This window comes from Esox lucius, chromosome 3, assembly GCF_011004845.1.
Source record: "Esox lucius isolate fEsoLuc1 chromosome 3, fEsoLuc1.pri, whole genome shotgun sequence".
Taxonomy (NCBI): Eukaryota; Metazoa; Chordata; class Actinopteri; order Esociformes; family Esocidae; genus Esox; species Esox lucius.
The window spans coordinates 18548615-18692165 of record NC_047571.1 but is presented as its reverse complement, the minus strand read 5'-3'; the positions used below and the strand labels follow the sequence as shown (position 1 = coordinate 18692165).

At 42.8% G+C, this 143551-nt stretch overlaps 6 protein-coding genes and 1 long non-coding RNA gene across 13 annotated transcripts in view; 5 read left to right on the top strand and 2 right to left on the bottom strand.

Annotated features, from left to right (window-relative positions):
• The first annotated feature begins 39128 nt into the window (after positions 1-39128).
• c8b (complement component 8, beta polypeptide) lies at positions 39129-88507 on the top strand. The gene is made up of 24 exons (XM_010886899.3): positions 39129-39430; positions 53498-54082; positions 67045-67184; positions 68768-68866; positions 71534-71665; positions 71836-71955; positions 72589-72627; positions 73550-73615; positions 74577-74645; positions 77743-77790; positions 78077-78887; positions 79016-79143; positions 83448-83623; positions 84767-84923; positions 85183-85333; positions 85634-85775; positions 85899-86031; positions 86211-86408; positions 86620-86860; positions 87019-87147; positions 87324-87487; positions 87804-87957; positions 88112-88180; positions 88313-88507. Exons 2-24 carry the CDS (start codon positions 53992-53994, stop codon positions 88465-88467), a joined length of 3612 nt encoding a protein of 1203 aa, XP_010885201.2. The 5' UTR covers positions 39129-39430; positions 53498-53991; the 3' UTR covers positions 88468-88507.
• A 55-nt stretch (positions 88508-88562) lies between these two features.
• On the bottom strand, positions 88563-92265 carry c8a (complement component 8, alpha polypeptide). The gene is made up of 11 exons (XM_010886879.3): positions 92052-92265; positions 91860-91974; positions 91603-91750; positions 91327-91474; positions 90985-91174; positions 90701-90883; positions 90189-90432; positions 89861-89998; positions 89471-89628; positions 89075-89300; positions 88563-88886 (listed from the first exon to the last, which is right to left on the bottom strand). Exons 1-11 carry the CDS (start codon positions 92195-92197, stop codon positions 88738-88740), a joined length of 1845 nt encoding a protein of 614 aa, XP_010885181.1. The 5' UTR covers positions 92198-92265; the 3' UTR covers positions 88563-88737.
• Positions 92266-93357: 1092 nt separating this feature from the next.
• si:ch211-188c16.1 (uncharacterized protein LOC562677 homolog) lies at positions 93358-101856 on the top strand. Its single transcript, XM_020045564.2, has 19 exons — positions 93358-93565; positions 93862-94942; positions 95024-95194; positions 95935-96442; positions 96579-96694; positions 96858-96883; positions 96981-97021; positions 97728-97860; positions 98053-98212; positions 98395-98518; positions 98733-98767; positions 99262-99325; positions 99574-99608; positions 99746-99809; positions 99936-100022; positions 100148-100161; positions 100421-100454; positions 101075-101147; positions 101256-101856. The coding sequence occupies exons 1-18, from the start codon at positions 93557-93559 to the stop codon at positions 101142-101144; spliced, it is 2772 nt and encodes a 923-aa protein (XP_019901123.1). The 5' UTR covers positions 93358-93556; the 3' UTR covers positions 101145-101147; positions 101256-101856.
• An 86-nt stretch (positions 101857-101942) lies between these two features.
• LOC105020129 (phospholipid phosphatase 3) lies at positions 101943-115130 on the top strand. Its single transcript, XM_010886867.4, has 6 exons — positions 101943-102591; positions 108095-108252; positions 111273-111553; positions 113831-113888; positions 114018-114194; positions 114553-115130. Exons 1-6 carry the CDS (start codon positions 102450-102452, stop codon positions 114679-114681), a joined length of 945 nt encoding a protein of 314 aa, XP_010885169.1. The 5' UTR covers positions 101943-102449; the 3' UTR covers positions 114682-115130.
• Positions 115131-128943: 13813 nt separating this feature from the next.
• LOC109615144 lies at positions 128944-132833 on the bottom strand. The gene is made up of 4 exons (XR_002196129.2): positions 132755-132833; positions 132239-132347; positions 129276-129407; positions 128944-129120 (listed from the first exon to the last, which is right to left on the bottom strand). It is a non-coding gene; the product is annotated as an uncharacterized LOC109615144 (long non-coding RNA).
• Positions 132390-136357, top strand: LOC105020204 (leucine rich adaptor protein 1-like). Of its 4 annotated transcripts, none has more exons than XM_020043708.2 (3): positions 132390-132931; positions 133174-133313; positions 135161-136357. In XM_020043708.2, exons 1-3 carry the CDS (start codon positions 132724-132726, stop codon positions 135653-135655), a joined length of 843 nt encoding a protein of 280 aa, XP_019899267.1. In that variant the 5' UTR covers positions 132390-132723; the 3' UTR covers positions 135656-136357. The 4 variants fall into 4 exon arrangements, with proteins under 4 accessions (XP_019899267.1, XP_019899263.1, XP_019899276.1 ...); XM_020043704.2 differs by having other exon boundaries at positions 133147-133313; XM_020043717.2 differs by having other exon boundaries at positions 132881-132936.
• Positions 136358-136784: 427 nt separating this feature from the next.
• LOC105020109 (outer dense fiber protein 2) overlaps positions 136785-143551 on the top strand; it is a 6805-nt gene continuing 38 nt past the window's right edge. Inside the window, exons 1-17 of one of the 4 annotated variants that reach the window (XM_010886826.4) lie at positions 136785-136982; positions 137596-137731; positions 137927-138056; positions 138170-138301; positions 138541-138615; positions 138836-138907; positions 139039-139155; positions 139461-139646; positions 139825-139934; positions 140087-140222; positions 140379-140489; positions 140608-140712; positions 141579-141737; positions 142212-142312; positions 142585-142747; positions 142991-143116; positions 143256-143551. The exon at positions 143256-143551 is cut by the window's right edge and continues 38 nt beyond it. In XM_010886826.4, the coding sequence (XP_010885128.2) occupies positions 137598-137731; positions 137927-138056; positions 138170-138301; positions 138541-138615; positions 138836-138907; positions 139039-139155; positions 139461-139646; positions 139825-139934; positions 140087-140222; positions 140379-140489; positions 140608-140712; positions 141579-141737; positions 142212-142312; positions 142585-142747; positions 142991-143116; positions 143256-143435 (2037 nt within the window). In that variant the 5' untranslated portion in view covers positions 136785-136982; positions 137596-137597 and the 3' untranslated portion in view covers positions 143436-143551. Of the gene's footprint in view, positions 136983-137046; positions 137278-137575; positions 137732-137926; positions 138057-138169; positions 138302-138540; positions 138616-138835; positions 138908-139038; positions 139156-139460; positions 139647-139824; positions 139935-140086; positions 140223-140378; positions 140490-140607; positions 140713-141578; positions 141738-142211; positions 142313-142584; positions 142748-142990; positions 143117-143255 lie in introns of those variants that run through there. The other 3 variants (XM_010886817.4, XM_010886853.4, XM_013140350.3) reach the window with 3 other exon arrangements.

Below are 143551 nucleotides of genomic sequence, written 5' to 3'. Positions count from 1 at the left end.
TCTGATGTGTTTACTGCTGTGCTCACCAGAATGATGGAGACTTGAGAGTTGATGGTTGCGCACAAGTACATAGACAAACACACAAACGTGCACAAGCAAGCACTCACTTGAGTACGCACACTTATTTAAATGTTTGCTATCTTTGTTCAGACCCAAACAATTGTTCACACACAAACATTTTATTTTGTGTAACCCCTCAAACTATAAAAATGTTTCCAAAAAGGTGGGACGCTGGGCAAAAAGCAAATAAAAACAGAATGCATTGATGTGCAAATCATTGATCCCTATATTTACAGTGGGGAGAAAAAGTATTTGATACACTGCCAATTTTGCAGGTTTTCCCAATTACAAAGCATGTAGAAGTCTGTAATATTTATCATATGTACTCTTCAACTGTGAGTGATTGGAAAAATGCATTCCCTTTTTGAATTTGATGCCAGCAACACGTTTAAAAAAAGTTTGGACAGGGGCATGTTTACCACTGTGTTGCATCACCTATTATTTTAACAATACTCTGTAAGCATTTGGGACCAGTTGCTGTAGTTTTGAAAGGGAAATGTTTTCCCATTCTTGCTTGATATAGGATTTAATCTGCTCATTTTGTTTCATACTGTGCCAAATGTTTTCAGTGGGTGACAGGTCTGGACTGCAGGCAGGCCAGTTTAGCAACTGGACTCTTGTAATGCATGCAGAATGTGGATTGGCATTGTCTTTCTGAAATAAGCAATTCCCAGAAAAATATTTAATCACACCTAACCCAACAGCTTCAGATAACACACCTAAATTAACAACTTCAGATAACACCTAACCCAACAGCTTCAGAAATCCCACCTGACCCTACAGCTTCAGAAACTAGTCCTTGACCCCTTTGTGGCAAAAGCTACACAACCCATCCTAGGACATTAGGAGTCTTCTCCATAACACTAGAACCTACTGTCTTTGACCGTTAACTCTCTCAGAAGCATCCTGGAGCCTGCAGCAACCCCCAAGGCTCCAAGACCTGTCAGTGAGCTGAGGCTGTTCTCTGTCACAGAGGTTCTTCACACTGCCCGAGCTGACTCCTCTGTCCTCATCCTCCTAGATATGCCCACTGCCTTTCGACGCTGTGAACCTTCAGACCTTCCTCTCCACTCTCACAGGGCCGGTCGTCTCAGGCCCTGCACACTCTTTGAATCCTACTTGGTTCTCCCACTACCAGTGTTCCACAAGGCAACGGTTCTAAGACCTCTTCTGTCTAAACCCCAAGGAGCAAACAACAAAAGTGTTTTTCCTACTTCTATTCTTCTATACTGTCAACTGTATTTACAGTATTTACACTGCATGTCTCTCCCTTTCACAAACCCCAATGCTGCTAATACAGATTTTATGACCTGCCAACCTCCTCCCCATTGAGTCTCCAAGCTTCTTGCCCTATAGAGGGCCACACATGGAGGCAAGAGGGCTGTCAACCTCCACCACACCAACCTTATCTACCCCATAACCCTTCTGACATATTCGTTAGACAGCGGTGAAGAAAACCTGCTGAGGATTTCTGGTCTCCACACAAAGGCTAATGTAGACCCATCACAGAGTGTTGTTAGCAGTCTACATCCACACTCACATAATTACTCCCAAACAAAAGTTGCTTTTTCATAGACTTCATTCATTCTATTTCACATATCAAACAGGCTTCTCCAAAAAGATGTATACTATACTATGGTCCTGGTGGGGGGGGGGGCATTAACAGTAATATTGTGTTTTCGTATTCAGCAGAAAGCAACATCGTCAGTAGTTGGGTCATCTCATCTCTAAGCCTAATCCTACTTGCCTGGCCGTGCTGGAGAAGGCCACGCCACTAGCTGATAATGAATAGCCTCACCCAAGGGGGACAATTAGCTGCAGTAATGTGTCTGATCTGATGCGGGCTTTTTTCTCTGGCAAAAGACAGTTCTGAGCGAATGATTTTTGCCTCCGTTCTTAACGCACAGGCCTCACAGTGAGCCAAGGTGCCCAGACAGAGGTAGCTTTAGACCAAGCCGGATGTCTCTCGTAAGGCTTATGTTCCATGTTATATGATCTTGTAGTTATATCCCGTATGTTTTAAAGAGGGCATGGTGAGCACAGAGCTGAGTTTGAGTGTTTGGGGATTCCTGTCTGAAGGGTTTTCTCAGAACAGCACCACGGTCACCCATAGCTCTTAATGAAACAAAACTGGAAGATTGCCTCAAGGAGTTTAACGAATCAAATGCTGAGCAGAGCAATGCAGTGCCCCAGTCTTTGTCTGGGGCAAGGAGACCCCAGACATTTCCAATCAAAGGAGAAAATTGAATCTAGATGATTGGAAAATATGTCTTGTGTCTCTCCCCAAACGAAATGCTTGAAACACTCTTTGATATGGAAAACCATACAGTATACAGGACTACCTCCCCATACCCCCCCAATTGAAATCTTCTCTGTCTTTACTAGGTGGTTTAGAATTTGCCCTGGGGTCTATGGCCTAAATTACTTCCCTCTAGAATCCACATCCAGTGTATAAAGTCTGTTTTTACATTATTTTAATTGTCATAATATCTATGGAGCACTGTGATGGTGACAAAATGGTGCCACAGTAGCTATAGTATATTGAACTAAAGTGGCTTTAATGGCCCTCAAAAAAGTTCTAGTTACTGTACATAGAACCACAAAACACACTTATTTGACTTTCTCTTCTGGAACATACTGTAGAATGGTATGGCTGTGTATTAACTGGGCCAAAAGGTTATATAACAATGATTATGATGGACTGATCAACCATTTACAATGAAAACTTACTAGAGCCTACTAAATTATGCAAGGCCAACCTACATTAAACAGTGATGAATTATATATATCCATAATGAATTTTTCCTATACAATAAAGACATAAGAGTATTGTGCTTAAAAAAATATGTTACGGTAGTATTTTTACTGATATGAACAATAATGATAGCAGTGTTAGCCGTGGTAATATTACCATTACTTATATTTTTGACTGTTTACTGTAGCTATTACTATTACTATAACTGCTATTATTGACTACATAATGTAGATATTACTATTATTACCTCTATTACGGACTATGTATTGTAGTTATTACTGCTAATTATTACTATTTTTATGCTCTATCTACAGTAGCTATTATTATTCCATCAGATATCACATTAGTCCATCTGGGACTAATACGTAGGTTTGAATATGACAAGAAGACCATTGTTTTTTCTCTATTATTATTAGCGGTAGTGATAGTATAGTGATATTAGAGTATACGGGTTAGCCTGGTTTCTTCTACTCCTTCAGATACTGCAACTACTAATTAGATTCCTGATGTTAGTGCCTTCTGCAGGAGTCAGATGAGCTACACAGTTTACCAGATAGAACTGTTACAATAGATGAAAATGTCCTTCTAGTTTTGGCCCAGCAGCTAAATCTGACAGTTGATGTGCGTTCCTGTAGGGGGTAGAGATCATATGGCAGGTTAGAAGTCTAGTATACAGACTGAGTTCCTTCTTAGTTTAATTGCCCAAACGAGGTTACCCCAGTGAAGGAACCATAGGAGATGTGTGGGCCTCCTGGTGTGTGTGTGTGCCTCCTGGTGTGTGTGTGTGCGTGCCTCTGTAGTGCTTGTGTGTGTCAAGCATGCATGTGTGCATTGAGAGGGCTGCGTTAAACAGGCATAAAATGTTACGCAACGTTCTGCACCGCTCCATTATGTAAGGAAATCAATAGGCTACAGCTAGTGTGAGAGGCCCTTCAGTTCTCGGATCTGCTCTCATCTCCTTCAATCCTGTCTGCCGTAAACAGATGCTAATCAACAATTGTTCTCCTCTGAAGTTCCGCGGCTAATTGTTTCTCTTGAGGACCCGACCTATATATTTTCTGTACTGTGCAGCACAGAGTTGCTGTTGTGTTGACGTGCTTTCAGAGATGCAGCTCCAGAGAGGAGAGCGGAGCACTGGATTAGTAACACGTCGTTGTTGTGGTTCGTTGTTGTTGTGGTCTCAGTTCACCTGAGCCACTGCGGATGTCAGAGTGACTACATCAGACTCACACAAACATGACATGACACCTGTCCAGACTGGGAGATGACTGGATGACTGTTTCTGTCTCAACCTGCTCCCTGGTGCACCAGCTGGTGTGGCCTCATTCTTCACTCTAGAGGAAGAGCGAAAAAACGAAATATCAGAGACTCTCTCCCTTGCACACATTGTGTTTCTCTCTCTTTCACCCTCAGCTTCTTTCTTTTGCATCTTTCTCTTTGTCTCTCCCCCTGTTTCTTGTTGTGGTCTCTGTTGCCATGTGTTCCTCTCATCTTGACCATGTAATATTAAAGTCAGTGGGGAACCGGCTGCCGTTTCCAGTGTGGGGTTTCACTGAGGAAAGGGTCTGAGAGAGGGGACAAGAAGAGAAGGGACACAGTGAGCAAGGGAGGAGGAAAATGAAGACAGAGAGTGCAAAAGCAATGGAACACGCACGCACACACACACACACACACACACAACATTCATACCCACACACAAACACACACTCAAAACTAGACACACACATGAACACGTAAACACACAACATAGTCAGCCGAGCGACATGAATGTGGTTTGACTAAATCTCCCCTTAAGCCACTGATTATTATTCACAAACTCTCAAAACCCTCCACCATCGCTACATCCTCCTAGCTGAACCTTGTGAATAAAGATGTGGATTGGTCGTTTACAACACAGGCAGGAAATAAGGCACCTTCAGACAAAACAGAACAAGAAGCAAAGATCTCATGGTTAAACCATGTTATAAGTGCTAATCCTCATTATTAATCACAAGTAACCTTTTAAGTGATGTGTGTTGTATTTCTTTGGTATTCGATTAGCATGAAATTCAATTCATTAAGTTAGGATTCACTGCCCATCAACCATTTAAGTGGCTGAAAATGAAACCAACAGACATCCAACACAAGATCAAGAAGGCTAACAGATAAACGCAATTGTTTTTGTTGCTATTGCTCTTTTCCCCCTAATCTGTTATGTCCTCTCAGTTCTTACAGCCCAACTCAGCCATTTGGCCAGCAACATACTGTACAGCAATTAAGATCAAGCAGATGGTTCGAGTTCACATTCAATCAATGGCAGTGATGAAGTGATGGGGAGGGTAGCCGAGTTTCCCCCAGGACTCTGAGTCCAGCATGGCTTTCTGGTCACTGAGCCGTATCCACATCCAACATGTTTGATCAGGTGACTCTAAGGAGCAGGAAATGTATTCACTGTGAAATTTAAATGCATGCTGGACAGTGTAATTTTTGTGTAGCACCAATGGTGTTGGACATGGGGTGGTGACATGGGGTGGTGATTAATTATGGTGGTGGTAAATAATGGTGTATAATAGTGGTGGTTAATAATAGTGGTAGTAGGTGGTTGTTAATAACGATGATAGTAGTGGTTAATGGTGTATAATGGTGGTGGTTAATAATAGTGTTAGTAGTAGTTAATGATGTGTAATGATGGTGGTTAATAATGTTATTAGTAGTAGTTAATGATGTGTAATGGTGGTGGTTAATCATAGTGGTAGTAGTGGTTAATGGGGTATAATGATGTCGTTCAATGGTGGTGGTTAATAATGATGATATTAGTGGTTAATGGGTTATAATGGTGGTGGTTAATAACAGTGGTAGGAGTGGTTAATTGGGTATAATGATGTGGTGTTTAATAACAGTTGTAGGAGTGGTTAATGTTGTATAATAGTGGTGGTTAATAAAAGTGGTAGGAGTGGTCAATGGTGTATAATAGTGGTGGTTAATAACAGTGGTAGGAGTGGTTAATGGTGTACAATAGTGGTGATTAATAATAGTGGTAGGAGTGGTTAATGGTGTGTAATGGTGGTGGTTAATAATGGTGTTAGTAGTGGTTAATGGTGTATAATGGTGGTGGTTAATAATAGTGGTAGTAGTGGTTAATGGGTTATAATGGTGGTGGTTAATAATGATGATAGTAGTGGTTAATGGGGTATAATGTTGGTGGTGGTTAATAATAGTGGTAGGAGAAGTTAATGGTGTATAATGGTGGTGGTTAATAATAGTGGTAGTAGTGGTTAATGGGGTATAATGGTGGTGGTTAATAATTGTGGTAGTAGTGGTTAATAGGGTATAATTATGTGGTGGTTAATAATGGTGTTAGTAGTAGTTAATGATGTGTAATGGTGGTGGTTAATAATAGTGGTAGTAGTGGTTAATGGGTTATAATGGTGGTGGTTAATAATGATGATAGTAGTCGTTAATGGGGTATAATGGTGGTGGTTAATAATTGTGGTAGTAGTGGTTAATAGGGTATAATTATGTGGTGGTTAATAATGGTGTTAGTAATAGTTAATGATGTGTAATGGTGGTGGTTAATAATAGTGGTAGTAGTGGTTAATGGTGTATAATGGTGGTGGTTAATAATGGTGTTAGTAGTGGTTAATGGTGTATAATAGTGGTGGTTAATAATAGTGGTAGGAGTGGTTAATGGTGTATAATAGTGGTGGTTAATAATAGTGGTAGGAGTGGTTAATGTTGTACAATGATGGTGGTTAACAATAGTGGTAGTTGTGGTTAATGGTATATAATAGTGGTGGTTAATAATAGTGGTAGGAGTGGTTAATGTTGTATAATAGTGGTGGTTAATAATAGTGGTAGGAGTGGTTAATGGTGTACAATAGTGGTTGTTAATAATAGTGGTAGGTGTGGTTAATGGTGTATAATAGTGGTGGTTAATAATAGTGGTAGGAGTGGTTAATGTTGTACAATGATGGTGGTTAACAATAGTGGTAGTTGTGGTTAATGGTGTATAATAGTGGGAGTTAATAATTGTGTTTGTAGTGTTTAATGGTGTATAATGGTGTATAATGTTGGTGGTAGTGGTGGTGGTTAATGGTTGTTAATTGTAATGGTTAATGGTGTTTCATTCCAAACAAATCTTGCATGAGCCCAGGTGACCCAGGCTACAGTTCCCAGTGCTCAGTCTTATGGTGCAGCTACATGAGACCTCAGTTCAAACCCAGTCCATCATAATAAACATACAGCTTTCAAACTATGAAATGTCTTCCCAGCGTCCTTTTTAACACGCATGCAGCCACAGTCCTACAGTCATGATTTGAGTGGAAGGTTGTTAGGAAATGACAAAAGGCATGACCTTGCTCAGAGTGGAAGAGAGAAATTTAATTAGACATTTCCGAGCTTGAGTCAGGCACAACCTGTTACGCAACGCGGCAGGGAGTTGCTGAATGTGAATCTGTGAATGTGAATGTCTGGTTGTTTTCTCCATGTCTCTCATTCTCTCTGACCCCTCTGACTTTCTCTTTGACTCTCTCTGACTTTGTCTCTTGGAATCTCTTTTACTCAGTCTCAATCACTCTCTCCCCGACTCTCCCTGTCTACCAGCGTCTTTATCTCTCAGCCATGCAGTCCCCCCCCCCCCCCCCCCACGTAGCAGAACTAGAGAGCCAACGCCTATCACAGCATGTAGCAGTGCTCAGCTCAGGTTACGACTTTAATAGGATTACATTTATAATAACGTAAATGTGTTGAATATCAGGAAATGTATAATATTATAGCTCCTCAGAGGATGATTTTTCATAGGCCACACCCTTCTCCCTTCTGGTCTTTCCTAGCCACGCCTACAATCACATCCTGGTTTCAGTCAAATCTTCTCTGCAGGTTTCATCAGATGCCTCTGCCACTAGGAAAATGTCTAGACATTTTAAGAGCCTAGTGTCCAAATTATTCGGATTATATTTACATTTGCACTTATTTTGCGATCTGGTTGATTTTGGGGGTAAACACCAAGGCCACGTTGACTGTGTCATGTCAGTGTACCTCAGCAGTCAGGAAGAGGATGCTGAGAGGAGCAGTATTGTGAACCGTCATGATAATTAAGTATAAAGCTTTCACCTGTGGGGAACACCAGTAGCAGCAAGAGTAGCACTCTCATGCCGCTCCTGAATTAGCCAATGACTGAGTGTGTGTGTGGCACTGTGTGTGAGTGTGTTGCACTGTGTGTGTGTGTGTGTTAGGCAGTGTGCGTTAGCTGGCCTACTGATTGCTGGGCAGCAGAAGAGCCTGATCAGTATTCCAGTGGGCACCTATCCGCTCTGTGTGTGCAACACACACTCTCTTTACCTCTCTCTGTCTCTCTCTATCTTACTCTCCACCTCTCACCGCCCCCCCCTGCCCCCCCACCCAGCAGTCAGAGCAGCTGTCGATGGCCATGCTCAGATAATGATAGCCCTGATAATCAGACACTGAGCTCATGGAGTTAGAAATTCTCCCTACTGGCCCATTTTCATTATGATCTATTGCATCCACACAGGTTGGACCATAGGAATACTGTACCAAAGTTCCCTGCAAGGATGGTAAAACATGGAAAATTCAACCTTGTAGGTCCTGGGTTAGGATTACAGTGAAGGTTACAAACAGGGTAAAGGTTTAATGTTTAATGTGTTTGGGCTTAAGTTTAGGAGAGATTTTCTCTTACCAGATTTTTAATGGAGATTTTTTTTTTGTCCCCATAAAGGACAGTAAGGATGGTAAAAATGTGTGTGAGTGTGAGTGCGTGCGTGCACATGTATGTGTGTGCATGCACGTGTATGTGTGTGCATGCCCCTCCAGACAGTCTGCCTTCCCATATCCAGTCCAGTTAAACCCTTTAAACCTCTTCCTGGTACTGTGTTATCTTGTAGCTGTGTCAGTTTCACCACAGACAGAACACAACAGCAAAGGCAGGACCGATATTCTGCCACGGCAAAGTCCAACACATGATGACATGCAGGCTGCTGATCCTGGCATCCTGCATGATACCACTGTGATTATCTCCTGTAATCTTTAATAATGTCCCACAGAGCAAGACTCAATAAGCAATAAGCTGCTCCAGCTAGCTGGCTGTGAGAAATGGGTAGCGTGCATGTATGTGTGTGCTAGCGTGTGCGCGTGAATGTGGGCGCTTGCCAGTTAACGTGTTTCTTTGTGAGTGTGTAATGAGCACTGAGCAGTGAGCTGGCTCTGCTGGCCCTTATGTCCTGGGTTCTGGCCCGCTGTGGCTCTAAGGGACCAGGCCATGACCTCAGAGGTTTACCACTTCCTCCACTATAGGGACCAGGGAACTGGAACCTGCAGGGCTTCAGAAACAAAACGGGTTTGTGGGTTGTATGTTTGTCTGTGGATGTGGGAATGGAGGACTTATGTATATAACTATGCGCACGAAGGTCTATCCTGGCCTGTTTCAACAGCAATGTGGCTATAAATTTATGTGACACTCAGTGATGGATGAGGGATATCGTTGCAATTGTCGGTTATGTTTGTGTGTATGACTGATATATATATAAATATGAACTTGGTAATGACCAGATTGATTACCGCTGACAGAACAATGTCAGCTTGCAAGATTTCCAGGTGGTTGTACAAGGTTACGTAAACACGCGCAGCTTCATCCAAACCCGATAACTCATACTTGCTGAACATTCATTTAATGTGCGTGAGTTAGCGTGCTTGGGTGTCTCCGTGCGTGCGCGTGTCCATGAATGTGTGTGTCTGTGACTTTTTTGTCACATTAACTGTTTTGACAGTAGCTGCTGCTATAAGCCTAACTGATGGCTGCTATTGTAATGAAACTGGAACCAAGGTTTCCCCCATTCCATGTCCACTGTTGTTTCAGAGATGTTGATGTGACTCATTCATCTCTGCCTCTTTTAATCTCTCCATCTCATCCCTGTCTGTCTGTCTGTCTCTCTTTCTCAACTCCCTCTCACTCTCTCCCTCTCTCAACACCGCTCTCTCTTCCAACTTATATATCCAAGAAACAAGAGACCAATGAATTGGAACAAAGGAACAATAATGGCAACCTCGCTGTTTTTTTGTCTTTTCTATTTTTTTTTGGAGACAGTCCAATACGGTATTTTGATTATGATGCTGAACCATTTGTGTTCAAGAGAAGCCATTTTTGTACACCCAATTCCATTTCTTTCCTATTAGGGTAATTCCTATTATGCGGAAACATTTCTTTCCACAGGAAAATATACATTCTTATTTAGTGTAAAATAGATAAACTAAATTACAGGTGTTTTTAATTATGCAGTTGTCCTTAACCTTAAAAACATAAAGATATTAATGTCAATGTGAAAAGGGAACTATATGCATTTTGAACACTACTTTATGCATGTAGGTGACTGTGCCAAGTTCCAAAGCGTTCATCATCAACGTCTATGAGAAATGTAAGGCACAAAATAATGAAATATTAAGTCTCCCTTCACTATTTTGTAGTCCTAGTTAAAATGTCTCTAATCAAAAGCATTTTTCCCATGAATATTGTATTTAGTTCTATTATACTAGACACTTGATGTGTGTCCCTGATATCACTTTCCACCCTGTTGGTTTGTTGTTGTTCTCCTTTACTTTAAAAGGCCCTTGCCACTATGATATCTCCATGGAGAATACTCTTTTTTTGGCTGGGGTTTTCTTTTTTTATTGCTTCTTAATATTATGTTATTTCATACTATTCTGTTTCACTAACAAATATCCACCCTGTTAGGGTGGATATTTGTTATTATATTACAATGAAAAGGAAAAACATTTTGTAAGTTTGATAAAGAAGTTAACATCCTTATCAAGTGTTTCATTCTTACTCAAAATTGCTCCCTCACTAAAGTAACTCTCTTCAGTGTCCACCCAATCATGTTTCACCCTGTAAGGAATATCCGCTAATAAGGTGGAACATGTCCCTAGAAATCTTGTCAGTACATTTTGCTATTTAAATAGCATATTTATGTTTTATGTATGTTTAGACATATTTTATGTAAAAATACAATTCATGGTACTGCTTTTAAACCTGTTATGCATCATTCCACCCTGTTAGATTGATATATTCAAATCATTATTTAACAATGCCATCAAATGTTATGCATATCTTTGTGTTATCATGTACCGATTGAGTGGTAAACAAAAATAAATGTTGACTAAATTGTATTGTTATTCACCCTTATTAGGACATATAGTGTGTATAGTGGTGCTGCTGAAAATAACGCACATGTAACACAGTAATGATGCTTTGATATTTATATAACAAAAGGATGGGATAGAAAATGGGACATTTGATGTCTCTGAAAATGTAAATCAAGAAGAATACATAACAGTGAGGAAATATCGCATTGTGCATTGTGTGAACAATTCATTTACATTTGACTGAATTTAAGTGGCTGAATTTCAGAAAAAAAAAAACCACAAATAAAAAATAGGAAAAAATGCAAATGTTTGAGAAGTCCAAATGGCAAGGCATAGTAAGAATGACCCACTCATCTTCCAAACTGTTCCCTCTTTTCCCTTTTGATAATGTTTTCTTTAGGAATGCATGAACCCTGGGTGCCAGGTGGTTTTCCAGTGGACCTCCATAATATAAAACGTTTCACTTCATTTAACTTAGATTTAAGGAAATTGTCCTGTCTACTGAACAATCTGCCGGAACAGTCTGAAAGATTCCAAAGTGGTTAGTAAAAGCGGTCTCATCCTTCAGTTCATTGAGATCCATAATTTACTATCTTTATACAGATCAGACATGGCCAAAACTACTTTTAAACATAACTACCTAGCTCCACTGTCACAATAAATATATATTTATACACTGATGAGCCTAAATATTATGACCACCAGCCTAATATGCTGTTGGTCCTTCGCGTGCTGCCCAAACAGCACCGACCCGCTGAGGCATGGACTTTACAAGACCCCTGAGGTTGTCCTGTGGTATCTGGCACCAAGACAATAGCAGCAAGTCCTGTAAGTTGCGAGGTAGAGCCACCGTGGATCGGACTTGTTGGTCCAGCACATCCCACAGATGCTCAATCGGACTGAGATCCGGGGAATTTGGAGGCCAGGGCAACACCTTGAACTCTTCATCATGTTCCTCAAACCATTCCCTGAACAAAATGGGCAGTGTGGCACGACACATTGTCTTGCTTAAAGAGGTCACTGCCATCAGCGAATACCATTGCCATGAAAGGGTGTACAGGTCCGCAACGATGTTTAGGTAGGTGGTACATGCAAAATTGACATGACAGGGGTCATCATGGACACTGACCGGTCTGCGGCTACCCAGCACCATATGCAGCAGGGTGTGATACATTGTGTGTTGTGACACATTCCTCCCGTAACCATCATTAACGTTTTCTGTGACTTGTACCACAATAGATCGTCTCTCGGTTTGGGCCAGACGGGATAGCTTTCATTGCCCTCAATGATCACCCTGGTTTCTGGTTTGTCCCTCCTTGGACCACATCAGTACTGTAGGTACTCACCACTGCTGACCAGGAGCACCCCACAAACCTTGTTGTTTCAGAGATGATCTGACCCAGTCATCTGGCCGTAACAATTTGGTCCTTGTCAAAGTTGCTCAAGTCTTTACTCTTGTCATTTTCTCCTGCATCCAACAATTTGACTGTTGACTAAGAACTGATAGTTCGCCACCCAGACTAGGAGACAATCAACGTTATTGGCTTCATCTGTGAGTGGTCATAATGTTTTGGCTCATCAGGGTATATCCCCTGTATATATCTTTTTTAAATTTATCAGGTATCAATAAATCCGTTACCATTTAAGTGCTCTGGTATCCAAAGAGTTGATTTATGCAAAAACATTGTGCAACAGGCAAATCTTTTGAGGGTGAATTGGTCTACATAAGGATATAGAGAAACATGTAATCTAATTTCTACTTTCATTTTCTAGTTATTCTGTTGGAATGGAATCATAATTTTCCTCTATGGTCTGTAATAACTGCTATTCTGTCTTTACCTCTCTCTACCCATCTAGCTCTGATTTTCTCTTACACACTCCCCTTCTCTCTTGTTCTCCCCATTTCTCTTTCCATCACCCTTTCCCTCATTTCCCCTTTCTCGATTCCATCCTATTCCAATCTAAACTCTTCTAAGAATACATTTGAACAGATGCAAATGAGAACAAGTGAACAAATGAATGTTTAATCAATGCTTTTATGATGAAAAAATGCAAATGAGGATGAGTGAATGAATTAATGTTTAATGAAACGCTTGTTTAATGAAAAGGACTTATTTAATAGCCAGCGAGCTGACTTAGCAATGTGCCACAGACTGCCCCACCACGCATGAAAGGATCACCATTATATTTTGGCAAGGGGGTGATAAAATACATTCAGGAGAACAAATGCTACTAATCAGTTGGACATGATTGACAGAGTAGGAGTGTGCACGTGTGTGTGTGTGTGTGCAGTTTAAATTCCTCTTCTATAAGATATATAATATATATCATATATAGGATACTTTCACCTAAACAGAGAATTCAGTCCCACTTACCTGAGTTGGGCTGTTCTCAGTGGCCGAAGCAGAGCTTTTCTCTCTATGGGTTTGACATGGGGCCACACATAGAGGGAGACATTACAGCAGCGGGCTCATTAGCTGTTGTTGTCATATTCCCAGATCTCACAAGGCAGAAAGAGGCAGGAAGGCAGATAAAGGGAAGAAAGGATATCATGGATATTTAATCTAGGCCAATCATGTCCTCTGGATGGAAGTTGTGTGTGTGTGTGTGTGTGTGTGTGTGCATGTGTGCGCTTGTTTGTGTGCATGCATGTCTGGTGTGTGTGTGTTTGTGTAGGTTTAAGTTTGCTCCTCTGCCTGAGAGACATTTAATCTTAATTAAAATGAAGTCTGTTCGGACGATGTTCAATGCATAAGAAATCCTAACTAACACCATTCTCCTCTATTCCATTATCCTCCCAATCACCTGAGTAAATATACAAGTAATTGGTTAGTAAATGGGAAATGACCAAAGCCTATATAAGGCAAAGTTGTCTTAAACCACGTTGTCAGCATTGAAGTCAGGAAGGAAGTCAGGATGGAAGTCAGGAAGGAAGTCAGGATGGAAGTCAGGAAGGAAGTCAGGATGGAAGTCAGGTTGGAAGTCAGGCAGGAAGTCAGGATGGAAGTCAGGATGGAAGTCAGGCAGGAAGTCAGGATGGAAGTCAGGATGGAAGTCAGGATGGAAGTCAGGATGGAAGTCAGGCAGGAAGTCATTGCCAAGGTTACGGCGATGACAATAGGGCTCCGTTCAATCAAACCCGTATTGCGGTATTTACACAGAAGTTTGTAACATTTGTAACACTAGCCTTGGCTACTGTTACAAATGTACAACTACCACATGGATACATAAGTAGTTTCTTTCCTTTTGGAATAAAAAGACTGTAGGCACAAGATATGTTAAATGAAATAAAGACATTGCTATATCAGGTTTGAATAAATCCCCGCCGTAGTTCAAACTTAAATCCTACCTATCGTATCCACATAAGCTGTCTGGTACAATAGATTGGAGTTACAAGAAAGGCATCTGCAGAAGTGACATTTCTTTTTTTTTTAGCTATGGTGTAGTTACTCTATTTGTCTAAATTCTGTTTGTACAGTTTTTGCTACATTTCCATTAAATGCCTGTTGTAAAGCTAATTTCCCCTTGGGGATAGTAAAGATTGTCTACTCTCCTTGAAATAATCAGTGTTAACAGTATGATAGAGCTAACATCTCTTTTTTTCTCTCATGTTATTTATTATTATATGTTAAGATTTTTTGGTTCCCTGCTTGCCTCAGATCCTCAGTTATTCCAATAAGCTTCCTCCAATTATCAGCTAGCTGCTGAGAGGACGGCTTTTCAAATGGCTAGGGCCATTCTAACTGTCATTTGACCTTCCTACTGCCCCTCGCACACCACTGCACCCCCTTCCTCTCCTCCACCTCCCCTCTCCGTCTCCACCCCTTCTGTTCCAGTTGTGCAAGGGGGAAATGGGGCTTAACGAAAATATTGTCAAACTGCCTGGAAAGCAGAGGGGAGGAAGCCAGGCGAGCATATCCAAATAGCCTCCATTTAAATTGCTAATTTGAGCTCCAAAATAAAAAATGTGCCGATAGAGAGTCATAAGAAAGTGAGAAAGAGAGATAGAGAGAGTGAGAGAAAGTGAGACTGATAGTGAGAGAGAGAAATTGGGGGAGCTTGGCGTAAAGAGAAAGAGACATAGTGAGAAAGAGAGAAATAGAGAATGAGGGAAACTTAGGTGAAAGGGAGAGATAGCTTGGGGTAAAGAGAGAGTGAGAGCTTGGGGTAAAGAGAGAGTGAGAGCTTGGGGTAAAGAGAGATTGAGAGCTTGGGGTAAAGAGAGAGTGAGAGCTTGGGGTAAAGAGAGATTGAGAGCTTGGGGTAAAGAGAGAGTGAGAGCTTGGGGTAAAGAGAGAGTGAGAGCTTGGGGTAAATAGAGAGTGAGAGCTTGGGGTAAAGAGAGAGTGAGAGCTTTGGGTAAAGAGAGAGTGAGAGCTTGGGGAAAAGAGGGTGAGCGAGATTGTGAATGAGAGAGAGGTCCTTATTAATGCAGTAGAGGCTGTGTAGCAGTGTTAACCCGTGGGTGTTTGGCTGCAGAGTGGGATCAAACGTTTTAAAACAGAGCCGATTTAAGCTTCCAGGGGAGACCCCACCAACCAGTGAACCCCCCCACCACCACCCAAACCCCCTCTTCCCCATCACTCTGGTTCTGTTCTTCTGTCACCACCCTCTCAAATCCCCTTTTCTCCCAGCTCTGGTTTTGGAAGAGATCTCCCATAGCCTGAAAGAGGATGCAAATGTGTGAATGCATGTGTGACAGAGACCGACAGAGAGACATAAATAAAGACGGAGAGACAGAGAAGGAAAGAGACAGACAGTGAGAGAGACACTGAGAGAAAAAAAGAGAGAAGACAAGTGTACTGTAGGAGAAAAAAAGAGAGAGAAAACAGAGCACTGCTTTGTTTAAATGTTTAAATTGGACAGGATTTGCACAAATCCACAAATCTTTTTTAAATGAATAGGGAAACATGTGCTTTTGTCCCCACTAATAGGCTGTCCAGATAGCGTGAAAATGTCATTGTTATTGTGTGCCTGTTTGTGTGTCTCGGTGTGTCTTTTGGTGCATGCACGCATGTCTCTTCATGTGAGTATGTATTGTGTGTGTGTGTCTACATCTGTGCTGAGCGTCCAGGTCATCCTTCAGTCTCTCCGTGTAGGTAGATGTGAACAGCCACGCATCAGGACACAGGTTCACTGGGGCAGAAGCACTATCAGCAGTCATAGGGCAAACTGCACACCTTTCCAGGCGCGCCGGTCTAGAAGTGAACACAGGAGGCCCCAGCCTTACATGTGAGACTGTACATTGTGCGAAACGCATGGATGGACGACTTGTTCTTCTGCCTGCTTGTCTAAAATTTTCAAATGTCTGATCGACAAACAGTTCATCCACGGCTTTAAGTCCCACAGTGTTTTCTCCGCAGTGCGGTCAGGCTTCAGAGTTGGTCATTGAGGTAACCTATGAAAAAGTCTAAAAAAAACATGTGTGCACTCACTACTGTAAATCGATTTGGAATGAGATTGTCTGCTAAATTACTTAAAATGTCAGATCTACCTTTGCAGCACTGATGTTCCTGAATTGACATAATATCTCATTTACACAGAATACAGTCTTTTGAGGCAATCTATTGATTTGGCTAAAGCCTTTGACAACCATCTCATCCTAATTAATGGACTCCAGGGTTTAGGGTTTATAAATGACTGTCTGCCCTGGTTTAAAAAATATTTCTCTGACTATGTACTGTGTGTCAAATCTTTTTTTATGTGTTGTTAATTCAATTTGTTAGAAATTTACTTCAAACCTGGTGGTGGTGCAGTACACAAAATCAAACACAAAACCAAACACAAAATCAAACACCAAACCAAACACTAAACCAAACAGAAATGGCTGCTATCATCGGTGGGTTGATTCATCCCCACCCTAGTCGCCTGCCCCATGGGGTTCTCCAAGGACGGAAATACAAACTGTTGTCATTTTAGTTTATGCGTTTCATTCTGTTTTTCTCTTATGTGTTGTACTAATGTGGACTAATTTTGCATGAAAGCTATGTCAACTTTAAAAAAAAGATTTGAAAACCCTCTGAAAGACTAACTTTTTAGAGCGTATCTAAAATATCTCCACCGCCCACTTATCCCCCCACACTCGACTGAACTACAGTTCAGACAGAAAACGGCACGTTAAAGTTTCATTATTCATTAGGACATGACAACAATTCGTCTACATGTCTAACAATGTCAAGCATAAAATACCATTAATAGCAATCCCCACAGGCCATGAGCAAGGCAGTACCAATCCCCCCCATGAAAAAGAAACACAGTACCAAAGAGTTGGAGGCAGTGGTGATGGGTGGGTAACAGGTGGAGGCAGGGGTGGTGGGTGGGTAGCAGGTGGAGGCAGGTGTGATTGCTGTGTAACAGGTGGAGGCAGAGGTGATGGGTGGGTAACAGGTGGAGGCAGGGGTGATGGTTAGGTAACAGGTGGAGGCAGGGGTGATGGGTGGATAACAGGTGGAGGCAGGGGTGATGGGTGGGTAACAGGTGGAGGCAGGGGTGATGGGTGGGTAGCAGGTGGAGGCAGAGGTGATGGGTGGGTAACAGGTGGAGGCAGGGGTGATGGTTAGGTAACAGGTGGAGGCAGGGGTGATGGGTGGATAACAGGTGGAGGCAGGGGTGATGGGTGGGTAACAGGTGGAGGCAGGGGTGGTGGGTGGGTTTGCACCCGAATGCTAGTGAGACCAGCGCACATCGGATTGAGTGAGTAACCTGACAATTATGAAAGTCAGTATGCGGATCCCAGGCGTCAGCTGATATATCACCGACCAATGACCACTCGGGTTTCCTGTCTGAACTGGCTATGCTTATTTTACGTTTTCTAATGCCTGTAATTTGTAGATTTATATTTTCTCTTCCTATAGACTTTTGTTGATAGCTACTTCATGGAGCAAGGCGTACTTACTAATACTGGATGCTTCGGTTGTCCCACCCTAAGGATTACTTCTGGCCAAACAATAGTGCTCTGACCTAGACCACTTGGAAATTAGCTGCCATTTTGGTCAAAGCCTTACTGGCCATGACGTCACTCAGGGCCCACTGGATCACACACTTTGTTACCAGCCACAATGAATGTATTCAATGTAGGTCATTGGATGTGATGTGAGCAGGGGTTCCTAGCTTGGTCCCATTCTGTAGATGCTGCAGCCAGCCTTGTTTTCTATCATTCCTCGTGGCATGCATGTGTTTGGAAGAGCAATGCATATTGAGCATAGACAGAAAGAAAGAATGTGAGAGACAGAGACAGATAGAGAGAAGTTGGCTAAAGAACAAACAGACTGGTCCACTAGGCTATGAGAAACACTGCTGTGTGTCCCTGAGAGAGAGAGAGAGAGAGAGAGAGAGAAAGATGGGAGGATGAGAGAGGGAGATCGAGAGGGAGAGACAGAAAGAGGGAGAGGGAGGGAGATTGAAAGACGGACACAGAGACGGAGAAAGGAAGAGTAAGAGATGTAGTCCCACACTCCCCTCGGCTTGTGGGCCAACACAGGGTTAATCTCTTTGAAGGTTTTAGTGTTACTTCAACTTCTACCAATTAAAATTTTGCAGCAGCATGGTTCATTTTATAACCGCTTCAATAATAGCTGTTTTCCTATCTTCCCATGAAAAATGTCATTATGGGCTACAGTGAAATGCTCCATTTAACAGTGATTACGTGGTGGCTCCTCCATCATGTCTCCTGTATCTCTCCAGTCTCCTTGAACTGACAAATTGTCTAGTCTGAGCTTTGTGCTATTCCACCCTGCTCCAGTACCTGCTAAGATACCTGCCCCACCACAATCCACCCTGTCCGCCCGTCCACCCCCCCCCCCCCCCACCGACCCACCCCGCAGTGTTTGTCGACTTAACTCCCAGCAACACTCTCATCTGCCATTAAGACAGGGGGAAGAGAGGCTTAACAGTGTTCCTGTTACAAATCCACTCGCAGACGCCCCACAAGAACCTAGACTCCACTTCCCACAGGATTAGTGTGGTGGGGCTAGGCTGCCATCAGCATCACCGGCAACCACACCTGAAGGGAGGAGAGGGGAAGTAGCGATGCAGGACAGACAGACTGACTGACTGACGACACAAATACACTGTAAATCAAGAGAGATACAGAGCATTTGAAAGACAGGTGGAGAGAGGTGGGATGAAGGGGGGGCAAGAGAGAGAGAGAGAGAGAGAGAGGAAAATGAGCAAGTGGGCAAAAGCAGTAACATACATTCTGTGTGTTATTTCCAGAGGGCCTTCCTCTTTTTGCTCTGAGTAAATATCACTCACTGACTTTGTCACTTTGCCTCTTAACCCTTTAGACTTTTTTCCAAACAGAGCCTGTCAATCAAACAGGAGTGGACAGCCCTCTGTTTCCAGCAGCAGAATTAGCCAATAGGCTGTGAGACAGATACACTGATACACTGTACACCCTGGAGAGTACTGTATCACGGCAACAGAGACTCACAGTCTCACATTCCTATTTGACGTTTGTCTAGGGGAGATGAATTGACAGCTAACATTGCACACCAGAGCATGAATACCCAGAAACAAAATGTTGTATATGACCTTTTTCCTTCTTGTCCTTTACAAATTCAATAATAACATTTGCTGAATGTGAACTGCATTTTGTCAAAACTGAAAACACACTTCTTAAAACTCACACTACATTAAAAAAAACTACTTATCTTACAAAATATACATATACAGTGTATTTGTAAAGTATTCTTTTTTTCTTCTTTTTCTTTTTACAATTGTTAACCAGCGTTTACCTATACTTAAGATACTTATTCTAAAAACTTGACACAGTACATCACACAATTAGTACATTTTCTGCTCAAGACTGCATTTTGTTAATTATATACACTGTACCAACTTGACATTTCAAAATGAAAAAACATTCTCTACATACACTAATTCTATCAAAACATGGCAAACCCGACTCAATATCTAATCATTCTGTCAAAACACTGCATTTTTGGTAACCTGGTATCTAAAAGTGAATGAGTGATCTTTTCTTTAAAGAATGTTCAGTAGAAAACAATTGTAAGTACAGTGCACATTTTATTAGCAAAATGAAACTGCCAGTGACCAAGAAATAATTCAACATACATGGCCTTTGGTTCCAAATGTGTAAAAATAAACCCTAGCTGCTTTACAGTTTTTTCTGAATGCTTAAACACTAAAAGTGATTCTTGAAGCACAATCTCTGAAACAAATAAGCAGACAATGCATTTACCAAGTGTGCCAATCTAATTGCACATTCTCAGCTTTACACTCAGTTTGTAATGTAATTAACACACATCTAGCAAAACTGTACACATTGGTCTCCACATTGTTTCACTATTTCCACAGTGACACATGTGAAAAAACTTTTAGATAATGAGTTCATACACAAATCAGTGCTTGACCGCAATAAATAGGCCACGTACACATTATCCCATTTCTGGACACCCTCCGTAACAGACTAATCCCCAATGACCAGGGGCCAGAGCAGCCCAGGTACATTATCATCTGGGACGATATTAGTTTTCACCGGGCTGCTGTGGTCCGCAACTGGTTCACAGGTCACCCCCTTTTCATCACACGCAATTTCCTCCCTTACTCTCCATTTTTGAATCCTATTGAAGAATTCTTCTTAGCATTGGGTTGGAAGGTGTATGATCGCCAGCCCCACCAACACAGATTTTTGCAAGAATTGTTTGCTTTTATTTAGATGTTTTGCTGGTTTGGTGTAAGGTTTTGTGGTAAGTTTGTATAGTTCAGCAGAAACAGCCTATAGTTTCAAAGATAGTGCTTAAGCAAAAATATAACTATAATATTGATTTTGAGCTGCTGTTGTTTCTGAAATGTTGCTGAGACTTTTTACTGTATTAAATGTTTTGAACAATCGGTTTCATTCCTGGCGTTCAAAACCCTTTAATGATGAGTAATTTTTTGAGTACCGTGACGTTGCCCGATATGGCGCAGCCGGGGCCCCACCCTGGAGCCAAGCACGGAGTTGGGGCTCGTACGCGAGCGCCTGGTGGCAGGGCCTTTCCCCATGGGGCCCGGCCGGGCTCAGCCCGAAGGAGCGATGGGGGGCCGCCTTCCTGTGGAACCCACAGGAGGGACCATAAGGGGCCGGTGCGGAGAGGATCGGGCGGCAGTCGAAGGCAGGGGAAGGAGCCTGAGAGCCTGGAAGGAGCCTGAGATCGTGCGTGAGGTTGAAAGGTTCCGATTAGACGTAGTCGGGATCACCTCTACGCACGGCTTGGGCTCTGAAACCACACTCCTTGAGAGAGGATGGACTCTCCACCACTCTGGAGTTGCCCATGGTGAAAGGCAGCGGGCTGGTGTGGGTTTGCTTATAGCTCCCCAGCTCTGCCGCCATGTGTTGGAGTTTACCCCGGTGAACGAGAGGTTCATTTCCCTGCGTCTACAGGTCGGGGATAGGTCTCTCACTGTTGTTTGTGCCTACGGGCCGAACGGCAGTGCAGAGTACCTGACCTTCTTGGAGTCTCTGGGAGGGGTGCTGGAAAGTGCTCTGACTGGGGACTCCATCGTTCTACTGGGGGACTTCAACGCCCACGTGGGCAACGACAGTGACACCTGGAGGGGCGTGATTGGGAGGAACGGCCCCCCTGATCTGAACCCGAGTGGTGTTCAGTTATTGGACTTCTGTGCTAGTCATGGTTTGTCCATAACAAACACCATGTTCAAGCATAAGGGTGTCCATCAGTGCACGTGGCACCAGGACACCCTAGGCCGTAGTTCGATGATCGACTTTGTTGTCGTTTCATCTGACCTGTGGCCGTATGTCTTGGACACTCGGGTGAAGAGAGGGGTGGAGCTGTCAACTGATCACCACCTGGTCGAAGCGGCCGCTCGGAGCTGTGGCCGTGAGGTCTCCGGTGCCTGTCGAGACGGCAATCCCCGAACCCGGTGGTGGACACCGGAAGTAAGGGATGCCGTCAAGCTGAAGAAGGAGTCCTATCAAGCCTGGTTGGCTTGTGGGACTCCCGAGGCAGCTGACGGATACCGGCAGGCCAAGTGGATTGCAGCCCGGGTGGTTGTGGAGGCAAAAACTCGGGCCTGGGAGGAGTTCGGTGAGGCAATGGAGAAGGACTATCGGCTGGCCTCGAAGAGATTCTGGCAAACCGTCCGGCGCCTCAGGAGAGGAAAACAGTGCCCTACCAACGCTGTTTACAGTAGAGGTGGGCAGCTGTTGACCTCAACTGGGGATGTCGTCGGGCGGTGGAAGGAGTACTTCGAAGATCTCCTCAATCCTGCCATCACGTCTTCCACTGAGGAAGCAGAGGATGAGGGCTCAGAGGTGGACTCGTCCATCACCCAGGCTGAAGTAACTGAGGTGGTTCTGTTCGTAATTTTTATGGACAGAATTTCTAGGCGCAGCCAGGGGCCGGAGGGTGTCAGGTTTGGGGACCACACAATTTTGTCTCTGCTCTTTGCGGATTATGTTGTTGTGTTGGCCCCTTCAAACCAGGACCTTCAGCATGCACTGGGATGGTTTGCAGCCGAGTGTGAAGCGGTGGGGATGAGAATCAGTACCTCCAAATCCGAGGCCATGGTCCTCAGTCGGAAAAGGGTGGCTTGCCCACTTCAGGTTGCTGGAGAGTGCCTGCCTCAAGTGGAGGAGTTTAAGTATCTAGGGGTCTTGTTCACGAGTGAGGGAAGGATGGAACGGGAGATTGACAGACGGATCGGTGCAGCTTCTGCAGTAATGCGGTCGATGTATCGGTCTGTCGTGGTAAAGAAAGAGCTGATCCGTAAGGCGAAGCTCTCGATTTACCGGTCAATCTACGTTCCTACTCTCACCTATGGTCATGAGCTTTGGGTCATGACCGAAAGGACAAGATCCCGGATACAGGCGGCCGAAAAGAGCTTTCTCCGCAGGGCGGCTGGGCGATCCCTTAGAGATAGGGTGAGAAGCTCGGTAACCCGGGAGGAGCTCAGAGTAGAGCCGCTGCTCCTCCACATCGAGAGGGGTCAGCTGAGGTGGCTTGGGCATCTGTTTCGGATGCCTCCGGAGCGCCTTCCTGGGAAGGTGTTCCGGTCCCGTCCCACCGGGAGGAGACCCCGGGGAAGACCTAGGACACGCTGGAAGGACTCCCGGCTGGCCTGGGAACGCCTCGGTGTCCCCCCGGAAGAGCTGGAGGAAGTGTCTGGGGAGAGGGAAGTCTGGGCCTCTCTGCTTAGACTGCTGCCCCCGCGACCCGGCCCCGGATGAAGCAGATGAAGATGGTATGGTATGGTTTCATTCCTGGCATGCAGTGTGCAAGTATTTGTAAATAAGAGAAGTATGATTCATAATTTTGGTATTGGGTAAGTTTGTATGTAAAGAAATGTTAAGCTTTTTAGAAACCTGTTAATTGTGAAAACAACATGAATTGTGTTGATGTTATGATGCACAACAGACAGATGTTGTGCTAAATTTTTTGGGAGTTTTGAAAATGTGACTACAGATTGGACAAATGGATGCTTGTGTAACGTGGTGGCGGTAGTGGAGGAACCAGGAGCAGACGAATATAATCGATGTAGTTGGTTTTAATTTGAAAACAATCAGAGCACACAAAACAAACTTAAGGAAAACAAAGGAGCTGAATCTTTAAGCAGCAAAAGAAGCACTCACCAGTTACACGTAGCACACCGACAGCAACAACAATGATCGACCAATGTGGGGAGCAGAGGGGAAACATTTAAACACATACTAACGAGATGATTGGGACCTGGTGTGAATAGTTGAAGACATGTGACACGAAGACAAGTCCGGAATGTGTTTGTGGAGTGATGGGAACTGGAGGTGTACGGGACGGTGGCACTGATCCTCACCGCACCGTGACAGTTTGTAAAAAACGTTTTCCACATTTTGTTACATTACAGCCTTGTTCTAAAATTTATTACACTTTTTTCCTGATCAATCTCCACACAATACCCAAAAATGCCGAAGCCAAAACAGGTTTTTAGACTTTTTTTTTCAAAGATATTAAAATAATAATAATAAAAAATTAAACATTTACATAAGTATTGAGATGCTTTGCTATGACGTGAAATTGAGCTCAAGTGCATCCTGTTTCCATTGATAATTCTTGCTGTATTTACAACTTGATTGGATTTCACCTGTCTTAAATTCCGTTTTGAGCAGGCACACACCTGTCTATATGAAGTCCCATAATTGACAGTGCATGTCCTAGCAAAAACCAAGTCTTAAGGTCGAAGCTCAGAGAGAGGATTGTGTCTGGGGAAGGGTAACAAAAAATATCACGTCTCAGTAAAAGGCACAACAAATCACTCAGAGTCCTTGATGTGCCTTTTGGCAAATTACAAGAGGGCTGTCATGTGCCTTTTACTGAGGACTCAGTTGGCCTTGGATACAAGCGTTTTCCGAATGGAAGCCCTGCCTCAAATTCCAGCTTTGTTAAGCTCATGGTGTATGTTTTTTGTTAAGATTGGATCACAGAGGTGCTGATACAGTTCTGTGGTAATATATTAGTTCAAGGCTGTTTGGGGCATTGAGCCACTATACTGTTAAGTGTAAATTGTTCCGCTTCTACTAAATACCACTCTTCATCTCCCCTAGAGCAATTTGTACATGTCCAGCATATCCTGTCATGAATTCTGAGATTGTTTCCTTTGACACATTGAATAAGTATTTTTTGTGACCAGTGCACTTGTCATTTGTGACAGATTTCAGGAACCGGGTCCTATCGCAAAATGTGGCTTTGTATTGCATTTAATAAAGGTCCAGACTCAGAGCTTTGTAATGGTATATAATACACTACAGTTTGATCCACAGTTTGAAATTATGGGAAGATTTGCTGCTTTAAAGGTTGATAAACTGCTCTACCTAGTTCTGAGAAAAAAGGCTTAAAAGATTTTCACACTAGCCAGAGAGCACACTTGCCTTTGTTTACACCCATTTAGCATAGTTCACACCCTCTTAAGTCTTAACAAATAAATTAAATTAACAAATAAAGCCACCATACATGAAATGTTACAGTGTTATTAACTAATGGTATAGCTAATCTTCAGGTAAAGCCAGCATCTTAATGATCAAGCAAGAAACCAGGAAATGTTAGCTATTGTAGCTGGTTAGTTAACATTACCTGGCAAGCTAACGTTAACAGCAATGGCAGTAGCTATAGCTTGCTAACTAGCAATGCAAACAACTTCCTGACAAATGTTTGAAAAGAGATATAAGAATTATCTGTAGCTAGCTAGCAAACATTAGACTTACCCATATACATGTAGGAATGTTTCACGGGTGGAGAGTGCCTGCCTCAAGTGGAGGAGTATCTAGGGGTCTTGTTCACGAGTGAGGGAAGGATGGAACAGGAGATTGACAGACGGATCGGTGCAGCTTCTGCAGTAATGCAGTCAATGTATCGGTCTGTCGTGGTGAAGAAAGAGCTGAGCCGCAAAGCGAAGCTCTCGATTTACCAGTCAATCTACGTTCCTACTCTCACCTATGGTCATGAGCTTTGGGTCATGACCGAAAGGACAAGATCCCGGATACAGGCGGCCAAAATGAGCTTTCTCCGCAGGGTGGCCGGGCGATCCCTTAGAGATAGGGTGAGAAGCTCGGTCACCCGGGAGGAGCTCAGAGTAGAGCCGCTGCTCCTCCACATCGGGAGGGGTCAGCTGAGGTGGCTTGGGCATCTTTTTCGGATGCCTCCGGAACGCCTTCCTGGGAAGGTGTTCCGGTCCCATCCCACCGGGAGGAGACCCCGGGGAAGACCTAGGACACGCTGGAGGGACTATGTCTCCCGGCTGGCCTGGGAACGCCTCGGTGTCCCCCCGGAAGAGCTAGAGGAAGTGTCTGGGGAGAGGGAAGTCTGGGCATCCCTGCTTAGACTGCTGCCCCCGCGACCCGGCCCCAGATAAGCGGAAGAAGATGGATGGATGGAATGTTTCACGGCAGACTGAAATGATATCCTCTGATTACAAAGTCGTTTGTTGTTTGCGTTTAGTCTGATTACTTTGTTTACAACGCAGTGTCATTTCGCTTCTGTTCACACTCAAGGTGCTCAATACTACAATGTGCATCTTTTATTGTCTCTATCATAGATTGTCTTGTAAATGTAATCCATGGGCAGTTGTTTTATAGAAGATGAGCCCATGTTTTCTTTTCAACCAATGGCATTGCATTGAAATGCCTCAATTTTGCCGGAATGTTTCGAACAGTATCCAAATTTGGGATTTCCTCATGAATGTCCAATTCATCTTCTGAGTCATGGCATCATTATCCTCCAGAAAGTAGTATCTCACAACTTGTTCCCACTGAGATTTGTTGATAACGACTAGCTAAATTCAGGGCAGCGATGTGGTTCACAGCTGTTGCAAGGCAATCGCAGTTGTCCACTTTTGAATAACCCTGGGTTGCAATTCTACTGAACAGGTATGGGTGTTATGACAGAAACCAATGATTTGGTAGACCAATCAGAACTCAGTATGTCAGCATGTCCAGCCCCTTCATTATCTCAGCCAATCATGTGTAGCAGGAAAAGTCCTGTGTTTGAGTTAGATTTTTTTTTTCGTATTTGTACTTTGCATACTAGTTTGTTATTAAGTCACATTAAAGTTCACATCTTCAAGAAGACATTTCTGCAAAAAAGACTAAATGTCCCAGAACATGTTTTTCTTCTTACAAACGGGTCTCCTGAAAAGAAGTGACATGAGACATCAGCCCCCGCTCCTGAATTCTGTCACATTTGGGCAACAACTCTTTGGCCTCTCACCTGGACAAACGTCTGATGCAGAAGTCAATGTGCTGTGATTCCCCTGGTCATACTACTGTGTCAGTAGGATTCAGGCATGAGTGACTAACATGGATCTCTCTGATGGCTGTCACTGTCCATCTGTGATGAGGACATGGCACTGAGCCAGAGTGGGTGTGTAGGTGTGTGTGTATAGGTGTGTGTGTGTTTGTTAGGGGTGTGTAATGGAGCAGCCCTGACAGGCAGATGGCTGGCCTCAGTGTTCATTTCACCCCCCATCCCGGTCTGGTCTGTCCATGGACCGACCCGGAGGGCCATCCGACCCATCTGGACAGGGGCAGCTTCCTCCCGCACACACAGACACACACAGACACACACACACACCATGAATTGTGTGTTTGAATGATGAGTCAGAGCCCCTGGAACACTTAGCTGAGTAGGACATCAACCTCCTCCGCCCGCACAACCCTGGCTGGGCAGGAAGACAGGCAAGTACACTACTTAAGTGAAAGGACCTTTTCTTCTCCACACTGACTGCCGCTTCTCAACTCCTCCAATTTCCACAAGCAGTTGCCATGGTGATGGTAAGTAAAGCGACCACCTGTGGGTTTTGTGATGTTGTAAAGATTACAGAAAGAACCCACTACAGGAAAAACCCACTATAGGTGGAACCCACCACAGGAAGAACCCACTACAGGAAAAACCCACTATAGGTGGAACCCACTACAGGAAGAACCCACTCCCCACATTGTAGCACTGTGAATGAAAATATTTCAGAACAAAAACAGAGTAAGGTTCAGATCAGAATAAGGACTCTGTTAGACCAATCTTTTTAACAATACTGGACTGACCCAAATCCTACTGTCCACCACTCTGCACTGGGAAATATCAGAGCCAGCTGTGAGGAATTTACGACAGCAGATTAGTGTGAATCTGGCATTTTCATATCATTGCTATCATATCATCATATCTTTAGCTAGGTGGATGCTCTTATTAGATTTACTGTCTTCTAAGCAGTCACAGTATACATTAGTGACAGCCCAAGGAATGTCTGGCCAGTCCAGATAGGAGAGGCCATTTTCTCCCACTCAGATGTGCTGAAGCGGGATTCAGGTCTGGGTCAGAAGTGCCAAGACACCAAGACTCACTCAGTTTTATGGACTCTCCTTCTGGTCCTGCTTCTGCTTGGCAACAGTCTACAGAGATGCCATCTCAGCAAGGTGAGGAGAGGAGTGCGTGTGTGTGTGGCAAGGTGGGGATTTCATTTTCCACTGAAAAGTAGTCAACCCCTGACCTCCCCTCAACTCCAGAGTCACAGACAGTTGCTATGGTTACCAGCAGCACCACTGTTAAGGCAGTAGTAGTAGTAGTAGTTTAATCCTCCTGTGGTTGGTTTTGGTGCTGCTGTGTAGATTGTAGGGGTCGATAAAATCAAACCCCTTCCTAATGCCTAGTTGAAAGTACTAGATGGATTCGAGCTTCTGTCGCTTAGACTGTCGTGAACTTAAGTAGGTTATTATATGCTTATCTAAAAATAAAAACAATTAATGTGACTGGTGTTTACTATTTGTGTGTATGTAGTAGTAGTGACATTTTGTGTGGCGGTTGTGATACATTGTGTGAATTGAGTGTGAGTAGTTGTGATACAGTGTGTGGGTTGAGTGTGTAGTAGTTGTGATACAGTGTGTGGGTTGAGTGTGTAGGAGTTGTGATGCAGTGTGTGGGTTGAGTGTGTAGGAGTTGTGATACAGTGTGTGGGTTGAGTGTGTAGGAGTTGTGATGCAGTGTGTGGGTTGAGTGTGTAGGAGTTGTGATGCAGTGTGTGGGTTGAGTGTGTAGGAGTTGTGATGCAGTGTGTGTGTTGAGTGTGTAGGAGTTGTGATGCAGTGTGTGGGTTGAGTGTGTAGGAGTTGTGATACAGTGTGTGGGTTGTGTGTGTAGCAATTGTGATAGAGTGTGTGGGATGAGTGTGTAGCAGTGGTGATACAGTCTGTGGGTTGAGTGTGTAAGAGTTGTGATGCAGTGTGTGTGTTGAGTGTGTAGGAGTTGTGATGCAGTGTGTGTGTTTAGTGTGTAGGAGTTGTGATACAGTGTGTGTGTTGAGTGTGTAGGAGTTGTGATACAGTGTGTGTGTTGAGTGTGTAGCAGTTGTTATACAGTGTGTGGGTTGGGTGTGTAGCAGTTGTGATACAGTCTGTGGGTTGAGTGTGTAGGAGTTGTGATACAGTGTGTGGGTTGAGTGTTGACTTGCCGCCAGCCTGGTGAGGGAGAGCGTGAGCGGAGGAGCAGGCCTATCGGCTACCCAGCTGTGTATGCCCAGCTCCCATTGGTGGGGGTTAACGAGGTGGGGAGCACATCTGCATCAGTGAGGGCCACGGATGAGTGAAGACCCAGAGACTACCTTGAACTGTGGGGGGAGAGGGAGAGAAGTATGTGTGTGTTTATGTGTGTGGAAGGAATGAGGAGTGAAAATAATGTGTCTCTATATATAATGAATGGCAACCTCAGATCATGTAGTATTCATAAGCCCTGTAACTATGGCTGCACGGTAACTGTGCTGACATACAGTGGGTCCCTTCATGTGTGCAGATAGTTTAGATACTCCCTCAATACAACTTTATGTCACCTGGAATGCCCGAGCCCCCACACATCTATACAGTAGCACGTAGTCCCTGTTTCCAGGAGAAAGCCTGTGACATTGGACAGTGTTCTCAGGTAGATCCTCCAGCAGAGGAATTGACAGTTCAGGCCAACCGTTGTCTTTGTCTTACTTTTCCAGAGATCCTATAGAATTAACAGATTAGTCAACAGGGGGAAGAGCAGGAATGGGCCGGTTGATTTGGCAAAAGCAATACAGAGGGTGTCTGTTTGAGCGTGTGTGTGTGTGTGTGCGTGTGTGTGTGGGTGTGCATTTATATGTCTATGTTTGCACATGATGAGCACAAACCTGTACGGATGTGGACTTGATAAATGTATTAATGACTTGTGTGTGTGTTTGTGTGGGTGTGTGTGTTTATGTGTCCTTGTGCACCGATGTGTGTGTGTGTGTGTGTGTGTATATGTTTGGGAGACATTGAGAATGAGAGAAAGCGTGTGAGCAAGAACGAGAGTACAAGCAAGAAAAAGATAGAAAAGAGGAGGGAGATAGAGAGGGTGAATATTACCCTCTGTACCTTGGACTCTGGGGCTGAGTCACTGTTAATGGAGGGCATTTCTCATGCTGCATTGCTACACACTTGCTTTTACAGTGCTGTTTTGATGGCCCTCCTCCCTGAGGATGTGTAGGCCTTAAGGAGACTCTGTCCAGGGAACAGTAGCATAACAGGCTACCATTACCAAGTGACATTTCAGTTGTTCTCCCACATCATTATACATTTGGATCATCTTTCTCCTGTGGATTTTTCTGACAGACCTTATAGCTACATGGAAGTAGAGTATGTGAACAGAATACTCAAATAGAATGGAAATCTCGTTCTCTCTCTATCTCTTGTGTCATCCCTCTCATGAAATATATCTCCCTTCCCTCTTTCTCTGTCTCCTTCCATCTCTCCTTTTCACCACACTTTCTTTTCCTCTCCCTTTTTCTCTTCTTCACTCTCTCCATCTCGACTTGCGGTTTATTTCCTCTGCATTCAACGCCAGTCATCAATGTGGAGCTACTTTGTGTGCGCTTCACAGGGACTAACTGGTTTGAATCGTCCCCTGTGCTGTCTAGCTCATCATTAACACCATAGACAACTCCCTACACACCTACTACAAACAACAGCTTACAATTTGGAGGCTGTTCTCAGCAGGCTTACCAAAACAATGCTAATTAAAGGCTGAATATAGACTAGATATTATTGCACACAACAATATTGATTGGTGATTTGGATTTTAATACTAAATAAACCGAGCGTGATGTGAACTAGTATCCTGTTGGATCTAAGCTATGCCTCCTCTAATCTCTCTGGTATCCTGTTGGATCTAAGGTATGCCTCCTCTAATCTCTCTGGTATCCTGTTGGATCTAAGCTATGCCTCCTCTAATCTCTCTGGTATCCTGTTGGATCTAAGGTATGCCTCCTCTAATCTCTCTGGTATCCTGTTGGATCTAAGGTATGCCTCCTCTAATCTCTATGGGGTCCTGTTGGATCTAAGGTATGCCTCCTCTAATCTCTCTGGGGTCCTGTTGGATCTAAGGTATGCCTCCTCTAATCTCTCTGGGGTCCTGTTGGATCTAAAGTATGCCTTCTCTAATCACTCTGGGGTCCTGTTGGATCTAAGGTATGCCTCCTCTAATCTGTCTGGCGTCCTGTTGGATTTCAGGAGGACCTGAGCTTCAGAGGTCCAGAGCTTGAAAATCTACTATCTGTCATCAAAAAGCAGCTCTTGGTCCTCATTATGTTTGCATTGGAAAGGATACAAGTGTTAATGTGATTATGCAAACATATGAGTGTTAATGTGTTAATATGAACAGGTGATTGTTAATGTGATCATGCCAACAGGTGATTGTTAATGTGATCATGCCAACAGGTGACTGTTAAGGTGACCATGCCAAAAGGTGAGTGTTAATTAGGTCATGCCAGCATGTGAGTGTTAATGTGATTATGCCAACAGATGAGTGTTAATGTGATCATGCCAACACTTGAGTGTTATGTGATCATGCCAACATGTTCATATGGGGCTGTAAACCACTCAGTCTATCATAGAGGGAGGCCTTGTGAGGAGGCCTGGAGAAGCTGAATCCCCATGACACAGGACCATGTGTGTGGATACTCCTAACCCAGCTCCTCCTTCGTCATTTTAACCATTTCCATAAGCCCAGATCAGTCCTGACACACAATTCAAAGATGACCTCCATTTAGTTTGGAGCACTGACAGACATGACATTCAATATTGCAGTTTTATTTCCCACAGCAGAGAAGTGTTGAGGCATAGAATTGGTATGTTCTTCTCTCTGGGGCTTGCCTATCTTCCATTCGCTCTCTGCAGCCTCATTCTCAGAACTGTCACACAGACCAAGCCACTCTCTTCCCCTGACATTCTGAGGCTTGTTAAGGAGGGCTTGTCTTTCACTGTTGTGTGAATGACTGTTGGGATATGGCCGATTTATTCTGGTGTTATAAGGTGTACGTGCACATGCATAGACACCAACACACACACACCTCTCACTCACAAGTGCAATAGACACACAGGAAAGCACACACACTATTAGCAAACATTGCATTAAAACACTGCTTGAATTTTGTCTCCATATTTTCTGTAGTTGTTGTGAGAAATCTTTTAGCTTCACATGGTTGAAATGAAATAAGTATATACAACAAATGTAATAGCAGTGTATAATTTTATGTTAGACCATAAACATCACATTTGTGTAATACTTATCATATGAGTATGATATAACATTATATTATGATACCTAATGGGTTGTGGTCTAGAACTCAATTGCGGAGGACACTACGCTAAAAGATTTAAAGTGAAATAACTCTTTCTGCTTTTGGAGTTGATTCAACAGTAGTTAGGCTACTTAGATAAGTTTAAATCTATGAAAAAATCTATGGTGGATAATTAAATGGGGAACTGCAAATAGCTGATTGGCTGATGGAGGGACATGCCTTGCATCTGCTCCAAGCACTGCTCACATTGCCCTTTATTGGTCTTTTCTCTACTTCATGGTGCAGTGTCTTATCAAAAGCTAGAAAATGAATCACTTACCAAAAACAGCTGCACGTTCAAATAAAACTACTTCTGTTGAAGTTCACTGTGCTTGCTTTGTCTAAAGAGACTACCCTGAATATTGCGAATAAGCTTTTTCGGTCAGATCGCAGTATTTATTTTGTTTCTGGAACACGTTTGGTAGCACTTTTCCCTTTAACCGTGGAGGGGAGAAGGCCTTCACATGCGAGTGCAGGGGGGTTGCCTAGCAACACTTGCCCTAGAGGAAGACCACATTGGCAGTACAACACATTCCCTTTAGGTTAGGCCGGTAGTGACACAGCTAAAATACCTTTTCAGCTTATATGGAGATGTACCTAACAAAATAACTACATTATTGTATTGAATAATCATTGAACTATTCAGATATAATAAATGTGTTGGTACACATTTCTCCGGTGCAAGTACTGCTGCAGCGTGGGTTTTGAGTCTGATGTACTGTTCTCTCAGCAAAAACTCTATCTTTCACTAATATCCTGTCTCTGTCTGATAAAGCATAACATGCCTGAAATAAATTATATGTATGTGTGTAAGAAATCTTACCTACATCCCTTTTAAACATTTCATAAAAGTTTGGAGAATTTATCATTTCTGTGATTTGGTCTAAGTCACTGCCTCACTGTATAGCTGAGTGGTCCAGTGGTCTATGTCACTGCCTCACTGTACAGCAGAGTGGTCCAGTGGTCTAAGTCACTGCCTTGGACTACAGCTGAGTGGTCCAGTGGTCCAAGTCACTGCCTTGAAGTACAGCTGAGTGGTCCAGTGGTCTAAGTCACTGCCTTGGAATACAGCTGAGTGGTCCAGTGGTCTAAGTCACTGCCTTGGAGTACAGCTGAGTGGTCCAGTGGTCTATGTCACTGCCTCGTAGTACAGCTGAGTGGTCCAGTGGTCTAAGTCACTCCCTCGTAGTACAGCAGAGTGGTCCAGTGGTCTATGTCATTGCCTCGTAGTTCAGCTGAGTGGTCCAGTAGTCCAGTGATCTAAGTCACTGCCTTGTAGTACAGCTGAGTGGTTCAGTGGTCTAAGCCACTGCCTCATAGTACAGCTGATTGGTCCAGGGGTCTAAGTCACTGCCTCAGAGTACAGCTGAGTGGTCCAGTGGTGCAAGTCATTGCCTCACTGTATATATCTATGTCATTGTGTACAGGAAGCCAAATCCTGGTTGCAGTATACTGACAGTGTCTGGGGCCCCTGCAAAGGATGGCAAATTGGCTCAGTCCCTACTATGGGGGATGTGTGAATATTGAACAGGGTTGTCTGTCTTGTGCGCTCTGTAATCTTGCGGTAGGTCGGGAACCTACGAGCTTACTCATGGTTGTTGATCAGGGAATCAGCTGTCTTCCAGGGGGTACTGTTCTGCAAAAACATCCTGGTTCAGTGAGCAGTGTGATAAAAATCACAACGGTGAGAAGTGCTTGTCTTCATCTTCATCATTGCAAAGAGACAATGCCACAAAGCCAAGACTAATTATGACTTTGTTGTTGTTGCTCCATTCCTAGTAAACGCTGGACAGTGTTTAGCGTACCTGGAGTGTCTGGTACCTACAATCACACCACCTTCAATGTTCTTTAGGTCACTCATTTTGGTTATAGGGTCAATCGAACATTAAGGGAATGCCTCAGTGCCTGTCTTCCTGCTTTGCACAACACAGTTTCCAAAAAAGTTGTGACGCTGGGTAAAATTTAATTTGCTGCCAGCACGTTTAAAAAGGCTAGGAAAGGGGCAACAAAAAACTGGAAAAGTTGAGTAATGCTAAAAAAACCTGGTGGAACATTTCACAACTAATTAGGTTAATTGGCAACAGATCTGTAACATGGTTGGATATGAAAAGAGCATCCCAGAGAGGATGAGTATTTCAGAAGTAAAGATGGGGGCTTCACCACTCAGTGAAAGACTGCGCAGGCAAATAGTGCAACAATGCAACAATAACGTTTCTCAAAGAAAAACACAGAGTTTGGGGATCTCATCATCTACAGTACATTATATAATTAAAAGAATCAGAGAATCCAGAGACATTTTTGTACACAAGGGACAAGGCCAAAAACCAATATTGGATGGCCGTGGTTTTTGGACCCTCAAATGGCACTGCAGACACAATTCTCTAGTGGACCGCAAGGGCTCAGGAACACCACTGAAAGCCATTGTCTGTGAACACAGTACGTCGCTGCATTCATAAATGCAAATTAAAACTCTACAATGCAAAGAAGAAACCATATATACACAAGATCCGGAAATGCTGCAGCCTTCTCTGGGCCCAAGCTCATTTAAGATGGACTGAGGCGAAGTGCAAAACTGTCCTGTGGTCTGACAAATCAAAATTTGAAATGATTTTTTGGGAATCATAGACGGCCCGTCCTCCAGACTAAAGAAGAGAGGGACCATCCATCTTGTTATCAGCACACAGTTCAAAAGCCAGCATCTGTGATGGTATGGGGGTGCATTAGTGCACATGACATGGGTGACTTGCACATCTGTGAAGGCAGCATTAATGCTGAACAATATATACATATTTTGGAGCAACAAAGGCTGCCATCCAGACATCCAGATGTCTTTTCAGGGAAGGCCTTGCTTATTTCAGCAAGATGATGCCAAACCACATTCTACACGTATTACAACCTGTCAACCATTGAAAACATTTGGCACATTATGAAACAAAAATATGACAAAGGAGACCCCAAACTATTGAGCAGCTGCAATCTTATATCAAGCAAGAATGGGAATACATTTAACTTTCAAAACTACAGAAATTGGTCTCCTCAGTTCTCAAATGTTTACAGAGTGTTGTTAAAAGAAGTGATGCGACAAAGTGGTATACATGACCATCCCAACTATTTTTGTATTGCTGGCATCAAATTCAAAATGGACATGTATTTTCCTAAGAGCAATAAAATGTCTCAGTTTCAACATTTAATTATTTTCAAATCATTGCATTCTGTAATTTTTTTTGCCATTTTACACAGCTTCCCAGCTTTTTGGAAATGGGCTTCTTCATCTGGCCACATCCTTACATACATCAACAGATCAATTTTGATGGCCACTCAGTGTTAATACATACTAAACAACAAGTGTTGCGTTTTTCGGTGAGAAACTGCGTATTTATTTGTTAGTACCATGTCAAAAAGAAAGTTAAACACAATTATTCTAAACATCATTGTAATCATATTAAATGTTTTACTAAAATTTAATTTTGTATGATGAGGAGATTAAACCTACAGAAGGTGTATTACTATTTTTTAGGTTTAGTTTTAATAGAATACATAGTTGGAAAAGACAGTAACAGCCAATATAATTTTTTGGTTGCTTATAAAACTAGAATATAATTTGTATATTTATAAAGGTATTCTTAACAAACATATACATTTTTTAAATAAACCAATTGTAACCTTAGTTGCAAAATCAGCCTTAATGTGACAGGACATTCACCCAAATGCTACGCTCATTTCTGGCTCTCACTGTGTTTGGTCTTCTTTTAAAGCTCCACTGCGTAGATAGATTTTTTTCTGTAAAAAAAACTGTTACAGCATTAAGCAATTACTCACCGGTCAGAAAGCGGTTCCACGCCAATAACCGATAGAGAATGAAATCCTGAATAATAATTTGAAAAACAGAAATACTGGCTCCAAAAAAATAAGCGCTAACAGAAAGTTTGAAGATATTCTTAGCCTTGCAAACGTTAGCTTAGGGTTCCTGGTTGCTAGTTATAGAGACCTAGTCTAGGTCTTCTTTCGCTTCTTTGCAGTTGTCATAGTGTATGCTGTACTAGAAACGGGAGGAATTGGCAGTTTGTAATCCTGGTCTCTAGCTGTCATGATAGTTTCTTGCAGTAAGCAAACATCATTCCCTATGGCGTATTTATGCCATATACAGCTCTGGAAAAAATTAAGAGACCACTGCCCATTATTCTTTCCTTTCCAAAAAAGTTGAACAGGAAAGTTTTGAGTGAGAAACAGAAGCGTTCAATTTGCAGTTGTCTCTTAATTTTAACCCTTCTGCTAACTATTTTCTAACATCGACCTAGTGGTTACAGTGACATTATTTTTAGACTAGATTAAAGTAGTATATTATCATAGAGCTCGATGTGTACGTCTTTAAAAACACCCCCTAATCTTCTGTTCCAAAGGTAGCCAGGCTTACAGAGAGACTTAACTCCATCAATAACATTGAAGGTCTAATTTTCATGAGAAAATTATTTACTCAGGCAACCAACTGGTGCATATCTTTAAACAATATTGTTTTTAGGATTTGTGTAAAACAGCAAATCAGCAATGTCTATTAACAGGTCAGTGTGTGTTTCAGCATGTGTTGTTGAGCTATCCTAAAGATGCTGCTAACCATGTAATAGTGTAACCAGGAAAGATAAACTTGATCTATAGCCTGTTGGGGTTTCCTGGGGGTTTTGGGGGTCAACAGTAACAATATTCTAAGTAAAGAGATTACTAATCAGTGGCCACAGGCAATAGTATGACGGTGATGACAGGGATTTTGGTTCTCGCTAATCTTGGATTGTATGGAGATTAACAGCAGCTAGATGATGACTCTCTCTGTGTCTTTGTTCACATCTCCATCTGATCAGCAGGGCATTGCTATCGCATCGCCTGTTCTGCCTCGTCTCTCCAGGGTGTTTCCCCTCATATCAACTGAGTCCCATCTACATGGAAATCAAAGCCCATGGATGTGCAGATGTGGGAAGAAGATAAGAAGGAATAAAAATCTCTTAATCTTTCGTCTGTATGTTCGGCTCCTAATCAGGCCCAGGCAATACCTATTAGTGGGAAGCAACAGAGCACAGCCCCCTGTAAAGGTACTCCAGACACAGGATACATAGTGGTACGTTAGGGTGGAGCAATAACAATGTGGGCCCTACGTAAGTCATGTGGCCTCTAACCTTTCCAAACATTTGATTTGCCAGGCCGGGGTTGTCTGTCAGGATGATTTGGGGCCTCCCAGGAACCAACTGGTCTCAGATGACACTGACCTGTTTGTTATTAATGGCAGAACAGATCAGTAGCAGGGTACAGTAGAAGAGGGGGACAGTGATGGAGCTTATGGCCGAGTGAGGGGAGAGGGAGGTGGGGTTACAAGGGATTAGGAAAGCACACAGCAGCTTCTGACTGATAAACAAAGTGGACTGTGTGCAAAAGGGGGGTTGACTGTGTGTGTGTGAGGGTGTATGTGTGTGTCTGAGTGTGTGTGTGTGTGTGTTTAGTTCTCTTGATAAACAAAGTGCATGTGTGTGTGCAAAACATGGAGATGGCTGCTGGCAACACCAGACAAAAGGGGAAAGACAGAGTCCATCTGTGGAAAACACTGGGATTACTGAGTGGGTAAGCCAAGAGCAACATGTCTATCAAACAATGTGTGTGAATGTGTGTGTGTGTGTGTGAGAGAGAGAAACTGTGTGTGTGTGTGTGTGTGTGTGTGTGCGCAAGTGAGACAGAGTGCTTGTGTTTGTATATGCATTCTGTTTGTGTATCTCTCAGACAAAGACACACACAAGACACACACACACACAGACTTCCAAACACACACACACACACACAGTTGATATCTCAGAGAAGGGGGATGGGGACCCCACCACTGTTGTTGCCATCTGTAATGTGGTGGATGGAGTAAAGCCAGCAACACATCAATCCCACATACAGGCAAGAAGACAACTGTGGTACATTTGAAAAATAGAAACGCAACTGCCCTCCCTTACCAACTCATTTTCATAACAGTTTTTATTCATTCAATTTAGACATTAATTAGAAATTGATATTTGATGGCATGACCTAGAAGCTGGACGAACTAGGATGTAGCATGAAATGTCTATTGATGTTTTGTTTTCAGGCCGAAAGATCCCACCTGTTTTTGCTGTATTGTGCAGATTTTCCCTTTGATGATTAGTAGAGTGCCATGCTGCTCGCTAGTCCTCCTACCCCCTACCAGGACCTGCCAGTTCTTTGGGAATAGTGTTGCAGTGCCAGCATCCTCCATCTGAAACACACACACAAATGCAACCACACACACACACAGACCACCAACTGCTCATCTATAATGGAACAGGCCTGTTGCCCTGTGCTGCCCACCGGGCCCACCGAGTCTAACTCAGGTCAGGGGTGAGGGGGTAAGGTGTGTGTTTGTATGTTTGTATGTGTGTTTGTGTGTCTGTGTGTATCAGTGATAGAAGTGGGGGGTCATTTTGGCCCCAAGCACCGTGTAACTGTGATTGAAGCCGACTTGCTCCCCTACACCTTTCACCCCACTGCTGGAGTGGGAAATTGAAATCAATATGGCCTATGATGAGGAGACTCAATGGGGCTGGAGACGGGCGGGGGGAAGGGGGAGTGAGGGGCCAGCCGGACTGATCTTGATGGATGTCTGGTTACGGAGCCTGATCAATTACCCTGATGGATTGGTCTTTGGAATTTCTAGAAATGAGCCAGATCTTTGACTCTCAGAAGAGCTCTACCAAGCTAAGTGAGGTTGATATCTGCCCTGACTGATGGCAGTCAACATTACAACATCAGGCTGTAAGCATTTACTTTAGATCTGGGTGCTGGGAGCTCTGTTGAATAAGAACTTGAAGTCCATGGGCAACTGGTCTTCTGCCCCCCCCCCCCCCCCCCCCTTTTATTTTTGTGAAATGTTTAATCTTCTTCCCCTCCCCCCTCCTCCACCAATCCCCCTTTCTACATTATTCTCTGTGCATTTTAATTTTTTCAGTCACCGGGGGCCCACTTTCCCCGCCCACTCCCCTCGTTTTTGCTTGAAACTAGAATAGCGGAGCCAAGAAATAGTTAATCCGGGGCTGCTTCTATATGATTGGCCGCTGTACACAGCGCTTGAGCCACCTTGAATGGGAAACAGGGGTAACTAGGCAACTTCAACGGCGGTAAAAAAAAAATTCAAGAAAAGAAGACTAGGTCCATGAAGCGCAGAAATTGTAAAATTGTCGAAAAATTACAGGCGACCCAAAGTGATTTTATACCGTGCGTGGCTGGCAAATGGAATTACCAATGGATTGTTTTTTTCAGAGAGGAAAGCAGAGCGCGTAAATGAACGGCAACCTGATTTGGATTAAAACGGTTAAACGGGACATTTCAGAATTGCCGACATATGAAAGGGTAAGTGTCAGATCTGTAGTGAAGATGTTTTCTTTTGTATTTTACTAATAAGTTCGGGATAGGTTTTTTAATGAAAAAGAGCTTGCCAACACGTTTTCCCCCTTGATTTCTGATGATTGTTCTTACAAGTGAATATATAGGTAGGTTACGGAATGATCATGAATAATTTTTTTAATCAGTGTATTTTTGGAAATCTAATGTTTTATTACGGTAGCGTCGGCCTACATACCGGATTCTCTGTTAACGGGTGCTAGTCTTTAATAATATTGCACAGATCAACATTTTCGTAGTCTATATTCATTTTTGTTTGAAAGTTGTGTGACTCATATCCTTTTTTAGAACGACGGGATAATTTTAGGGTTAGGTTTATATTTGGGGGAACACACACACCATCCCGGTCCGGAACCCTGTCGGAATTAAAAGCACTCTTCAAATCATCAGGCTCTCTAAACGCCTCACGGAGAACGTTTCCCCGTTGATTTAATATGTGATTAGGCTATAGAAAATATAGCTGATATTTCACATATGGCTTGTGTTAAACTACGTAGGTTAACCTCGTTGCCGTTCAAGCTTTAGGTTTCGGACAAAATGCACACAACTCACTAGCCCAACGGTCTCGGAATGCATCCTTTCGAATTGGGATGCTGAGTGCGGTAGCCTACCTGTAGAGGGGCGCGAGGCGCTTCGTAGGCTTACGTGAGATCTCTAAATCTCTGCGGGAAATCAGAGTCTAAATGAGGTCTGCTAATCACGATTCAAGTTCATGGTTCATTGCGGTGAAAAGTATTGATGGCTGCAGGAGCTTTGATGCGCGTGGGGGTGTCTGCTGCGTCACCGCGTCAAATTGCACCTCCCAATTTATGGTCTAGCGCAGCTCGAGTCTTGTCCGGGGGGTGGAGTGGAGATGTTTAATTTAGATTTCGTTAAAATGAAATTAAACAGGATTCCATCATGCATTTAACCAGAACTTTTAATGATTGCCCTGCGGTAGTTATTAATGTTCCATTTATAGGCACATACATTGACAAGTGCGAAACTCAACCAGGCATTTTCTTCTGAAAAAATGAACCTATGCACCCACCCACCCATCTTTCTGTCTAGCACTTGAATCAGCAGTGACTTCAGCGTAATTGTTCGTTGGAGTATCTCTAACCATTTACTACATGGATCAGACTGCCATAGAAAGTTAACGAATCTGTACAGTATGGTGCTTTGTGATGTCAGCATGAACAGTCAGTGGAGTTACTTACTCAACCAACGGTTCAACCAACCAACAGTTCAACCATCCATAGGAATAGAGGATTGAGGTTGGCGGTTATCAGACTTTCTCCTGACTGTTGGTAGCAGTGGTACAGACTGAATCCAGATGATAAGGACAAACGTGAACAACAAGGTGATTTATTGGCTGTGAGGCCTGAGGCCCTGTTTACGGTATGGTTCCAGTGTTTATCCACAAATACCAGGGTCAGATTTGAAACCCTCTAGGCTAGGTCAGGTCAGGGTCCTTTCCTTTTTAATCTGCCAAACTAAGTAATCTCCTTAAAAAACGCTGAAGCAGTCTGAAGCTGAAGCAGTCTGAAGCAGTCTGAAGCAGTCTGGTCCCCCCCCCCCCAAACAAACATACACACACCCTTCTGGTCTCTTCTGTTGAATGCAGCAGTCCCATGACAGTTTCTACTGGTGGGTTGTGAGGCTTAGATGGTATGGCACAAAAACATTGAAGAGCATTAACTTCTGCAGCAGGCAGCTCTTTGTTGCTCTCCCAGTGGAATCTATACTCGTAATTCAACTCCTGACAGTTAGACAGTAGAACCAGGGAGGGAGAATTGGAACCATTTTAGCAGATTAAGACTATAAGGCCTTTTCCCTATTCTGCAACTACTGTAAAACGACTAAGACTGAAATAGGATGTTATCTTTTCAGATTTCATGAACAACATAGCTCTACTGCTGGTTGTTTCTCTAGGAGCTACTCTAAATACTTGCTTTTTATTACACCTCTGCTTTCCCCCAGTGAAGTGATTCTTCCTTTATCCTGCTGAAAGTGTTCTTAAATCTTGTTTTCTCTTCTGCATTGTTGTGGAAGCATTACCTCAAACTGAACTCCCACAGGACTCCATCAAGCCCCTGAGGTGCTGCATCTTTAAGTGCAGTGCAAACACAGACACCAAAATGCAGGCCTGTATGAAGAGTGTTGTCGCTGCTGCCACCTAAATACTTCAGCACAACTTTATTCAGTGAGCTAGCCCAATTAAGACTGAGACGTCGTGCTCGTGTCCTTCACCCTTCCTACCATCAAAGGAGATTGTTTAGGGGACAGGTGGAAGGTAGGGGTGAACTGGAGGCGGCCATCTTAGAGATAATACAGAGGAGGTGTATTGTTGGGCTTTCAGGCTGGTGTTTGCTGTACCGTCATCATAGCCATTGTTCACTAACTGTTTTGTGGGAACCGCTGGACAGAGAAAGTGCCCTCGTTTTAATTTGTATTAAAAAGTGTGGTCATTAACTTCTTAAGATTTTGTTTTTTAATTTATTCTCCAAATCTGAAATTATTATTAATAACAGGGTCAGCGTTTTTTTCCGACTTGTAGCAAATCACTGTGTTGGACTGAAATGGCGTGGAAACACCGCAGTCATCCACTCTTTAATTGAGTAGACCAAAGAATAGGCATCCTCTCGTGATCCTGGTGAGCGGTGACTGGCTTGACCTGAAACATCTGGTGATGAGGGAGGGAGAGGGGAGTTAGTTGGTGGGTGTGTGAACCGCAGAGTCAAACCAACGGCGTCTGGCCAGTGTGGTGAGCCAGAAAAGCCTTCTCAGCCGTCACTCTGACCCACTCCGCTTCCAAGGGACTGCATGGCATCTTCAATGCATCACTGACACACACCCTCACCAGGGAGATGCAGCATGCCAAACCAATGAATCATTAAGGCTCAATTGGCTAGGAGGTGTGGAGCAGCTTGCCATATGCCTCCAGGTTTCCACGCAATCTGTACCACAGTTTATACTGTATCGCTGTACATCTGTGCTTTAGCCTACTTGGTTATATGGACCGTGATCTACCTTGCGGAGGAGGTTTGCTGACTTCCAGTTCATTGTCTGTATGCGTAAATTAAAACAAGTCAATTGGATGGAATGAGCTAGCCGCCTAGTCTTTGTATTGATATGAGCCGCCCACCCAGTCTCTGTAGTGAAATGAGTCACTGTAACCTTCAGCTCAACTGATGTAGGGCCAGTTGGCACCATGTATAATAGTCTTCCATTTATTGAAGTTTGAGTCTGTGGAGCTGCAGATAAATCTGAAGAGGGGGAGGGAAGGAGGGAGTCAAATGGAAGAGAGAGGCCTCTCTTCTCTGTATCTGCAATAAAGACTTCACTCCTCACTGCCAAGCAGATGCAGCATGTGGCTGCAGAGAGCTATCCATCCTCAAATCTAGTTTGCCTTATCAGTGTCAAGGTAACAGACTGACTCACCAAGATAAATGGAAGAAGATAGAGGTAGAGAAAAGCCCTTGAAGCACAGAATCAATAGTGTGCTGTAAACGTCAAGCAAAAGCAATACAACGTAGCCTATTTGTTGCATTAGTGATATGCATGTCAATGTGTTATGTGTGTGGGGACTGAGGTGAAATCCATTTCTGCTGCGGGTAGGTTTAGGTGATGAGGGAAGCTCGTCGTCAGAGTGGTTCTGACCCAGTTTTTCTATTCCAACACGTGCCGTTCCAACTTCAACTCCTCAAGCGTTTTCACCGCATTACCCAGAAACCCCATGTTCGTGTGACCCAATTTATCAAACACTCCTCGGTGTTCATCTGCTCTCACAGACGCACCGGAGCTATAGAGCTAGAGGAGCCTCCGTCAGTAGCAGAGCATTCATCACCTTTGAGGACTAAGGACTGTACAGTTTCATCAATGTGGCCCTCCAGTCCCAAACCCCCTCAGGCTAAAGTAGTACTTGGTAAGTGGTTGAATCATGTGGCAGTGGTAGTAGTTAGATGAAGTGGCCTGTGTGTGTTTGTGTGTTCTGGTGTACTGGTACCAGGGCAAACAGGCTTAGAACCAATATTCTAAAGTAAAACCAATCAGTTTTAGCTATAGCTTAACTCATCGTATCCCAACTATCGTTCCCACATTGAAACATTTTATAATCCTTTGTTGTTGTTTTTTTACATTGGTCCACATGATGCGGAGTAGATTGGAAAAGGGTCTGAAAATGCCATATTGACTCAGTGCTGTTATAATTAAATGCCTGGTTTGAAATCTGTTTTCTGACTTCAGTTCTGGTGACCTCTCTGTAAGGTTTGAATGCTCTGTTACACACGTGTGTCCTCTGTAGCAGAGGTTTAACACTATGTCATGTGGCACATATTGGGGCCCTGGCCAGATATTATTGTCTGAAGAAGCACAACAGCACTGGAGCACTGGCAGTATAATTATGCCACAACATCATGTCAATGTCCTGCCCCACTTCATCTGATTCCAGCCCTTATAGATTCCTTCAACCCACCTCATCCCAAGCTATTGTCAAGATTTGGCTTTAGTTAATCGTTAAGCTATATCATATTTTCAAATAGTTGCTACTTGCCTGGCTGTGTGGACGTTTGTTCCAGCCCAGCACTAAGGCAATATTCTCCAGAGTTTGTGTTCATGAAGTGTCTCAGAGTGATCAGGTTCCTCTCGTCCATATAATCACACACGTTATGATCTAAAAGGCGTAACTAATCCAGACTGGAGATTCTTTTCTGAATTGACGACCAGACCTTGAGAGTTGGAGACCCTTGTTCTGAAGGCTTAACGTCTTTCACTGTACATTCTCTATGTGCCTGCCAGCTACTGTAACTAAATTACATGTTTCTAAAGGGGCTTGGCGGCTAGGAGATGTGTGAGTTTTTGACCTTGGCGGTGGCCATTGTAGCAACGGCAAGAATATTTCACTTATCATTAGCAGCATGATTAGCTGCCAATGGGCTGTAGTGTGGTTAAACCCTTAACTAATCTCCTGAGTGTGATAACATATGAGATTACAACAGTTTCACACCCAGTTTCACACCTCCCTGCCTGGCTCCATCCCTGCCTGGCTCCATACGTCTTGGTGCTCCGCAGCCTAATCACTCATGTGAGATTAATGAGCAACACTGAGGAGACGTTGAGGTGTGGTGGGAGCACAGCTAATTACTATAGCTAATATACATTTTTACATGTTAGCCGTTTAGCAGAAGCTCCTACCCGGACCATCCTACTGGAGCAATTAGGGTTAACTGTCTTGCTCAAGGACAGAATACTTTAAAAAAAAAAGTTTACTTTGACTTACATGCGTGTTTGTGTGCAGGAGGTCGTCCTCACCACATCAATACACAACTGAGATTGCTGAACGGTAAAGAGATATCAACCTACCCTCTAGGCAAATGATGCCAGCCAAACGTCCAACCTTGATTGATATTTGATTGTCTGTTATTGTGAATTCAATTTGAAGCCAGCCAAACCTTTAAACAGTTTTTGATTGAAAGCTGGTTTTGTTAAGGCAAGAAGCAATATGTTTCTTCACTTCATTATTGTCTATGTTTACTGGGGCTGCTTTCTTAGAAATGCAAAGACACAAATAGACAAGAAACAGACAAATGTCTATATTCATGGTTTTTCGCTGATTCAATTAAGAAGCCACATGATTACACTGATAAGGCAAAATGATCAGTCTTTTTCTGTGCCAATACTTTGTCGTACAGGATAGATCTCTTGGGGTGTTTGATTCTCCACAAATGAATTGTTTTGGTGTTGAAGTCTCTGAAAGCCACTATAAACAACACTGTGATGACATTGGTTAATTCTGGCCACAGTTGAGTTGAATCAGAGTTGGCTCGGATCACACATGTTTTATTGTATCCATGACCCTGTTGCAATTACAGGAATCACCTCTCAGCTATTTATTTAGTTCAGAGTGAAACACAGACAGAAAAAGAAGACTTAATGGTATCATTAATTACTAGCTGCATGAAATAATGACCGCGCTGAACTACTCCGGATTCTTTTGTAATGTTCAAAGGATTGTCTTCACAAAGAATCTCAACTCTTTTTCAAACCAAGGAAAAGAGGGGAGGCGGAAGGACAGAGAAGGACAGAGGTGGGAGAGAGAGATTTTAAGACAGAAAGAGGAGAGGGGGAGAGGAAGGATGGATTTAGATGGAGAGAGACTGGGACAAAGATACAGAGACAAAGAGACCAAGAAATACGGAGAAACAACGTGTGACAAAGAGGAAGAGGGAGATAGAGCAGAGGGAGAGAGGGACAGATAAAGGGGGGGGGCAGAGGGAGATTTGTTGTCTTGGCTTCATACGAGGTGGTTGAGTGTTCCTCCAGGCCTCCTCTTCTGGATCCGTCCCAGTTCTCTCCCACTGAATGTGCTAAATAGGCTGTTTGAACACACTGTTTAGACACTGAGACAGAGCACAACAACAGAGCAAATCAACAGTGAATTAAAGACTCCTCAGGGAAGCCATAGAGAGACATGGTAGTTGGAGCTTCCTATTGCCCAATTACTCATCACAGGCTTCTCTGGTCCAGCTTAACCTCACACAGACCAGCACAGCAGCTCACAGCTCAGCACATTGCCTGTATATGTAGACATTAGGAGACACGCCGGGAGTATTTGATTAAATACAATAAATATTTTCTTCAGACCTCTGTCATTTGCTTGGTTTATTACTGTCGCTAAGATGGTAGTTGATCAAAGTAATCATAAGAATATTTATGCAAGTGATGCTTTGCCATTGCAATACCAGTCACAGCCATACACAACTACTCTATATCGTTTTAATTTCAGATTCATGTCTTTGAATAGTGTGCCTGCTTTAAGTTTCTTATTTACATCACGTACCAGACTTGAAGTTCCCTCCTCTTCTCATCCATTAAATTGCCTCCTTTGTGCTCGAAGCTGGGCTGGTAAAAAGGCGGAGGGTTTTAGAGGGTAGACCCATTCTAACCCAGAGACCACCCATGCCTGGCCCTGTTGAAGTTGTGGCTAAGTGAGTGCACTGCTCCAAGGTTTATTTTGACATAAATCAGCGCAGCAAAGAAGCAACTGTGCCGCAAATACTAATTTAGTTTACCAGCTGTATCTAGTGAACCTAAAGCAATGGTGCCTCTAATTTCTATCAGAAGGCCAGTGAGTGTGCTGCCCCGTTCCAACACATGAACAGAACACAGCAGTATTATTGTGCACTTTCTCTCCGTCTCTCTTCTCCCTCACTTTGACCGTCGTGTCGTTTCGGTGGCCAGGCTCAGAGCTCTTCCGTCTTGTCAGGAATGAGGTTAACTAATGGGGCATGAAGGACCAGCCTGATATCAGAGGACAATTAGGCGATCAGTCCTCTCGGAGGCCAGACAGATGCTGATGTGGATCTCAGAGAACAGGAGGAGAAAATGTAAGCTTGTCTTCTTTTGGATTCCATCCAGCCGTGTAAATCTGTCTAATCGTTGGCACTGTTCAATCTGTCTGTTTTTACTTTCTTTAGCTTCGTCCAGAGCTATAAATATGGCTCTAAATATGGCTACATCTTATCAGTTTCACTTTAACACCTGGGTTAGGTTTGAGTAGATTGTTGGTAGAGTGGGTGCAGTGTACAATTCCATTGGTTTTATAAAGCCTGCTGAAGCATGTCGTTTTTGAGGGAAAACTAAAGTAACAAATGCATAGGCCCATAATGTTTTGATATTTACGTATCAACTGCTTTTGTATCTGAATGCACAAGGTTATATTAAAATTGTATTCAATAAAAATGTAATGTAGTCCTAATTAGCCTACCAGCAAAATACCAAATATATCCACCCAGATCTGACAATTTAAAACCTTGTTGTTATGGCACATAAAAGTGTAACCTCAAAGACCGCTGTGTGGCTCCTATAGAGCCGTTAACTAATTAGAAGTAGCTAATTAGCTATCCACCAGATGCAAATTATTTGTTATCTCATATTGGAGGCTATCAGACGCTTGTTAGGCCACCAGAGACTAGACTATCATTGATCAGGAGAGTGTGATAACGATTGATGAATCCATGGAGACTACTCTTGAAAATCTAGTAGATACTGGTTGAAGCCCAAAGATGAAACCCTAAAATATCACTGACACTTTAAAACATGTTATGGCCTTGATGTACTGCGAAGAGGTGTCTGATGGCTGGGACTGTCCTGGGTGACACAAGGAACCACAGCAGGATGAGTCCACCGGGCTGGCTCTAGCCCAGTCAGGTTGTGACAGTCCTGTCCCCATCCATAAGCCGGGGGGCGTTCTGTAACAAAGATGACCAGCGCTAGGTGCCAAAGCCAGTCTGTCGAACAAACGGCCCCTCCACCCCCAGGACATGGCAGCCGTGCCACTACAGCAACCAACACAGATAATCTGGGGACAGGCCTGGCCTGCTACACTGCACACATCAGCTACACATACAAACTAGCACAGGGTGGAGAGTGATGTCTGCTGTGGCTGGTATGAATAGAGGTCTAATAGGAAGTAGCTGCTGAGGAATCGTTTAGCCTTTGTTACCCATATGGAAGGTGGGTAGGGACTAATGTTATCATGCAAGCCTTTTGGTAGACTGAAGTTGGGCTTTAAAATGCTGCCACTATTAGAAAGTACAATCAGAGTGTGTCCAGGTTATATTTATGACCTGTGATGCTTGTTAAAATCTGCTACACATAAAGGACATTTTAATGTAATGATATATATTGAATTTAAAAGGATATTTAATAATAAATATCAACATATAATGTTATTTTCCGATGGTATTTGAAATTTACAATGCGTTATTTCAATCCCTCCATTGTGTTTGAAATGTTTCAGTATTAGGGGACAAGTATCATAATGTAAATATAAACATAACAATGTAAAAACCTAAAAACAAATCAACTTTCAATTACAATATGTTTGCAATTGTGTTTTCAATATGAATGGGACAATGCCCTAATATTGAAACACTGTATGTATGTGTCATACTGAATACCTTGAAAAAATAATAATTGTCCTCTCTGATAAAATGATTCTGAGCACATGACATTGTGTTCCATTTATGCAGCATAACAGGATATATGCCTGATACCCAAGAGTTCTGGCTTTGCCGTGATCTGACTCCCCCCACAAGAATCAATGGCTTACATAGTGATTGATGTTCTCAGTGTTACAGGGAGAGTTGTCATATTCCATCAGGCTTCCTTACTCATATGGCAAGTGGCTGTATTTGTTAGTTAATCCTGTTTTCATGGCAGTGGCAGAATCTTTGACAGGAGCAAACTATCCCCTGAGAATTATTTCATTTCTGCAGTGCCTCCTGAAAGTATTCAAACCCGTTCTCTTTCTCCACATTTTGTTGTGTTGTAGACTTAACTTTATAATTTATTAAAGAAATGTTTGGTAATCAATCTACACACAATACCCCATAATGACATAGCAAAAACACGATGATATAGCAAAAGAAAAAACTTAAATTTTGAATGTGAATAGTATTCAGACCATTTCTTCTGTACAAAGTGCCTTCGGCAGTGATTACAGCTTTTAGTCTCTACCAGTTTTGCACACCTGGGTTTGGGCTGTTTCTTCCATTCTTTTTTGTAGATCCGATTACGTTCGGACAGATTGGATGGGGAGTGTTGGTGAACTGCCATCTTCAGGTCTTACCACAAATGTTCAATGGGGTTCCGCCGAAGTCCAGGCGTTTGGCTGAACCACTCAAGGACCTTCACAGAAATGTGGTTGTCATGCTGAAAGTTGTCGCCCCAGTCTATGATCCTGTGCTTTCTGGGTCAGGTTTCCATAAAGGACCTCTCTGTACTTTGCTCCAATCATCCTGCCCTCAATCCTTCCCCCATATCATGATGCTCCTCCCATCATGCTTCACCATAGGGATGGTATTAGCCAGGTGATGAGCTGTGCCTTTTCTTTCCAGATGTTTTATTTGGCATTCAGACCTAATAATTTGATTTAGGCTTCATCTGAACAGAGAATATTTTTCCTTATGCTCTCAGTCCTTCAAAACGACATGTTGTGTGTCTTTTCTTCAGGAGTGACTTCTTTAAAGCCACACCAGAGAAAAGGCTTGATTCATGGAGTGCTGCATAGATGGTTGTCCTGGCAGGTTCTCCTGTCTCTGCAGAGAAACTCGGAAGCTCTGTTGGAGTGAACGTTGGGTTCTTGGTCACATAGTTTGGATGGATAGACAAACTAAGTGGATCGGTTACTTAGTTTGGCTGGATAGACAGCTTTAGGATGAGTCTTCATCTGAACAGTGATTGTGCCCATTGGTTTTCTGGGAACTTTCAATGCTTTGGCATTTTTTTTAATAACTTTCCTGAGATCTCAGAGGTCTAGGAAAAGTTCCTTGGACGTCATGGCTTTATTTTTGGCCAGACATGCACACTTTGAAGTGGGACCTTATGTAGACAGGTACATCTCTTTCTAAATCAACTGAATTTACCACAGGTGCACTCCAATCAAGTTGTAGAGACAATAATCAAGGATGATCAAGAGTTCAATCTGAATTGTAATGACAAAGGTCTGAATACCTACAGTGGATATAAAAATCTACACAACCCTGTGAAAATGCCAGGTTTTTGTGATGTAAAAGAATGAGACAAAGATAACCTTTTCCACTTTTAATGTAACCTATAATGTGAACAATTCAATTGAAAAACAAACTGAAATCTTTGAGAGGGAAAAATGAAAAATAAAAACCTTACAATAACCTGGTTGCATATGTGTGCACACCCTCTTATAACTGGGGATGTGGCTGTGTTCAGAATTAACCAATCACATTCAAACGCATATTAAATAGAAGTCATTACACACCTGCCATCATTTAAAGTGACTGATTCATCACAAATATCACAGCTGTTCTAGTAGGGTTTTCCTGACATGGCAAAAGCCATGGTCTGCAGAGAGCTTCCAAAGCATCAGAGGGATCTCATTGTTGAAAGATATCAGTCAGGATAAAGGTACCAAATAATTTCCAAAGCATTAGATATACCATGGAACACAGTGAAGACAGTCATCATCAAGGGGAGAAAATATGGCACAACAGAGACATTACCAAGAACTGGACGTCCCTCCAAAATTGATGAAAAGACGAGAAGAAAACTGGTCATAGAGGCTTCCAAGAGGCCTTCAGCAACATTAAAGGAACTGCAGGAATTTTTGGCAAGTACTGGCTGTGTGTTACATGTGACAACAATCGACCCGTAATCTTCATATGAATGGGCTATGGGGTAGGGTGGCAAGACAAAAGCCTTTTCTTACAAAGATAAACATTCAAGCCCGGCTGAAATTTGCAAAAACAAACATAAAGTCCCCCAAAAGCACAAAATAAGTTATGGTCTGATGAAACCAAGGTAGAACTTTTTGGCCGTAATTCCAAAAGTTATGTTTGGCGCAAAAACAACACTGCACATTACCCAAAGAACACCATACCCACAGTGAAGCATGGTGGTGGCAGCATCATCCTTTGGGGCTGTTTTTCTTCAGCTGGAACAGGAGCCTTAGGGTGGAGGGAATTATGAACAGTTCCAAACACCAGGCAATTTTGGCAACAAAACTTTCAGGAGTCCATTAGAAAGCTGAAGATGAAGAGGAAGTTCACCTTTCAGCACGACAACGACCCAAAGCACACATCCAAATCCACAAAACCATGGCTTCACCAGAAGAAGATTCAAGTTTTGGAATGGCCCTGCCAGAGCCCAGACCTGAATCCAATTGAACATCTGTGGGGTGATCTGAAGAGGGCTGTGCACAGGAGATGTCCTCGCATTCTGACAGATTTGGAGCGCTTTTGCAAAGACGAGTGGGCAAATATTGCCACGTCAAGATGTGCCATGCTAATAGACTCCTATCCAAAAAGACTGAGTGCTGTAATAAAATCAAAAGGTGCTTCAACAAAGTATTAGTTTAATGGTGTGCACACTTATGCAACCATGTTATTGTGAGTTTTTTATTTTCCCCCCTCAAAGATTTCAATTTTGTTTTTCAATTGAATTGTTCACGTTATAGGTCACATTAAAGGTGGAAAAAGTTATGACATGATTTATCTTTGTCTCATTCTTTACATCACAAGAACCTGGCATTTTAACAGGGGTGGGTAGACTTTTTATATCCACTGTATGTACATGTGATATTTCAATACATTTCTAAAATCTTGTTTTTGTTGTTATCGGGCATTTGGAATAGATTAATGTAATTTTTTAAATATATAAAATTATACTAAATTAAATGTTTAACACAACAAAATGAAGGGGTCTAAATACTTTCTGAAGGAACTGCATGTCTTACTCTCTGTCTTTCTCTCCAGCCTGTCTATCATTTATCTACACTGTATATCTATGTTACTTTCTCTCAGTTTTTCTCATCTCCTGAACTTGGTAAAGACCGGTGTATTGTAGACATGGAAATACATCTTTCAAATGAGAAACAAGAGAAATATATATGAGCCAAATGAATACATCAGGTAATTTCCTCTCCGGTCTTTGACAGCCTGACTCTTAACAGCTTACAGTGATGACACATACACACATACACGTATACACACACACAGATACACATTCATGATGCTCGTTAATTTTGACCCAAATCATAAGAGACACTGGAAGCTGTTAAAACTCAGTGCAGATTGTGTGTGTGTGTGTGAGGGAGAGGGCCTTTGTGTGTGCACATACTGTACATATGTGTTCCTTTTTTGCTTGTGTGTGTATGTGTGTGTGTGTGTGTGTGAGTGTGTGAGTGCGTGCTTTCATTTTCATGTGTATGTGTGACCTACATACCACGGGTTTAGAAAAGCAGTCATACATCACATAAAATTCCTCTTCTGTCGTCAAACTAATACAAAGGGGCATATCTCTCCCTCCTCCTCTAATGAAAATCATATTAAGATATGGTCCTTTGTGATGGGGAGGGAAAAAGCCTTCCCTTGTCTATTTTTTGACACTCTGAGGGTTTCATGTGAGAAGTACTTATGTAGATTGGCCTCCCGCTCGGACCAGGCGGTGTGACATTATCCGCCTCATAAGCGCACTTGAATGATTCCCCTGGTGAAATGCTTGCAGGGCGACAGTGAAATGCTCAGAGGCTGGGAGACACACCGGGCCAGACGTTTACACACTCACACGCAGAGGAACAGTAATGAGCAGGCTTGTTGCAGTAACCTGTTGTTCAAGGGGAAATGGAGTGGGATGTTTCTCTGGTGTGTGTCCTCACCTCCGAACAGTAGCAGGTCTGAGAACCTACCTGCAGCGTGAGAGGAGAGGAGAGGAGAGGAGAGAGGAGTGGAGGGGAGACACTTGCAATCATACAACTGTACAGTGTCATGGCAGACGCATATCCCCAATGCCATGTGAGATATTGAGAAGGACTGCTCTTTTTGAGGACAGACAGTGGAGGGAATGTCTATCTTTCCAACAATGAGCCATTACCATGCCAACCATATTGCCATTCTCTGTGCCAGCTTTGGCCTTGGCACCGCCCCCATGTTAGCAGTGGATGATTCAAGGGCATTAAGCAGGCTGGAGGTTCCAGTTCACACTGTGTGTGTGTGTGTGTGTGTTCCAATTCAATGCTGCCCATGCCAAGAGTCTCTCTCTCCACAGTTGTGCCATTCATCTGTTTTCTGCAGCTTCCTTTTCTGTCTACTTTGATAGAGAGCAAATGACAGGAAACACTGACCATACATGGTTGTATACGTTTGCAATCTGGGATTAGTATTGCGGGACAACAGCAGCCTGTGAAGGTATGAGACTGTAACTTTAAGAACAGTAGCAACCTTAGTGTTGTAGATGAAAACTACCATGTGATTGCAGACAAGATAATGACTACCTAGTTTAGTGATACATTTTCTGTCATTTTCGTGCTTTAATTATTGTCATATGGACTAATACTGGAATTGGTTTTTCATGTTGATTACTTGTGGCTAATTTCTTCCACGTGAATTAACAAACACACACACACGCATGCACATGAATTTCAGAGCAAGCACACATGTGCAAACACAGACACTGTCTTTAGCTAGTGCTAAATGTCTTTTCTGTCTTTTTAACTTCCAGTGCTAAATGAGGGAGAGAGCGATGGACAGGAGGACAGTCTGTGAAGTATCCTACCATGAAGGAGTAGCCATGCCATACCTGGACTAAAGAACAGTACGGGACAACAACCTGTGTTCCCTTTGAGGAACATTCACCAGTTACTAGTTGGATCTGCACTAACAAGCACCATGTCATTTTTGACATGGAACATGTAGCCACTATGTTAGAACTCATGTAAATCAGCTCTGTCAGAAGATATGATGGGCCTTCATTAAAAGAGATCAGAACTCATGTTGTGCTTTCTTCACTGAAGAGGAATACCACCAGGCTTCACCATGGACTTAGAGGAGAGCTCTGTCCTAGACCAGGAGAATAGGGCATTGTAGGCTCCGTCTCAGGCCTGGAGTAGGGGTAGTGGGTAGGGGACCAGTCCCTAGGAGGTTGCTAGCAGAGGAGTGATAACCCCATGGTGGATCTGCTGTGAGGAGGACTGAGGACAGGAAGGACCCGGGAGGATGTCATCAGCCGGAGGAGAGTCATCCAGCTCTGAGCTCCAAGCAGGGGTCAAAAGCAGCACACTGAGGAGGGAGTCCAGGAGGACCAAAGGTAAACATTCTGGATGCAAACACAGAAATGTCAATACAGTCCTACAGTACAATCATGTGGGCATACACCCACACCCACATATACAGTGGATATAAAAAGTCTACACACCCCTGTTAAAATGCCAGGTTCTTGTGATGTAAAAGAATGAGACAGAGATAAATCATGTCAAAACCTTTTCCACCTTTAATGTGACCTATAACGTGAACAGTTCAATTGAAAAACAAATTTAAGTCTTTGAGGGGGAAAAATAAAAAACAATAACCTGGTTTCAAGTGTGCACACCCTTAAACTAATACTTTGTTGAAGCACCTTTTGATTTTATTACAGCACTCAGTCTTTTTGGGTTGGAGTCTATTAGCATGGCACAACTTGATGTGGCAATATTTGCCCACTCGTCTTTGCAAAAGCGCTCCAAATCTGTCAGATTGCGAGGAAATCTCCTATGCACAGTCCTCTTCAGATCACCCCACCGATGTTCAACTGGATTCAGGTCTGGGCTCTGGCTGGGCCATTCCAAAACTTGAATCTTCTTCTGGTGAAGCCATGCTTTTGTGGATTTCGATATGTGCTTTGGGTCGTTGTAGTGCTGAAAGGTGAACTTCATCTTCATCTTGAGCTTTCTAATGGGCGCCTGAAGGTTTTGTGCCAAAATTGCCTGGTATTTGGAACTGTTCATAATTCCCTCCACCCTAAGGCTCTTGTTCCAGCTGAAGAAAAACAGCCCCAAAGGATGATGCTGCCACCACCATGCTTCACTGTGGGTATGGTGTTCTTTGGGTAATGTGCAGTGTTGTTTTTGCGCCAAACATACTTTTTGGAATTATGGCCAAAAGTATCAACCTTGGTTTCATCAGACCATAACACATTTTCCCACGTGATTTTGGGAGACTTGATGTTTGTTTTTGCAAACTTCAGCCGGGTTGGATGTTTTTCTTTGTAAGAAAAGTCTTCCGTCTTTCCACCCTACCCCATAGCCCATTCATATGAAGAATACGGCGATTGTTGTCACATGTAGCACTCAGTCAGTACTTGCCAGAAATCCCTGCAGTTCCTTTAATGTTGCTGTAGGCATCTTGGAAGCCTCCCTGACCAATTTTCTTCTCGTCTTTTCATCAATTTTGGAGGGATGTGCAGTTCTTGGTAATCTCTCTGTTGTGCCATATTTTCCCCACTTTATGATGACTGTCTTCACTGTGTTCCATGGTATGTCTAATGCTTTGATAATTATTTTGTACCCTTCTCCTGACTGATATCTTTCAACAATGAGATCCCTCTGATGCTTTGGGAGCTCTCTGCGGACCATGGCTTTTGTTCTGAGATGCAACTAAGAAAATGTCAGGTAAATCCTACAAGAACAGCTGAACTTTATTTGTGATTAATCAGAGTCACTTTAAATGATGGCAGGTGTGTCATGACTTCTATTTAACATGAGTTTGATTGTGATTGGTTAATTCTGAACACAGCCACATCCCAAGTTAAAAGAAGGTGTGCACACTTATGCAACCAGGTTATTGTAAGGTTTTTATTTTTCATTTTCCCCCCTCGAAGATTTCAGTTTGTTTTTCAATTGAATTGTTCACATTAGAGGTCACATTAAAAGTGGAAAAGGTTCTGACATGATTTATCTTTGTCTCATTCTTTTATATCACAACAACCTGGCATTTTAACAGGGGTGTGTAGACTTTTTATATCCACTGTATACACACACACATACATGCAAACACATACAGGTCTTTTTTTTATTGGAAGCACAGGGCTCCTTACAAAAAAGTGAGGAACACCACATTCAATTTCAGAAACACCAGAAATGTTTTTTTTTTATATTTTAAAATATAACCTGAATGAATCTTCCATAGAATATCTAATTTAACTTATTTTTTGTGTAATGGCAAATTTAGCATTTAATTTAAAACAGAAATGTATACCTTAATTGATTGCACAAAAACATTTGGCTGAACTGTTATAATGAAAGAAATTGAATGATTTTTGTAATTTTATGGTTCATGCACTTTTCTGGAACGATGTGTACTAGTTTCAAAAACATGTCAGAGCTTTAGCTAATTGACCATTATTTCATTATATATATATAAAAACCTTTTTTATTTTATTAATTAATTAATGAATGTAGTATTTTTATATTGTTTGAATAACAACAAATACAATGTAATGTTTTTGGCCTGGTTGTCCATGTTTGACATTAACCTCTTTAGTAATCTACCATGTTATACAAGCGATAGGGTTTCCTGTGCAGTTCCTAGCCTTCATTCTCAGGGAATCTCCCGTATAGGCAATATTGATGTTGTTATTATCACTACTGTATATTCAAATGAAAAGAAATTTGATTTGGAAGCGAATCAAATTGGGACCTTGTGAATCAAAATTCAATCGAATCAGGAGATCAGTGCTGATACCAGATTACATTTATATTGCTTTATATTTCCATTTAGTTATAGATATGCGATACCATCAATGAAAGCTGGTAAATGACTCCCAAATGAGAACATAGCAACCTTAGAAAGCATGCTAGATATCTTGCTAACTTTGACTGGGACATTTTTAGCTCTGTTTATACAATAATGTAATATTAGAAGTAGTTTCATTGAATGCAGTCATTTGGGTCGGGCCTAGTCAGTTAATTAAAACTGACAAATGAGAAATTCCACATAATCCCTGTCGATAGTTGGAATTAAGTGGGAATTATGTCGGAGTCCCCTGCGTCAATAGTGGCATAGTTGTTGTCATTAGACTGTCAAGAGATTCATTTTCTATCCCAGAAACTATATTTTTTGCTGTGCTGATTTATTTTATTTATTTTTCCCTGTCATTATTGTGTACCAGTATCTATTAAGCTCTCCAGTGTCCTTCTCCCCAGAGATCTACTAAGTGATATTTATCAAGCATGGGCTGGTTCACTTACCTGTGAGGTGACTGGTGCGTGATATGGTTTTTGACGATGTATCATATTGTTTCATTCATTGTTTTTGTGCTAGTTTGCTGTATCTACTCCCTCAAAAAGTCCTTTATAATTTTTTCTCCACAATTTCTACTTCAATTCTCCTAACTGATCAAAACCTTTGCAGTGGCTTTCTCTTGTCCGTCCTATATTTAGCATTAACATTTAAGTCAATTAGAAGATGCTCTTATCCAAAGAAACACCACTGACTTTGTATGAATACACCCACATGCACATGCATACACACCTACAAAGGCATTGAAGATAACTCAAATAAAGTCCTTGTGTTCCATTTCACCAACCCACCCACACATCTGACACACAGGGAGGTGATGGTGACACTCAGGGCTACATGCTGCAGTGGATATAAAAAGTCTACACACCCCTGTTAAAATGCCAGGTTCGTGATGTAAAAGAATGAGACAGACATAAATCATGTCAAAACCTTTTCCACCTTTAATGTGACCTATAACGTGAACAGTTCAATTGAAAAACAAATTGAAATCTTTGAGGGGGAAAAATAAAAAACAATAACCTGGTTTCATAAGTGTGCACACCCTTAAACTAATACTTTGTTGAAGCACTTTTTGATTTTATTACAGCACTCAGTCTTTTTGGGTTGGAGTCTATTAGCATGCCACATCTTGACGTGGCAATATTTTCCCACTCGTCTTTGCAAAAGCGCTCCAAATCTGTCAGATTGCGAGGAAATCTCCTGTGCACAGCCCTCTTCAGATCACCCCACAGACGTTCAATTGGATTCAGGTCTGGGCTCTGGCAGGGCCATTCCAAAACTTGAATCTTCTTCTGGTGAAGCCATGCTTTTGTGGATTTGGATGTGTGCTTTGGGTCGTTGTCGTGCTGAAAGGTGAACTTCATCTTCAGCTTTCTAACGGACGCCTGAAGGTTTTGTGGCAAAATTGCCTGGTATTTGGAACTGTTCATAATTCCCTCCACCCTGACTAAGGCTCTGGTTCCAGCTGAAGAAAAACAGCCCCAAAGAATGATGCTGCCACCACCATGCTTCACTGTGGGTGTGGTGTACCTTTTGAAATTATGGCCAAAAAGTTCTACCTTGGTTTCCTCAGACCATAACACATTTTCCCACGTGCTTTTGGGGGACTTGATGTTTGTTTTTGCAAACTTCAGCCGGGCTTGGATGTTTATCTTTGCAAGAAAACTCTTCTGTCTTGCCACCCTACCCCATAGCCCATTCATATGAAGAATACGGGAGATTGTTGTCACATGTAGCACACAGCCAGTTCTTGCCAGAAATTCCTGCAGTTCCTTTAATGTTGCTGTAGGCATCTTGGAAGCCTCCCTGACCAATTTTCTTCTCGTCTTTTCATCAATTTTGGAGGGGCGTCCAGTTCTTGGTAATGTCTCTGTTGTGCCATATTTTCTCCCCTTGATGATAACTGTCTTCATTGTGTTCCATGGTATATCTAATGCTTTGGTAATTATTTTGTACCCTTCTCCTGACTGATATCTTTCAACAATGAGATCCCTCTGATGCTTTGGAGGCTCTCTGCGAACCATGGGTTTTGCTCTGAGATGCAACTAAGAAAATGTCAGGTAAATCCTATTAGAACAGCTGAACTTTATTTGGGATGAATCAGTCACTTTAAATGATGGCAGGTGTGTTATGACTTCTATTTAACATGAGTTTGAATGTGATTGGTTAATTCTGAACACAGCCACATTTTCCCCCCTCAACGATTTCAGTTTGTTTTTCAATTGAATTGTTCACATTATAAGTCACATTAAAAGTAGAAAAAGTTCTGACATGATTTATCTTTGTCTCATTCTTTTACATCACAAAAACCTGGCATTTTAACTGGGGATTGTAGACTTTTTATATCCACTGTAGTTAGCCACCTACACAGAGTACATAGACAGCATGTATGCACAACACCCTGGGTACCCACACAACACATTTACAAGACAGACACTTGCATGTCTGCCAGTTAAGCGTGTCTGCATTAATAGTGAGTTACTGTAGATGTGGATACGTACCATTTTCCACTTCAGAGAAACCTTCTGTCTCAGAACGGATGAGAGACAGAGGAAGAGAGCAAGGTTAGAATGAAGAGAAAGAGAGAAAGAATTAGACAGAGACAGAATGAACGAGAAAGAGAAATAAAAACAAATATGCATTGAGTAGTAGACAGAGAGAGAGAGAGAGAGAGAACGACAGTCGACGAAAGAGAGAGAGACATGGAGAGTGCCTCCAGAGCTGTCTCTTTCCACAGGGATTCATCCAGATGCAGCAGCAGATCTAGAGCAGCTCTTGGCTGTACCCTGGAGGTTTGTAGTGTCAAGATTTAGGTGTCATGGACGGGGGAATTCACACCCTGTCGCTTTGATGAACAGCAAAAGTGATGTAATAGGGCGAGGCAGCCTCGGAACGATTGCACCAAGATTGAAATGGGATTGAATTGGCTGGGACAAAGAGGGAGAAAGAGAGTACGGGAGAGAGAAGGGAGAGAGGGAATGTTTCTTGCCTCCCTCCCTCTCCATCTGTGTACCCATGAATAAAGCCACTCTTGCAGTACGGTAAATCTGAATTCACCTCAAACAGAAGCGGCAGCAGGGTTCTGTGGACGTTTCACTAGGTCCGTCTGTCCATCCGTCACCGCCAGATGAATTGACGTTCTGTAGGAGAGCCCATTGATTTGAGTTAAGTGGAGGAAGGCAGGTATGAGGAATGTTACACGTGGCCTTGTGGCGCAACACGCTGGGAAGGACATCAATGCAACCTTTAGCATGTTAACCACATGTTCTGCTGCTGGAGGGCTGGTGTAGCTAACCCTGGAGATTCCATATAGGTTCATAGAAATGCAAAGGGTGTTAGCGTGGAGATGGAAGCACTCTTTCACACAGTGCTACACGTAGGCTCAGAGAGGTGAATTACAGAATCTGGGTAAAGGACTCTCACCAGGTACAACCCCATTTCCAAAAATGTTGGGACACTGGGTGTAATGTAAAGAAAAACTGAATGCAATCATCTGCAAATTATTTAAACCCTATATACAATAGAAAATAGTACAAACCGAGAATTTTTTTTGTTTCTTGAAAAATATATGCCCACTTTGAATTTGATGCCAGCAACACATTTCAAAAGAAGTTGAGACAGGGGCAACAAAAGACTGGACAAATTGTGTAATGCTAAAAAAAATCCTGTGGAACATCTCACAACTAATTGGATTAATTGGCAACAGGTCAGTTACATGCTTGGGTATAAAAAGAGTCCTTCAGAAATAAAGATGGGGAAGGATTCACCGCTCTGTGAAAGACTGCACAGGCAAATAGTGCAACAATTTATGAATAAAGTTTCTCAATGTAAAATTGCAAAGAGTTTGGGGATCTCATCATCTACGGTACATAATATAATTAAAAGATTCTGGGAATCCGGAGAAATCTCCATATGCAAGGGACAAGACCAAAAACTAATATTGGATGGCCGTGATCTTTGGGCCTTCAGGTGGCACTGCATTAAAAACAGACACGATTCTATAGTGAAAATCACTGCATGGGCTCAGGAACACATCCAAAAACCATTGTCTGTGAACACAGTATGTTGCTACATGCAAAGAAGAAACAATTTATAAACAAGATCCAGAACCACTGCCACCTTCTCTGGGCCAGAGCTCATTAAAGATGGACTGTGGCAAAGTGGAAAACTGTCCTGTGATCTGACAAATAAAAATTATTGAAATTATTTTTGTGAATCATGGACACCGCATCCTCTGGGCTAAAGAGGAGAGGGACCATCCAGCTTCTTTTCTGCCCACAGTTCAAAAGCCAGCATCCGTGATGGTATGGGGGTACAACAAAAAATACAACAAAGGAGACCCCGAACTGTTAAGCAGCTGAAACCCTATATCAAGCAAGAATGGGAACACATTTCACTTTCAAAACTACAGCAGTTGGTTTCCTCCGCTCCCAAACGCTTACAGAGTATTGTTAAAACAAGAGGCGATGTAACACAGTGGTTAACATGCCCCTGTCCCAACTTTTTTGAAACCTGTTTCTGGTATTTTTTCAAAAACATTCAACATTTGATATGTTGTCTTTGTACTATTTTCAATTATATATAGGGATAAATTATTCGCAGATTGTTGCATTCTGTTTGTATTTACATTTTACACAGTGTCCCAACTCTTTTGGGAACAGGGTTGTATGTTGGCAGAGCCTTTACAGAGCTTTAGACAAGGTCTGTGTGGTTGGGTGGATTGTAGAAAAGATTGATGTTAGTGTGTTTTGAGAGGCAATTTGTAGGTATAGAAAAATAGTAATATCCTTATAAATGGTCAGGGGTACGACACACTAACACCAGAAGAAAATCCTTTACTTCAAGATTTGTGCTTTTTTTTCTTAGAGGGATTTTGATCTATGGTGTTCTTTATTGTTAGACCAGACATTAGATAAAACCTGTGTGTGTGTGTGTGTGTATGTGTGTGTTTGTATTTGTGCAGTTGCCTATGATGAAAAAGGCAAACCCTCCCTCCTGCCCATCGACGGAATTGCTTCACATGCGTGACTTCACCCCATCTCCATAGCAACTGTTGCTCGCCAACTGTAATCTGTGCAAAAAATGATTCACTTAAAAAAAAGAAGGGAAAATAAAAGGAGCCATGGTCTCAATCTACAGTCAGCAACTCTCCCATGGGCATTGAGCTTGTTGAAAAAGGCCCTAATGGAATACCATGATGGCCCTTTACATGTCAACTCCACTGTCTGTTCTCTAATCACAGTTAGGTCATGGCAATACATCTGACTCCCTCTGGTTAACCAAGATATCAGGTCTGACCACTCCATCATTGGCAAGTCAAAGATGTCACGTACCGACCCGTTTTGGGTGAGCCACTGAAATTCTTTGTATTCGTATTCATTCCGTCTTAAGTATATCTCTTAAATTCTCCTGTTGCTATTCTGAGGAATGATCCATTTGGTTGACATGTGCCCTGGCAGTTTCAACAGGCATGCCTCCGATCACGTTGTAATCATGACAGTAATGATTCTGCCATTTACCCCCTGAGTCACCTAAATATCAGCACCCAGCCAGAGCACATCAATAGTTGTGTGTAACTGTAATGCGATCAATGTCTTATCCACTGCATTGACGTGTACAATACCCCTCGTTAACTCACTAATTGGCCTAACGATCCATTCTATGGGTGCCCCCTTGTGTGGTCGCTACTGACTTTTGCTGCTGCACACCGCAGACCTAGGTTACACCCTTTCCAGGACTGGCACAGCATAGGGTTGGTGTGAGCATCGGGCGGAGGGGCTTTCCATTGCCGTCGACCCAATGTAAGACAGTCTGCACGTGGACGATCTGGCCCTGATGTTGTCTCCTACATCCTAGTGTGTGCATGTGGTGCGGGAACGTGCGCTAATGTTTAGCAGAAGTGTGCGGATGTGATGTGTGTCTGCTGAGGCTTGTGAATGTTATTTCATCTACACATATGGGGGATGCAAGGCAGATGGTGCAGACAGCTTTGCTCTACTCTGCTCTAGTCAGGCCTTCACATTCTGTGCTGCATTTGAACCTCTGCAGAACATAAACAGACACAGGACAGGAGGACATCCTGTAAGACTGATTGTCTTAAACAGAGCTGTGATAGAACAGTCAGGCAGAGACAGATGGGTAGATGTGTGTATGGATGCATACATACATATTGTAACAGTACATGCATTCACTATGCACAGAACCAAATTGAAACATATGTGGTTATTTGATTTATTTTATTTTTAGATAATCACTGTAGATTCAGTTAACCACTGCATGTGCAGTGCATGAAAGAAAATACACTTGAGCTTCCTTTGGCCCAATTTTAAATTCTCAATATAATATGTGGGCGTTTGGAAACTATTTTGAAAATATTTATATACACATCCCTGATTGGCTGACCAAAGGTCAAGAGCCCACCCCCTTACTTAGATAAAGAGTAGGCCAAACATTCAACCCTAAATAAGCTGAAAAAGGGGTTTAACAGCAATTACAATAAGGGTGTTAGCATTTTTACAATGCTAGTGTTATTTTCATCTAATAATGTAAAAAATATAAAGAATATCAGTAAATCTTGTTTTTGACTGCACTAGGCAAGGTTACATGGTATGAATGCAGAATGATGTCAGCTCATTGAACTTGAGATTTCAAATGACGTTGGACGATTTATATGTGGTTGTAAAAGGAAAACATTGTTGTAGGTAATAGGAGGTGGTGTCAAGATGTTGAGGAGAAGGCTAGATTTTTGAATGGTGGGTTTGGGAAAGTTCATAGTGGTTTTGGATGGTTTGGGATGGTTCAGATTGGTGGAGCTGATAGGTTCACGAGGGTGGTTGCTTGGTAGTGGCAGGATTAGGAAGGAGAGATGAAGACTAAGTGTTGGAGTGGGAGTTCTGTTAGTCTCTACTTATTGGTGCTGTTAGAACAGGACAACCAGGACAAACAATAACAGGATTTATTGGCTGATTGTGTATTTACAGGATGTACTGTAGCGATGGGGGAAGCAAGAGGATAGAGTTGAATCGTTTCAGGTGTGGTCTTTCCTTTTAATTAAACATAACACTGTATCATATATATTGCACATTGTCGTGCGGAAGGTAAAGCAAGGACAGAGAGACAGGTTGAGAGAATGTAGTCCGTGGTGATTTATTACTAAACAAATGGAATGAGAAAAGAATGAGCAAACAAAATGTAGGCGGCTTCACACACAGGCTGGGTCTCACAGCCAGCATCTATCAGTCCTCATCAAATTCTGTGAGGGAACGTACATAGACAGGCAAAGACAGACCGTTAGTCCTCTCCGGAATGAGCTTTACCCCAGGGCGGCTCCCGTTCCCCTCTCCATGGCTGCCCTGATTGGCCTTCACCAGAGGCAGGTTTGGAGGTGTGGGGCTGACTCCCAGCTGCCTCCAGAATTGCCTTGCGCTCTCCTGGGGGGGTGCTCTCCCTGGTCCTCCGGAACTGCCTTGCGCTCTCCTGGGGAGGGGTGGGGGGGGGGGGGTGGGGGTGAACCTCTGTTGGCGGCGGGCTTTCATCCTCTGGGAGCGAGCCTCAACCTGTATACATTCATACTATAAATAGACACTGAAACATGGATTGATGTATAACATGGACTACAGAGTTCAAAGGTTGAGCCTCCTTGGATGCTGGGCTCCAGAACAAAAATTCTTGTTGCCAACTTCTCGTATCTGGAGGGCCACTTATGACTCTCCATCTGGTGCCATGAAGCCATCTGTCTTTTCCTTGTACCCTTTTAACTGAGGAGGGGTACCCTGCCACTATCTTCTCACAGCCAGCTAGTCCGCTGACTCCACTTTCAGTACAGAGCAAGGCTAGCTTGGCTACCATTGTTAGCAGTAATTGTCCTCTCAGTAGATCAATGCATTTTCTTCTCAGGCAGGTAAATGTTGCGAGTGAGTGAATTGATCCAGAAACGGGTTTGAACAGTTACACTCCTATACATGCTCTGTTACAAAGACTGGCTGTGGCCTCCTACTTTGATATAGCTAGCCTAGACTTGAAAAGCACTCCCTACATGGTTGTAGGGACTTGCTCAACCTTTTTGTAAACTCTTCCAGGGGCTGTGAGTGCCTTATCTCTTTTTTTTCCTCGAGCTGGAAAAATTATGGGTGATCCCGGTCCCCTACAGGGTTTGGTTCTCCAATCCAGTGTAATGTGCACCCACTCTGAGTTGATACGGGTAGCAGACTGGATGTGGAATACAACGCCTGCATTTCCTCTGGTCGCTGGGCTGTTTGAGGTTTTATGTTCCACAGTTGGCATACTGTCCAGTGTATGTAGAGCAGCAGCCTGCTGGGAACAGCCGGGGGAGGGAGCTGCAGCAGTGTGCTGTAAACCCTGGTGATAGATGGAATACTGTATGATGCATTACACTGCTCCATCTTGCTTGGATGGACTAGGTGTACATAAATGGTAGAGCTGACATGAAACAACAGAATTTAGAGGATAACCAGCAGCATCAGTTCTGGTGCTTTGTAAGCATCTTTCGACTTTCAAAGTGGACCGTGGACATTTGACTGTGACTTGCAAAGGGAGAGGAATGGAGCTTTTCACGTTCTGGGTCATGATCGCGTAGGCTTTATTTTTGGGTTAACCATGATGACATTAATATTTACAAATGAAATATTACATCCAGTAGGGGACTGGGGATTGATTTCCAATGGGGACGTACAGTAACAGAAACATTAGTAAGGAATGAAGACAGGGAAGGGAGCAGCTTTCAAATGAACAGCACAAAATGGATGTGTAATGCAGTTTCTCCCAAACAGTCACAAAACATGCATATCAGCTGATACGGGATGAGATTATGCTGTCCAAAACTCAGTGACTGTACTAGTCTCATTATTTCGGCATAACTTCTAGCAGAGAAAAAAAAGGGCAGGCAGTAGACCCCAGATATGACAAGCACCTATTTGGAAATTTGACTGACATCTTCAAGTCCTCCCCCACTTTTGTGAGCTCAGCCTTCATGAATTAGTGAGCAAGTAGGCATAGCCAAGCTGACGACAAGCTCTGTGTTTAATCTAAACCATCTTCATTCGCAGGGGCACTTAATTTGGTATTTTTTATCTTTCTATTTCGTTTTCCTGGGGAATCGAAAAACTGACAAGACATTTCACTGAAATATTCAGTAGCAGGAAAACTCAACTGACATTACTCTAAGATGTAGCATGTGGATCGCATATGTTTTCATATTCAGTGGAATAAGCTAATTTGGTGTAACTTCTTGGTTCTTGGTTTGTGGCATGGCAGTTTTCATTAGGGATATTAAAAGCTGTCCTGTTTCTCTTTTTCAGAGATTAGCCATTTGGCCTGTTTAAAATGCCCTGCTAACTGATGGGATGTACTCATACTCTCTCTCTCTTGGCCTAGTAGTAAGGCAGAGCTGGCCCTGAAATAGTCTTAGCTAAAGTCTCCAAGGTGCCGTTGACCTTAATTTGAAATACCACAATCCCTGTGTGTCAAGCAGCAGCAAACTTACGCTAAACCCTGACAAACCACCTACAGGTTATGTAGAGACAGGTTACTCCAACACAGAGTGTTGTGGAGGCTTTGGGAGGCTTTGGGCCAACATAGTCAAAACACAACGGACACGATGGAGCCAAAGACTAAATGAGAAAAATGTCAGTGTCAAGGCAATGGTGAGGTGTCTGAGGTATTGGGGGAGAACCATGACAGAGACACACACACCGGCTAGACGGGCCAGGCAGAGACCTCTCGTCCATCTCCCATACTTTTCTCCCACTCCCTCTCTCCATCTCTACCTCCCTCACCGCCACTCCGCTCCCTCTCTCCCTCTCTCCCTCCTCCTCATTTTCTCATCCATCCATCACCCATTGGGGGGGGGGGGGGGGGTGTGTGTTGTAGGATTGTGGGTGTTCGTTGGACCGAAATGATTCCTCTCAATAGCAGCCTTTCATACTGTTTGTCACCAGCCAACAGCGCCCATGGGAACAGGGGTGTGTGCAGTGAACCCCCTCTGCCCCCCCCACCCCACCCCTTCTCCACCCCCCGTCGCCTGTCAGCTCCCACCCTAATTTCAGGTCTAGCTCCTGGAAATTCCTGCAGGGTTAGCTTCTGCTGCGTGTTTTCTTGTCAACGTGATAGCTGATTTGGGATATATATGAGATCATGACAAATGTACTCCTTTTTTCATTTTGATTTCATTAAATTTTCAATGTTATAACAAGGCGGAGCACAAACAGAAAACACTCTTTGTGACATTAAAACACTTCAATTGCACTGCCATGTTTTTTACTATAATAGATTTGAATAAGACCCTGACACACCCACATACACTTTATAAATGTATACCCACCCTGTTTTTCTCTCTCTCTGTCAATCTCTCTGTTTTTCTCTCAATCTCTTTCTGTTCCTCGCTTCCTTTCTGTCTTTCTCTCCCTTTCTGTGTCTCTCCCTCTGAATACATCTTTCTTGCCTTCTCTCTCTCTCCTTCCGTCTCTCCCTCTGCAGGTCAGGACCGCAGTGAGGCGGGGCTGATTAAGCGTTTCCGTGGTGATGGCGTACGCTACAAGGCCAAGCTGATCGGGATTGATGAGGTGACAGCGGCACGCGGGGACAAGCTGTGCCAGGACTCCATGATGAAGCTCAAGGTGTGTGTGTGTGTGTGTATTGGTACGGTTAATGGTATTCTGCAGATGCTTTTGAAGAAGAGCGTGTTTTGAAAGACACATATTCAACCCTGTCTGGTTAACAATAGTATGAAATGACTCTTTGGTGTTATATTACTTCCCTGATAATTCTGGTCTGTATTTTTCTTGGAGCATATATTTAACCCATTCTGGTATAGGGAAGGAGTATTTAACACCTGATGGAGGACAGCGCTGCAAGCATCATTGCAGGATTAGTTACCGATTCATCTTTAGAAGACTGGTTTTGTTACGTCTCTCCCGGGCTTCTTAAACCATGCTTCTGGAGACAATAGCAGTACTCTACAGCCATCTGTCCGAAACATGTCCTGCTCTGATCATCTCATATCCGTGTCCTGCAGAACGACTCGCTCCACATGTCCAATAACAAAACAAGCAGAGGTTTTCTAGATTCACGCTGTGACATTTCAACAGTGACCTGCCTATGACTCTCATATCCAGCAGTCACCGCTAGTTACAGTCAGTGCTCTCCCATCAATACCGGCCTGCTGTTATCTGGACAGGCAGAAGAGGGGGTGGAAGGCTGCTGTACAGAAGGGAATGGGGTCTCTATCGAGCTGCCTGTCTAAGCTTCAGGACTTAATCCACCGAATGGAGAAGCCGATTGTGGATTGACAACAGCCTATGGAGTCCTCTCGTCTATTCAGCAGGCCGCTCTTTGTTTCCTCCTACTCAAGAGAATGAAGGGACGGAGGGATGGCGAGAGAGAGGTTCCAAAGTGTCTGTACTAATGATTGAGGCTCACATCTCGTGCTGAGGTTGGAAATAGGGGATGAAGTGTTGTGTTAGTGTGCTGTGTTGCTGGCTCAACGCTGTTTGTCGTGACTGGGTTTCCAGGTTGTCAGACATGACCTGCCTTTCACGATGAGGTCTTCTTCTCACGCCACTTTCTCAAATGAATGACATGTCAGAGGAGTGTTAGAGAGGGAGGGTAATGCCTCCATATGAGCCTGAGGAATGACCAGGATGTGAATTGTTTTAGTAAAGGCGGGAAATGCGCTAAGATCCATGGGAAAATTTACATTAAAGCCTCCTCTGTTGTTCAGTCAGCAAGACGGCGACGTGACGGAAGCGTCTGTGGTCGGGCCGGCAGATTACATCCAGTCAGATTACATCCAGTCAGATTACATCCAGTCAGGTTACATCCAGTCAGATTACATCCAGTCAGGTTACATCCAGTCAGATTACATCCAGTCAGATTACATCCAGTCAACCAAACCCGCTCCATTGTAGTTTAGCGGCTTGTGGCAAAGGTCCATACAGCAACAGCCTACTTAAAAAGCCAGCCTGTCAACGGCTCAACAATAAAAGAGAAACAGTTAAGTGTTGGGAGAATGAAGGTTTCACAAAGAGCAACATGAAAGAACATTCTGTCCTATTGCACCTTATGTAACAGCTGCCACCCCCACCGCTTCCTCCTGTCCTTCTCCAGTCTTAGATACCTGAGTTGGGAGTCGATGGCGCGATGCTGTCTTCATGCTGAGTGTATTTCCCTTCATCTCCCTATGTCTCTTCCTCTCCCACAGGGAATGGCTTCGTCGGCACGCTCCAAAGGAGAACACAAGCAGAGAGTCTTCCTCACCATCTCCTTTGGAGGGATCAAGATTTACGACGAGAGATCAGGGGTGAGTGAGTGATGAGGCCCCTTCGATGCAGCTGCACAGAGAGGCCTGCCCCACGGCGGAGCTGCAGAGCCATATCGGCCCCAGCTGTTGTGACGCTTATAGGACATCCAGAGGGCAGAGGCTCAAACAAGTTCAATTACAATCATGTAGAAGAAGGGGAGACACCCTGTGTGTCTACCTGCATAGGGTACAGCTCACATGCCGGGGAATATAACAAAGGCGTCTTAGCTATTGATAAACACAGGATGTGCATTATGCTAAAAGTTTCACTAAACCTTCCAACTGGTTAGGTGGAAATGGTGCAATATCGCTTCCCCCCTTGAAATCCTCAGATGTTTTCTCTTGTGTAGATATGGCAGTTAGTGTCTGGGATGTAAAGGGTAGGGGGGATTTGGAATTTAGGATGAGTAAACTGCTTGGATTTAACCTGGGTCTGGTCTGCCGTGTGATGGCTGGCGTCTGATAATAGACCCGTCTGTTCTAATAGTGCGTACAAGAGTGATGTTATTGCCTCCCCACTCCTCCCTCCCAACTCATAGGGTGTTGTGAGACTCTCCCTGCTCCTCCCCTAAGGGCCCAAAGGCCTGCTGTTCCACTGCGGGATGATAGAGATGTTCCTCTCACCCCCCCTACCCCCCCCAACCTTCACCCTGAGGCTCTACGCTCATCAACGCTATCCGCTCACTAATTAGCCAAGAGTTCCACCGCTAATCATCGTCAATGCTAACTGCTAGCCTAATTGGCCCATTGCTCCACCTCAATTGACATTGAATGAATAAAATATAATTAATTGAGTATTACTACAGTGTTACTATATGGACCTGCCCTGCAAGGCTCGTCAGCATTTGATATTTGATTACTTACATTTTTATTTTGGGTGGATAGTGGCGCCACCTGTCATTTGCTGCAAGCCCTGTCATTTATCACCCTCTGCTAAATGATACCCCTCATATTTGGTGTGTGTATGTGTGTAAGCCCTACACTTTAACTCTCAGCACCATTTGCGGCTTCTGTAATTTGGTTTGACAATCATCACCCCCCTAATGCTCTTTCATTTTATAAAGGGATTACCACAACAGCACTTCATTTCCCAACAATCATTATGGTAAAATATGTGGCTTTTCAGCAGGACGCAGCGTTGCAGAACATTCAGATCAAAATGTGTAATGCAGAAAAGACACTTTCTTGTCAACTAGACTTTAGAATTGTGTCAGTTTTAGTATGTTACATTTGTCTTTTGTCTGCCTCCTGGATAAGCACTATAGTTCATTTCTTAGCAGCTAACCATGTTGAACAAAGCTTATCAATGCTATTAATGGCATGCCAGGTCAATGTAGTTGAGTGACAGCAGAGAAGTGTGTGTGTGTGTGTGTGTCTGTGTCTGTGTCTGTGTGTGTGTGTGTGTGTGTGGGTGTGTGTGTGTGTGTGTGTGTGTGTGTGTGTGTTGGTTGTATTTTTGACCTGGGTATTCAGGGCTGCCCTGTGGGTGCACCATGCTCTGTTGACGATGCATATTTAAAAAAATTGCACAATGCACAACAACAACACTCCCCCCAGGTTAAACAATCTTCAAGATGTGTGTGGTGTGTAGTGTCTGCTCAGCAGATGAAGTGCCCACTAACTACAACTAATTTGTCTAGCTGCATACCAAATCTGCCCATGTGAGATCACCCTAATGCTATCCCTAAAGCGGATTTCTGACCCTAAATTGAACCCTAACCCCCTAGTAACTCTTAACCTCTTAGCCAAAAATTGCTTTGTTCCTCATGAACACCTGTGAAATGCCCCCACAAGTGAATTTGACATGTTTTACTATGCTTGCAGGGATTTGTTGGTCCTTGTAAGTATAGTAAAACAAGGACACACACAAACATACACATCCTGATTTGATGTTATTCATGCTGCAAATGTGCTGCATCTCCAGGCCCACTGAGACATCTGAGAGCTGGAAGAAAAATGAGGAGAGAAGGGAAAGAATGAAGTGTCAGTTTTTCTTGTCAAGACTATTCCCTATCAACAGTCAGTCGTAGGGAGGAATAACTGATTTTCCATCTTTCTTCTTTCCTTGTTGTGGTGAATCCGGAGCACCATATTGGCAGAATTAGAGAGCAGTAAGTTGTACTTACTGTGAACTCCTTTTGAAACAAAACATTCACGAGTTCATGAAACTCATTAGAGCAATAAGTTCTACTAGACAGGTCAAATCCCAGAACAAACTAAACCTGCATCACAAAGCCCTCTCTCTTGTATTTTTTATTTCCTACTCCTGACTTCTTTCTCCCCTTTATCAAATCAGGCTTCTAACAATACCAACTCTCACAGTTCCCCAACTTCCAGAAAGCAGTGGCAATCAAATACCCTGAAACTTCAGGACAATGATACATTGGTAGATACTTACAAATAATAAAACAAGCCTCTATCAAATTAACCATACAATTCCCCAAAATTGACAACTGCGCAAATAGTTGGGTGCATTGGAGGAAAATTGAGCTTTAGCCTCATGTCTACTACATCACTTCCTGCCCCTGACTGATGTCCTTTCTTTGTCGCATGTTCAGGTTCCACTGCTAATGCTCTTTCCTCCTTGCGTGTTCAGATTCTCATGTCCTTTCCTCCCGGGCGTGCTCAGGTTCTCCTGCTAATGTCCTTTCCTCCCTGCGTGTTCAGGTTCTGCTGCATCATCACTCGGTGCATGAGATTTCCTACATCGCCAAGGATACCCGGGACCACCGGGCCTTTGGCTACGTCTGCGGGAAGGAAGGACACCACAGGTTTGTGGCCATCAAGTCGGGCCAGTCGGTAAGTACAACACCCTGGTTGTATAGACAGGAATGAGGTGTAGTGGTAACAGAATGAGTCACAGTCAATCAACATTTACTAAACAGGGCTTTGAGCAGTGTGTGTTTGTTGCCTGAGTGTGCGTGAACAGTGCGTGTCTGTTGTCTGTTTGTCGCCTCCCTACCTGGCAGGCGGAGCCACTGATCATTGACCTGCGTGACCTCTTCACACTCATCTACGACATCAAGCAGCGCGAGGAGATGGAAAAGAAGGCCCAGAAGGACAAACAGTGTGAGCAGGCCGTCTACCAGGTAAACTACAAGAAGGACCACCCCAGAACTGTTGTCTTTATGCTTCACATTAACATGGCGGCCATACTGAATCATACTGAACCTGACAATCAGTATAATTAGATATATTAGTGGATGGAGATGGTTCCAGTCCACATGTTTCCGTTCAAAGGTAAAGGTAGGGTCAAAGTGGCTGGTACCCTGATCTGATCTGTTGGACTACATTTGATTTCCATATAGGACCTAATTTGTGTTTTTTTAATTGTACTTCTAATTGTTATTAATAAAGTTATGTCAACAATCTTGCATGACTTGGTCAGGATTTATGTTTTCATATGATTGCTTTCAAAAGTGATGTTGCCTTCACACATTCCTCCGAAACAACTCTAGCAAACGAACGAAGTCAACTTTCCTTCAATTCGCTAGTGGCTGTAACTATCTCACTGGAAAAAACCACCCAACCGAGTGAAACAGCACCCCGGTCTCAATACATGGAGCCCATGAGTCTGGGTCCCTAACGTCCTAGGCCTTTTCCCCCCAAGCCAATGGCCGATTGCTCACACCTGATGTCCTTGCATGCTCCTGCTCTGTTCTTCTGTCCGTCCCGCTTCTTCCTGCTGTGTGAAACTTTCCTTCTCTTTGACCGTCACACAGACTATTCTGGAGGACGAGATGGACGATCCCGTTTACCAGGTACGTCTCCACGCAGCTCACACACACACGGCCAATCAGAACTAGGCATGGACCCCATGTGACCTCACCGCTCTACCTCCTACTGACGACAGTGTTTTCATGTGATTCATTCTGTAAAATTAGAAACAGTTAATCCCCAATGGAAATCTCTATCGCTGATCTTGCTTGAGTTAATGATCCATGAATCCCAACCATCTCAGTAATACGCAGTAGACCACCGATCATACTGGACAGTTGTTTTCCACCATTCGACTCTCCCATTGCCAGTGCAGTGTTCTTTGTTTTCTTTGTATATATCTTTTCAGTTGATCTGTGTATATGTTCTGATGTCCCTCTAAAGACTACCTGACCCCGATTGATTGTTCACCCCTCTTGCCGCACCTGCTTTTTGGCTGAAACCCGATACTCTGTTGCTCACACTGAACACAGACAACACTAACCCTTACACTGAACACAGGCAACACTAACCCTTACACTAAGCACAGGCAACACTAACCCTTAATCTGAATGGGTATGTTTAGTGGTCGGGCCCTGAGTCCTTCAAACCATTGATTCTTTTTACCATATACAGTCCAATGACTGTGGACGAAATCCAAACATGAGATGCATGCCTGTGCGGTGACTTGTGAATCATCTAAGTTACGGGCATGGATCTCAAGTCAGGATTGTCCCCCTTTTGTCTTGGTGGTAGTGGAAAGATGGAGCGTTTTTATGCTGATGTGGGTGAAAGGAGAGCAGAACTCTAGACCTCTACAGTACCTGGAACTACTGCTGACCAATACTGTGCTCTCTCTTCTCCCTTCTCCACTCTCTCTCTCTTCCTCTCTTTCCCTGTCTCCCTAACACTTTTTCTCTAACTCTTTTTCTCTCTCCATCTCACCATCCTCCATGCCTCTTGGCCTGCCCACCACCTCTGTTGTAGTACATTGTGTTTGAGGCTGGACATGAGCCCCTCCGTGGCCACCAATCAGAGGAGAGCGTTTACCAGGTACAATACCAAGCCCCACCCCTTCCTTACCTTTTTTTTTTTTTAGAGTAGTCAACCCAGAATTGTGTGTTAAACTATGATTATTCTGTTTGGTAGAGATCAGAGCAGTGCACTCTGAATAACATACAGTTCTCCTAATTGTAAATTATGAATAACATTCATCACGTGTGCAGTGCAGTGAGGTGCAGTCAAGGCCAGTTGTTTTGGCAGACCAATTCATCCAGGATCCTCTAGAGTTGATGTAGGGCCCCTGCAGACACCCAGAGGTTTGACCTTCCACTTTAGTTCAAGGGACCAACACCAGCCTCCAGGGACATGTAGTGTGATTTAATTTGGCCCCGTTCTCCTCCCTCCTTCTGCTCCCTCTTATCCCTCCTCCCTGCTCTCCTCCTTCCTCCCCTCCCTCCTCCTCTCCCTCGCCTCAGTGAAGATGAAAGATGCAAAGAGATTAATCACTTGCCATGCCATTTGATCTTCGAATGAAACGAGATCAATAGGCAAGCAGAGAATGTAGCCCAAAACGCCATGTCACACAGGCGAATAGAGAGAGTCCTTTTGTTGACTATGGTTAATAGATTGAAGTGAGGACAATAGAAAACATAGGAGAGGGTGAATGTTCCAGCATTGTCTGTTTCCACAGATTTGAGCATCTAATTGAACATTGTAGAAACAGAGAAAAGCCATACTGCGATCTTTGTGGCCAAACTACAGAGCAGAATACAAAATCTCATTGAATTGCTTACAATCAATATTGATTTAAGTAGAATTGATTATAGAGCTGTACCACTGTACATTTGAATAACATAGCTTTTAACCAGTCATGTGTAAACCAGAGCCCGTTCAGTCCAGTAGAGGCGCAGGGGAAGGGGTTCAGTAATAAAGCAATCTTTCTTCATGCTCAGACTTGGTAAAATGGTGTTGCTCCTGCTTACGTTATTCTTTTATTTTAATCGGACCTCAGGTTCCTACCGCTACCAGTCAGCAGAAGGGAGAAGGGATCTATGACGTTCCAAAACGCCATTTCATGACTGTAGGTGTTTTTTTGTTTTCTGTTTTTTTTTTGTTCACCCACCCCACCCCCGCCCCCCCCGCCCCCACTGGCAAACCTCTCTGTTCCTCTCAGTGTCCATTTATGTGTGACCTGGTGAAAGTATTTGAGCCATAATCACCTCGCCCCCAGGCGTAGACAGACAGGTTCTCAACCGTGCGTTTCATGATGGTTGCCTGCCTGTGCTTTCCTATTAAGTGTCTGGTGTACATATGCACTTACAGAATCTATGGTTATGGAGATGCAATGATCTATTGGTCACCATGATATATGGTTATGGATAGCCTGGTCTACTAGATACATGATTGTTCCATCTAGCTCAGATCTTCCATCACTGGATAAAACAAATGCAGTAGAGATGGACTCTGTGCTTCACATCCTTCTCACAATTAAGATGTGATTAGGAGGACTTAAATAGAGGTTTGTTAAATGAAGACAAACTGGTTGGGTTGTTGGTGAAATGAGAGGTTTGCTGGTGGAGTTGGTATTTGTTTGGTGGAACTGCATGCAGTCAGACACAGTGTCCCGTGTGGGTTACCACCCCAGACCCATGAACCCTGGCCCCATATGGAAAGACAATATCTTTTCTACAGCAGATTTGGGGGTTTTGTTGAGCAAATGAAAATATATTTCTTTCCATCATGGTATTTAGATGTAATAGTTAGTCTTTCTTCGAACCATCATTCAAACAGTTATTAAAGCTTATGTCTCTATACATTTACATGAAAGAAAGAAGTACACGTCCACACAACTTCTGAAACAAACCCTTTCTTTCTCTCCTGGCTTTCTCTTTTTGCTGATAGTTCAGCAGCATTATCAACTAGATTTGGCAGCTATACAGTCTCCAAGCTATCTCCCCCCAACACACATCATGCTAGCTAGTGTTGTATGAATAGTGGCCCATGCTGCTTTCATATCTCTAAGAGTTACTGCTTGTCTGTGCATTCAGTTGGAGCTTTACTGAGAGCCTAGATCCCCCCTAGTCTGGTTCGTCTGTCACTCTGCCTGCCTGCCTGTCTATCTGTCTGAGGGGAAGGTCCAGTATAACTAGAACCTTCCTGTCTGAGAGGAAGACCCAATGTAACTAGAACCGTCCTGTCTGAGAGGAAGACCCAACGTAACTAGAACCTTCCTGTCTTGAGAGGGAGACCCAATGTAACTAGAACCTTCCTGTCTGAGAGGAAGACCCAACGTAACTAGAACCTTCCTGTCTGAGAGGAAGACCCAACGTAACTAGAACCTTCCTGTCTGAGAGGAAGACCCAACGTAACTTGAACATTTAGTCCACCTTTTCCAACTGACGTGCCTTCCTCCCACTCCTAATTCATCCATGAGAGTGTAAGAATACATGGAGTACATAACAGCGATGTGGTACCATGTCAGTACACGATCAATTAAGATGTAGACAATGTTATGTTACACCCACGCCCTCTTTCAGCAACACTGACTGCTGTTTTCCCCTCATCGTCTGCTCTTCTTTTAGTGAGTGCTCCTCCTATGCGTGTGTACGAGGACTTGCATGCACTTATTTATAGCATGTAATTCCTGTGTGTGTTTCCGTGGTGATTCATCATCTGCTTGTGCATGGCCCCTGCAGTCCATGACTTCCATTTCATGCGACTTACTCATTTCATAGTCTAGTTGTAGAACCTACATGTCCTTCTGTCCTCCCTCCTCTGTGTTGGAATTGTACTGTTAGAGCACTGAACTGATTTATGGCCTGGGGGAAGCCATGAGAGTAGGATTAGGAATGATCATGTCTACAATATGGGTCAGGTGCTCGTACTATCTCAGTGGTGAAAAATATAGTAGGGTGACTGTTCAGCCGGTGCAAAACACACTGGTGACTTACTTTAACCTGTGTTATAAAAGTTGTTTTCAATGAAGTGTCACAGTAACAACTTTCTGTAAGTCCCCAGCTTCACCAAAACCATTGATATCGGCCCATCAAGGGATGGTTAAACAACTGTTCCAATTCTTTGGAAGAGTAGTACCATCTCCAATCGAAGAACATATTCAGTACTACACATTTCAGATTATTCCATGCAAAACATCGTTGTCTGTCCTCAGCATGTACAATAATTGCATATTTAAATAAATAAAATCTGAAAAGAGTAATCTCATAATCTTAAATCAACTATATTATACACTCAAACAATGTCAACTTCATCAAGTGAAATGGATCATTGGCTGGCTTTTGCTGAAGGCATGCTTTGTTAATGACAAATGACTTGCAAATCCAAAGACAGTAATGAAACATACTGTTAGTGACTCTTTATACTATATATTGATAGTAAATCACTATACTATCAAAATTACATTATTACTGTATAAGAACCCAAAGTAAGTGTTTTCAAATAAATAATAATGATTCTATATGTAAGATGTTAGAATGTTAAATGGCAGCAGATGGGACAGCTAGTCTTTCAGAAGTCAGCATACTGAAAAAACTTCTGTAGTTCTGGCACTGCCTGGAGGTTGATTGTGTAACAGTCGAAAAGTTTTAGTATTTACTGCATAATCCCTTGATCAATGATATTAGTGGAGCCGAGGGCTCTTTTGCCTTATGTTCTACACCTTAATGTGACGTTTTATTGAAAACAAGTTATACCTTCCGAGTCCTACCTAATCAAATAATATTATCTTGTGTTGAGGGGAATCACAATGGTAATGCATTCATGGGACTCCATGGGCTGATTTGATTGGCAGAGACGGACATCAGAATGTCTCATCAGTGTTCATTTGATTGTAGTGAATGGCCCTTTTACCAAGCCAATTATAGAACACCACGAGAGATAAGTTTTAGATCCATTTTCTGATAAAGAAATGAGAGAAAAGGAGATAGTTGTTTCTAGACATCTTCAGTACAATTCTCTTAATGATTAGATTCCACGTCTCCCCCACCCTCCCATCACACACACATACATACACACACACACACATACACAATCACACACACATTCACACACATATACACACAGCCTATTAGATGAATGGAATGTGTTATGGCACAGCTTTGTTTGTTTTAAAGTGCCACTTTTCTCTCGGTCTCTGTCTCTGTCCCTTTGTCCTTCTGCAGAACATCAACCACTGTGATCTTTTCGGAGACATGTCCACTCCCCCCTCGGTGAGTGTCTGCCCTTCACCCTGACTTTTTAACAGTGTCTGCAATGTTGCTGCTAAAATATTATACATCCAACGCATAATTTTAAAGCATCGTTGTTATACAGTCAGTATATTTGATTAAGACAGTTAAGACAGACAGCGGGGCATTTGTTATTGTGATTTCTATGTGAATAGAAAAATATTGCACACCAAAGGACGGTTCGACTGACTCCCAAAATCAGCACCCTAAGAAGTAATCACAATGAGCCCAGTTAGACATGTGACGGCTATGTCCCTCCCACCTCCAGATGCCCCCGTCCCCAGCCAACACTTTGGATCCCAGCAGGTGCAACCGCCAGCCCCAGGCCCCCCCAGAGATCTTCACGGGCCCTTTTAGTCCCACCTCTGTCCCCTCAGGGTACATGACCATGGGGCCAGTCCAGGCAGCCCAGTGGGCCCAGCAGGGAGCCTTCGCTGGTCAGGCCCAGACCCTGGCTTTTGGGGTTCAGGGGCCCCTCCAGGTGACCCAGGTCCTCCCAGGGGGCCAGCCTGTCATATGGAGCCAGGCCAACATCTTCCCTGCCACCCAGCAGCAATGGGCTGCCATGGCTGCCTACATGCCGGCCCAGACTGTGGGTGTGGGGGGCCACCACCTCCCCATGATGGTGCCCATCACCACCGTCTGCCCCGGGCCCCAGGGGCCCCCCTGCGACTTCTCCTCCACCCCCTCCTCAGCCATCACCAGCCCCCAGCATCAGGCCACTGACCCCATCCTGCTCCAGCAGCAGCACGGCCTATGTGGGGACTCTGAGGCAGGCGTGGTGGTGGGCGCCAGGTGTGGCACTCCTGGGCCAATGAGCCCCACTTCGATGGGTCTGGGTGCCGTGGGCAGGTGTGAGACGCCCGTCGGCCTGGTCATGATGGCAAGGTGTGAGACTCCCGGCCTGGGTCCGGTGCCCCCTGACTCCCTGGTCTGCAGCCAGCTGGGTCCGGGTTCTCCGCTGGCTGTGACGTCACCTTCGGCTATGAACCAGGAAGAGGAAGGCAGCTGTAGTGACCTCGACCTCTCTCGGATGACCTTGAGTCCAGGCACGTCCACCTCGCCCTCCACGGACTCAGGTAAACTCTTCCTGTAGCCAATCTCTCCATCAATCACACTGGATAATTACCAAACAAACAGAACAGCTCCTGACTGAACTCTAACTCTAACCCAGCTAATTAATGTTCCTAACCATCTCTCTCTGCAGCGTCCACCCCAGCCCCCCAGCCCAGCTCATCCTCAGACTCCGCCCCGTCCCAGACCAGTGACTCCGCCACAGACCACTCCCCTGTGGAAACCGAGGCCACACCCTCTAGTTGCAGGGACGAGGACTCTGTGAGTGTCAGCCAATGAGTTAGTAAAGAGAACGGATAGGTGTTTTCATTCACGGTCGCATGATGTGTCTATGTATTCTAACAGTCTTTCTGTTCTCGTCCGTGTAGGGTTCATGCACACTGACCAGTGATGCTCCAGCTGACCCCTCCCACACCAGTCCACAGGAAGACAGCTAGAGAGCACTGGCCTCTGAGTGGGTCTCCCCTCCTCTCATTTCTTTTCCTCTTTCTCTTCTTCCTTTCTCTCCTCCCCTTTAAAGGTTCCACCTCCAATCATAATCTCCTTTCTTTCCTCTTATCTCCTCATCTCTCTTCTCTCTGTTACATCCTTATGCATGGTCCAACCTTTTGTATTCCCATAAGGCCTTTTTTTAAATCTGTTTTATTGATTGGTCTGACAACCCTCCAGCGTTCGGCTTACCTTGTCAGCGGCGTCTTTTCAGAGGAGTACATCTCTCGTTTGTCTTTGAGTCTGTCTGTGCCCTTGCTAAATGTTCCTCACGGTTAAATGGTCCTCAGCCAATTATGGAAGAGCCATGGTTTTGTTTAAGTTTTCGTTATTATGGCTCTGTGGAACATTGCGAAATGGAACATTGCTGCATAGATTCAGGAAAAGAAAAGTATGGATCAATACTGCCACCTGCTGTCCATACATTCACAATTGCAGCAGGGACTGGAGATTTTTGTTTGCATCAAAATACATATCAAAACACAAATACAGCTCTGGAAAAAATTAAGAGACCACTGCACCTTTTACTTTCCTTTCCAAAAAAGTTGAAACGGAACGTTTTGAGTGAGGAACAGAAGTGTTCAATTTGCAGTGGTCTCTTAATGTTAACCCTTCTGTTCCTCACTCAAAACCTTCCTTTCCAACGTTTTTGGAAAGGAAAGAAAAAGGTGCAGTGGTCTCTTAGGTTTTTCCAGAGCTGTATTTAAGGCCCCCTTAATCTTTAGAAGACCTAGACCTGAAGTGACCTGTAAGTGTTGTTTATTCTTTCTGTTCTTTCACTCTGTTTTCTTTCTAAAACCTGGCCATCTCAATATATATTAATTTTTTTAAAGCAAATAAACCCTAATTGCCCAGATAAATAGCAGTAAAGGGGCCATTGGTAAGAATGGGAATAATTTTTGTGTCCCCACAAGGAAAGGCCTACAATGTGTGTGTGTGTGTGTGTGCTTTGCTTCAATGTGTTTTAATACTGCTGTTGTCCTCTCCAGGAGAAGATCCCTCTTTAAGGCCAGAGATAAGAGAAGGACGGAATGCTGAGAGAGAGAGAAGAGGCGGAGAGAATTTGGACCTGTGTCCCTCTTCATAGCTGGATTACACTAATCACTGTTCTGTTCCAGAGACTATTAATTTTGGCAGCCTAAATCAGTAGTACCATAGGATTAACCTGAACACAACGCCAACACCCTTCACTTTGGAAATTTTGACTAGCCAAGATGGTTTTTTTCCCAGCCAATCGGAAGGTCTTTCTTCCAGGAAGTGACCTTTGACCTTTGACAAACTGTAGCAGCAGGTAGTTGTCACGACAACATCCTGCCACAGGCTAGTGGGCACAAATGCCTAATCTATCGTGCGACCTGAAAGCGCCAATCAAACTGCAATATTAGAAAAATAATTATAATTTGTCCTAAGGATTCAGATTTTTTGTGTGTGTGTGATTTCGAGGAGGAACAGTATCCTATGGGCTTTTCCAGCTCATTCAGAGAATTGCCACCCACCTGCCTGCAAGGACCGACTGTGTTGAACAGATGACTTGCCAAATGCTTTCAAAGAACTTGCATGAACAGACTTTGTATTGTGGATCCAGCTAACTGCAACAGTGACTGCCACGCTCTTCTCCATAGCACCGTAGCATCCTTTTCAAAGCTAACAGATCTAAATATAATTTTTATTTTGTAACCTGCAACCTTTGCGTTGATGCTTATTAGCATTTTTAGGATAGGGCAAAGGTGTTGAGGCATTGGCCGGAAAAATATCCTGTTTGTCAAACTTCTATTTTGTAAATAAGATGTCCTCAGTCAAGGCCCCTGCACCTGAACCTCTGTGCCATAAGGTCTGCCTCTCGAGCCCTGTTTAGAGATGGTTCTAAAGCGTCCTTAGCCCTGATCTTGTCTACATTCTGAGTGCTCAATGTTTTAGCTGTAGACCAATAAAGGATGAATTGTGATTAGATTTTTGATCAGAACAGTGTAAACTGAGATCAGGTCAAGCCCCGGACAGGATCAGGACAAATGACTCATGTTAATGGCAAGTATGAAAAGGGCTTCTGACACAGTCTATCTGTGGCTCTTCATTTTAAAGCAAAGCCCTACCAGCACCTCTGTCTGTATCGTCTGGATGTTTTGCTTTGCTTTTGTTGCCATTTTATTTACCACGTTTTTGTTTCTCTGTTAGGTTCAGTAAGTCTGTGACATCTTGAACTGTAAATCTGTGAGCCACTGAATCCACGTGTTGATGATGCCTGCTACGTACTCGCGATGAACACGCTCTCTTGAAAATGAAGCGGTAATCCTCTCACACACAAAACAAAAGATTGACAGGCCAGTTTCTTAATAAAGTCACTTTTACCTGGGTAATGTGAGGGACAGGGACAATCTCGTGCATAATCTTGTTTTAGCTGTTTTAGACTTCCCAACAGGTGTACCACCCATCCTTCAGTGTTTGTTTTCAAGCTCTATGTGGACCCTTACTATTCTGCAACCAGCCCTGGGTTCCGAGTTACTATGTGAACCACATAGTTTGCGTCCGCCTGTAAAGTGCTACGTAGACAGAGTTTGCAATTTTGGGACTTTTCTTTTGGTTCCATTGTAACAAGCAAACTCAGTTAAACACAGCTGACATATTTGAAATGATTTCTAATAGTATTTGGACGATGGACTTTTACTACATACAATATTTGGATGCTTTCTAGGAACCAAACAAATAAGGCCCAGTCAGCAGCAGACTCCACACATTACTATGCCTTACTATTATGGTTTGTACAGGTTCTGTTGTCCAGTCACTGTTATCTTGTCCTGTCATTGTATTACAGTAAAACAGTTCATTGATGCAACTAAAGGTTTGGGGCATATTGTAGGTCTGTCTGTTCCACTGAGTTACAAAGGGTCAAAACATGGCAACTTTATAGGATAATAATAGAGATATTATTGCTATTTACTTCTAGACTATGATGATGATAACTGTAACCCTGCTGATACATGAAAATGCAAAACAAAATAGTCTAACAATATTTTGTACATTTTATTTATGAATTCCAATGGTCACGAAAAGAGTAAAAGGAATTTTGTACGTATATTTCTTCCCATTTACTGTACTTCTCATCCCCACTGTTCTGTCACAAATAAAATATAATGTGATTCCCAGTTTTCTCTTGACATTTGAGTGTGGTGCATCAGCCATTTTTAACATTTGGTACAACAACTTAAAATCTTGTCATTCTTCATTTCAGCATCCACAAAGAAAGTGCTACTTGTGGTTTGTTTTAAAACAAAACTTGATATTACCTTAATCATGTTGATATGACCTTGGTCCTGTTTATATTATCTAGGACCTTTGAATTTTATCTGGGTCCTGTTGATATTATATGGTTCCTGTTGATATTGCCTGGGTTCTGTTGATATTACCTGGGTTCTATTGATATTACCTGTGTTCTGTTGAAATTACCTGATTCCTGATGATATTACCTGGGTTCTGTTGATTTTACCTGGTTCCTGTTGAAATTACCAGGGTTCTGTCAGTATTACCTGGGTTCTGTTGATGTTACCTGGGTTTCGTTGATATTACTTGGGTTGTATTTCCTTGGTCCTGTTACCTTTTTATTAGATAACGGGGTCCTGTTCTGTGTTCTGTTCTTTGTTATACCTGTAACTTGTTCAGGTCAGTTCAGTACACTCAGAGGAGTTGTTTGAAATTAGAACTTCCAGGTAGTACATCCTCAAAGTTAAAATGTTATCTGGCTACCTGTCAGCTGCTCTGTGTAGTGATCAATTTGATATACACAAAACATAAATCAACACAAACCTAAATCAAGCCCTTCAACCACTAAAGCTAACCTCAATCTGCATTTAGATTACTTTTATTTTTACATTGTTAAGCTCCATATTGTGCATATTGTAGCTCATTATTCTGAAAAGGGTCATTTAGTTTAGGTCAGTGACCATTAAGAAGCCTGTGAAATATCCAAACAAATATAACACACAAAAAAACGTCTGTGTGCTTTGTGTTTCCCAATAGCTGACTGGTGGAGATTCCCATTCCTCTGAGTCCATGCCCCTGGTGGTATTGATCAGTGTGTTTAGATACACAGATACCTGAAAAAACATGCACACTGTTGTGTCATCCCGTCTGTGTGTCAGTCCTGTCGGAGACTGTTCAGATCTAGAAGTACCACCATGCAGTCAGTATCCATGTTGAAGTCTGCATTCTGCTCATGCTGCTATCTTGTTTCTACTGCACTGTGCTGCCTCCTACTCTGGTAAAACTTTCATTCAGTGTGTGTGTGTGTGTGTGTGTGTAAGATAGGGATACAAAGGCAACGACTGTCTTCTCTTTACATTTGACAAAAAAACTATAATTTGTTGTGGTTATTTGCAAAACACTCCCCGATGGTAAATGTTCTAGACTGAGGCCTTATCTGGCTACAACGGGAAGGATTTAAGCTGTGGGTAAATCAATTAATGGTTCATTAGAAAACAATGTATGTGTGTCTGTTTGTTAAAGCATACCTATACTTGTGGGGACCTGCAAGCATAGAAACATGGAGAAGTCAACACTGTAGAGAAATGTTCACATCCCAATGAGGCTATTTAGGCTTATTGTAGGGGTTCAGTTTAAGGTAATGCTTAGGTTCTGAGTTACATTGAGGAGTTTTGTATTAAGGTTAGGTTTAGGTTCTGAGATACATTGAGGAGTTTTGGGTAAAGGTTAGGGTTAGGTTCTGAGATACATTGAGGAGTTTTGGATTAAGGTTAGGGTTAGGTTCTGAGATACATTGAGGAGTTTTGGATTAAGGTTAGGGTTAGGTTCTGAGATACATTGAGGGGTTTTGGATTAAGGTTTGGTTCTGAGTTACATTGAGGGGTTTTGGATTAAGGTTAGGGTTAGGTTCTGAGATACATTGAGGGGTTATGGGTAAATGTTTGTGTTAGAGTCACTCTACTTGACTAATACTGGAGGCTGATGATATTACCTGTCTCACACTACCTGACTAATACTGGAGGTTGATGATATTACCTGTCTCACACTACCTGACTAATACTGGAGGTTGATGATATTACCTGTCTCACTCTACCTGACTAATACTGGAGGATGATGATTCCTACTGTCTCTCTCTACCTAACTAATACTGGAGGTTGATGATATTACCTGTCTCACAATACCTGACTAATACTGGAGGTTGATGATATTACCTGTCTCACACTAACTGACTAATACTGGAGGTTGACGATATTACCTGTCTCACTCTACCTGAATAATATTTGAGGTTGATGATATTACCTGTCTCACTCTACCTGACTAATACTGGAGGCTGATGATTCTTTCTGTCTCATCCGAACTGATTAATACCTGAGGATGATCCACTGCAGTGAACTGGGAGTTATGGTGTCCTGTGTTTCAGTGATGTTGCCATAGCGACAACCGGCAGCAGTGGCGAGGTGGCCAGTGGCATCCGTGAGGCTCGTGCTGTAGGAACTCAGGCCTTCGTGGAGCCAGTGGACTGTGTCCAATCAGAATGGACTTCCTGGACACGCTGTGATGTCTGCCAGAAGAAGAGGGTAAATTAATGCAGGAGAGAATGAAATGGATGATGAGAATGAAATGGACGATGAGAATGAAATGGATGATATGGAGGAGGATAATGAAATGGACGATGATAGGAATTATGATAATGATGATGTGAATGAAATGGATGATAAGGAGGATGAGGGTAGATAAAGCCTGTCTGTGAATGAATTTAGACGGGGGGGGCAGACCGGAAATACAGTTTCACTCAAATAGTTTTCATTTGTGTGTGTCCCCCGCACCCACACACAGTATCGTCATAATAAACTGATCCAGCCCTCTCAGTTTGGTGGGGTACCTTGTCATGTCCAAGGCAAGGAGGTGGAGACCTGTAGCCCTGCGTCTCGCTACGACTGTAAGCTTGAAGTGCCTCTGTGTGAAGGATTCCTCTGCTCTTCCACAGGTATTACCCCCATATAACAGGTTCACAATAAACCGCTATGGCCGACCCTGCAACTCACTACTACTTCATTCTGATCATGGGACCCAAATGTGGAAAAATACTAAACACAGTACCAGTCAAAACATACAAACCTTTGACTGGTACTGTATATACAGTATATACAAATATTAAAACGTTTATAGAAGTATCACTTTTAAAGGTGACTACTGTTTCCAGTACAACAACGCAAATACTTGTGGCCTTTGAGTGGTCTACAGCAGGCAGGGAGTGATCTGAGATGTGGGCTGTGCACCTTCCCAGGGCGCTGTGTGCCTGTCGGCCTGCGCTGTAACGGGGACGACGACTGCGGGGACCTCTCGGATGAGAAGGGATGTCAGAAGGTGAAAAAGGCCTGTAAGGAGGAGGTTCAGGAGTACTACGGCATTGAGAACCTGGCCAAAGGGTGAGGCGTGTAGACTTGGGCCCAGGACTAGTCTGACGTCTGCGTACACAGCTAGTCGTTTTTACAGAGATCTTCCATTGGCATGTGACGTGCGTGAATTCCATTCCTTTTCTCCCGTTACAGGATCAACATACTAAACAGTAACTTGGAGGGAGTGGTCATTGATAACAGATACTACGCGGGCAGTTGTTTGCCTCACTACATCCAGGACGCAAGGTTCAGGAAGCCTTATAACCTGCAGCAGTACACACTGGAGGTAGACACCGCTAGGATGTTCTTCAAATGCAGTGTGACTTTAATTACAGCACCTGTTCTCTCACCACTGTGTTTCCTCCTGTCACCTGTTAGAAGAGCAGTACAGAAGCATAAACTGTGTTGGTGTTTTAGTATGTGTGTGACTGTTGCCTGTAATAGACGACATTTCTTCTTCAACAGACCAAAGGCTCGTACGACTTCAAGCTGCAGTCTTTTGAGTCATACTCTGAATATATCGATTATACCTTGAAGGAGCGTACTTCCAAGACCACTGTATCCATGGGCTTTGCTGTGCCAGGCGTGTTCGAGTTTGGATTCAACTATGCTGACTCCAAATACTCCAAATCCGAGAAAAAGATAAGGAGTTTCTCTGAGAAGGTCGGTTGCTGGTCAAGGGGTTGTTCAGAAGGGAGCTATGCTATCAAATGTTCTGAAACAACACTGTATGGTATAGATAGGCTTGTCTCTTATGTAGAATAGGGAACTGAGATCAGATCTATTCATTATATATTTATCCGTGACGTTCTGCATGACACAGTGTTCACCCCAAAATCCACAGTAACCAAGCCCTCCTGACACCCATCCCCAGAAAAACAGCTTTGTCTGGGCCAAGGCGGAGCTGGAACTGGCCCGATACGTCCTGAAGTCGGAGGATCTGATGCTGCATCCAGAGTTCCTCCAGCGTCTCCGTGCCCTGCCTCAGTCCTACGACTACGGGGAGTACAGGCAGATCTACAGGGACTACGGCACGCATTACATCACAGAGGCCACCCTCGGAGGGGACTACGATTACACCATCGTCCTGGACAAACAGAAGCTGGAGAAGACAGGTGACGGATGATGCTCTGCTGTTCTTTGTCAACAAAGACCAGCTTCACGGCTCTAAAGGCTTACTTTCTGCTTCGCTTGTGTCCGGTCATGGACGATTCAAATGAAGTAACGTTCCACAGCGGGAGTAACAATATTTTCCTTTATCAAACCATTTCAGATTACTCCCTGGAAGCCTACAAGAACTGTGTGCAGTTCAGTCGGAAGGTGGGGGCAAACATCCTGGGGGTGTATGTGTCTGTGGGAATCGAAGGAGGCGGATGTGTTGGCCTGCTCAATGAGATGGGAGGTGAAACCTGGACACGGACACGATGACCTCTCTCTGTCAATCCTGTTGTGCCGTAGGACGGATAGCAACAATTTGTTCGGACTTTCTTGCAATCTCTACAATCTCTTTAAATGGCTCTGTCTTTCACTCTCCCCCTATCTCCCTCTCTCCCTCACGTTCCTCCCGCCCTCCTCTAGAGGACACAGTGGAGGGAAGCATGGCTGAAGACTTTGTCTCAATAGTTAGAGGGGGTGACAGCGAGTCCATAACCGCGCTGGCTGCCCAGAGGCTGCCCACGCCACAACTGATGAGACTGTGGGGAGAGGCAGTGCATTACAACCCCGACTTCATCCGCAGCACGGTGGGAACACTGCCTCGGTTCTCCGTCCTCAACATTTATCCTTGTCTTTTTTCTACTCCCTCTTTCCCCGTCTCCTTTCTCTTTTCTTCACTTATCTACAGCACACTGGGACTTGTAGTGTCCTTTCCATTCATCTCACTTTGTTCTGCTGTCATTTTATTTGCTCTCTCCTTTTTTTTAGCCTCCCTCATTCTCTCCTCAACTCTCTCTCTGTCCTCCAGGTTTTCCCAGGGTGTCTGTGTCCGTCAGACTCCAGCCCTGAGCTGGTCCTCATGCTGTCACATCACTGTTAACCTTGTTGTTGTCTGTGTGACAGACGCGGCCCATTTATGAGCTTGTGACCTCTAGAGACTTCTCCAACACTAACTCCTTGAAGAAGAACCTGAGGAGAGCCCTGGCAGACTACCTGGAGGAGAACAGCTCCTGCCGCTGTGCTCCCTGCCGCAACAACGGACGAGCAGTTCTTAAAGGTAAACGCCCTCCCTCCTTCCTCATGCTTCAGAAACACTAGCTTTTCTTAAAGGACTCCCTCCCTCCTCCGTCCAGTTAAATTTGGCACATTTAGGAAACTATGAAAGATGGTAATCCTCACAATGCTATGGATGTCTTTCTCTTTCCACTCAGGGACCAGGTGTGAGTGTTTGTGTCCAACTGGCTACAGTGGCCTGGGTTGTGAGATCACTCAACGACCAGGTCAGTCTCTCAGTAAACACCCTGACCTACAGGACACCATCGCCTGGGGCTTGAAGGTCTCCTTCATTCTCATAATATGCCCATTCTGTGCTATTGGGAAGGTTTATCATTTTGACCTATTCACCCAAACAGATATAGCCATAGATGGCAACTGGAGCTGCTGGGGTTCGTGGTCACCCTGCATGGGAAGGACTAAAACACGGAGCCGTGAGTGTAACAATCCTGCACCGAGCAATGGAGGCATGCCCTGCAGAGGACTCCAGGAAGACACTTCTGACTGTTTCTGATATTGTCTGATACTTGAGGAAAATAAAGACCATTCATGACCCTGCCGTTTTTTAATCTTTTTTTATGACAAAGTCAATGAGCACCCGTTGTAAGGTATTGTTGTACATGTTTTTATTTCTAAATACAAACATATTGACCATCAACTTGTGTGACCAGATGAGAAAACAGAGTTGGTATCATTGGGATTCCCTTCACTTCACTTGGGGTATTGTTGGAATCTCTGCCCCCAGTCGTAATGTGACTCGTATTCCATTGGCCATTCCATTACTTCAGCAGTATTGATTCTGGGAGGAGGGCCCCAGGCAGGCTACACCTCCATCTGGCCGGGGGTTGTCACATGACCTTCTGCGTGTCTTACTTCCTGATTGACAGGAAGACCATGCCCCCCAGCAGCTCCAGGCTCCATCCGTGGTCGAACCTGACAGACAACAACATTAACGTTTAACCAGGCTCTGTGACAGGCTTTCTACTTATGTAAAAGATTCCAGAAGTAAGAGTAGTAAGGAGTGGTAATGGCTGCTATCTGACAGCATTAATGATTCTGTCATGTTGCCCTGGATCTTTACCAGGATGCGATTGGTTCTAAAAGTACTCGGTAACACTCACCTTGCCTGTGGGTCTCCTCACAGGCATCCCCTCTAAAGCCCTCCTTGCACATACAGTGGCAGGAGGTCTGGGTGAGGACAGGGATGCCATTGTGCCAGCAGGGGGAACAGCGACAGGAGTTGAACTGGAGCAGGTACTCCTCCCAAGCCCTTCTCAGGTGGGTCAGACGTTTCCCCACATGGTCCTTTGATGTGCTGAGACGCACCAACTCAAATATGGGCAAAGTCTGGGGACAGAGAAAGAGAGGGAGAGGAGAGAACAATGTGAGGGTGTGTAAGACATTTTGCACAAAGTATCAAATATATTGTAATGCGTTTGAAGAACCATGTTTCCAGTAGAATGCCCAAATGTAATTTCAAGCACTGTTTGTGATGTACGAAGTATACACTATCATACCTCATACTCAATGAGTGCTGGGTTGTACTTGAGGGAAAGGCCCCACTTCCTGTATGTGTCAGAGTCCTTGACAGGCAGCAGACCCGCACTACTTCCTGTACTGCCCCCCTTCACCAGCGTCACAATATCCTTAATTAAACTGGATTTGCCGACATCATCTGGTTCGAAAAGAAAAATCATCAGTACATTTTATTAAATGAGAAATGTCACATTAAGATGCCGTTGGTTAAATCTTTCTTAGGATTTTCTTATAATGATATTTGTTATAATAGTGCTATTCAATACAAAGTTAATCTAAATATCACTGAAAACAAAAACAAAACGCAGGGTTCTGGTTAGATCATGGTCTTCCACTGCTAACAGGGTGTTGAGGCAGTTCAGTTAACACACCTTTGCTGTAAGATCCAATGGCTTTGCATCTTTTGATGTTAAGTTTTGCTCCAACGTTTACCTGTTCCGTCTGGCTTGGAGGACTGCTTATACCGAGAGATGCACCCAAACACCTTCTGACTTGTTTTGCATTGATTTCTGTTCAAAGTGTAGCACAAGAAAAGTACATTATACAATCAGCATTATATGGTCACAACAAGTTGCATGGAAAATATGAATTCACAGGATAATTTTCAATTATTCCTCTTCACACCTTTACCACTATTGGCACAGACATAGCTCACTCATTCAATGACAGCATCACTCAAATGAAAAGATGTCACCATACCTGAGGTTTTCATGGCCACTTTGTTGAGGACTGACACGTACTCCAGTGTCCCTCCCATAATGCCCTGGGTGATATAGTGTGTTCCAAAATTGTTGATGAAGCGAGAGTACAGGCCAAAATCATAGCTCTCCTCAGGAAGCTCCATTAGGGATTGGTACATGTCTTCATGAAGCATCAGACCTTCGCTCCTCATCTTAAAGTGGGCTGTCTGAACCTTAGACAGCAACCGGACAAAGCCATGGTCCTGAGAACACATTATCATAGCAACAGAGAATACATCATCATAGCTTCATTTGTATAATGCATACATTTCATACATTTAGGCTTGAGAAAGAAAACATAGCTCTCATGGGCTGCATTTTAGTCCATGATGGATGTTCCCTATCTTCTGGACTCCTTAACGTGGTGGTAGGCAATAGTTTCATGGAATTAAACTCAGCCAGCGTCAACATTTGTGTTTCCTTTGAATAAAGAGACTGTTTTAGGCTATCACTTAAAATATATTTTCTTACCTCACTGGTGTATTTTGTTAAATTGTTTAGAAACTCGGTTTCTACATTTCCTGACACTCCAACTTCCACACGCTGAATACCAACAGAAAAACCCATATTAAAAGCATGTTCTGTCTTTCTGGCCTTCACGAACGTGGCCATGTCTTCATAGTACTCTGAAGAGCCTTCAGAGGTAGCCTCAGCCTAGAATAACAAATAAAAATGTTCAATGTTCAAATGTTCAAATATCATTGATGAGTTGATCACTGAAAAACATTGCAACATGATGATTCACAGAACCGTACCACAAATCTGTATGAATGAAAGTTGTAGGGTTTCCGGTAATATTTCTCATCCTCATTATATTGTAGATTCTCACAGAAGGCATCATACATGAGTTTTCTCCATTCTCCATTGTAGACATATTCACACTTCCCTCCATAATATTCTGGATCAAGAATTTGATCCACAAATTCCCCTGTCAGTATGTTATAGCTAGGGAGAAAAATATATATGATGTCATTGTTTTAAATTTACAAAAATTAAGAGTCAACGGATGCTTTTATGAATCAGTGTGTTTGTCAAATGGATCCTGTCATTGCCATTCATAATGAGATAGTGGTTATGGCTGTTGGCTGGCAGTTTACCCCTGAGTGGCACGGCTAGCCCCGGGGATGGAAAGTAGAGAGGAACATTTGTCCTTTCTGTAGTTGATCTGCTCACAGTCCATCTCATCAGACAGGTCCTGACAGTCTGCTTCACCGTTACAGCGAAGCTCCTGACTCACACAGCGACCTAGGAACAAATTCACCAAAACACACACACAACCTGGATTGAAACCCTCATTCCACATTATAAGACATAAGATTACCTAACAGATGTATGTTTGGCTTGAGATTTCGAAGGTATATTGCTTAACTAACCTGTACTATTGCAGGTAAAGGTTTCCTCACAGAAGTCTGGTACCAAACATGCTGACTGCGCAGCTGGGCACGTATGCTGTTGCCACTGACTATCCAGACATTGTGTCCCTCCAAACTGGGATGCCTTCTCCATGTATTGGAAACGATACTGCACCATGTACATGAATGAAAAGAAAAAAAAGAGATTTTTTTGTACATCATTACTATTTAGTCCTACGATTGAAAGTGAACCACGTAATGAGAACTAATGTTTTCACCTTCTTGTCTGTGCAGGAGTTACAAGGGGTCCATGATGACCACATTTTCATCTTACAGTTGATCGGATTTGGTTTGTCTACACTCCTGACCCTCCTCATAGCAGATTGCCCTTCCCTTCAGTTAAATAGAATTCCAGTTTCAAACTTTAAAGCCATTTTACATTTAATTAGTTGTAGATTAAAAAGTATTACCTATTTTCAGCCATATTCAACGGTCTCTTCATTGCTTCTACACAGAGGGAGTCATTCAAAACTAGGAGAATGGAGGAGCCCAAAAAAGCACATATCAGTACATTCATATTGAAAATTAAACAACTCCTTGCTGAAAAGGAGCTCATATTAATCTTTGTTTAGACGAGTGATATTTGTCATCCTGGGGAAAGTGCGAGCAATGCCATCAGACAGACTCTCCAGTTTAGAGTGAATGATTGATCAAGTGTAAACACGTGCTTTGACTGTTGTGAAAGATATTTGTCATGATATACCACACACGCCTATACAAATACACCCCTTCCCGGTCCATTCGATTCGAAAATGTCCAGGTCCACAACACTAACACACACATTTGATTTTCTATCCTTGTTGGGACCTTAAACTCAGAAATCTAGGTTCCCTATCCCCTAGCCCTAAATGTAACTCTAAACCTATGATGAACTTTCATGCCAACAATACTCCTAGCCCTAACCTTAACCCGTTGTGTTTAAAGCTAAAAGGAACCCTAATTCTAACTCGAAAGACCAAGGCCAGGAATAACATTTTCCTTTTTGGGGATTGATTTCTTAGGTTTTACTATCTTTGTGGGGACTCTAGGGGTCCACAAGTACACATACACTTGGACCACACACATACACACACACTATGACTATTAGGCCTTGGTCCAGAAAGCGTATTAGGATCTTCAGGTTTGAAGTCTTCACCACACACACATTTGTTTTTCTATCCTTGTGGGGACCAAAAAACAGAAATCCATATTCCCTATCCCTTAGCCCTAAACTTAACATGAACCTTAACCTATCCCTAAACTCAGTAAACTAACCTTTACTTAGCTACGCCTTAATGGATAACCCTATCACTAAACCAAAACCATAATGCCTAAACCTAGAACCCCCAAGTCTAACATTTCTGGGCCCCACATGTATATTTAGAACTAAATCTCTCTATCTCTATCTCTCTCTCTCTCTCTCACACACACACACACACACACACACATTAACATGTAGTGATTGAGAGAATAGTATGAACAACCCAGACATTTTTTAAATAATCATCTCCTGAACTTCATATACCAGACCATGCTTCCCAACAGATATGACATGGGACAGATGCTGTTGTTATAAAATGTATTTACAGTTACATACAACTGCATTTTCTACTTAAAATAGTATTTCGAAATATCATTATGACTAATTAAAACAGTTCCCTGGAATGTACAAACAGGAGAAACCCTACGTTTTAAGAAAATAACCCATTCACGCGCACACGTGACATAATTCATTAAGGTTAGCTCAGGCGCAGGACCGCGCAGCTTCATAGTTAGCCCAGTCGTTTGTTTGCAATTTAAAAGAAACTTAGGTAATCCATTTATTCATTTGTGCGATCTGTTTTGGCGGTTTCGTCGACATGGTGTGTCAATTAACTCAAACCTGTCCGATTGCGGAAAATAATTAATTGTCAGTGGATGAAAGAACTTTAAAGCAATGGAACAGGTAATTAAAATCGAGTTGAACGGTTTATGCCTCCGTTGGCCATTTGCATATTTGTTGAATGTGGTCAACTTTGCTCTTTGCTAGATCAACTCTTGCAGTTGTTTATTGTCTGCCTAACGCACAGTATTTTAGTAGTCTGTAAATCAACGTTATTGTTTATATACTAACCATGGTCTGCAGGTGTCTTGTTTATGTAATCAAGTTAATTAGTACATTTTACACACGTATTTCCTGAGGTAGAATGAACCCTACATTGATGTTATTTATTTACAATTTAAACTCTTCATTGGTTCTAGGAGGGACCAACAAACGTCAAAGCGCTGAGGGCAATGTTTCAAGAGGAGGCCAGAGTCCTGTCTCTTGTTCAGGCCAGAGACCGACCTGCCATTGCTGAGAAGCCCAGACGGCTCCCACCAACTGTCCCTGGGGGGCGAAGCAGTTCCCTGATAAGCCCCGTCCATAAGGCTGTTGAGAACAGTACAATGTCTGTCGTCCCCAGGGTCATCTTCAGGGATGGGACCAGGTCGTCTCGGGGCAAACAGCCAATCCCTTTTTCTGCCCTGATGTTGCAGGCCACCCCACCCAATCCACCATCGCCAACACCGCCGCCTCTACCCCCACACCAGAATGGTCACCAGGAAGTCCACCAAAATGGTCACCACAATGGTGGAGAACAGAACAGTCACCACAATGGTGGAGAGTACTACACAGCGACAGCCGTGCAGTCCTTTAAAGGCTGTTACATTCCTTTCAGACTGACTTGCCCACCGATGAAGGAACAGAAAAAAGAACTCCCAATTCATAAAGAGGTTCCACCGCAAATGAAATGCAAGAAAAAGAGTCTGCTGCTTCAGCACGCCTTTAAGTCAACCAAAGTATCCAAGGCTGCTGGGGAATCGACAGAGGAACCGACAAATGTTTGTTTGACCAACGACAGAGATTTAGGAGGTCCAGGAAAGCTTCTCTTGATGAACAGGCATAAGACTGAGGATGGCCCGTCTCTTCAGGCAGAACATTCCAGCACAGAGGGCCTGTCCTCAAGCCCAGAGATCCTCATCACCCCTCCACTGGATGAACGTGGTGAGGAGTCTACCTCTATGGCTAGCACGACCCAGTTCTTCAGCACATTGGAGAAAGCTAAGAAGCGGTTTTCCCCTAAGAACCTGTTGGTGTATGCCAGGCCCAGGAGCCTGTGTTCCGACGGAGTACATCATCTCCCAGACCATAACTCTTCTACAGACAAGGGCGCATTTAGATCTATAGATCAGGAGAATCATGCCCCAGACCATAACATTCCAGCAAGTCTTCCCACCTGTCCCCCACACTTAGCTGTAGTTTCAGCCCAGCCGTTCTTCAAGATGAATGTCTCTCCTCATCGTAAGTCATTACAGCATTAGTAGAATAATTTAAAGTCTAATGAGGTACCTTTGGTGTGATAAGATATTTTATTCGGTCCAGAGTTTCCATCAAAGAGACGCTTTGACCGGGAGAAGGCAGGTCTTCCCCCTCCTCCTCCACCTAGAAAACCTCTCCCTGACCGGGGGCGTCTTGGACCATCGCCAGTGAAACCTCCAAGACCTCCATGGGTATATCTCAGTTGTTACCGTCCGACCACAGAACATGACCGAGGTATTTTCATTTATCTTTTGTCCATTTAGTTAAATAACAACCAAACGTCAATGGAGACTAAAGTGAACGGTCACCTTGGACCTTTATGCTTTTGCTATGCATTACCATTGTAATCAATACCGTTTAGAGAACTATAAAACTAACCATGTCACCATGCCTCTTGATTTTATGTGAATTTCAGAATGTACTGTATTTTTGCCAAATCATTTTGTAGTATTTTTCCCCAATGCTAATAAAAAAGAAACATACTTTATTTAATTTTTTGCTATGTCAATGAGGAACTAAAGCCCATGAAGCCATATACTTGTAGCTTTACACAAGATATAACTATAATCTTACATAAAAAGTTTTTTTACTGTATAATATGGAAATGGGAAGTACATTTGGAGTCAAGGCTGTGTGGCTTTCTAGTATGACTAAAGCGATATTCATTTTATCCTCATCTTTTCTTGAAGTGCTCATTGACTCTTGATTTACAGTGCTCCCTTACTTCAACAACACGTTGTGAAAAAGTACCCCAATTAGTGGGAAAGATGAGAGCCGCCTCATGTTGTGCTTTTGTGCTCCAATTTAGAATGGCTGTTAGTTGAAATCGAAGTTGTAATGCAGAGACCCTGAGCTCTGATTACATGTGTAGCATTATACTGTGCACCTCCTGTGTCCTAGGCCACTTGGTGTTAAGATCTGGCCAATCTGCCGTTGAGCTTGCTAAGTCAGATGTCTGTTTGTTCTGTTCGCAGCTAAGATTGAACCTGACTCGTGTGTGGATCCAGACTCTGAGCCTCCATTCATTTATAATCCCGACCTGGTTGCCCCAGAGTTTCCAGATTTTGAGCTGAATTTGAAACAGGATACAGCAGAAGGCAATGCATTAAATCTTGCAGCTCTAGAACTAGAGGCTACAGAATTTGGAAGCCCTGATCTTCCGATAGATTTCAGGTTTCCAGGATTTCAAACCCCTGGGCTTGAGTTACCATCTTGTGAGCCTCCTGAAATTTCCAGCTTTGACTGTCAATCCCTAACTCCCAGCAGTCATCATGAGCTAGTTTTTCCAGACCCAGTGATTATTCCAGAACCATCCTTTCTAGACTTCTGGGATCAAAAACGGGCGTTTCCTGCTCCGGTCCTTGACCCGCCGACTCTTACCGAGATGTCAGCTGACATGGTGTCTGTTGAACCCCTAATTACAGAGAATGTTGATCATGACCCTGCATCAGTCCTGAATGAAGACCTTCAACCACTGTCAAGGTAAACTGCATGGACGCAGATGTGGCCCTAAAGTCTGCCCATGTGACTCTGGTTTCTGGTGTTTAGATTCAGTTTATAGTTAACCTACAGTATTGTTTCTTGCATTGGAAGTCTAACTACTGATATTGTCTTTTAGGGTCTGTTACCAGGAGAACTATTATGAAACATGTGACAATGTGTATGAAGTTGTTGAGAACATCAACAAGTTCACTTTCAGTCAAAACTCACGCAAACAGAAAGGGACGCCAAAGAGTAAGACAGTACTTATGTGTTGCTTAGTTCATTGAGAGCCCATATTACACAAGCATCTATAATGTTAATGTTGCTTAGCAACTCAAATTCTACTCTGCCATTATTCAAGGTATGTTTTAGATTTTTTTTTTATTAATGTTTTGTGTTTCGACTTCTGTTGTAGATCCATATGGAACTCCTCATCCAATGGTATGTAATACTTTTTACTGCAGAGAAAATCGTTGGATGGGGTGGCACATATGTCATGTATTGACTGTGAATTTCTTTTTGTCCTCTGTAACTAAAGAAGGAGGAACCTCGAGTGTACATATGGCCCCGTAATTCATGGTATGTCGACTCTCGAAGATAGTCCAATGATTGAAATGCTAACACCCCTAATGTTTTCTAATGTCACCACAGTCCAGGCCATTAGCAGGGGAACATGCTCATTGAAACCAAGTACATCAGGGGTGGGCAACTAGATTCAGTCACTGGCACGTTCCTGTCAGATTGGATGGTCAGGGCTATTGTTTTTTTAATTTTGTAATGAATATTAAGCAAATGGACAGTCATCTTTTATTTAAGGATATTCTCATGCACATCTGTTTCAGTGTTTAGAAATTAAAGCATTTTGTAGGTTTTCTACCCATTTGAAGAAGTCAAGTTTTTGGACGCATTCAGTTGTATTGAAGAAGCCAATGGTTTGTAGTTTGGACTAGTTTGGTTTGTAGTATTCTTACAATCAAGGTGTTTGTAAAGGGAGTTATTTAGTTGAGGGGAATTAGATAAATCAAGTTCTTATCTATCTTCACAGTAAATGATCATCCAAAAGGATGGATTTTAAAGCTAAATTAAATGGTTAACTTCATTCTGGAGGCATGGTAGTGTACATAATTTACACTGGTATGTCTTCTCAGCTCTTGCTGTTGCTTCAGTAACTGGAAATCATGTTATAAATAAATCTTACTATTTTATTGGTTTAAATTTCTTAGCATGTCAGAATTCATGTAAGATTCAATTATATAATGTGGTAGTAATAAAATATTGTTTCTAGTAAGGAAAGGGCAAGCCCTGAGAACCAAGAAGACCGGGAGCAGAAGAAGAGAGAGAAGCATCGCCTGGAGAAGGAGAAGAAAGAGCAGAGGGAGAGGGAGAAGAAAGATGGTGAAATGAAGAAAAAATTCAAAGTAAATCAGATCTTCATACTGGCTGGGAGATTCAAAAAAATTGCCCAGTTATGTGTTTTAGGATCATAGGTCAGATCATGGGTATGTTTGTTGTATTTTGGGGTCCGGCTTTATTTGCACACAGGTCAAGATGCTGACAAACCTGTGCTCATTGTCAACAAGCTGTCTACCATGTTGAACTAAAATGTTCAGGTGACGGGCCACGAGGAGGCGTTGTATCACGCCCGGGTGACCGTGGCCAGTAAGCTGCGTAAGAATGACCTGCCAGTGAAGAGCGGTGACACTGTGGGCATCATCCGCACCACCAACTGCCCCAAAGGAAAATGGCTGGCCCGTGACACTAACCACAAATGTGAGTCTGGGTATTACTGCTGAAAAATGACACGGGCCTCTGTTCTCAGTCTCGCTGTATGGGTGTTAATATTGTTCATCATACTGGACCCGTTGGTACATGGGGCCCGTCAGGTTAAAATATGGCCGGAATATCTGCTGTTGCTTCTTTCCTTATGAGATTGTTCTGCTTCTCTTTTCCAGATGGCTATATCTCTGTGATGAATGTGGAGCTGAATATCAAAGAGATCCTGGAGCTAGGGAAGAAGGCTCAGGCAGCTGGTCGAGGAGGTAACACAGAGGGAGATACCATCAGTATTGGTAGCAGGTACACAAGTGCAGAGCCATCTCTGTCAGTTGCAAACAGATTTTATTGTAGAGGGACATGTTTGGCTGTTTTTTAATATAGTTAAAAAAGTAGAATGAAAAATGCAGTTTTGTGATGCTGCTGCCCTCAGAGTATTCTTTTACCCAAAATATAAATTTCCACAGTCATCTGTTTCCATCCTCTTCATCTGCCTCTATCTCCTTCCATTTTTCAGATCGTCTAATCGCTGTCCCATCCCAAACAACAGTTGTAAGTCTTCTTCCACATGCTAGTCTGTATGGATGATGTGTAAAAACAGTATGGTTAATCAACAAAGTAATAAAACCCAGTCAGCACTGAGAACTGGAGTTGGGTACAACAGATTAATATAACCCGAGAGTGGTTCTGCCCGCGTTCTCATTTTATGACCGCGAAGCCATTCCGCATGTGTGGCCGCATATCTACAGCGCTGCGTGGCGCGTCCCTGCGTGGCGCGTCCCTGCGTGGCGCGTCCCTGCGTGGCGCGTCCCTGCGTGGCGCGTCCCTGCGTGGCGCGTCCCTGCGTGGCGCGTCCCTGCGTGGCGCGTCCCTGCGTGGCGCGTCCCTGCGTGGCGCGTCCCTGCGTGGCGCGTCCCTGCGTGGCGCGTCCCTGCGTGGCGCGTCCCTGCGTGGCGCGTCCCTGCGTGGCGCGTCCCTGCGTGCGGCGTCGTCTAAGCCCTTCCTAGCGGCTCTGTTTTACAACCCACTGTGCTCCTGTCTCCTAGTCACAGATGACGATGAGGAGTGGACGCTGGACGAGGAGTACCTGTCCCCCCCTCCGGAGAATCGGTAACACCTTAGAACAGTGTCTGGGGAAACAGTCAGTCGTTACAAGCATTAACCATTTTTTTTTAAACCCCATTTACAGTATTTGCCTAGTGCTTTATGGTTTAGGTTGATTTCATTAGCAATATTTTGCACCGAATTTCAGTGTAGAAACAAAATCTACGGAAACAATGCACTGTATTAAAACACTATTTTACGATTTTAAACCTGGGATTCAAAACTAGATTTCTGCTGTTTTTAATTTGTTTTAGCATTCACAATCGGACTGTCTCAATGCCTGATATGTGTGAGTATATATTTAAGGGAATATTTCCATGGCTTTATTGTATTTCCTTAATGTATTCCTTAAACTGTTTGCATGCGCAGCAATCAGCCACACTATCAAACCACCTTAATTTGACTCCTCTTTTCATTTGTGTCTAGTATGCTGCCAGGCTAATGTCCAGCACACCCTTAGTGATGTCAGCACAGAGGACCTGGACACACAGTATGCCTCTACATATCTCTAGTGGGATGTCATTGAAATGTTATCTCTACAGCCATTTTCCAACAACATTTGTCATAGTGCTTTAAGTTAGTTACTACATTTTTTTTCCCTCTATCTTTTCATAAGAGCCAGACAGAAGGCTCTTCAGAGGTTAGCCATTTTCTTCCAGGACAAAGAAGACATGACCGAAAATGAAGAGCCATTCAATTCAATGTACAGTACAGTATTTTAAAAATGTATTACAGATCGCCACTGTCATTTTTCCAACCTGATATTCTAAATTTAAATCTTTGTCTCTCTCTTTCTCGACTGTCTCTCTTTGTGTCTGTTTTCTGAAGTGCTGAAGCTCATCGTAAGTGGCTTGTTTCTGACTTCTCTGTGGGTTTGCACTCACCACACGTCTCAGATTGTTGGGAGGGGGGGGGGATAGGTGAAGTCACTGAATCCACTGTGTAGACAATGCTTAAAGGACGTAGGTCTATTGGAGATGATGACTTCACGTTGGAACCTCAATACAGAGGCATGTTAACAGACCTTTACTGTATGATTCCATCTGTTACTGTAGGTAGTACCACAACATTGTTGTCTGTTTTGTGTATGTCCATCTACAGGCGTTCTAAGTGCCGTGGCAGAGCCGCAGTACTCGTAAGTGAAAAGGGTGTTTATACAGTGCCCTCTGTTGTTGTTGGGGCTGTGAACCTTTTTTATTTCTATTTCAACAGTTTGGATTTGAAATCAAACCGTTGTAAAAGGTTTGATTCTATTGAACCTTCCTTTCATCTTCTGAAGTTGAAAGATAAAATGGAAATAGATCTGAATAGATTGATCTGAATTCAAATGCCTGAAAATGGCTGCAGTACAGGCCTGTCAGAGGATACCCAGTGTCTATTGGGGCTCAATGCGTTGCACTTCACTGATTACTAAACACACTTACCTTGGATATTATACTAATCAGTCCTGATACTTTTGGTGCCCTTAACACTTATCAAAAGTGTTTCCATTTCTAAATAGTGAAACTACTATGTACACAAATAAGGGACAATAGTAATTATTTGATTTCAAATCCAAACTTTTGTAGTATAGAAATAAAACAATGTACTGCCCCTACAAATACATAGGATAATGAATGAAATAGTTCTCTCCACCTTTTCTTTGGCAGCCCGTGCCATAGTAGTCTAGCTACTGCTAGGACACGCTTGAAGATCCCATTAAATGGGATGGGATTAAATGTAGTCAAACTCGTTTTTTATTGCTTTCTATAACAGAGACCCAGAAGTGGATTTTTCCGATGTGGAACTACTTCCCCCTCCAGTTCTGTATGCAGATAGTCTGTGACAGGTCTGTAAGGGCCCAGGGGAGTTCTGTACCATCCATGGACTACTTAACATACTCCGCTTCTCTGGTCTCTGGTCTCTGCTATGTGTAACCTGTCTTTTACTTCTGCAGGCCGGCCAGCCAAGTGACCCCACACATCTCACCTAGCCCTTCAGGAAATACAGCATGATATCCAGATAAACCGCAGTCATTACCGACTCCAACTAGAGCTCAAGATCAAACAGCCTCTGGGGGGTTTTCCGGCATGTTTCTTTTGATAGGCTGTCTTGTTTTGATGTTGGGGTGATGTTTGAGTCATTTCTCTGTTAATATTGTTAGTGAAGTATGTGGGACCCTTTTTCTCAGTCACATTATTTCTGTCTGTTTTTGCAGTGTGGTTGCTTATGCGTTTCCATTGCATGTGTACTGTTATGCACATCGTTTGAACTTTTTCTTGTTTTACATTGAGAACAGTAAATAGTGTTTCTGTTTATTGCCCTTGCTCTGTACGGAAATGGGAAACAAAGTTCTCTAGTCTCCACTTTCAGTAACACATTGGTGAAAATGTGCATGTGTTTTGATTATGGTGCATTGGTCAAGAGTATGTGTTATAATCGTTTTTTGGTCTCATTGCACTTTTTTGTCTAATATATATTTGTTTGTTTCCTGTTTTTGACGTTCAGTAGTACATAAGGTTCTGAATAGCATCAAATAAATGGTGAGTCATATTCCAGTCTGATAGTGCAGTAGCATATTTTATTCAGTAGAGGTCACCAATGTTCATTTATTTTTAACCTGAAAGATTAAAGTAAATGATGATTCCAATATAATTACTTTTAGAAGTTCCGGGTTATATATTTAGCATATGCCAATGCTGGTTAAGATAATGCAACTGTCACAAATGCCTTTACTGAATTCAAAGATTCTGGTTTGGGCTGCTCCAGTCAGCCAGCTGGTGGAAATGGCAACACGGGTTAGTGTGTTTCTGAGTGGGCAGGAGTAGTGGGCTGTAGGGGGTAGGTGGGTCTTCGAGGAGGCGGTCACGGGAGGGCAAGTAAATCTTTCGTGCTCCTCAAGGATTTTTAAGAAGTTGGCTCAACAACGACAGCCACAGTGCGATCTGAATATATAGAAACACTACATCGACGCATCTTATTTAATTATATTAGCGCAAAATAGTGGGCAAATTATTTATCTTTCAACTGGTGGTTAGCTAACTACAGAAATCTTCGCTCCGCATTATCATTGAAGTTAAAATAGTATCACCGTGAACGGAACTGCAGTTGCAACTCTACTTTTTAAGAAATTATTTTAAGGGTCTTATAAATGCAACGCTGTTTAATATATGAGAAGACAATGGCCCCAGAGACAAGGAACGGAGGAAGTTCTTCCCTGAATAACAACAATGGCAAAGACAACAGCGGGAGAAAGTTACTTGTCGGTGTGGATCTCTTCTGCTTGTTTTTAGGTGTGTGTTTCTGCGTTTTCATTCTACAGATCTTTTGTGACTAAAATATATTATAGTTATAGGATATATTGTTTATCATATTTGTATAAAATTTAGTTCTGTAAAAACGTACTTGTGTTTTTATTGGTTTAGAATTTGTTGATCAACACAGCACCGCCATGTTAATTTATTATCATAGACGAGTCAGTGTTTATCCCATCATATTTATGTCAAGGGGCAGAAACTGCTCAAGTCAATGTAATAAGTAGTATCTGAATAATGTCAGTCTTAATCCGTCAGAGATTATTCAGGTGTTTGTATAATTACATTTTACCTTAATGTTTACTTATTTTGTATTCTTATTTTTTTAGTAATTGTCACTTATCCATTTCAAGCAAATACACAACATCAAAAACAATCATCACAATATTTTTGCCGGAGTTCCCGTCTGGCTGAAGTGCTGCAATAATATACTGCTGGCAAAGAGGAACATGTTATTATTAAATAACTAAGAGGGCTATATTTCTTCGTCTCCGCCCATAACTTTTGCACTCATTTAGCCTTTTTTAATATTTTATAGGATGTCTGACATTCCGCATAGTCGATCAAGCCAGGAATTCTAATCAAGTGTCATCTGGCATAAATTGAGTATGTGTAATAAAAGGGAAGTGTCGAGAAGGTCAGCGATATGTTCAGCTTTCTATGCCATATATTTCCCTCTCTCTTTTTGACTACGCTTGGAGTGAGTGATTCCTCACCAGGGTCAAAAACACTTAAAGTTTTTGGGGTGCTGGTGCCTTGACTCAACACCTACAATAAATAATTTTCTGATATGCATTTCGGAGACCAACCTTGTTTTACCCCTTGACCGTTTGAAATTATTAATCATTTGACTGATTGAAATGTATTATACCAGGTGGTGGAATTAATCTGAGGGTAAAGACATGCAAGTATGCAAGTTCTACAGGATCTGAGTTGGCCCAGCCACATGGGAAATCTATGGTCTTACCCCACAGCTGTTTTTGTGTTTGTTAAATTGTCTGTGATAAGGTTATCACAGGTCAGTAAAGGTTCAGTAAACCAACCGGCCCATCTCTCTGTTGCATTGCGATGCAGAAGTATTTTTTTGAGGGCAAGCTATGCCCACACCGTGTATGTACCTGCCCACAGAAAACGCCTGTCAACAAACCAACAGTGTAGCTGGATAAAGATGTGGTTTGAGGGGAGTGACCACAAACGGGAAATGGTGGAAACACTGGTAATTACTGGCCAAGCCAGCCTTCATTCTCACTGCATCTCTGCCTGGCCTTCCAGCATCTCCAGCCCAGAAGGACTTTCCTCTCTGCTCATTGTCAGGGCCATATTCATAAAGTTTCGAGTGGTGATCTTTCAGATCATAGACTTACAGAAGATTAAGAGAATGTGAACCTAAGGGACCTATTCCTCAATCAGCAATCCTACTTTGAGGATATTTATTGTTACAGACCCAATAGTCTGTCCAGGGATTTAGATTTAGACAAATATATTGTTATGGCTTTAGCCTGATTCAGTACTGTATGTACTGTAGCTAGCAATCTGGTCATGTTGTGATCATACAGAGTTCACTACTGCACATTGAGTGTGGGACCAGGCTAGCTCTCAGTGCTTGAGTAATCCAAGACCATCATAGCCAAAATAGCTTTAGTTTAAACAGGCAGGTCTGTAGGTAACACTTTAATACTTTGAAATGAAGCCAAACTATAATCTTTAATATTAAAATTAAATAATATATTATAATTAAAGATGCTGTTGTATGTATTAATAATGGCGTATTCATTCAAAGTTGTTATGATGTGTAACCAAACTTTAGTTTTAATCCCTGTAGAATGCAATGCATCAGATTGCACCATGGGCTAAGTGTATAGCTAAATGGGGTTGGTTGAACAGTAAGTTGTTGCTGGTGGGCTTTCATTTTCCAATCGCCTTATAATGTCCTCATTTGCTGCTGCCTGATGCAGCTCATCAGAAAGCTCAGGAGGTCTTAATGAGCTATAGTGTGACTGTTCAACATCACAAACTATTCAACAAGACAAACACGAAAGCAAATGTTATTTTTGCTTGACATTTTTTTTTTCTTGTGTATAATATGTTAAGATGACATGGATTGCAGATTGTTTGAGCATTTCGCAAATATTTTCAAGGCTAATTTCCTCCAGAAGTCGGGGGACTGTGAGGGCTTAGCAACAGGGTTGGCCCACCGCGTACCGACCAGACAGACAAACAGGGGCTACTGCCTGCCATGCACCGTAGGGTAAAAGTAAAAACACAACTACGTCTGTGTATACAACAGCACAGCTCCCTCACTCGTAGGATACATTTCAACGCAACTCAGAGAGCAATGGCAGCGCATGGAAAATGTCTGTTTGTTTTAGCTGCAACCATTGGTGTTATGCCCAAAATATTGTGGTATGTAATTAATTCAGTGCAGGCCTCTACTTGCCTGTTTGATATATTGATTGTTTTTCCGTAGTGCCACAGATACAATGTTTCGGTATTGTTATAATCCAAAAAAAGCTCAAGGTAAAGAAGTCGGGTTTCCACAAGAAAGCAAATAAGTCAGGTACCTGAGTACTAATTCATCACTTACAGGAAGTTGTTGTTTGCTTATACCTTACTAGAGCTTTAAAGTGATCTGCTGTGAAGATTTAAAACCAGATAGTAAACAGAACATTTTCAGATTAAAGAAAATCCTACATGCTCATTTATTTCATTATGAATTATGGAGTGTTTTGTTTTCATTACGTCAGTGAAAGCGAATCCATTAGACATTAGTCTCTCGGCTGGTGTTGTCGTTGGCCTCTAGTATGGCACTCGTTTTGTCCCTCCCTTGTTCAAGCAGGAAGGGAAGGGAGGAATACGGGAAATCCCAAGATGCTTTGCAAAATGCTGAGGCTGCACTGTGTGGTGGCATGGGATGTGAGCGTTGGGGGCCTCAGGAGCAAGACAAGAGATTGAGACGCCCTTCCTTTGGTTGGGATTCTTCACCTGTGTACTCCCAGGCTTCTTTGTGAGTCTTGGATCTGCTCATGTGTTTGAAGGTGGTTAGTGAGGTCGAGACATGGGGGTTAATGCTTTTCACATTCATAGCAGTTTTGAGCTCAGCTGCGCTTTTCTTCTTTCCACTGCCCTACATCAGCATAGCAGCAGCCCTCGGCTGCCAAGCCAAGCACTGTGCTGTGCTGTGAGAGGAATGCCTGCGGACGCCCATCACAAGGGCAATGAAAAAGCCTGATGGATCAGACAGTTAAGATTGGCCTGTACTTAAAGTTTGTTTACTGTCTGTTTGAGCTGTAACACCATTGAAACCCCCAGCTTCACTTGGCCTCCCGGCTTGTTGTTTCTCCCATCCTGATATTTGTTTGAATAGTAATAGTGAAAACAGTGATATTAATAATGTGAATTCTGCTGAATGTTGGATATGAGGGAGGGAGGCCAGCGGAGGAGCGGTTGGGGTCTGGGGTTCCCATCAGGCAGAGACTGGCCTGTAATGTGAGCCGCTCCCAGCTGGCCCTTCAAAGCCCAGGCAGCTTGGACCAGGGATGGAGAGCCAAGTATACTAAGGCGTGTGTTGACATTTGGGTTTGAAGACATCAAGCCCCCTGCCTTAGCTCTGCAGTACCTCGCCTAACAGCCCCAGTTTGACCTCTCAACCCCACCCCCATCCTGGCTTCAGCCCGTGCCCAGACAGAAAAGGGCGTGGGGGGGGGGTAGCGTATGTTTGTTTTTTTTACTCATACATTTCAGATTTATTCAAGGGGTTCACTTCAAAGCTTCCAACATTAGTTAAAGGTCTACTTTGATGTAATTGAGAGAGAGTGTGTTTTCCAAATTCAGTGAGGGGGTTGTAGTCCTCTCCAGGGTATTTCTTTTTCCCCTTTATCTCTTGAATTTCCTTTCGAGTTGCTGGAAATGTCTGGTTTTCTTGGCCTGCGTTTACATTTTTTATCAGACAATCTGCTTGGATAGTTTTTTGTTCTTTTTGTATTTTTTGTATTTCTTTACTCGTAAAATTGTCAAAATACACATTTGATTGGGCAAAAACTCCCTTCAGACCAATTTGAGTCTCAGCCTTGAAAGTACCCTGGATAGACGGTTGTCAGATAGAGGAAGGAAGAGGTTGAATGTTGATAGTGCCAACGTGTTTTTTCCACATTAGTTATCTGGGATGGATACCATTCTGCCCTTTTAGTACTAACTGCTTGATAACTGCCTCTGTTTGATGTTGCTTATTCATAGTGTGATGGGCATTACTACTATAGTATGATGGGATACATTACAGTACTGATTCTAACAATGACATATCTTTGCCATTCTTGGCTGCCATGCCATTGAATTTAGTTTTGTTTATTAGATATTTGCCGGAACGCGTATGCGGACCCGGCTAAGAAGAGTGAATATCTCTTACTGAGTGAGTGACTGACTGGCTTGGTTTCCTCTAGTAAAATAGCGTAGTGGTTAGAGAAGCAGACTTGCGAACTGTAAGTCCTGAGTTTGTATCTCCTCGCAGGCGAAGCGAAGTATGTAGTTTTAATTATTTCGTATAGACGAAAACTTGCTGGCTAAAACCTCCAGTGACTACATTATAGTAAGCCTGAAATAAAGCAGTTTACGGCTGTTTCTGGTGGCACGAAGTACCCATCCGTGCATGCGGTTCACGTGGGCGACCCGGTTTCGTATCACAAGAGGGTGTATCTAGGTCCGGCTGGACTAGGCATGCCTGGTTTCTTGTTCTTGAGTTGCTGTCATTAACTTATCATCATCAATAGCGGGTAATTTCAGGACACAGAGATTAAACTTAACAACAGTAGGATTTTCCTTTATCTGATGCTAGAAAGAGAACCAATGGGAATATTCAATGTATATTCAGTAATGTCCTCTTTACATTTTCCTCTAACTGAACATGCCAATTTTTATCACTTTATCATTATATCACCTACCTGTAAAATATAATCAATTTCAAGTGCAGTGGCCAGTGCTGCCCTGGTACTGTGGGGTTCTGTGTCTTCACCATGGTTCATCAAAAGGAGGGACAGGAAACACCCAGGGATTCACGCTTCTATATACCCAGACCACTTCACACATCTAACAGGGGATCTACTTTCAGTTGATTACATTTGTGAACCTGAATATTGTATTGGACTAGTCTTGACATTAGTTTATCTAATACTTTCTAAATACGTTTCTTTGACAACCAAGGAAACAGCAGACATTAACTAAGGCTGTTCAAAATGGACTGCTACCTTGTTCATCGATACTGATACCTAAACACTTATATCCTAAACACTTATTTCCTGTGAATTGGTTTTAGGTTGAGAACAGTCTGATTGGACAAAACAGATTTGGAAAGATGGTAGTGAAGTGAGATCGCCATGTTCCCGGTCCGTCCTTTGATGTGTCATATACCTGTGGACACTCGTTTGTGAGCCCCTTAATGACCTCTGTCTCTCCTCTCTCTTTCTGATTCACTGCTGCTGTTTGTACATAGCTGGCCTGCCTTTCCTCATCATAGAGACTAGTGCTGTACAGCCCTACCGCCGAGGCTTTTACTGCAACGATGAGTCCATCAAGTACCCAGCCAAACACGGAGACACCATAAGCGATGCTGTGCTTTCTGCTGCTGGCATTCTAATCACCATCCTTTCTGTAAGTTACTAGAACTAATTAACCTTAGGTCCCAGATCTGTTGGTGCTGGCTTGCATGCGTGCGTGCGTGCGTGTGTTTGAGGTGTCGTGGGACTTGACAGCACAAACAGATCCAGGCTACTCACTAATGAATGTTCACCTCACTCAAATCTCACTGTTTCACTATCACCACTCACTGAAGCCTAGTCTGTCTGCTGAAAGACCAAGCCACTTACAAACGATCATGTCTACTAAATGTCATAATGGGTCAAGTCCCATTTTAATTGGTAACGTAGGCCAATGAGTCTTTATCACAATTACAATACCATTTGACATCCTCTGACTGCTTAAATGTGAGCAGGGATGGATTGCAGAAGAAGCCTTCTGTTGATGCTTCAGCTTTCCAGACCTTTGGCAACAGGGCGATGTATGTATGCTAATCTATGTAGCTCATCAAGATAAAAGCCAGCTGCAATCAACATTCCCCTAGGAGATTCTGCTGTTAGTATTATCTTGATTAGTGTGTTTGCGATGGAATGATTAAGGTGTCATATAAGATGAGGGTTGAAGTGTTAAATGCAACAGGCTGTTGATGTTTGCTGTAAACGGTGACTGAAGATCTATCACAGTGGAGTGCAACGTTATAGAACTTTCAGATAGAAACGGATGATGCAGATCAGACATGCGTCTCAGTCCTGTGAAATGGGCTTTAATATCAACCCTCATCAAGACATTTCCATCTGCAACATTCTGTAAGATTTTCACCACTGATCCAGTCATGGGTTGATGGGACTTGGGTTGGTTTGCATGGTACGCCGGATCTCCCTAGGCCCATGGATCTCCCTGGGCCCGTGGATCTCCCTGGGCCCGTGGATCTCCCTGGGCCCGTGGATCTCCCTGGGCCTGTGGATCTCCCTGGGCCCGTGGATCTCCCTGGGCCTGTGGATCTCCCTGGGCTTGTGGATCTCCCTGGGCCTGTGGATCTCCCTGGGCTTGTGGATCTCCCTGGGCCTGTGGATCTCCCTGGACTTGTGGATCTCCCTGGGCCTGTGGATCTCCCTGGACTTGTGGATCTCCCTGGGCCTGTGGATCTCCCTGGACTTGTGGATCTCCCTGGGCTTGTGGATCTCCCTGGGTGTAATTATGGCTGACGCAGTGGTTGTTCGGTCAAACACTGTGGCTCATAGACCTGGTACTGTGGTAGATGGCTGTAGGGGGAAGCTGTAGGCCAATTTTTCTTCTTTCAAACGTGACATTAAAATCCTTGTTCCCCAGAGGCCCAGAGTCTTTTGGCTGGCCCTTGTCTTTCTTGAACTTTAGTAGAACTCACATTTACGTAATTTAATACTTTGCTGCCCCTCATATAAAGTGGAGAGAAAAACCATGCGACGCAGGGCACAGAGGCTTTGTCCCTTAAAATTGGCACAAATCTATTCAAAGAAAAATTACTCGGGGAGTGTTCGAGATCAAATTTGATCAATTGTGTGATGACTACACGTTTATGAGACAAACCACAAGACAACCTCTCTTGCCCTGTTTAAATATCTCTGAGGTTGCCGCTGTAACTGTTACACTGAGTTACTACAAATCCATTTCATTCATGCACATGGTGATATACTCAGTTCTTACACAATAAAAACCAGATGTGTTGAATCAGCCAGGCTCTAAAGGACTCCATGGTGGAAAGAGAAAGGATAAAATAAAAATGATGTTATCAGCTTGTAAATTCTCCCTTTCAGGACTTTCCCCTTTAAAAAAAAGAACATGTTTTTCACTCCAGAGAAGTATTTCTTAATGAAACTGAGACGCTAACAAGAAAACACCCAGACACCCCCTTGTGAAATCGGAGCCCTGTGAAAATGAGGGAGCCGCCGCGGTGAAAACAAACGTGCCCCCAATTGTGGTGTCTGCTCTGGCTGAGTCTGGCCACCGAAAGTCAGACCCGTGGCCTAGCTCAGCGTTTCTTCTGATTAAAACCAGAGCTGCCACCCCGCCCTCCCCCTTTTCCTCTCCCTTTCTTCCTCCATCCTTACTGGCTGTTTCTTGCCCTCCTTCCTCTCTCACCCTTCCTCCTTCCCAACCCATCCGTCTCCCTCCCGGGTCCCTCCCTGTGCGTACCTCTCCTCGCTTCCTCCCTGCTCTCCTCACTCCTTCTGTCTGTAATTCTCTCCTCCTCATTCCCTGCCATTTGGTGGACGGGAGGTGGGCCACAGGGGGGGTGGATAGAAGACATTTGAGCTTGAACAGCTGTAGTGAGTTATTGGAGTCCAGTCCACGTCCCACCGCCCTAAGTTTGCCCAGCGCGTCAGTCATATTCTTTATACGTGTGTTCACCCACTTAGTGAAGACTTGTGCATGTGCATTCCACGGCTCATGCTTGAACTGCACCTCCTCCTTGGTACATGGCTATAGGGAATGTTATGCATTTAGTTTTTCATGTAAATGATGCAAACCGCAGGTTAGGTCTGGTGCGTTTCTGATCAAGTATTCGTCCCAAATAGACTAAAGTCTTTGACTTAATACTCAATATTGTTGTGCCATTACACTGATTACCACTAATGTAGCCCTTCTTTCTGAATTGTCTCTGCTGTTTTTCTCAATTGCAAGTGTATTGGAAAACCAGATGTCTAATGCTCTAGCCAACAATATGTTAAGGAAAATTAATCAGCAGCAGTTTAGTATTGTTGACATAATGCATATTAAGAAATAATGGGAAATAAATGACTGATATTTACCTTGCCATACATGCTGAATGTAATTGCTGTACCAGTAACAGTTTGCCTGCCCTGGATACACAGTGTCCATTTCTGTAGATGACATGACTACTGAGCCCATAATAGAGTTGTGTGTATTTCTGGCTTTGCCATGTGTCCTCACCTTGAACTCCTGAGGTGGATGATTTTCCCGGTTAGATATAGAAATGTTCTGGATATAAATATGGCCACTGCAGACCCCATGTCCCCCCATCACTGTTAGACTGTCACATCGGCCATCTTTGTATTGTAGGTGATGACTGTATCCTCATGTTCTTCACCCATCAGATTATCATTGGCGAGAGCTACAGGATCTACTACCTGAATGAGGGCTCTAAATCCTTCGTAGGGAACCCCTACATCTCTGCCCTGTACAAACAGGTGGGCGTGTTCATATTTGGCTGTGCCGTCAGCCAATCGTTCACAGACATCGCCAAAGTGTCTGTTGGCCGCATGCGCCCCCACTTCCTGGATGTGTGCAAGCCGGATTGGTCCACCATCAACTGTTCCCTAGGTTACATCACCGACTACCAATGCAATGGGCCCGAGAGCAAAGTCCAGGAGGCCAGGTATGTTACAAGAAAATGGAAGGCTGTATAAAACAAGGCAACTGTGACCATGCACCCCCTAGGGCCCAGGTCAAAATGCATCATTCGTTCAGGTTTAGGTCAAATTGTGCCAATGGTTTCTGGGATATCATGTCCCTTAGCATGTGGGCCAACTTTCAAATAGTCAAACAGACCAAGAGATTTAAAACTGTACTGGTGATAACACCACCATGTTGTCAATATGACTTATTTAGCATAAGTTTCATTTTGAAAGTGTATGCCACATGAGTTCCAAATGTAGTGTAGGTACAGTTAGGTCCGGACATATTTGGACACTGACACAATTTTCATTATTTTGTCTCTGTACGCCACCACAGTGGATTTGAAATGAAACCACAGAGATTCAATTGAAGTGTAGACTTTCAGCTTTAATTCAGGGGGTTATAAAAATATAGCATATGGAATGTTTAGGAATTGCAACCATTTTCATACACAGTGCCATTATTTCAGGGGCTGAAATGTAATTGGACAAATTAACACCATCATAAATACAATGTTCAAGATCTCTAGTCGAGAATCCTTTGTAGAGAATGACTGCTTGTCTGAAATTCATGGACATCACCAAATGCTGTGTTTCCTCCTTTGTGATGCTTTGCCAAGCCTACTGCAGCTGTCTTAAGGTGTTGTTTGTTTGTGGGGCTTTCTGCTTTAAGTTTTGAGATTTGCCAGGCCTACTGCAGCTGTCTTCAGTTGTTGTTTGTTTGTGGGGTTTGCTGCTTTAAGTTTTGAGATCAGGTGATTGCCTTGGCCATTGCAGAATATTCCACTTCTTTGCCTTAAAAAAACTCTTGGGTTGCTTTCGCAGTATGTTTTGGGTCATTTTCCATCTGTAAAGTGAAGTCCCGTCCAATCAACTTTGCTGAATTTGGCTAAATCTGAGCAGACAATATATCCCTATACACTTCCGTATTCATCCGGCTGCTTCTGTCTTCTGTCACATCATCAATAAACACTAGTGACCCAGTGCCATTGGAAGCCATGCATGTCCATGCCATCACACAGCCTCCACCGTGTTTTACAGATGATGTGGTATGCTTCAGATCATGAGCTGTTCCAAGTCTTCTCCATACTTTTCTCTTCCCATCATTCTTGTACAGGTTCATCTTAGTTTCATCTGTCCAAAAAAATCTCTTCCAGAAGTGGGCTGGCTTTTTTAGATGCCTTTTTCCCCCTAATTTGGCCTTTCTATTCTTGAGGCCAATGAATAGTTTGCACCTTGTGAAGTCTTCTCTTTATGGTAGACTTGGATAATGATATGCCAACCTCCTGGAGAGTGTTCTTCATCTGGCTGGATGTTGTGAAGGGGTTTATCTTTACCATGGAAACATCCTACGGTCATCCATCACTGTTGTCTTCCGTGGATTTCCAGGCCTTTTTGTGTTGCAGAGCTAACCAGCTATCCATGGGGGTAGATTTGGCCACTCCTAATGTTCCTGCTATCTCTCTGATGGATTTTTGCAGCCTAAGGATGGCCTGTTTCACTTGCACTGAGAGCTCCTTTGACCGCATGTTGTGGGTTCACAGCAACAGCTTCCAAATGCGAATGCCACACCTGGTATAAACTCCAGACCTTTTACATGCTTAACTGATGAAGTAATAACAAAGGAATAGCCCAAACCTCTCCACTTTTGAGTCAACGGTCCAATTACTTTTCATTCCTTGAGGGAATGAAGAGGGGGCTACATATTAGAGAGCTGTAATTCCTAAACCCTTCCTCCAATTTGGATGTGAATACCCTCAAATTAAAATTGAGAGACTGTGCTTTAAGCCCATATCCATTATTTAACTGTAACCTGAATATATTTTGGTAAACAGCCAAAATAATGAAACTTGTGTCAGTGTTGATTTTTTTCCGGACCTAACTGTAGCTTTGTACATAGAAGCAGAATATTCCATAAAGATTGGTTATTCCATGTCAGAGTTGGAGCATTTTAAGTTCTAAAATAAGGAAAATGTATAAAGGTGGGCCTTATGGGTTCTTCAGGCACAATTGTCCATTGTGAGGAGAGGTACTTATGTACTTCATTGTTATACCGCCAACATCTGGAAAATCAGTGTCATTTTTTTAAAAAGCATCTCTTGTTTAATCAAAAACAGTCTACTCTACTAAACGTCTTTCACTAACTGGTACAAACGATTGTAGACAGCTGAAGCAAGTCATGATCACATGAAAATACCTTTCTAGTATTGTAATTTCTATCATTTCTAAATGTAACCATGTTTTTCTCTCCTTTTCAGGAAATCCTTCTTCTCAGGCCATGCCTCCTTTTCCATGTACACCATGCTATATCTTGTGGTGAGTTTCTTTCCCAGATTCTTTCCCATATCGTCCCCATCAGCGCCCATACATACACAAACCTCTTCCTGTCACCTTTTGTTCATTCAGTGCCCCTCTCTATCCCGTCCCTCTATCCCATCCATCCAGTTCTACCTGCAGTCCAGGTTCACCTGGCGTGGAGCCCGTCTCCTGCGCCCCTTGACCCAGTTCACACTCATCATGATGTCCTTTTACACCGGCCTGTCCCGCGTGTCCGACCACAAGCACCACCCCACCGATGTCCTGGCTGGCTTCACGCAGGGAGCCCTGGTGGCCTACTGCATAGTGAGTACTTAGACTTGATATTTACCTGGAGTTCCCATAACAACACAGGACTAGTGGTCTGGGCCACTGCCTCCGGCGCGCATTAGCTTCAGCAATGTGGGTTAGAATCAACCCCATTTTCAGCATACACTCCTCCATCTTTCACCACTATAAAAATACACTCAAATAACAAAGAACTACATAGAAGTGACCGGTGTACTCCACTAACTACTGGAGCTGTGACTGGATAGGATGACAGTACTGAATACCACAAGGTGTACCGTGCAGCCTGTCATTAAACTGTTGGATCTGTTATTGTTTTACTATGTCATTTATTATTTACAATACATCTTTTTAATTGTGTTCATTATCCCTATAGGTGTATTTTGTATCGGACCTGTTCAAGCCCAACGGCAGGAATTCAGATCTATCAGCAACACTGGTGAAGATCTCCACCAACCCCATGTCAGACATCCGAGACCGGAGCAGTCACCTCACTATGGCATAGCACGGACCACCACAGTCGAGTTGGCCACCACTTACTCCGTCTACTGGTCCAAACTGGATGTTCGACAACCAGCTAAAACAGCAAGACTGAAACTGACATGTCTATAAGGCACAAAGAAAATAATGAACTATGGAGAGCTATAGAGAAGAGGGTTGTTTTAAGCACACTCACGTTGTGCCTTTTTAACAGTGAAGAACAGCCATTTGTCGTTCTGTCTCACCTGATATGTGAATGTGGAAGTGTCGGGGGAGAGACTTCCTATAGTGTTTTAATTACCCAAGGTCTATACCACACCGGGTTGCCTAGGAGATTGTTTCACAGACAGAACCACGAAGGACGGAGAGATGGAAGCGAACAGCTGTGGAACTTGATAATGTCTGCCTTGCTTCAGACCGGCTAATTATACCATCACACACATCACACACACATAGCAACATTGGTGGGGCAAACTCATGAACAGAAACAAATTCCTTGTTTACAGGAAGGATTTTATTTTATGAATAACCTCTGTTATAACTTTGAGCTTTAGCACTATATCCCAAACATTTTTTTGAATTAATTGTTGTCACCACTTGAATGAACTGAACTGAAGCTTTTTTGAAAAGCTTTGTATTAAAACCAGATTTTAGGTCTCCTGAAATGTAGTTTGTATAGAAATGTCTAGGTAAAGGAGTTCCCCTAGTGTATACAGCGCGTGGAGAATACAGAGAGAGGGATGTGGGCCTCTTTCTGCTGGTTGGGACGAGCTCCCACTGAGCCCTGGAATGAAATGACTGTCTGTGTGTGTGCCAGACGCCCGCTCACAAGTGTTGGGTTTGGGTGTTTGTGTGTGTCTCTGTCAGTGTGTCCGTATCTGAATGTCATGTCTATATTTGTGTTCGTCTGTTCATAAATGCTTCAGGTTAAAGACCAGGAACACAAGGCTGCTTTAACAAATGTTTATATAAAAAATAGGAAGGCTGTTTTACACCTTATAGCTTTGTTACATTGTGTAATGATTCTCCTAAACTGTGTACAAAAAATGTCCCTGTGACTATCAGGTTACCTGCCTGCCAAGTCCTTTCAACCACACAGCAACATTGGATTTATTTTTCTAGATGTAAAGATAATTTATGTAGAGAATTATGTACAATATCATTTATCTACCTTTTCATGAAATCCACTATGAATATTGATGTGTTGATACCTGTGTAATTGTGTAAGTGCTGCTTAAGCAATGATTGACAGAAGTCATTCAGTGAAATGACAACTTGTGTCGTGAGTATTCACACTTTTGATAGATAGCTTTTCAAGAAGACAGCTTGGATACATTTATATTAAATTACGATGTAATGTTTTGTATTGTCCTTTTTGTATTTTGTACAATACAAAATAAGCCATATCTGTATGTATCAAAAATGTTGTGCTTTTTAATAAAATGTAAAAAAATCAGTCATGTACTTATTTTTCCTATCTTTCATTCCAGGAGAGTTGATAGTGAAGCTGAGTGGTTCTGTTTCTGACCATGCATGCGAGAGTGAGATCTGGGCGTAGGTTCTATAGTCTATGGTAGAGTTCCGTTCTGTGCTTAACTTCCTGAAGGGGAAATAGTGTGCATTCCAGGTTTTAACCCATGTCCCCAACAGCCCACTGGAATAATATAGAGCCTGCCCGGTGAGTAGGTCACAGTCACATAGGAGAATGTGACTGTAAATGTATCCCTTCGGTGTGCTGATAGAGATCCTAATGAATGTTCCATGCTACAAATACTATTGCTATTAAATGGAAAAGACGTAATCTGTAGATTGCTGCAAAGGCTACTATTGAATCTTTAAAAAAATCCACAGTCTTAAGTGTGAGCAACATAACTGTGAGTCTAGATCTGGCACTGGGTCAAGAAGGAGCTCATGGGTGATTATGGCTATAAGCTGGAAAGCGTGCTTTTACTCTACTTCTGACTCAGTCCTGACATTTTACTGATGTTTCCATTGTCTTAACAAGCCAGTATGAAGGAGAAAACGCTCTAAAGAATTGTGGCGTAAAAATTGTTTGGGCTTTCTATAAGCATTTATCCTCCTGCTGAGTAGATACTTGGCAGAGCCGAGGTTTAAGAGGTCTAAGCAGTAACAGTGTCTTAAAACCTCTAAGCCAGCTCGTCCTGTTTCATAAACAACGGTGGTGGACGGTTCTCAAACCAAACATGGAGCTCGCTCAACCTCAGAAAAGTTAAACACTATAGACGCACAACTATTTTTTGCTTCCAAACATGGCCTTACCTTCAATCTAATATTTTTTAAAGGCTGCCATAGCTATCGTAATAAAATATTCTGAAAAGAGTCAGGCCAAAAGTCTAATTTCAAAAATGGGATGTGAGACATTCTTGAAGCCCTTGTTTGTGTTTGATGGTAAAGGTTTTGTGCTAGTCCCACTGGGCAAAGTGCAACTTTTAAGGTTCAATGAAGCCTGAAGAAACCCTTAATAAGGCCTTCTAAATGATTCAGAAATCAATCTGGGTGCCTGTTTGATAATAATGTATGTGTTACAATGATTTGGAGTGAAGTGTTTGGTTTGAGGTTGCATGGTGAAGTTGTAACATTTACCAAATGTTTTCATTATTTTGGTTGGGTAACCAAAATGCTTTTTGGCGAAGGGTTTCTCATAAACATTTATTTATGTGTTCTAATGATTGGGATGGAAAGGTTTGGCTAGAGGTTTTATACAAATGTTTTTTGGATTTACATATACGACCGTTCAAAAGTTTGGGGTCACTTACAAAAGTCCTTGTTTTCAAAGGAAAAGCAAATGTTTTGTCCATTAAAATGGCATCAGGCTGAGCTGAAGTAGTGTAGACATTGTTAATGTTGTAAATGACTACTATAGCTGGAAACGGATGATTTTAATGGGATATCTATATAGGCCCATTATCAGCAATCATCAGTCCTGTGTTCCAATCACATATTGTGTTTACTAATCTATGTTTATCATTTAAAAAAACTTTCTGATCATTAGAAAACACTTTTGCAATTATGTTAGAACAGCTGAAAACTGTTGTGCTGATTAAAGGAGCAATAAAACTTTAGTCTCGTTGAGAATCTGGAGTATTACACATTTTGGGTTCTTCTGAAATACATCAGTATGTTCTTGTTCTGAGAAATGAAGGCTATTCCATGTGAGAAATTGTCAAGGAGCTGAAGATGTCTTACAACACTCTGTACTACTGCCTTCACAGAACAGCACAAACTGTCTCTAACCAGAAAAGAAAGAGGAGTGGGAGGCTCTGGTGCACAAGCAAGAGCAAGATGAAAAATACATTAGAGTGTGTATGGCATCATCTACCGCTTATCTGGGGCCGGGTCGCGGGGGCAGCAGTCTAAGCAGGGATGCCCAGACTTCCCTCTCCCCAGACACTTCCTCCAGCTCTTCCGGGGGGACACCGAGGCGTTCCCAGGCCAGCCGGGAGACATAGTCGCTCCAGCGTGTCCTAGGTCTTCCCCGGGGTCTCCTCCCGGTGGGACGAGACCGGAACACCTTCCCAGGAAGGCGTTCCGGAGGCATCCGAAACAGATGCCCAAGCCACCTCAGCTGACCCCTCTCGATGTAGTAGTTTGAGAAAAAGACACCTCACAGGTCCTCAACTGGCAGCATAATTAAATACTACCCTCAAAACACCAGTTTCACCATCAACAGTGAAGAGGCAACTCTCGAGGTGCTGGCCTTCTAGGCAGAGTTGCAAAGAAAAAGCCATATCTCAGACTGGCCAATAAAAAGAAAAGATTAAGATGGACAAAATAACACACACTGGACAGAGGGAAAAAGTCTTATGACAGACAAATCTAAGTTTGAGGTGTTCAGATCACTAAGAAGAACATTCATGAGATGCAGACCAACTGAAAAGATACTGAATGAGTACTTGACTCCATCTTTAAAGCATGGTGGAGGCAATGTGATGGTCTGGAGGTGCTTTGTTGGTGGTAAAGTGGCAGATTGGTACATGGTAAAAGGGATCTTAAAAGAAGGCTATCACTCCATTTTGCAACGACATGCCATACTCTGTGGACGGTACTTGATTGGAATCAATTTCCAGGGACATTTCTAGTGACCCCAAACTTTTGAATGGTAGTGTATGGGCACAAAGAGACATATAACTTCTGGTTATTCTCATTTGGAAACATGTTTCTTCTTTTACTTAGTACTTTTTCTTAATTACCAGTAATGCACTCTAACAACAGAATCTCTTATATGCGGTTGTCAACAGGAATCTTCCTTTGCTGTTGTTGTTTTCCCACAGCAGTGTGTGGTGCTGTCGGCTGTGTCGTATGTTGCCTTTGTTGCATTCTTCAGTTAGGTCTTTGGAACTGTTGTGGTTGCTCTGAAGTCACATTGAAGCATTAAATGTTTTCTCATTTGTTAATTCAAAAGGGGCCTCTCTGCTCTTGAACAGTTTATATAAAACCATAGCACAAATGTTGTAAATTAATGACTAAAGCAGTTTGTTTTGTCAAACAAACAAATTAGCAGATTTGCTGAGTGTGCTCTGCTACATTCTCTGTGCTGCTTTTTACAACCTGTGAGCTTTTATTTTAGCTGTCTTTTTCATGTCAGGTCTGTGGAATGTGGGACAACATATGGCAACCATTAACAGTAACATGTAATAATAATTGTCTACAGGTAGTGAGCAAAACAAACCAAAGGTTAGAAAAGTGAAGAACACCTAATGGAGAGGAAGATGTTGGCTTGGCAGTTGCATGTTCTCCATTTGACATCTTTCATATGGTGTGTCAGTTGGTAATGTTGCTGATGTCATCCCTCCACCAATCGGCCTTCCATCTCTCCACCCTCCGTCTCTCCTCTTCCTGACAGTTTGGGGGTTGATGTAAAGAAATGAGGCACACCCACAATGCACCCAGTGACCTGACTGATAACTGGCTTTACCCATCCAAGCCAACATACTCACACTACAGTGTGTGTCTACTCAACCTGTCTTTTCCTTGGAAGACATAACATGCCTTCACCCCCTACATCAACCGTCACCAGTCTGCAGGAGGACACACAACGTCTAGCTGTGCACTCGTTCAAATGCACTACATGCCCATCCATCGGAGCTCTCCTAAAGCTCTAAATCAAGGAGAACTTGTGGATTGAGGACCACAGCTGTAAGTCATTCTGGCGTCTCTCCCCTCCTCAGTCACCGGAGAATGTAAACACGTGAGGGGGAATTTGCCTGCGCCCATCCTCTCCTCCAGTTTAGCAGTGTCTGCCCCTCTGCCTGGTACCCGTGCAATCAAGACGTGGGGAGCGGTGCGGGGAAGTATTTTGAGCCTTTCAACGTGAGAAACTGATTCTAGACTGTGTGGCAGATTTATATCTGTTCTAAAAACTACATTTCTGAACATCTGATCCGTGGTTTAGAGTAGTTAGGGTGCAAACAGAGTAAGCATGAACAGGTTTGCCTGTTGAACCTGCTTTTTTAGGACATTGAAAGGGAATCTGTCCATGGGTCTAATCATTTACACTGTACCTCTCAACGACCAGCCCCATTGGGTTGGAGTCTGAACATCACAACTGCCACAAAATCCAACTCATCCCTTGTATCAGCTTGGCTACAGATATATTGTGTGTGTGTGTGTGTGTGGGGGGGGGGGGGGGGGGGTCATCATGACCAGACCCTGACCCTCACTGGTTTAAAATACAGAATCTCACAAAAGTGAGTACACCCCTCACAATTTTGTTAATATTTGAGTATACCTTTTCTTGTGACAACACTGAAGAAATGACACTTTGCTACAATGTAAATTAGTGTGTGTACAGCTTAACAGTATAACAGTGTACATTTTCTGTCCCCTCAAAATAACTCCACACACAGCCATTAATGTGTAAACCGCTGGCAACAAAAGTGAGTACACCCCTAAGTGAAAATGTTCAAATTGGGCCCAATTAGCCATTTTCCCTACCCAGTGTCTCAGGTATGAATGGGGAGCAGGTGTGTTAAATTTGGTGTCATCGCTCTTACACTCCCTCATACTGGTCCCTGGAAGTTCAACATGGCACCTCATGGCAAAGAACTCTCTGAAGATCTGAAAAAAACTATTTTTGCTCTACATAAAGATGGCCTAGACTATAAGAAGATGGCCAAGACCCGGAAACTGAGCTGCAGCACGGTGGCCAAGACCATACAGCGGTTTAACAGGACAGGTTCCACTCAAAACAGGCCTCGCCATGTCGACCAAAGAAGTTGAGTGCACATGCTCAGCATTATATCCCTAGGTTGTCTTTGGGAAATAGACGTATGAGTGCTGCCAGCATTGCTGCAGAGGTTGAAGGAGTGGGGGGTCTGCCTGTCAGTGCTCAGACCATACGCCGCACACTGCATCAAATTGGTCTGCATGACTGTCGTCCCAGAAGGAAGCCTCTTCTAAAGATGATGCACAAGAAAGCCTGCAAACAGTTTGCTGAAGACAAGCAGACTAAGGATATGGATAACTGGAACTACATTATGTCCTGTGGTCTGATGAGACCATGATAAAATTATTTGGTTCAGATGGTGTCAAGTGTGTGTGGCAGCAACCTGGTGAGGAGTACAAAGACAAGTGTGTCTTGCCTACAGTCAAGCATGGTGGTGGGAGTGTCATGGTCTGGGGCTGCATGAGTGCTGCCGGCAATGGGGAGCTACAGTTTATTGAGGGAACCATGAATGTCAACATGTACTGTGACATACTGAAGCAGAGCATTATCCCCTCCCTTTGGAGACTGGGCCGCAGGGCAGTATTCCAACATGATAACGATCCCAAACAGACCTCCAAGACGTCCACTTCCTTACTAAAGAAGCTGAGGGTAAAGGTGATGGACTGGCCAAGCATGTCTGACCAAGCAGACCTAAACCATATTCAGCATCTGTGGGGCATCCTCAAAAGGAATGCAAGGTCTCTAAAATCCCCCAGCTACGTGATGTCGTCATGGAGGAGTGGTAGAGGACTCCAGTGGCAACCTGTGAAACTCTAGTGAAAACCATGCCCAAGAGGGTTAAGACAGTGTCTGGAAAATGATGGTGGCCACCAAAAATATTGACATTTTGGGCCCAATTTGGATATTTTCACTTAGGGGTGTACTCACTTTTGTTGCCAGCGGTTAAGACATTAATGGTGTGTTGTGTTATTTTGAGTGGAAAGCAAATGTACACTGTTTTATAAGCTGTACACTCACTACTTTCTTCAGTGTGAGGGGTGTACTCACTTTTGTCAGATACTGTACATTATGGCCCGGTCAGTGTTGTAGTTTACCCTTCACTGGCTGACACTGCAGGGTAGTCATATACAGTAACAGCTATATGGACTAACATGTATGATATAGCTATAACCCCTTGAAAGTTTTTCGTAGTAAACCCGGGTTCCGCCCCAACCCATTTACCTCCCCTCTTCCTATAACACAATTCCATTCCCAGACCCTCTAGTTGACTTGCAAGCCCAAATCCCAAGACCCCTCCCCTTTTTTGCCAAAGAATTTGAACAAATGACCTCCATATGTGTGAAAGGAGCCCCATGGGAAGAGGTCCAGAAGAATATATTGCTGACTGAACACAAACATTGACTTCATCAAACAGCAATCTCTGATGTTCTCCATATGGTCTCCTGGCCATGGCCCGCCATTCACTGAAACTAAGAAACTGGAACCACTACGTTCGTCAGTCGCTTTGCTGGGGGGTTTCTAACCCTCCCAGCCCCCGATCCCACTATGTCATCTGCATACAGCATCTGAGACAGACAGGCTGGGGTGTGGTCAGTGACTCCAGTTCCACATCGCCTTGTGGGGGAAACAAGGTCTTCAATGAAGGGCTAAACAAAAGAAGAGTAAAACAACAACAGATGTACAACCAGTTCAAAACAAATTTCAAAGTTAGAAACATCTGTGGCTCAGAAACTGTCAAATAACATCCTTGCCCGTAATGATGACTGTTAGACCTTGAAGATTTAGGGAACTGAACACTGAGCTGGGCCCCTTGTGAACCTGAAACCAAAGCAGAGAAATGGGAGAAAGCAGGAGACCAGAGACACACAAATGGGAAAGGGAAAAAGAGAGGGAGAAATGGCCAGGGGAACTCAGTGTTCCGATTACAACAGAAACGTTGACTTTCTTGGCGAACGTTAAAAGGTATTTGACCTGATACAGCAAGTGGTAACAGCGTAATGGAGGAACGAAAACACAAACACAACTAAAAACATATTGTACACATACTGTACATTCACACACAGACTCATAGGCTAGAACAAAAAGACAAATAATCCAGTCATATCTCAAATTATCATCATGGAACTCCTCACAAGTGGTCCCATGGTACTTCTCTGAACCACCAGGAATGTGTGAATCTCAGGAAGATAGATTTGGTTTTCTGAAATAAATGAAACGTCCTCCTGTCTACAGTAGTTATCAAACGTCTATACACCCTAATAAAAAATGTTAATTTGTTAGAAATTTGTTTGAAAATGCTAATTTGATTGAAACTGGCTGAAATCAAGACACATCATATCTGACAATTTTTTCACCTTTAATTTAGAAGCTCTATTAACCAACAATATTTAAGAAAAAAAACGACTGTATAGTTTCTCAGAAAAAAAATCCTGGGTTGAATAAGTGTCCCAAAAACTTGACAATTGTGGAAACACCTTTTGTTCAAATTACAGCAGTAATTATTTTTTGATAGGTCTCTATCAACCGATATATCTGAATTACACCTCAATTGTATCCCATTTTTCAGTGCAGAACAGTTAAAGCTCAATCAAATTGCATGGGGATCTCCTGTGAACAGCTTTCTTTAGGTCCGTCCACAGATTTCAACTGAAGTCTGGACGGGGATATTCAAGAACACTGATCTTAATTTTTGCAAGCCATTTCTTTGTTGCTTTGGCAGTGTTTTTTCAGATTGTTGTCATGTGTGAAGGTTAAATTATTAAACATCAGCTTTCTGGCAAAGGGCACCTGAGTTTGAATCGAAACATCTTGATATTTGTAGCTAGTCATTGTCCACTCAATTGTGACCAGTGCCCCTGTCCCTGCTGAAGAGAAGCAGTCCCATAGTATGAAGCTGCCGCCACCATGCTCAATAAGAGGTACTGCGTACACCAAACATATTCCTGCCATCGCAGGCCTCTAGCACAAGCGGGGACCCTTCACACCCGTGCTACAAACTGTTTGCCCTCCTACCATCAGGCAGGCAGTACAGGTCTCTTCGGTCACGCACCAGCAAGCTCAGGAAGTTTCTTCCCATCCACTGTAACCCTGCTGAACTATGTGACCCAGAGAACTCTGTGACCCATTACTTTCCACCCCCCCAGCTCTCAGGTCATTGTTGCACTACTCCCTTGTACTACTCTGACAATGCCTTGCAAAGCCTGATCATGGAAGTTTCTTAGGTACGTGTCTACCTCAGGAACCTCACCGCTGCTATCCCTGCATTTCAGTTGCACATGAACTTTCTACATTCAATTTGCCTCTTCGAACATTTACATTTTGCACACTTAGAATTGCCACTGTGCTTGCATTACACAGTTGCTACACACACGTCTACCTCGGGGACATTAGTGCTGCTATCTCTGCATCCCGGTTGCTCATGCTACCCTACTACATTACTCCTTTATTTACCTTGTTTGCACATCTAGAATGCCATTTAGAAATGTACGTTTGTACCTAAACAACATTATCCTACTTGTAACATTCACTATACCTAAAACTTGAGAACTTTCTGCCCTCCTCTATTTGCCATTTGTACTGCATTTGCCTTCATTGCACATTTATACATTCCACATATAATATACTTATACTTAATACTTGTACTGTACTTGTAAAAGTTGAATCTAATCTAATCTGAAACATATCTTTTTTGGGATTAAGCCCAAAACATTTCTCATCAGACAATAACACCTTGCCCCACATGTATTTTGAGATTACATTTGTCTTCTTGCTAAATGAATACCGACTTTTAGCAACGTTTCTTGTAGTAGGCAGGACTTAGGCACAAGGAGAATGGAGGATTACCTTTTAATTTAAAAAAAACTAAGATATAACCAAACTAAAGTAGAGCAAGAAAACAAAACAGAACAACATTACATATGTAAAATGACAGGCAACATACAAGAGTGAGGAAGGAACTTAAATAGGGACAGTGATCAGGAATACAGGTGAGGTCAATAATAACAAACAGGTGTCCATGCCCTAAATGTCGGATCTCACAGCACATGACAGGGACATCCTGATCTTTGCTGTCCTACAACAATAAGATCCCATTTCTGTTAGAACATTAATCAATTGATCAGGTGATGGCAAATTACCTTTGTATATGATTTGGTATGTGATTGGTTAATTCTAAACATAGTTACAAACTCAGTTTAAATATTGTGCAGTTATGCAACTAAGAGAGACAGTTTTGTTATTTTGTGTGTTATTTTGTTTCAAATCTTTGTGAGAAATTATCCAGTTGTTTTTCACTAAAGTATTGTAAGGTACGTGATCTTACGAACGATGACTTGATTTTACTTGATTTCTGCCTTTACATGAACATACCTGCTTTTTCAATCAGGGTGTGTAAACATTTTGTGTCAAGTATAGAGAGGTACAATCTGGAATACCATGCTGTACTGTTCCAGTGCCAAACTACTATCTCCTTGTGTTGAATTCATACAAAACTTTCTCTGCCACTCAAACTGAACAGGGCAGGGTTTTCATTTCTTATGGCAATTACAATATTTTTCCTTCAGAAAACAATGGGAAAACATATCTCCAACTTAAGGGATTTGCTAATGCTATTGTCGAACATCAAGAAAAAATGTGATCTTACCCTTTCACATTGATTTGCTCACAACTTTGTCCAGGGACACAGGGAGTTTTAAATGCCAGAGAGTGAGAGAACTATCTGGCTGTTTCTGGCTGTTGCATGAAATGCTGGGAGCCCTGGGCCCTGTTCAGGAGAGAGCAACGTTACAGAAACCTGAGATATAGAACATGCATTCTGTACAACCGATATAACTTGAAAATATAAGGGATCATTATTGTACTCCTATTTTTATTTGTAAACGTCAATGAAATCACTGTACCTCACACATTGCCCTAGTTTTCTAACCTGGGGCTGTAGGCTGGACTGGAGACGTTCAATACCACTCAGTTCCCTGTCCTGGGCAATCACTGGAAAATACTGTTGAATGTCTTCAGAATAACATTCCTTGGGGATATTTATTCAGGAATGTTAATGTGCTTAGAATCTGCATGGAGGGCCCTTAATGTGGCCCCTTGCCCTGACACGGAGGACTTTCCTATCAGGCAGCCGATCAGATGTACCGTCTCTCTGGATGGACTCCTTCTATTTAACCAACAACACTGTAAAAGGAATGTGTTGATGGTTTCATGTCTCTGAATAATGGATGATTTAAAGGAGTATGGTAAAACAGCTGTGTCTTTGTCTAGAACTCTACAATAGATGCTGAACTAATAGAGATTTGTTTTGCAAATAAATGATGGCATGATCATTTTGGGTTTGTTTTTCTTTTGAATGTATGTCTTGTTAAGGATTCAGAAGGACTGGAGTATACAGTATCTCCTCAGTAAACATGCATGTCTTCTGGATCTGTCTCCCCTCATATCTCAAGGATCTTGTTTGGGGACTGTCTATTGGCAGGCTCCACTGATCTTCATGCTATAATATAAATACACATTGAACACCCAAAACGCAACACAATTACATATCTGGGAAGTTTTCTACACACGCGATCCATTATGTTTTTACTATCAGTGAATCTTTCTGTCAGATCCTACCTAAATCCAGCTGTATGGACTAGAGCCATCTAAATAAATATGCAAGAGGAAAATCTATCTAGAAACAATGCTTTTACTTGCTGATATCCTGCTCTGCATTTTTCTCTCTTTCCAAATTCTGCCTCATTTAAAGCCGTGTGCCAAACTACCCCTCAGGAGAACATGAGCAATTATCAAATTCCTCAAGGATACAGTTGTTTCTGACATGGATATGTTGAGAGCTCAATACTTGAGTGTTTCTTTTTCCCCGGGAAACTTTAACTGGTGGTTGAGTTTGTTGAGTATTTTCTTGTCTAATTGTGCTATAAAGCCCATAAAGCTCCCCAGCCACCTTAACCAGCTTTTGTCTGCTAGTTGATACCTCACTGGTTGAGGCCCTTCTACAAATCATGTGAACCAGGAGGATTTCCTTTGTGGCCTAGTTTGTAACACAGTGCTTTTTTGACCTCTGATTTGCTGTGCACAAAGACATACAATATGCCACAGTTTGACATCATCATGGAATATTTTTCTTCCTTTATTAAAATAAATGCTGGTGTGTTTGTGTCTGATTGCGTACATAATGTATGCGTGTGTACAGTAAGTGAAATAGAGTCCAGTCCCGGTTTCTTCATACTAGTGTCACTGGTTGTGGTTGTATCCACTTCTCAGAGCCCTTCAATAAGCCCCATCTGGGTTGGCAGAAAACCAGGGTTACTCCCCAAATAAACCACACAGCAATTTAATGATTCATGAATAATAAATCACATTTAATTGCACTGACAGCTGTAGTAAAACCTTATCTGCTTATAATGGTGGCCTTTCAATTAGATCTACATCTAGACTATATTTCAGATGTTTGCTTAACTTAACGATTTCCTTAAAACTGGAAGTCAGCTGCTAGAGTTGTAAAAAGTTAACACAATGCTTTCTGTGTGCCGTATTTTAATAGACACCCTTTACATCACGTTATGTGGAAGCTAAGGTCATCATACACCTCACTGAAAACATGTGCCAGGAGGGACTCAGGTTTTACCGTTCCCTATAGTATTTCTAACCACATTTTACACTTGCTAAGTTCACTCCTTCCTAACCTAGTTTTTCTGTCAATCTTTGAAGAACTGTTGTCAATATGTTTCTGCATCATCAAATGTAGTTATTATATGTAGATTTGCCTCATATCAAATCTATGTGCAAACTATGACTGTGAGAGGTAAAATATGTTTCATATTTCAGTTTTGGCAGGGAATAAACATTTCCCCCCCTCAATTTCTGGTTACCTAACATGGAACGTCATGAAGTAATACTGCCCTCTAGCACCGTTTTTACACATAACAAGTAAATCAGATTTGGTCTACAAGATGCAGAGGGAAAGGCCATTTTTATTTTTACAAAAGTCTGTGTGCTTGTTTCCAGGAACTTTCCACATTGGGAAAAATGCTGTTGTCACATTTGAGTTTAACTGGGGTTAGGTTAAGGCCTTAGGAATAAGGATGGTCAAATCCAAAAGGTTTCAGCCTCCTAGAACATCAAATAAGATCAGAATGTATGAATTCAACATTATCAAAGATAATGTTGAATGGGGTACAATCCATGAAGGGCGTACCACAGACCTACAGGTGTGTAGAACGTGACACTCTTACATAACATTTCCTTTGATCTTGTGATGTCTAGATTATGTAGATATCTGATTATGCAGGGCAAAGTGGTAGCGATGTCCAGAATTAACATTCTTCTTCTGAGTAGCCCTTGTTGTAACTACTCACACCCACTATGGTCTGGTTCAGGTGAAGATAATGTGGATGTCAACATTTAAAATCTATTAAAATGAAGACCACACAAGACCTTAGCTGGCTTAAAAATAGTCCACATTTAGACTGGTTGTTTTCTATGGCATAGAGGAGGTAAAATAACATTTGTTCAGAAATAGCACAAGGGACTTCCTTAAAGCACAGATGCAAGCAGGGTGTTAGGTTGAATAACACATTAAAACATGCCATGACAGTAACATGCCAAGAGGGTAAAGGTGATGGACTGGCCAATCATGTCTCCAGACCTAAACCCTATTGAGCAACTGTGGGGCATCCTCAAACGGAAGGTGGAGGAGCGCAAGGTCTCTAATCCACCAGCTCTGTGATGTCGTCATGGAGGAGTGGAAGAGGACTCCAGTGGAAATCTGTGACGCTCTGCTGAACTCCATGCCCAAGAGGGTTAAGGCAGTGCTGGAAAAGAATGGTGGCCACACAAAATATTGACACTTTGGGCCCAATTTGGACATTTTCACTTAGGGGGGTACTCAATTTTGTTGCCAGCGGTTTAGACATTAATGGCTGTGTGTTGTGTTATTTTGAGGGGAAAGCAAATTTACACTGTTATACAAGCTATACACTCACTACTTTACATTGTAGCAAAGTGTCATTTCTTCAGTGTTGTCACATGAAAAGATATAATCAAATATTTGCAAAAATGTGAGGGGTGTACACACTGTTGTGACATACTGTATACACGTTACACACTTTGACATCGTTTTTAATTCATGTTGCAGTTACAAAGACACCAAAATATCCACAGACGGTTGGCTTATCTCAGCGGCCTGTGAAGAGGTTGTCGGGTCCTAGCATACCAACGTGGTGACTGACCAATGCAGTGAATGTTGGAAGGTTGCAGATACCAGGGCTCAAACTCCTGTCCCGAAGAGAGAAAGGGAAACATCAAACAACCACAAGTCCACCCCTACTGATCAATTAATGTGATATATTGCTTTTATAAATGAATACGTTATGGCTCCCCTGTGTGTAGCTAATCAGATATGTATTCTCATTAAGGGACTGCTAACTGACCACTAAGCTGTAGGAAGTGTTCCACCCCAGCGCTCAGGTCAGCATGGTGGGCCACTTCCTCCTCTTCTCATCCAGCAGCTCGGACAGAACTCCAGCCTTCCCATAAGCTTATGTGCCTGGAGTGGTCTGCTTCTGTCACATGAAATGACAACTACCAATAATGCCATTTACAAATCTATCACATTCTCCCCAGTGGAGCACAAGGTTTCTACTTTTTAGGGAGATTATCCATGCTACTGTGTTGCTACACGCTTTAATAAGGGATCCAGGATATGTTACAGTAAAGTACTTATCAGTTAAAATAACAGTAAATAAATAATAAGATGACTGAAGAAAACATTTAAATTTACACCAACAACCTAGGATATATTCATTGGTGAAGGGGGTTAATTATATATGATTAGGCAGCCATATTGGTATGACAGACAGATCGAACATCTAGCCAGGAAATCACGGTTAGCATCACTACTACCGTGGGATGTTTAGTGACCACAGAACATCGGGAGACCTGTTTCATTCATTCCAATCAGAAGACGTTCCAATCAAAAGACGGCACCCTATGCAGAGAAATTGCCCCTCCTTTTCAATACCCTGGGCATTGGGATTTTATATTCAGATCTGGAAATAATTAAGAGACTACTCCTAATTTATTTTAAATCAGCATCTCTACATGTATGGCAGCCATTCCATTCCAGTCTCTGTTACATTCCAACACAGGCACGCCTCATTTTACTTAATGAGGTACTGATTAGGTGATTACCTGATCTAATTGAATTAGGAAAAGTATAAAAACCACTGCTGTGGTCATCACTATCCTCTTGCAATAGGACCAGCTGGATGGCAAAAACAGTGCAAGTAGTACCTCAAAGGTAATTTGAATAAAAAATTAACTATTCAGCATCACAAAAGAGTTGAAAAGAAAAGCTTTGAGTGAGGAAAAGAAGGGTTAAATTCTGGGTTTACTGGCAGAGGGATACAGTGAGCGTCAGGTTGGTTCCATCCTGAAAATGTCAAAGACGGCGGTTCATAAAAACAGGGTCAAGCAACAGACATTGGGGACAACAAAGCTCCAGACTGGCAGAGGGCGAAAACGACTGTCCACTGGCCGAGATGACCTCATTTGTATGTCACTCAACAACCGTAGGATGACATCAAGTGACCTACAAAAAGAATGGCAAACAGCAGCTGGGGTGAAGTGCACAGCGAGGATGGTTCCAAACAGGTTAGACGGAGACCTGGAGAGGCCTACAAGCCACAGTGCCTCGCACCCACTGTGAAATTTGGTGGAGGATCGGTGATGATCTGTGGATGCTTCAGCAAGGCAGGAATCGGGCGGATTTGTCTTTGAGAAGGACGCATGAATCAAGCCAAGTACAAGGTTATCCTGGAAGAACACCTGCTTCCTTCTGCTCTGACAATGTTCCCCAACTCTGAGAATTGTTTTTTCCAGCAGGACAATGGCTCCATGCCACACAGCCAGGTCAATCAAGGTGTGGATGGAGGACCACCAGATTAAGACCCTGTCATGGCCAGCACAATCTCCAGACCTGAACCCCATTGAAAACTTCTGGAATTTGATCAAGAGGAAGATGGATGGTCACAAGCTGTCAAACAAAGTCGAGCTACTTGAATTTTTGTGCCAGGCGTGCCATAAAGTCACCCAACAGCAGTGTGACGGACTGGTGGAGAGCATGCTAACATGCATGAAAGCTGTGATAAAAAATCAGGGTTATTCCAGCAAATACTGATTTCTGAACTCTTCCTAAGTTGAAACATTGGTAGTTTGTTGTTAAATATAAATAAATATAAATTAGTTTTCATTGCATTCTTTGAGGTCTGAAAACAATGCATATTTTTTTGGTTATTTTGACCAGTTGTTGTTTTCTACAAATAAATAAAAGAGACAACAATATTGTTGTCTCTAAACAACAATATTTTTATTTGGAATTTGGGAGTAATGTTGTCAGTAGTTTATAGAATAAAACAACAATTGAAATTTTACTCAAACACATACCTATGAATAGTAAAACCAGAGAAACTGATAATTCTGCAGTGGTCCATATTTTTTCCAGAGCTGTATTTAGACCAGATGGAAAAGTGCCCCCTACTGGCCCTCCAAAACCACTTCCAGCAGCAACTAGTCTCTAATTCAGGGAGCCAGCTTTAGAAGCAAACCAGCAGTAGGATGCAGTGTATTATGCTGCAGGCTAATCAATGGCAACTTTTCTAGTAAAAGAGTAGTATAAATTCTGCAAATATGTGATTGATTGATTACCATAATTTTTAACATAAAATGTTAATTTCCCTAATATCTCATGGAAAGACTACATAAAAATAAATCTGACCAATTACATTGAGTTTGGTTCCGGGTTGACCAATGGTGACATGCCTCCTGTTCCAGAGTTAAACAATCACCAGTATGAGAGTATGTCTTCCCATCAGAACTTTCTTGAAGTCTTTAAACCTCTCCTCTATGACATATCACACACTCCGTGCACATTGCACAGCTTCTTCTCCCATAACTTAATAAAGTCCTGGATGTCATTAACTCCCTGGGCCAACTCTGGTTTTCTTGGTTGTGGAACAGCTTATCATTAGTTACAGTGGAACCATTTCAGAATACAAACATCAACATGAACAATTGTAATTGTAACATACAGTTACAGTATAGTCATTCTCAATTTATAAAGCCATGTTGACATGCAAAATCAAAATGAATGGCCTTGCAATCGGCCTTGAATGAGAGCTGAAAGCTGAAACCATCTTGGAGTGAGAGCTGAAAGCTCCCTAAACCATTGCCCTCATTACAGAAGGATCTGTGTCTATATAGGACAACATGACAGACTAAACAAAAATAAACAGGGTATATTTCTGGTCTTGTAATGTCATGATGCTATATGACACAAAAATATTTTCCCTAATGGATAAAGTAATCAGCATCCTCACTGACAATTCTCTCTCACCAGGAGGTGTTTGGTAAAGAAGTTGTGTCAGTACAGTTGGTGAGGCATCTGGGTTTGTTGGTCTATCTTCGGCCCTTGCCTCCAACCGGGTGCACCTGCGCTGCATCGTCTGTATGCAAGTCCCTCATGTCTTGTTAGTAAAAAAAATAACGACAACCAATAGCAGATTGTAACGGTGACCATTCTAACGTTACATGACACGTAAGTCACTCTGGATCTTGAATATAGGCTAAGCAGCATATTTTTTGACGCCAGATTAGTTTATCGACATTCGTTAATGTGTAAATAAAATAAACCAATCCAACCTAATTGGACATATTTTTCATTATCAAGATTGCATTTAAATAAGCACGTTATAGTTTCACATTTCTGCACGCGTGCTTGTGTTTTTCTCGCTTAGTGCGCTAAATCTGCTATACATTAACGACATGGCACACCTGATGCTCTTGTGCGGACTAGGTAGGCTAATATAGGCCAATTCACATATGTCGATTAGGCTTCGCCTCAGCACGTCACCTGCCCTCCGGATCTTTCTGACAGTATTTCAATCGATGTCCTTTGAGACGCTTCATCCGGCCATTGAAGCAACTATAGTTATTTCCCACGTTTTTGCAAAGGCTCAGACTGCTTTTGAAACCCGTCGGTCAATGGAATCCTGGTGCATTATGGAGCGTTCAGGAACACCATGCGCACGTGAGGTCTTTTTTTTCAAGTTGACTGCTTTCAGGCAGGCTGTTTTGTGTCACATGTGATGTGTAGCCTGGGTTGGGTTGTGTATTGGCTACCACTAAATGTTTTATTGAACACAGAATAGCTTAAGAACCACTACAAAATATAGTTCTTTAAAAATTCTATATTCAAGTAGGGTTACATTATATTTTGTGTAGTAATATATTTTATTATGGAAGAAGAGAATCTGAAGGAGTCGTTTACAGATTTGATAGAGCTGGAAAGTAAATTCGGGATGAAAACTCCGGAGGGGCTGTTGAATTGGAGTTCAGTCGATCCGCAGGTGATAGACCACGGCACCAGCGACAGTCTGACGGACAAGATCATAAACTTGAAACGGGAGATGGTAAGAATTCCTATGCAAAATAAAATATTAAAACAAAGAACTTATTAATTTGCATATTGATTTTACCACGTTTTTAAATCTAGGTTTTGGTCGTACTCGTTGCCTATATCCTGGCTACGGGAGGAATATTAAAGGTTGAGGGTTTGCGGACACTCTTGGATGAGCTCACTGCCGGTCTTATTACTCGGCTGTCCCGGGCGGTTATACAATGATCAGCTTTGGGGAAATGCAATCTAAATATTGATGAAACAGTATATTTAAAACATGTGCAACACATTTTCAGGTTTCTGTTCCTGTGCAGCATACAAATCATAAACAACATAGTTGCATACCGATGACCGATTTTATGCTATTCTTTTATCGTCATCGTTTTCAGCACCTCAATCAATTCATTTTACAGTATTTAAGGAAAAAGTACAACCAACGTGAAAAAAATTACATCCAGGGCTTGAGACAAACTTTTATTTGCATGTCCCAGAATCGTCGCGAAATGCAGTTATTAAAACGGATCAAAACAGATGGTTATAACCTGTCCCAAATTACAATTTGCTTTATACTGTGTGTATCTACAAAATAGACAACAAAAGTGTACAGAGTGAACACATAATACCCCATAATGACAAATCAGAAACACGTTTTGTGCCAATTAAGGGAATAAAAACTATATTATGTCATATATGTTCATAAATAGCCAAACCTTGTATTCAGTACAAATGTTTGATCGGCTGAAACACTTAAGGACACTAACAGACTTAAACTGAGGCCACTCTAGAGTTGTCTCAGCTGTGTGCTTTGGGTCATTGTCCTGCTGAAAGATGAATCTTTGCCCCCTTCTGAGGTTCTGTTCGCACTGGTTCAGGTTTCCTTCAAGGAACTCTCTATGTATTTGCTCTGAATCATGACCAGTGTTCCAGTTCCTGGTGCTGAGAAGCATTCCCATAGTATGATGCTCCCAACACCATGCTTAACCATAGGGATATTAGCCAGATGATGAGTGGTACTTTGTTTTTGCCTGATGTTGTGCTTGGCATTCAGGCCAAATAGTTACATTTTGGTCTCATTAGACCAGAAAACCTCATACTGTCAGAATCCTTGAGGTGGCATGTCATATGCCTTGTTCTCAGGAGTGGCTTCTGTTCAGCAACTTTACTGTTAAGGCCCGATTGATGGACGTTTATCCTTCTGGCAGGTTCTCCTTTGCAGAAAAACTCAGAAGCTCTGTTAATGGACAAACTAAGTTCACCAGTCAAGAAAGACTTTGGTCACCTCCCTGACCTAGGCCCTTCTTGCCTATTAAACGTAGTTTGGCAGGATAGACAGCTCTAGGAATTAATTTCACAATGATAGAGCCCACTGTGCTCCTGGGAACTTTTTAATGTATTAACACGTTTGACAACCTTCTCCAGTTTGCAGGGATCTATGGAGTTTCTTGAACTTCATAGCTTGGTTCACTTTGAAGTGTGGTGTCTTATATAGCCTTTCTAAAGCACATCCAATCAGTTTAACTTGCCACGGTTGGACTCCAGTCAAGTTCTAGACTCATATCAAGAATGATCAATGGACTCAAGATGCTTCATGTGTGTCATGGCAAAGGGTGTGAATACTTATATATACTTGTATACTATTATCATGAATACTTACATACTATTATTAATTCTAGTATTATTTTAACTAGAAACTTGTTTTCACATTGTCAATATGGAGTATTATGTGTAGATTAATGACAAAATATGTAATCAATTATAAATGAAATTAATAACACAAACAAGACATGAAGAAAATAAAGGGATCTGAAAGCTTTCCGAAGGCTCTGTAAATTCCCCCTGCTCATTTCCCACATCCTATAGGTCTGTCTGCGTGCTACAGATGTACAGATCCTGCGCCAGCTGGTGGCGTTATACAAGGGCTTGGAGGCTGTGCGGTGGCTGCTGGAGGAGCGGGGCACACTGGTCAGCCGAGGCAGCAGCCTGACAGGCAGCCAGAGTAGCCTGACCGAAGGGCCTACACCTGGGCCTGGCATGTCCCCATCCTGTGAGGGCCTATGTTTGGGCCTATCTGACCGGCAGAGTCCCCTCATCAACGACAATGAAAAAACTGAGCCAGGGCCAGAAGAAGAGGAAGAGTGGCCAGCACCAAATAGCGTCACTGGGCATAGCAACTTCAATATGCTCCCCAACACTGCTTTTTCTAAAGCCACAGGCCACAGGCTGACACTGGATGAAGCCATTGATGGGAACATTGTGGGGGTGAAAGAACAGAGCATGCCCAGTAGTAAGGTTTTGTTCGGGTATGATGCTCAGTGGTGTTGGGTGGAGTCTCAGGACGATGTAACATTTCTCTGATGTTATTACCTATGTTTAAAAGATGCTTTCGATTCTCTATTCACCTAACAAACTCACAGTGATGCTACAGTTGTTTATGCAGTGCATGCCCTGACTGAATGACTTACAATAGCATGACTCATTGCCCACAGTGGGCTGGGTGATGAATGTTAGTATTCTTTTGACAGGCACCAAATTAAAGTGGTCCAATGTTTTTACAGCTTGTTTGTTGGGGTGACTGTGTTTTTGTAATTTCACTGGGGAAATCAATGTCATAATGAATTCCGATTGTTAATTCACATGTTTTATTCAACAAAAGATGTTATCAGATAAGAATGGTTTCATAATTTTATTATGGAAAAATCCAGTCTGGTCATCATTTTTAAGTCATATATTTTGGACTTAGATTTGGACTTTGCATTTAGATTTAGATATATTTTGCCCATAAAAGTTCTGCCATTGACATTACGAAGGTTCTCCATTCTCATAAATGAACATTTCTCATTCCTTTGTTGATGTGCTGGTTGGTACTTAAGGCTCAGGTGACAGTGAGAAAACTGGCCTGTGGGAATTTGAGTTATAGTGGCTATAACCAGGTTGAACAAAATTTGTTAATTCAAAAAGTAATTGAGAAATTGAATTCAGAGTTCACATTTAATCATTTTCCTACTATGCGTTGCATGCTGGATAAAGCTTTCTGAAGATGAAACTACAGAAAATATATTGATGTTCTTATCAAACTCCGCAAATGGCTGTTTGTGATACAACATTAAACATTGTAATTATACATGTGGTTATTTCCTTTTTTTTATTATCTTCTAACCATGATGGTTGTGGAGCCATTAATCCCATCACAATAATTCCAGTGTGATTCTATGAGGGACTATTTTATCTTTTGGTTTGGATGTTTGGTTTAAAAATATATGCTTCACAGTGCAACTGACAAATCACAAGCGGCATAGTTGCTTACCGATTTTAAGGGATTTTAAGCACTACCTTTTACCAAGAGACGAATGTATGCATGTGGAGTTTGCGCAGTTGCACTTGGATTGGAACTGGTGCTTTGGTCCTTGAAAATTAACGCTATTTTACCGTGCATCAGTTGTTATGCATTTGAAATTACAATACATGAGCACCATTGACTACCATTCATCCCTGGAAGGGACGCACTTCGGGTTTGTTCGCTAACAACCATGCTCTCTAGGGGATGTTTACGGTTTTTTATGTCCAATCACGATTCATAGAGTAAATAGGAAGGACCCAAATCAACCAATCAGTACAACGAACTCGATTTATTTTGTTATACTGGACTACGGGGAGAATCAGTTGTTAAGAAAAGTGAATGAAGGTAAGAACATACATACACCACTCACCATACTTAGCTAATTACGTCTTGACCGTAGAATATGTATATTGCCTAGCTTTTGCTAACTCCATTTGGTTTTGCGTTCGGTCTTTGTCATTCTATAAAACCTAGACAACTAGTTAGCTTAGTTAGCATTTAACTAACTTGCTATTGTTTACGGTAGGAAGCTCAGCGGAACCTGCAAGCATACTTTAATGTACAAACTGTCGAAATCCTAGTTTGTTTATGTCGTTAGCTTGCTTGCTAGCTAGCTACGGTTCTTTGACTGACAGTGAAGGTCAGATTGGATTACTAACTCAACTACTAATTATCAAAAGAACACCGACATTGATAAAGACAGAACATGAACATGTCTTGAAGAATGTATTTGTTAGAGACCAGTCGTACTGTTATTTAGCTAAAAGTATTGTACTAGTATTTGCATTATATTGTATATAACGAATCTGATGTTGTCTTTGTATAGCTTTAAAAAACATGTTGTCTATGGACCAATAATGTTAATACTTTGATATCACTTCCATCCTTAGTTGTCTTATTATAAAAACATATTTTAGCAAGCATAACCCTAGATTTAGTGCTCTAAACCACCTTGCAGGAATGGGAGCCATGTCTCCTGAGGAAACCTACCAAGACTCTCTGGAGGATGATCTAGACAGGTTCTCAGAGTCTGGAAGAGGGAGCAGGATGCGCAGTAGTGTCTACACCAAAACCCCGGACATGGATTGCAACTGGTGAGGTCCTTTTTATTAAGGGATAGTGAAGAGTGTGGTATGACACATAAGTGTGGCGTGCGCCCGTACACACACACACACACACACACACACACACACACACACACACACACACACACACACACACACCCTGGTCCACAAACAGTTTTACATGTCAATACAACAAATGTGTAATCCTATCATGTTTTTATGTAGTTACGGAGACTGTGGTGCCACCGTCAGTAAGAGTCCCCTGTTGAAATCATTGATGGATGCAGAAGCAGCTGCCAACTCTGCAGCCATACAGCTCATGTCGTTCAAGGAGACTCTGGATGGTGATTTTGCTGTATGTGTGATCTTTTGTAATCGATGTGCTGACGAGGCATCAGTTTTTATTTTCAGATTGTTCATTATGGTAACGGTGCGTCCAAGGCTATATTAAACAATTGTGTTATAAAGGACTCAAGACACTCCTCCTCTGACAAACATCGGATGTCAAGGCAGAGAGGCCTTCTCCTGGAGAAGTTGGAGGTTTTTAAACGGATCAACAAGTCTGTTCGACAGCAGCTTAAAGATCTGCAGGATGCCGAGGTTGGTCAGGAGGGCCTCTCTTAAGGGGATCAAGCTTATAAATAGTTTAAGTGCATTATATCTGCAGCATTTTGCATCTGAACCCAACTACATTGGACATATTTTATTTTCATAAATACTTCTTTGTGTATCTTAATGTTACCAAATGATATTACAACTTTGCTGTTTTCTTATTTATTTTCTTTGCTGTAGCTTAAAGGAACAATTTGACTTCTGCTTATTTCTCTCCTGTGTTATAGGCTTCTAGAATGGAGACAGACAAACACATTGATGTCTTACTGCAGCAGCTCACTCAGGCTGAGTGTGACAATGTGGTAAACTGCATCTCATTTGAATATCACAAAGACTGCATGATGCTGCTTGCTTCATTGTGGTTTGGTATTGAAATCAATCCATGTGTACGGAAGTTAGCTATTTTTTTAAGCCGGCTAGGACCGAGAACAATCTGCTACGGTACACTACATACATTTGGCATTTCAAACTGCAGTGGTGCTGAAATGTAAATACACATTTGTGTTCTCTTGTTTCCACCAGCATTTGAAAAGAGATTTGAATGATAAAGAGAAAATGGTTGAGGAACTCATGGGTTTGCGAAAGAGAGAGATGGTAAACATTGGCCTTTTATTTCGCTTGAAATGCAAAAGCAATGGCCAGAATTTGTTAGTTCAAACATTTTGACAAAGGTCGAGATGATGTCTAAACAGTGTCCTCACACTCTGTCCTCTGACGATCCACAGGAGAACACAGAGAATGCAGTCCATGCCACCAGGTCTGTGGAGACCACACGCGCTCATTTGCAGGGCCAGCTACGGAGCAGAGAGGCTGACAACAACCGCCTGACCGTTCAGCTCCGGGTACCACGCACATTCATCAATCAGTCTATTAGTCAATAAATCACTTGGATTTTCTCAGTTAGGAAATATTTGTGCATGTCTATGAAATTCTAGAGTGCCAAATAAGCCTGAGACTACAGAAGAGACAGCATGCATTATTCAGTATTGTGCTTCCAGCCTTTGTGTTTTCTGGGACAAGTGAAAGCACAGTGATAGACAGCATTGCTCTATGACCTTTCCAATATATGCATAGTCCATTAAGGTAACTTGTTTGCTTAAGATGGACTGAAAGCCGAGTGCATCTTCCTGGTTATTCATGGTTCCAGGGTTTGGAGAGGCAGCTGATGGAGCAGAAGCTGGAGATAGACAGTCTGAGGGGGGAGATCTCCAGTGTGTCTGAGAAGGCAGCCCAGGAGAAAGAGGCCCTGAAGAAGGCCACCCGTGCCCAGAAACAGAGGGCTGAGAGGTTTGAAGCTGCTGTGGATAAATGCTACGCTCAGCTGAAGGAGAAGGTAGGGTTATGTTAGGATTCCTTTTGCTGGACACACATTTAGGTTGTGTTAAGTATGGCGAACCTGTTTTGAAATGGGGTGACCCATATGACTAGAGCTACCTATGCTGAACATGGTATCTGGTTGTTTTTGCCAGTGAGCAGCTTTGTGTTGTGCTGTGTGATATGATGGCATATAGGATATTCAGCTGGCCAAGGCTCATTCTGAGATGGACACATGGAGGGGACAACAGGAGCAGCAAGCTGATGAGAGAGTACAGCTTGATGCACAGATAAGACTACTGACAGAGTATGTCATTTCAACCTTCAGTATTACATTTTAGGTGCAATGCAAAATTGGAGCGTGATGTTAATCCCAGTCTTATGGTGATCATCAGATTTTCTCCTCTAAGAAGGTATGTGTGGGACACTGGCATTTGCTTATTTGTTGTTTCATTACAGCCAAGTATTAGACATTACTGCAAAGCTACAGGAAGAGAGGGATGAATTCACTGCTGCAAATGAAGTCTTACTTCTGAAAGTGGAGAAACTCAATGCAGAAAATGGAGACATTGGCCTTGAGAATGCAACTCTTAAGGTGGGAAACTGAATAGTCAATGTACCTTTTAAGTTGTGTGCACAAGTCATAGTTGATTGATTTAGTTTAGACAGATACAAATAACCAAACATCAATATATGTATGTGATTTATTCCCCAGACTTTCAGGATGATGTATTTCTATATGTGTTTCCAGGCATCCATCGTCGAGCTGGAGCTGCAGTTGGTCCATTCTGAAGCTGAGCTAAAAGATGAGCAGACTGTCTCACAGGAGAGGAAAAAGCAAGCAGAACAGTGTCAGAGGGAGGTAGGAGTCCCCCCACCTCCCAACACACCCACACACCCACGTTTCCATAGTTACTATTCATGTACAAAGATTTTGAGACTTCTAGGTTAAGGCCTGTGTTATGGCACATCTCTTTCAGGTGGCAGAGCTTCAAATAGAGGTGGATGGTCTGAAAAAACTATTGGGGAGTGTCCTACTGGAGACTGAGAACATTAGAGAAGGAAGAGAAGCAGAAGTCGAGAAGGTTAGGTCTCCTGTTAGCAATGTTCTGTGTAGAGCTTGACCTCAATCTGGTTGGCATCCTTTGAAACTGAAGCAAGAGAGAGCCTACTCAACCTGTGTAACAAAACAAAAAAACATGGGTAAAGGTTGGCTGGTATGGTCCAGTATTAGAGGTAGAATAAATGGTGTCTGGCAACCACACTGGTAGAAGATTAGCTTATCACAATAGTAATACTGTCTGGTTTGTGCATAGGATGGGAACGTTAATAGTTTGGTATATATAACTGGACCATATAGTAATATGAACTATCCTAAGATATGCTATATTCTATTAATATGTGACAACAATATATGTTGTGAAATGTGTCTGCATATCATAGTTATTGTAAGTTAGCAAGCAAAATGAGATGTGGTGCGACTCAAGCTGATACTGAAACCCACAATGCAATGTTCTTTCTAGACAGGCTGGCTAGCTTGGCTCAAACATACCTCTGGTTATGTAGCTAGAACATTTATTTACACAATATTAACACAGTCAATATCGACGTGTGAAGTAGTTATATAGTTGAAAGATCTTTGGGTAAGATTGGTGGAAAAAATCATCGATACAACCTGGCCTTTTACCGAATTGATTGGAGTTCAGGCTTTGTGAATACGGGGGTGGAATACCCCTCTAAGTTTCCCTTGATCCAACAACATCGTGAAACAATGGATCGCTCATAATAACAATTAGGTTTTTATTCTAAATAAGCCTAATTACTAAACCTGGTTAAATAAAGGTTAACAAAGAAACAGTCCAAGTAGTGAGGGCTAGTTGGAGGGGCAGCCTGTCAGTTAATCTCCTTTCTCTGCCATCCTGCTCTGCACGCCCCTACCCCCGTACCCCAGGTGAGACTGGAGCTGAAGGGGCGCGTCAGGGAGCTGGAGGAGTACCCTGACTTACTGAGCGCCACGGAGCAAAGTCTGGCCGAGTGCCAGGACAACCTGAAGCGTTCAGAGAAGAGATGTGCAGACAAGGCAGAAGCCATTAGACAGCTCCAGGTCAAGGTGTGAATGTTAAGATGGATAACCTGTAGATGGTCAGCTAAGCCCTGTGGTATCCAATAGTGTACAACATATAACGTGGCCATTTAGCACCTTCAGCCACCAGGGGGCGGTCAGGCCCTGTGTGTGACTGTGTCCCCTCCCTAGCATTCAACCCGCATCTGTAGTTATCATAATAGTGTTTGGGGTTTGCGTTTGGATGTGCTCCGATTGCAGTGGAAAGAAGTTACCTTATGCCCCTGTGTGCTGCCGTGTTTGTAAACCCCTCGAACATCACCCTAAATGCTTTGGGAATCAGTTTCTGTGGATGTTTCAACACTGTTTAATCAACAGTTTCTTTGTGTTGCTCATGTCAATGTTGTGCTTTGGTGCGTGTGCTGTATTAAGCGTGTGTGGGTACGTACACACCTCCGTTTACTGAACACGCACATTGTACGGCACAATGTGGATTCAGACCGATGATCATTCTTTCTCCAGGTGGAGAGGCAGGGGGAGAAGATGAGGGCATCGGTGGACATTAGAGACTCTGTCCATGAGGACAGTTCACAGCTGCAACGCAGAGTGGATTCCCTTCAAAAGTCTGCTCTTTCTCTCCTCTAGACATCATTTGATATGTTAGACCAATTCATTGTTAGGATGAGGTTTTGAAACTAGACTCTCATTTCTCATCTGTCCAGTAAATCAGTGACATTTAAGATTAAAGAATAGTATAGTTTTTCAGCCTGTATGTTTATTTTATTTTTTTCCTGAAGATGTATGCAGTGTTTATATTCTGCATTACGAATGTGTTACGACATCTTTTTGTGGCCAGATGGGCCCATTATTGAGCACTGCTGTCTATTGCTTCCAGGGAGATGGAGGAGCTTCACGGGGAGAACCAGGAACTGGTCCGCAGGCTGGCAGGTCAGGAGGAGGCGCTGCACTACAGTAGCAGACAGCTGGACCAGCGCTCCGCAGACTGTCAGGCTCTCAACAGACAACTAGAGGCAGCACTGGCTGATGTCAGGATGCAGGTACTCTCATATCACCTGGATACAATGTCATATGTGGATGTAGACCCGTTTTTTAATACTCACATGCTCAGCGTATTATTTTCTTCTGACCGCTCAAGTGTTTGTAGTAGGAAATTAGTAAATGCTCAGAAGGGAGTATGCTATATATTTCATGGAACCACGTTCCCAGAGGGGAATGTAGTGTAGCTACACATTTTTGTTGACTTTTTGCTGCATCTCACTGTCTCCTTCTTCGTGGCCAAGGTGTCCAAAGTAAAAGACAATGCCATATCCAGAGAAAGTTCCCTTCAGGCTAGAATCCTGGAACTGGAGGCGGAGAAGTGTAGAAGAGAGAATGAACTTAAAAAGCTCAAACAAAACAAGCAGTCGGTGAGTATCGTTCAGAGACAATCATGTAGCAAGAATAACCTCTTGCAAACCATAAAGCATTTCCCTTTCAACTGTTGAAGACATTGTATAATACCTTTTGTTTTCATTAAAATACCCCATTTCTGTCTTTGCACTCCAGGCTGAAAAACAGTTTGAGGTGCGTCTGAAGGACTTGCAGCTCAGCCTGGACCAGTCAGAAACCCACAAACAGAGCATTCAGAACTACGTAGACTTCCTTAAGAACTCCTATGCCACCATGTTTGACGAGGGACTACCTCGGGCACCGTCTAGTTTTGGGTCTTCCTACTTTTTAAAATGATAATTACTCAGGAACTGTGTGTTTGTAGTATGTTGGTGTAATCATACTTTATGTACTGTACAATGAGCCTTATTTAAGAATATTTATAATAATGTATGTCATTTGAAAGAACTAAT

Bases quoted from the DNA above. Each gene is read 5' to 3' on its own strand.
- LOC105020204 (XM_020043704.2), top strand. From the start codon at position 132,724: ATGTCGATTAGGCTTCGCCTCAGCACGTCACCTGCCCTCCGGATCTTT. The intron at 132,932-133,146 runs GTGAGGTCTTTT...TTATTATGGAAG, and splicing joins TTCAGGAACACCATGCGCAC to AAGAGAATCTGAAGGAGTCG. The intron at 133,314-135,160 runs GTAAGAATTCCT...CACATCCTATAG, and splicing joins TAAACTTGAAACGGGAGATG to GTCTGTCTGCGTGCTACAGA.
- LOC105020129 (XM_010886867.4), top strand. From the start codon at position 102,450: ATGCAACGCTGTTTAATATATGAGAAGACAATGGCCCCAGAGACAAGG. The intron at 108,253-111,272 runs GTAAGTTACTAG...TTCACCCATCAG, and splicing joins TTCTAATCACCATCCTTTCT to ATTATCATTGGCGAGAGCTA. The intron at 111,554-113,830 runs GTATGTTACAAG...TCTCCTTTTCAG, and splicing joins AGCAAAGTCCAGGAGGCCAG to GAAATCCTTCTTCTCAGGCC.
- c8b (XM_010886899.3), top strand. From the start codon at position 53,992: ATGTCATCAGCCGGAGGAGAGTCATCCAGCTCTGAGCTCCAAGCAGGG. The intron at 74,646-77,742 runs GTAGGTGTTTTT...GTCCTTCTGCAG, and splicing joins CAAAACGCCATTTCATGACT to AACATCAACCACTGTGATCT. The intron at 85,334-85,633 runs GTATTACCCCCA...GCACCTTCCCAG, and splicing joins ATTCCTCTGCTCTTCCACAG to GGCGCTGTGTGCCTGTCGGC.
- c8a (XM_010886879.3), bottom strand. From the start codon at position 92,197: ATGAGCTCCTTTTCAGCAAGGAGTTGTTTAATTTTCAATATGAATGTA. The intron at 91,751-91,859 runs GTGAAAACATTA...TACATGGTGCAG, and splicing joins ACTCCTGCACAGACAAGAAG to TATCGTTTCCAATACATGGA. The intron at 90,433-90,700 runs GTAAGAAAATAT...ATGTGTTCTCAG, and splicing joins TAACAAAATACACCAGTGAG to GACCATGGCTTTGTCCGGTT.
- si:ch211-188c16.1 (XM_020045564.2), top strand. The intron at 97,861-98,052 runs GTAAATCAGATC...TAAAATGTTCAG, and splicing joins AAATGAAGAAAAAATTCAAA to GTGACGGGCCACGAGGAGGC. The intron at 99,810-99,935 runs GTATGCCTCTAC...TCTTTTCATAAG, and splicing joins ACAGAGGACCTGGACACACA to AGCCAGACAGAAGGCTCTTC.